General features: G+C 46.1%; 1 protein-coding gene across 4 annotated transcripts; it reads left to right on the top strand.

Moving 5' to 3' along the window:
- Window positions 1-28808: 28808 nt before the first annotated feature.
- SERTAD2 (SERTA domain containing 2) lies at window positions 28809-116049 on the top strand. 4 transcript variants are annotated; one of them, XM_050316690.1, is made up of 3 exons: window positions 30649-30876; window positions 93387-93544; window positions 110480-116049. In XM_050316690.1, the coding sequence occupies exon 3, from the start codon at window positions 110484-110486 to the stop codon at window positions 111426-111428; it is 945 nt and encodes a 314-aa protein (XP_050172647.1). In that variant the 5' UTR covers window positions 30649-30876; window positions 93387-93544; window positions 110480-110483; the 3' UTR covers window positions 111429-116049. The 4 variants fall into 4 exon arrangements, with proteins under 4 accessions (XP_050172649.1, XP_050172647.1, XP_050172648.1 ...); XM_050316692.1 differs by lacking the exons at window positions 30649-30876; window positions 93387-93544 and adding an exon at window positions 28809-29120; XM_050316691.1 differs by lacking the exon at window positions 30649-30876 and having other exon boundaries at window positions 93311-93544.
- Window positions 116050-132586: the final 16537 nt, after the last annotated feature.

Below are 132586 nucleotides of genomic sequence, written 5' to 3'. Positions count from 1 at the left end.
CTGTAAGACTGGAGAAGAACATCACCCAAGAATGCCCAAAATTTTAAAAATCCACATTTTGAGATTTTTGGTCAAATTGAATGGAAGAGTCAGAAAAAGGCAAAGCCGAGCCCATTTAGTCCTGTGTGGCAGGAGGCTTCAGGTCCATGACTGACAGGATGTAGCTGGTGCTTGGTGCAGCCCTTGGATATCTCCAGCACACATCTGCAAATCTTTAACACCATCACAGGCCACTAATGCCCCACTGGCACAGCAGCACAAGACCTCCTCCAGAAATGCGTATTCCCTGTTAGAAAACAACCTTTCTCTTTTCCTCTCCTTTCTATGTCTTACCCTGAGTACTGGATTCCTTATCAGGGTTCAAAGGCTAATACCTTCAGCAGAGACAACAATAGCGAAAACTGGAAGAATCATTGTTTTTAATGCTGTGAGAATTAAGATCCCCTCATTGCTGATTTTGCCTGCTGCTGCTTAATGTACCCAAATATCCTATAGGTATAGGAAAGGAGTCTGAAAGCATCCCATAGATGTTTTCTCCAGGGGATGGTTTCCACCCCTGCATAGGAAGGATCCTTACACTCTCCCTGCACCCTCCTAGCTCGGTCCTCGCCTCCCTCGCAGGAAGCACACGCACACTCGCATGATGCAGGAGCAAGTTTTGACTATTTTAGGGCCTGAAATTTCCCTGTCGGCATGGCAACTTTCAACTCCTCACCTCTGACGGAAGCTGCTTAAAATAGAAAACCCAGAAAGCAGGCACATCGTGCTCCATGCTCAGCAAGCCCAGCTCCAGCATGGCAGGCAGGGCAGGATCCGGCCTCTCCGGGCTGGAGAAACGCCGGGGCTAAGCAGGGTGACCCGTGGGCCATCACCACCCACTGCTGCCATGGCAATTTTTAAAACACCACCTGAATCTTCACGATATTTGCTGTTTAAAGATACCATCTCCCTATCCTCCCTTCGTAGCCCAGTGAAGCTTTGTCTCCGTATTCTCAGACCTATCCACAGGCGCTGAGCATCCATCTTTCCATGGATACTGCCTCCATCTTGCATCTATTTTCTCCCAGGCCTCCAGAGTTGTTCAGTACCGTGGGATTGTCATATGAGGAAAGACTCCCCAACCCTTCGAGCTTACTTTTTATTTTTACTTTCTTTTTTTTCCCCCTTTGGAAAAAACATTGATTTTTTTACACCTATTTATTTCCTTCAAACCAGTTTTTCCTCCAGCTCTCACACAAACAATTACGACTGCATGGGGTCAAGCGGGCATGTGGTGTGCGTCCTCTAATCCCCGCTTAACCTAATTCGTTTTCTGTCTAAGAACAAAACTCCGTGAGATTCATTCAAGGGTTCTGGATTATGTCTCTCTCATCCTACAGTGCTCACATAAGATTAGGGAATAAAAAAAACCTAGAAGTCATTGGTGAGGCACTAAACCTGCAAACAACCCAAACACCTCAAAAATCCCTTTCTGTGGCTGAATTTAAAAGCTAGGAGTCAGGATGTGCAGGAAGAGCTTCTCCACTGAAACGTCATTGCCAACGCAGAGTCCAGTCCTCAGGGCTATTTTTAGGTCTATGGGGTTCTAAGACCTTCTGTCATATTTTGTTTCTGAAGGTTGTTTTTTTTTTTTCTTCTTTTCTCCTCTCCGCAACCCAAAGTTTTCTGCGGAGTTCAGCGGGTGAAGTCGGGATGCCTGGGGGGTTTTATTTGGCTTTCTTGTGGGAAAAATAAAATCAATCTTCTAAGCAGGGAAGAAGGGCTTGTTTTGTACAAACACAATCATTGCTGCTTGTTGTTGCTTCTAGGAGAACTTGTTGACATTTTTCAATCAAAATATTTTCCACTCTTCCTCCAATTGACGTCTTCTTTTCTCCCCCCCTCATCCTCTTCACTTTTTGCAGGTGTTGCTTTTTTAAACAATTTATGCACTTTCATTTCTATGTTTTTTTGAAAGGGCAACATCCAAGCATTTTCCTTTCCCTTTCTGCAACTGGGAAGTGCATATTAACATAAGAAATTTCTCTCTCTCATGGCTTTATTTTATTTATTCCCATCCTTTTTCCCACTGCTTCTCTCACTCCTGAACTTGTCAAAACTGCTCTAACCAGGGAAAGGGCAAACCCTAGCTCTCTTCTGGAGAGTATAAAACACCCCACCAAGCCAGGCTGGGCCTGTAACCTCTGCTTTCCAGGATAAAAATGGATTCACTTTCTAAAGGATTCCACTTTTCCTTTTATTTCTTAATTTGGGATCCACAGATGCTTGACTGAGGCACCTCCAACAAGGCATCTTCTAAAGAGCCTGCTGCAGGGTCCTGGCTCCAGGGGGAAGCAGGAGTCATCTGGGAGGAGAAGTTACCTCCAAGCACAGGAACAAGCTCTGGTCAGGACCAAGCTGGGACAGTGTCCCCAGCAGCTGTTTGTGGCCTTTTGAGGGTATACAGACCCCCTTAAAAGCTGCCAGTGGAAATGGAGATATCTGTAATTTTACTTAACTTGCATTTCTCACTGTTCACAGAATCCCTTAGAGAAAAAATCAGGGATGCCCATTCCCTAGGCCCAATAGAAAACCAGAGCTTTTCATCTCTAACACATAATGCCAGAGGAGGTTTAATGCTTTACTACCACAGTGTGTGCTCTTGTTCAGCCTAAGAGGCAGCAAATCCCCATTTCCCAGGCAAAGCTCCTCCTGAGTTCCTGTAAGGGCAGGGGAGCTGATATAGCCTCCAAGGAATGCCAGGAAGAGCCTGGGATATCAAGAAAAAGCAGTCAAGCTGTTGCATTTATGTGTGTATCTATAGTGTCATTATTAACACAGTCAATCCCAGGACCTTTATTTCTTGATTCCCTTGAGTGGGACACAAGTCCCGAGGTGCCCTGGGCAGGAAGCCCATCAGCCTGGAGCTGCAGGTGGGTTTCTGCAGGACTACAAAGGGTGCCTGTGCTTGGGCTGCCCAAGCAGACAGGGTAAACACCCTCGGCCCTGACTATTATAGGAAAGAGTGAGCCCACATGTCCTGACTCACTCCCCAGGGGACACCCAGCAGAGGAGCTCGTGGTCACCCGCACATCCCTTCTGCCCCACCACCCGCCTTTGCTGTGGCTGCAGCTGGTCCCCTCTGAACACTGGAGCCTCTCTGCCCTCTGCTCCAGAGGGAGCACACCCCTCCCTTCCCAAATTCACTGCCTGTCTCCTGTTTCTCATTCTATGCAGCCCCAGTTCCTCCTTCAGACGGCCCCTCCTCCGTGGTGGGGACTGGAGGTGATGGGCACCTTAGGTTAAGATTAGCCCATTGCTCCCTACTCATGGTGTTCATTCTTGCCAGATAAGCAGAGACATAAAAACTTCATTGAAAATAAATCAAAGTTAAATATCTAAGCCCCCTCCCTGGTTTAGAGCTTGTCCTTCAGTCTCACAGCCTCGCCAGCTGTGATGGCCATGCAATCACATCACTTTGAGCTCTGGCACAAGGGATGGGATGGAAGCTTTAGTGTGTGTGTGTACAGAGGAAAGGGGATGATCAGGATGAGGAGAAAGGATCAGGGAACAGGACAGCAGATTTGTGCCAACAAAGGAAGTTTTTCCTCTATGTCACCTTCATTCCTGTTTCACTCCTCCCAGCTGCTTGCCATCCACCAGCTAAAACCCAAACCGGCTTTGAGTGCTTGGGCTCTGCCCGAGGGAACAGAAGCCTACTGTGAGAAACACAAATGTTGAGGTGAAAGAGAAGAAATCTCCTAAAATGATTGTGAAAGGTCAGCTACTTCTTAATTTAGAACATATATTGCTAATGAGAATTGCCTGGGTAGGCTGTGCAGATTACTAGAAAGTCCTTTCCATACCTGACAGTTAGTCAGACTATTTAAAACTCCCTCTGTCCCCTCCCCAGCTACCCCCTGACTGCCACTGCTCTCAGGACATCTGTCAGGGGAGGATGATAAGACAAAGAAGCCACCATAAATCACAGCTGATAATTGCAAAGCCATATGTATCTGTCCTTGCCCTTTTGTGCCTTCCTTCACCTGCAATCCATGGCTTGCTCACCACCTCCCTGTCATTACTGCTCTTCCCTGTCTCTCTGTGCTGCTCCCCTTTATGTTTTGAAGCACAACCTCTATTTCTCCACAGTCAGCTCGCTTGACTCCCTCTGTCTTTATTGTTGAGCACTCCTGGCCCCTCCACCAGCTTGTTCACTCCTTTTGTATTTCTCCCCTTCTTCCTAGAGCTTCATCACCCTCCTTACCTCCCTGCTTGTCTCTTTGAACAGACACAAATGATATGTTTTGGTGTTGCCATGCTTTTCTGACATTAACTAACTAATTATGGTCTACAAGCCAGAAGGTCAGCAGTAGATTCTTAAGTTTTACAGCCCTCGATCCCACTGTGTCAGTGGATGCACAAATATGGATGAAGGTCTTTCAGGGAGATGGTCAGACCCAGACTCCAAAAACCGGTAAAACCAGTAAAAAAGGCTGTTTCACACCATAGAAGCACTCCCTTGTCAGCACAGGCTGCTCCTGGTGCTCGAGAGAAAAGCCACATCAGCTTCACTTTAATGTCAGGAAATATTCTGGAGGCAAAACTGCCGACCTTTGGGTCATCTCCTCATCCTTAAAACATTTGCCAGCCTCCAGATTTCCAGGAACAGATTTTTTACCAGCCAGGAGAGTGTTGGGAGACTACAAGAGGCCATAGTTTTACTTTTTTGTGATTTAGGTAGATCCCAGGGAGAGAAGGAGACCCCTTAAGGATTACTAGGAGTTAGTTCAGTGTTTCAACAAAGGAAAAATAAATTGCTGGGAAAACCAAGAACTGACAGTCTCCATGGCAGTGATATTCGCTGTCAGTGCTTTGCTCAAGCCTGAACTGTCTCCACCCAAGCAAAGTTGCTCCACAGGTTTCAAACACTGACAAATTGTAGGGGAAACAGGGTTGAAATATTTCAGAAGAACAAAGGAAACCAGGAAAGTTCTTCCATGAGCCAAATACCATTTCTTCTTTTTTTTTTCTTTTTTTTTTTTTTTGTTTGCAGCATCAGTGGGAAACTTCTGGACTGTGGGACCCCAGCATTAGCAAAGCTTGTTAACAAGCTGCTTGAGCATTTGTGTGAGGCACCAGAAGAATGGGTTTCGTGTCTTATTGATTTAATGACAACTATCGCTGCTAGGAATTGATGCTTTCATTAGAGAAAGCAGGTTATAGCAATAGACTTGTGAATGTTTGTCCAACTCAGGAGATGGTAGGGTACAAATGGTTTCCCCTACTGAAATAAAACTCAGAGGCCAGGTGTAATGTAGGAAGACTCTGCTAATGTCACGGGGCTACAACACACCTCTGGTTTACCAGATTAAAAAATCCCATAGCTGCTGAAACCCACCAAAGATTATGATTAATGATATCATCCCTTTGGAAAAGAACAGTATGATGAAAGCAAGTGCTTGTTGCAGAATATTTGTCTTTGAAACCCCGTGAATAGGACTCAGCGTCCCCATACTGGAAATCTTGGCTGATGATGCCAAATACCTTGGATGCTGATTCCTAGAAAAACATAGGCAATGTGAGGCAGAGAAAGGCCTTTCCCTTTTTCTGCTGAAATAACAGTCCAAGAGCCCAAGGATGTGGTATTTTAAGAAAACAATGAGATTAAGAGACAGACACTAAGTGTTCACAGCACTTCTGACAGAGATAAAGTGCAGTATCAGTTTCTATCAGATGGAGAGCACACGGCCTGCGCTTCAGGGGAGAGGCTTAATGATTTAATAGGGCTTTCCCACCCCTCCCTACGAGCTCCAGCTCTGCACACAGATATGTGAGAGTCAAGCAGAGACAATCCCAGATGCAAATAAATCATTAGAGTCCCTCATTTGGGAACTCAGCACTGAAGATGTCGCTTGGGCATATTCCACACAAGCAGCAAAGCAGGTTTCCCTGTGCCAGGTTATGTTCCATATGTCCTGGAGGAGGGTCAATGTCTCTCATCATTGTTTCTACTGCCCCTGGGGCTACAGCCTGTGTTTTGTTTGGTGTTTCAGGCTTTTTCACCGGCACTGAGTGCTCATGTGAGTGTACAGTGATCATACACATGGTGGGAGGAGGGTCGCAGAATTCTCTGGATTCTGCTTCCTGTCTTCCTTTTTTTTTGTCTGTGTCCCTTCCCACCTCGGCCTCAGTTTCTGTTTCCCAGTGGATCTACTCCTAGTTACCCTACCAAACAAGCACGGTTCAGCTCTGCAGGTTTTCCACCACGTGTAGCCTCCACTCTTAACATTCGACTGGGTGGAAAACTCCAACCTTCAGTTAGAAGGGAAAGGAAGAAAGGAGAGAAACTTCCATGTGGCTGCTTGTGGCGCAGCCTCTACCACGTTTGCCAGGGAACAGGGTCTTAAATATCTGGCGTCCTCACTGACTCCATTACCGAGGAGGGATGTCCTCTGCAAGCTTCATCTTCACTGTATAATATCTACATGGAGGCTTTGGCCACCCGAGGCCAATCTTTAATCATTTGAACACGACAGCGTACGGGGATCTAACAAGACCTACTAAGTTTTATCTACAGGGAGAAGGGAAGCTTGTGATGGTACCAATGACACTAAGTAACAGCCAAGGAAACTCTAGTCCCAAATCCCACACAAGAAGCTCTGGCACCCACAAATTTCACAGGATTTTTGGGTGCTCACCACCTCCCAGGCAGGATGTGTCCTCAAACGACTTGAGCTGAGAAGAAAAAAAAAAAAAAAAAAAAGAAAAAGAAGTTCTCTCAAAATACCAGTAAAACATGCTTCTGATGCAGAATTAGCATTTGGCAGAGAAGTGACTCATGGTGACTGAGGGCTTCGTGCATCCCTTCTCTGAAGCAGCCAGGATCTTTTTCTGGGCTTGTGAATCACTAGAAAATGGTAGATGAGCACATCTTGACCTAAGCAAAAAACTGAGGGTGTTAAAGAAGACGAAGGGCTCTTCTCTGCTCTCTGAAATAGCACTGCTGGGAAATTTGTGATGCCAGGAAGAGGGAAAACAGCATTTCCAGGGGTGGGTTAAAAGGTAGAAAGCCTCATTTACAGTGGATTCCATGTCTTTGGAAAGCCTGACTGTGAACGAAGGGTGGATACTGCTGTACGTGGAGCAGGCTCCTGTGTGGGAAGGGAAGCTCCTTTGAGGGACTAATGCCTTTTTTACTGATTGCAGGACCCCATGTTTTCGAGGGCCTGGCACATTTTCCAGATAAATTGTGACCCATAACCCCTCCCAGAGTCCAAAAATCGCATCTTCGAGCTCTTCACAAAATCACTTCAGACTCCTCTGAGAAGAAGCCGTGGGAGTGGGGATCAGGGAAGCACCTGAGCATCACCCTAAACCCCCTCTGCCCACTCCTTCTTCAAACACAGCCTCACATCAGTGGCACTGGGTGCACCAGAGTCAGAATTTTAAGGACAGGACATGTGAATTGCAGTTTTACCACCTAAATTGCTACAGGACAGAAGGAAGGAGACATTCGTATGTTTATTAAGTGAAGCACACATATAATCGCTTTGGGTTAGGGTCCAGCTGCGTGAAATGGGGCAAGCACGACACCTTCAGTTCCACAACGTTCTGGCAAAACCTCCCTGGCCAAGGGAGGGCACAGCATGGAGCCAATGAACACATCTGGCTGTTCAAACACTACACCAGCACCCCAGATGCTCCCTTGTTTTTTGTCCCCGTGGGTGTGCTTTGTAGTGGGGTGATTCCAGGAGCCTGGGCTGTCCAGGCAAGGAGAGGCAACAAAATACATTTCGTTTGTGGTTGAATAGCTGGGTTTCCTGATTGCTGAGGTGAAAACACCAGCTCCTCTTCTGCTCCTTGTTTTGTAATTATCCCCCTTCCTTCCTACATCTCCCTTGATTATTTTTTTAATCCAGGTGACTCCCCACAGCAATGTCCCTGAGTCAAGCGGTCTCTTACCCTGTAGCACAGAGAGAAATAAATGTTGATGGTGATCCTTTTTTTTCTTCACATCAAGTAGAATTAAGTGCCAGCTTTTGTCATGACTATAAAACATTCTCTTCTCCCAGCAGAGGATTCCCTTTGGATAATTGCTCATCACAAAATAGCAGCTTCCCAAGCATTCCCCATTAATTATCCTCCTGGTCAAGGTTTCCAGGACCTTCCTACTGCAAAAACACCATGACACTGATGTCATGGCTTAACCTGAGCTCTTCCTAAACAATCTAACTCAGGTTTTGTGGGAAGTGTAGCCACGACTACAAAGAAATACTCAGGGTAAACACCTGAGATGGTGGTGGGCAAAAATCTTAGCTGAGCTCCGTTGGATGGCAGCATCATGATATCAGTGCTGCCAGAGGCACTTGAAGGATGCCTGGGTGAGTGACTGGATGTGTCATTCCTCGTGACTCCAGACATCCGGGTGCAAACTCCATTTTTGCCACTTAACGTCGTGGATGCAGGAGAGAGACTTCAGGCTCCTGTGCTTCCCTTCTTCAGACTTGAAAGGAAGGTGGAAACTGCTTCCCCCCGTGCTGTTCCTGAAGGGGATCCAAGCAGGAGCCCATGAAGGCTTTCTGCTTTGCTGCAGGATCGTCCACCTGCCCTAAGGTACCTGCTGAACCTCTCTGCTGAGCGGCAAAGGAGCGATGCACAAGCGATACCGGCCCAGCCACGCAGATCTGAGTACAAAATGCTGCCTTAGTGAAGCTGCTGCACTGAGCTCTTCAGCTAAGCATGCCAACAAAGACAGGCAAAAGGAAAAAAAAAAAAAAGAAAAAAAAAAGGAGTAAAATTCAAATCCTGCCATCGCTTTCATGGTAATCAGCACAGGCATTATGCAGAATGATTTGTAATTTTACACTGACAGCTATTATCTTCTGGCAGCCACCATGACTTAAACAAATGTCTGATGTTGCAAGGGGCTGGGGTTTTTGTGCCTTTGACAGGAACCTCAGCAAGGAGCCTGAAGAGAGGGAAATGCTGCTCTGCAGTCCTTGTTTCAGTCCTGGTGCATGGATCCTGGCAGTCCTTCCTTGGTGCTTACAGTAGTGCTGCGACACCAGCCTCGCTTGAAATGCCTTTTGCAGAACAACAGAAGAAACACAGCCTGTGGACTTTGCTTGTAACATCCTCCTTTTCTTTGGATGAAGTGTCTGAAGCGAGACAAGATGCGGGGATAAACCCCATAGCTTGATTCAGCATCACAAATTTTGAATATAAGTAATGTCAAAGCAACACCCAGGCTTTTACTTGAACAAAAACTTTTTTTTTTTTTTAGAGCCTTCTAGACAGACAGAGCAGGTAGCAAGTGCCTGGGTAAAGTGATTAATTAACTCTTCAGCTGTACAAGTTCACAGGAAATTGTCTAATCTTCCTTACAACTCACAAAACAAGGGAAACAGGAAAGCAAAAAACACAAAAGAATATCTAGAATGAGAAATTCTCTCTTTTGCCTTGACTTTTGCTTTTCAACAAAATTTCTTAGAAACCCAAATCTTGAACTATCCCAGTGATGGGTAGAGACTCACGAGATGTCTGGTCCTGGATACTGAATAGGACCAACACAAAATGGGTCAAGGCTCCAGAGCTGGAATGCTCCAGTTTGGGTTCATTCATAATATTAATATTTCTCTTGCCATCAGGTCTTGTTCATTCAAGATGCCTGAGTAGCTCAGGCCCTCCCACCAACCACAAGAATACCCTGCCAACCCACAGGGATTTTCTATCAAGCTATTTTTAGAAAAAAAATTAGAATTTTGAATCAATAAAAAATTGGCCAGAGTTCCATCTGTGTCAAGCCTGGCTGGTTTTCAATCAATCTTTTCATTAAATTTTCATGTTTTCATAGAAAATTTTAAAAAGAAGGATTTTTTTTTTATTATTTTTATTTTGCAGGGGAAAATTTTGCCTTTCAAGCAAACCAGCTATAATTTGTCCAAAGGTGATCCACAGTTACAGAACTTCTTTGGCTTCTGTGAATGTTTCTAGTTTTTGTCTGGCTACTTTTGACGGTTTATTTAAGGTGTTGTTGGCACGAGTGAGATATTTTTGGGCACTTTTAAAAAGCTTTCAAGTTTTTTTCTTTTATTCTGGAAGCTTTTCTGTGCCCAACAGCTGACAAGCTGTTTCCAGCTCTAGTGGCTTGTCCAATAAAATATACTAACATTCCCTAGGGCCTTGATACATTTCTGTGATGCTCAGGAAAATAGGGGGCTGCCACTCCCACCTCAAAGCCTCTCACCAAGTACTCTGCTCGATATGTAAAAACCCCAGTGTCCTGAGGCATTTGTAATTTAGAGTTCAGGTTATATAACGCACCATCCCTTCCAATCCTGATCAGGACAGACCCAAGGTCATTTCCCTGGTAATTTCAGGAGATTTTGGCACAAACCCACAGCTTCTTGTTTTACCATTATAGGCCATGCTTGAAAATCTTTCCTGATACCACCCAAAGCTCCTCAACCCAAACAAAGATGTTTTTCAAAGTTCTTTCCTCCTTTCAATGCTTTTTTCCCATAGGTGCTCCTTTTTAGGGTGAGGAGGTGTCAGCACCTTTTTCAGATGTCGCACGCTGTCCAACACGTGAGATCCGAAGTGAGGTGGCCCAGTGGTCCCCCAAAGTGGAGGGACAGTCCTCCCAGGTTGGCTATGGCACATCTGTCTGGAGGCACAGGAGCATGGCCAGCTGGTTGATGAACACCAAACCAACCCCATCCAACTAAAGGCATTTTTACTTATTTCAAAGGCATGGCCGCTCCCCTCACCCACACACAGCGGGCACAGCTCCGTAGCCTCTCCATCCCCCTCCTCCCCAAGCCCTCCCTGGGCCCTGGGGTACTCCAATATTTGAGATCTTCCTCTGAATCTCAGATTTAGCCTTGAGAAGAGTAAACTCTTTGCAGCCTGGCTGGAGCCAGCCAGGAGCTACTCCCCAACAAACATCTTGGCCTTTGTTTTGCCCCGTACTGTTATCTAGGTCATTGTTTTACCTTTCCTACTCAGCCCCAATCAAGGTGATCGAAACCACATATAAACCATAACATGGGGAGCTCTGAGTTTTCAGGATCCATCTTCAGCCATTCTTTGGATATTCACCTCACCTTCTCCATCCTAATTCCCACCACACTGAGAGCTCCAGAGATTACTGGCTTCCTTGTGGCGATGTCTCACTAATCCTGCCCCGGGTAAGATTTGCTGGGGTGATTCTTCACAGAGGATGTGGCCAGATCCTCATCCTGCTATGGCATCTGGTGGGGAGTGGGGTGTCCCTCACACACCTGAACACAATGTCTGTAAAAAAACCAAATCCCTAAGGCTCAGCTCTGTTACAGTGAGCAGGTCTATGTAAACAAACAACAACAAAAAGACCAAAGAAAAAAAACCCAAAATAAATATTCAGAGAGAGTTGAGTGTTATTTCCCCACTATGCTCTGTGTTTACCTCTGAACATCGGCACTCGTGGCAGGGCTGTGTTTCCATTTAACACACACTCCCCCCCCTCCTTAGATAATTACACTTAATTGCCGGTGTCGGTGGCTCAGACGTCTGCCAGGCTCCACCGTGGTTACAACAGCAGCGCTCAGGAGCCGGCAAGGTCCACCGCATGTGGTCCAAGCTGCAACCTGAGGACGCCCAGTGCCACTCGCACCCCCACCCCGCTCCCTTGGCAGCCCTGGGAAAATCAAAAAGACCCATGATGTGTTACACTGGGATGCAGAGACTGCCCCAGCATGCAGGCATCTCGGGCCACTGGTTAATCTAGGAAGTGGGAACAGTCCCTTTCATCTCAGCAAATTAACTCCGAAGGATAAGGATGGTGACGGGAGCCGACAGCAGCTGAGTTTATCACAGCTTTCAATTTAGAAGAAACAACCCGCGAATGTGTGCTCTGAGCAGATGGATGTCACACAAGCCAGGGTTTTAGGAAGCATTCCCGATTTTTCCAGACTTCTCTTCTTAAGACTTCTTCCCATTGACTTTTTTTAGCTTCATGGAGGTCAGCAAGGGCCAAAGTGGGGTGGTGGTGGAGCCACAGCCAGGGAAGAGTGGGAAGGACTGGCTGGAAACACCCTGACACAGGATGGGGAGCACTGAGGCTGGTGTAACTTCTGCCCTGTGGGGACCTGCAACAGATAACCCTCTCCCAAGAGGAAGGGATTTGCTCCTGGAGACATTGTTCCTGTACTCATACTGCTTTTCTCACCTGGAAAATGCACTCTCTGAGGGAAGGACCTCACAGAGCTTTATGAAGGCAACAGTCTGGGCCCAGCAGACAGCTGAGATGCCAGATTTGCAGCAGCCTCTAAAGCATTTTGCTCATTGCTCGAATGGAGTTTAAAGAAAATCACTATTTTTCTGTCTCACATTTGAAGCCCTTCACTTTTTCTTAGATTAGCTTCTGAAATGCCCAGCCCTGCAGGAAGGTTAGCAAGGGCTTGGTGTTCACCCTCTAGAGTATGAATCAGTGTGAGTGGGCACAGGATAACTCATAGCCTGCCTGCCTGCTCACTTAAGGATCTGCTCCATAGAACCAGCAACAGGCTTTACTGCCAAATAATCCTTCGTTTTTTAAATCCTCTGCCCAAGCACTCTGAAATATCAAGAGATAAATACTAATTTCAGCATTTCCCTGAGGCAGGCTCACAGAGCATGTTCACAGTGCCTGTCTGTATCATTTCAGCCAAAAACTGTTGTAACACTTCTTGCTGGTAATCATTTGGGAAAGCTGTTGCAATGTGCCACCTGCCCCTCCACACAACGTGCCTGCGCCCTTCTTTCACTGGCAGCTACAGGAACCAGATGCCCAGGTGTGGAAGGTAATTCCCCCATGGCAAGGAACATCTGGCTCTTGGGAAAACTCGAAAGACCATTGTGTCAACCAGCCTCTCTTGGTTGATGTCGGTTTTGGTTGCACAATGAGGTTGTTCGTGAGCTGGCACCAAAATCTTATTCTTCCAGGCACCTTCTGTCTTCAGGTGACTGTTGAATGTAAAAGATTGGTTGCTTTGCCCAAAAGACCTGGTTTCTTGAAAGCTTCTCAGCTTATCTATGCTGCCCTTGTTTCTCAGCTGAACTCTTTGCTAACCTCAGACCTAACCACCCTTCTGCTGTTTACAGTGGCTTCTTTTTTCCTTGGAAAAGGTTTATGCACTGACCTTTTCCCCACTCACCTCACTTTTGCCTTCTGTTTGTCTCATCCAACTTCAAGCAGTTCTCTGAAAAACTGGAGTGAAAATAAGGAGTTTTGTCATCCTGGGTTGTCCCTGTAGTCAATGGCCCAGAAGACAGAGGAGATATTTCTCCTGGCAGGAGTTACAGCTGTGGGGCAGAGTGGGATTCTTCATGTCCCACGACAGAAGGATTTTGTGGATGTCTGCTTTGGGGATGCATTTATGGGTATAAAAGAGCCAACAGCTACATGAGGTGCAAAGTAGCCTTCAATTAGCGTTACTTTTTTGGCTGTTGAAAAATATACCTTCTGTCTTCTATCAAGTGCACTGAAATGTCTCTACATTACATTAAATAATTTCCTGCTCTTTTTTTTTCCTGGATATCCACCCGTTTCTTTTCATATATTAACATTTTCTACAATAGAGTGGCAAATTATTGTGGTAAAGCTAAACTACTGTGGCTTCAAGAGTTTTGCAAAAATAGAGGGGTTTATATTAGACAAACACAGAGTTTTTGGTTAGTCTGAGGTAGCAGCAAATGAGGCAGAAATAAAAAACTTGGAAAGTTAAGAGACTGCTCTCCCTGTTTGGTTTGCTGCTTACATAGGAGGCATTCTTGATTTTGTAAGAAACTTTCTTTAAGCCCCTTCTTAAACTGATGCTGTGCTTTGCCAGGACCTGAAATGTAAAAACTGAAAATAATGGACTGTCCTGCGTCAATTACGAGACATTTACACCTTGAATGCAGCCTCTTGCTATTGTTAATCTGTTATTAATCATCCTTTTCCTGGTGCGGATTGTGAAAAATGGGCTGCTTTGAAAACAGGCTTCCTCAGCATGTTGATGGAAGGAGGAAAGATGGACATGGTTTGGGTTCTACATCTTGTTGCTCCTGGGGCACCTCTTTCCTGTTCCTTCTGCCTGCAGGAGAGGAGAGGAGTCCAAGAGCACAAGTGCCAGGCCAGAAGTCACTGTTTTCACTAGGTTCATCCCCAAACCCCCTGAGATATTCGTGCAGAAGGGTTTCTTCCTTGGGGCTTTCGTTTTGGCAGCTCTAGCTCAGCAAACAGAGAGGGACCACGAGGTCTCTATCAAAGCCGTGGGCAAAAGCCCCAGGAGACCAGGTTAGCTCCAAGCTAGCTCTGGGATAGCTGCTCCTGCAAAATGGCCATGGGTTAAGTGCCTGAGTGGAAAAACTTACACTAAGAGGTGCATTGTGCTGCCTAAAAATAGCTACCACTTCTTTATCCAAACCACATCCCTCCAGAGGGCTCTGGTATTTAAGCAAACTTGGATGCTGGGAGGAATCCTGATCAGGGAGACATTTTGCTTTGGCCACAGATCTCTCTGAAGTCACTGGGAAGCATCTGCAGAGGCAGTGGCAGAGCTCGGCTGTGCCCGTACCCATGCGCTGCAGCAGCCTCGGCTGTTTCAGTGGTTTCCTTTAATTGGGGTGGTCGCTCATACGGGAGGAGCAAATTAAAATCCTGTGAACTCGGCTATATAAAGAAGCTCAGGGATAGGCAGACACAGAACCATGGAGTCATTTTAGGTTGGAATAGAACTTTAGGATCTTCAAGTCCAACTGCTAACGCAGCACTGCCAAGGCCACCACTAAACCACGTTCCCAAGTGCCACACGTCTTTTAAATACCTTCTGGGGATGGTGAGCCCACCACTTCCCAGGGCAGCCCCTTCCAGTGCTTCCTCAGCTCCTTCCTCAGCTTTATTGCCCTTCTCTGGACATACTCCAGGACCTCAACATCTTTCTTGTAGTGAGGGGCCCCAAACGGAACACAGGATTCAAGGTGAGGCCCCATCAGTGCCAAGTAAGGAGGACGATCACTGTCCTGGTCCTGCTGGCCACACTATTTCTGTGACATGAGAGGGAGAAATTCTCTGCCCCTCTGTTCCCCTCCAGACACTGTGTTTGCCTTATCTGGAGCGTTTGCCTGGAGGGAAGAGGCTCTCCAGAACATGGTGTCTTACCACAGGCTGTTTGCAGCATGTTTTAAGGAGACCACAACCCACCATGCTGAGCCTGTGCCTCCAAACTCACTTCTCATCTGTCTCCCCCATCAGCAGGGTTCCTGCATCTCCCCCTCGAGGAGATGGATGGAATTTTGGATGGGAAAGGTCAAGGTCCAGTTAAATCCAACCAGTCTCGTTCCTCCACCACCCTCGCCCTGCCAAGGCCGTCCTTTGTGGAGCTCAGCTTTGGTTCTTCCACGACAGCAGATGACTCAAATATTATTAAAAAAAAAAATTAAAATAAAATTGTCCCACAAGTCTTCTACTCCCCAAAGCTCCTCTTGTTCTTCCTTCCCAGCGACTTTCTTCCTTTAAATTTAAGAAGGTGCTGGTCACCTTTGCTCCAAAAATATACAAAGCTGCTGCATAACTATTTTCCAAATAATTAATCTTTCCAGTGGAATAGCTTAAAGCCCCATGTTTCCTGTTATGTTACACAGCTGCAATTTGTAACAAGAGATCCCGCGCTGCGCTCTGTGGGCAGAGGGCCAAGGACGTGGCGCTTTACCTACACAAGAGCCCTACATAACTAATCCTTCCCTGCATGTTAAACAGTTAGGTACTGTTCAGTTCAAAAAAAAAAAAAAAAAAAGGAGAGGGAAAACAAAAGCCTTTCTTTTGGTTGTCATTTTGCAGTTTGGAGTTAAATTTTCAGTGTAATTCTGTTTTGTTTTGTGAGCTTCGGGGGTTGGGAATGCCCCCTTCTTGGCTGCCAGGGACATAAGTTCTCAGTTCCACCACCAGTAGGCTGTTTTGTAGATTAATTCACATTTCAAACAAATATTTTGTCTGTCATAAAGCTTACAGCCTCCCGCATAACTGGGATCTCAAGATATGCCAAGTACAAGCATGGCAATCCTTACTTCTCTGCCCAAAACCAAGCTTGGGAGGAAATCATGGGAGATGGCCAGGAGATAAAGGATGTCCCTGGATTGGGAGAGCCCTTGGAGGGCCACTGGAGCCAGGCATAAATCAGAGCCATCCTGAGACGGGGAGAAAGGATGCCAGGAGCTGCACTGGTCCCCTGCCAGCTGCATCACCCTGGGATGATATAAATTCTCCACTGGCAAGCCTTCATCCCTCCTCTGCCTGCCACAACGCTCAGCACTGGAGCATGGAGGGTCTGGCCTCCCAAAATCACTGAGTCTCTTCTTGTCATGTGTGTTTTACGTACCCATAATAACAGCATCATGTGTACTGTGGGGGGGAATGCAGGCTTTAGCTGAAATAGTAGCAGTGTTTGTAGGTATCGTAAACCATCATCAGAATCATGCACACTGCTATTATACTTCCAGGGCAATAGTGAGAACCACTGGGATATGGCAAAAATCAGTTCTAAATTGCTGTCTTATCAAAGTGGGGGAAAAGGATTCCAAGGCTCGCACCCTTAGGCTTTCATTCAGCAAAGCACATCCTCAGAGCGTGCAAGCTCATGGGTCAGACATCCTATTTCATCCCTAAAGGTACGCTATAGGAGTTCAGCGGGAGTTTGCTGTGGGATGGGAAGGTCTAAAAGCATCTCAGCCAGTTCAGCACCTAATTCCCTGTACTGTCAGTGGGATTTTAGGCATCTATTTCACTTCCAGACCCCAAAGTATCTAACCTGTGGTTAATGGGACTAACACGAGGTGGGTGGAATGCAGTGGGGGATGTGTCCCTTGTAAGAGTGGTTGCTGCTACTTGCCTCCTCTTTTTGGTGAGGAGATGAGGATCTGAGTGCACTCCATAAAAATCACAGTTTGCTCAGCCCAGTGAGGCAATGAGCAAAATGAGGCAAAAGTTGAAGGATACTCCCATCTGTTTTGGGGAGGGGTGGGGCACCATCAGACCTCCAGGTGATGGAGAGGGCCTGCTGGGAGGAGTGAGTGAGGAGACTAGAGGCTGTGGTTTCCACCTTGGCCCTACCCATGGCTTGTGCTCACGCTGGTGGGACTTTCCCCAGGGGATGGAGAAGTGCCCGGTGCCCGTGTCAGGATCAGTCCTGGGTGGTCAGATGGGCTGCCCTGGCGTCCAGAGCACGTGGTGTCATATCAGCCACATCGGCTGCAATGTCCAGGAGTAACCCTTTGAAAGGGAAACAATTTGAAATTAGGCAAAAAGGAGAACAGCTTCCAAAAAGCGTGAAAATTAGCTTGTTTCATGCTTAGAATAACCCCATTACCTCAATATCCTCAATGAATTATGCCAAACTTCCCATGTACACACACACACAAAATCCCCCTTTGGGCTACTTAACAACAGCGAGAAATTTCAGAGGAGGAAGCTCCTTAAAGGAGGGAATTTGAAACAAAAGTGTCCTTTGGAAGAGAACTACAAAGTGGGTATCATCATGCTTTGATATTTAGAATGGCAATTGTTCTCCTTATTGTGAAATATATTTCTTTTGTACCAGCAAATTCTTGAAGAAAAGCTTAATCTTGCACACACTGTACATTAGGAAACTTCTCAAATTAAGACCTCGTTGAGACACTGATCAATGCAGTGGTGAGGAAGGCCAAGAGAAAAAAAAAAAAAAGGCAGATCAGAGAGGGAAAATTATTCCCTTCTGGACAGAGAGGGCTATTTATTGTAAATAAAGATGGGGGGGAGCCTATGCTGCATTATGGGAAATTATGTTTGTGTCTTAATTTTTCCTATCCAAGACCAGAGCTGGTGGGCTTGCACCCAGGTAAGGTGCCTGTAGAGGTAATTGTGCCTCGAGAGTATTTAATGTTCTCCTTGCACACAGGTGCCATCAAACTCCAGGAATCTTATCAGCACTTAAAAACCTGTTTGTGACCTTTTTTTGTTTCAAAGTACAGAACAAAACACTGGAATCACATGAAATCCCTGCCTTTTCCTCGTGTTTGCTCTTGGTTTCTTCTTCACACGTGACTAAACCATGAGCCCATTTTTTTTCATCAGAGTGATCCAAAAGACTGTCACCTTGGAATGACTTCATGTCAGCACAGTTCTTATTAGACATTGGAGAATCCCTACCAGCAAGTTGCCCCAACACTGGAAAAACTTCTGTCAGCTCTTGCATGGAAAAGACACAAATCCGGGGTCAATTTGGACAATTTTGGTCAATTTTGGGTTGCTTGCAGAAATGTGTAGTGTGGGTAGTTTCTCCCAAGTTTGAAGCAATGGGTAAATGGGCAGAGAAGGTTGTAGAAGAAAAGGAAAGGACAGGATGAGAGATCATACATGCCTGGGGAAAGGGACATAGCAGGAGAGGCGATGAATTGGTGAAAAGAAAAAGCAAGGAAACCAAAAAGGGAAATAAACTTACAGAAATATGGAGGAGTTCCAGTAAAAGGGAAAAGAGAAACAACCTGGGAACATCAGCAATGTGGACAGCATATTTAGTTAAGCCATTGACACTCATGGGAAAAGTGACAATTGCAGGATTTAGGTCTTAATCCAACAGGGGAATTTCAGCACGGGCTTATTTTTAGATATGTGAGTAATCCTCATGATTGCAGTTCAGAAAAGGTAGATCCCAGCTTGTATCAAACCTGTTACAGCATGGACCTCACTGCTAGAAAAAAACAAAATATTTTAAACCCCTCTTAAGTCACGTTTTATTTTTACCCCTATGAAAACGTGTACACTCCCAAATTTATTTATATTAATAAGGACAGGGAGGTGGCTGCTGTGAGGTGGGGAAACAGGATTTGAGGTTTGTCCTGGACTGAGACAGGCCTGCCTGGGGAGGCTGGTCCTGCTCCAGTTGGGCTTTGCTGAGAGCAGAGCTGGGGAACAAAGCAGCCTTCTGGCATGCTGGAGTGACCAGCACAACATGGGCACACCAAGACATCACATCCTCGGGAATGGGACTTGTCTGGTGTGGAGAAAACAGGTCACAACTGCCTCCCTCCCAGGCTCTTGCAACCTGTGCAGAGCTTGGCTCCCTATAAAGGGAGCAGAAAAGCACATCTGAGGGTGAGCCTGGCTTGCACATTCAGAGCACAACTTATACTATTTACATTTTAGATGAGATAATATTATTATAGTAATTTATTGATTGGTTCCAAATCCACTGTCTCCTCCTAAAATCAGCCTAGACAGAAGTTTCACATCAAGAATTTTATTCACTGGATTTTAGGGTGGGGTTTTTTTGGAGGAGGAGGCAGGATTGCTGGTTCTTTCTGCATCCATCCTTTCAAAACACTGTCCAAAAAAAAAGTGCTTCAAAACCAAGAAGCTTAAGCCTTTCAGATACCGAGAAAACAGTAATGCTTGGGAGTGAGCTGTTCCTACAAACTCTCAGCTTGGGAGTGAGCTGTTCCTACATGGGGATGGGCCTGCTCTTTCTTGGTGATATTTTATCGCTTGCTGCAAGCACTGCAGTGTCCCCTGACACAGCAAAGCCCACCATGGGCTGCTCCTCAAATGCCAGTGCCAGCCTCTTGCAGAGGCTGCTCTTAGCCAACTCCACACTGCTCCAGAGCTTCAATACCTTCAGGAAATTTAGGAAATTAGGATGCCTGAAGGGCCTCCAGTTGCTGGATGCGGTGTGATGTCACAGAGAGATGGTTCCTCCACTGGACCTTGATCTGGTGCTGCTGGACCCCATAGAGAGCACCAAATCTGGGAGAAATTACCACCTTCCCTGAAAAGAAGCCTATCTCATGGCATTGGCTTGGCAGAGAGACCTGACTGTGTCAGTCTGGCATCTTCTTGCTTAACAGGTTGAGTTTTAGCAAATAGACCCAGACAGGAAGAATTCATCCGTGGGTTACTCACTTCTTTCCATTGGATTGATGCAAGCAATTTCACCAATGCTCCATATCTGAAAATTTCTTTTGGAAAAAACGTGAAACCAGTGAGATCTGGTCAGTCCATGCTCATCCTTTTACCAGTGATACCATGAGTATCTAACTACTATCTGATAAGGAGATCTCCATTAACTGTGCTCCTACAAATATACATCAAATCACATCCACGTTTGCCAAACTTTGCAAGTAGGAATTAAGGAATACAAAACAGATGGAGAAATGACTGATATGAAGCAGATCAGATGCTTAGAAAATTTAAAAAAAAAAAAAAAAAGGGAAAGTAACTCAAGTCTCATTTTAATTAGTACAGAAAGTTGTCCCCGTATCTATGCAAGCAGTTTTATACTGCCTTAGATACAAGTTCTTCATAGCAAGCTTGCTGCTATGGGGCTGATAGAAAGAGCTCAGAGAAGCAAGCATCAGGTCCTTTAACACCCCAGCCCTGAAATCTGGATTAGACAGCAATGGTTTAAAAAGGCCAGGCGGGAGCAGCAGCTTTATTTATGGGAGGGTTACCTACAGTATTGTGGACTGTAGATAGACTGTAGATAGACTGTGACAGGGATGGGAAATCTGGGCTAGAAATGCCCTCTAACAACCCTCAGACTTTTGCCTTTAATCACTTCGAGAGTAACATTTAAATCTGCAGAGGAGGCATCACTAAGTGGTGGCACTGAACCAGCCCGTGCATCTTGCTGAACTTACTCCAGCACGCCTTCTTCCTCCTCTGACCTTTAGTATGGGGAGAGGAGGAGCGAGGAGGGGGAGCAAACAGCACAGCAGGACTTCAGAAACCCTCCCAACATCCAAGTCAGGCGTAGGCATAGACCTCGGACACCCATTTATTCCAAAAAGAAGCACTCACCGGTGCCAACCGGGCAGCCGCAAGAGCAAGAACTAGAATACACTTTTCGCGCGGGCGAGGCGAGGCGGCTCGTGGGGAACGTGTGGATCATTTCCCACCCGCTTTCTCCCTGAGCCTGACTGCGGCAGGGAGCGTTCAACCCCCTTTGCACCTCCCGGCCTCCCTCTCCCGGCTCCATCCGTGCCAAGCCCAGCTGCTCGGCTCCGGGTGCCGCCGCAGCTCCCGCTCCCGCTGGCTCGGCTGCTGCCGAGCGGGGCCGGGGAGGGCCCTGGTGACGCACCCGTTCGGTATTAGAAGACTTCACTGGCTATTTATAGGCCCCCACCGACCGCAGAAGGCTCTTGGCCTCGCTTTTTTTCCTCCCTCCCTCTCTCCCTCCCTCCATCTCACTCACTGGCTTTAGCTCAGTGCAGGAGGGGGAGCAAAAGAAACGCTGTCAATAAACAAGTTCCAAGCGCGACATTCCTGAGCACAGCAAAATTTCTGCCCCTCCGTTAGCGGATTCAGTCTGAACAAATTATTTCCAGCGCGCCGGCTTTTCACTCTTGTGTTCTTTCCTCCTTTTCAGCTTGGATTTCTCTCCCGTTTTGCCTTTTTTTTTTTTCTTCTTCTTTTTTTTTCCCCCTCTCTGCGCAGTTTCACTTTCCAGTTCCTGGCATCAGCTTGGCTGTTCCTCAGCAGGGCTGGATACAGCCCAGAGAGGGGGAGACCTCTCTACTGAGCTTGGCAGATTTCCCCAGTTCCTACCAGGCGCTTCCCTGTGTGTCTCTTCCCACTGCCCAGGCTGAGACCTGACCCTTATTTTGGCCCGTGACATCTGAAGCTCTCCTGACCACAGGGTCGGGTTACAGCTCCCACGCTCACTCCATGAAGGACAGACCCATGGCCCAGCACCCCCGTCACCCACGTCTCTCCAGCCTCTGTCTCGTTCCCGTGATGGTGGGTGAATCAATGAACACCAAGTGGAGCTGTGGATGGAAATGGTACCCAGGCATCGACCATCAGCATGGATAACCACAGCAATGAGTTTTGAAGTGCTGTTGCAGGAGCACAGTCCGCCCCAGTTTGGGGCAGAGGCAGCGTTTGGAAATGTGAGTGAAAAATTCGGTACACCTGGATACGGGCAACGAGGTAAAAACAATGCCCAGTGTTCACAGCAAAGGCACTGATGGAGAAGTAAAGCCATTTATAATACTTCAGTGAAGTGAAAAATAGAGGTCACTGGAGGTGCACATCCATTCTTTTTTTAACAAAACAATGCTGATTTTCACAATATTTATTGTCAGAAGCACTTCTAACAGAAACACTCCCGCCTGTGTGCAGGCCCTGAGGTTTACAACAGAGGTAAGAGAGGACGACTGTGGGAATTAAATCTGTAGCAAGACATTTTTCTTCTGCTTTCTCACTGAATTAACCATTGCCCTACCTGAGAGACTCTGCTCCTTGCAGATCATCAGCACCCCAGGGCTAAAGCAATCAAGAGGTGGGGGTGTCTTCTCTGTCTTATCTTTAGTAAATCTTTAAGTAAATCACTTTACCTCTGTTTTTGTACCGCACCCTACTCCAGGCTTATCTATGAGGACTTTCAGGCTCCGGGGCTGTCTCCTGCAGGGGGGAGATGTACAGCACCAACCGCAGGCACATCCCCCGGAGGGCTGAGGCTTTCAGCAATGCTGGCAGACAAATAACGGGGACAGGGTCTTTTTTTCATTGGAGTGGAACGGCCTAACCAGCTGCCAACAGCTAATGCGTTATGCTTTTAAAAATTATTATCATTTGTAGTATTTACTGTGTCCAGTTCTGGGCTCTTTGGGACAAGAGAGACACGGAGCTTCTGGAGCGGGTCCAGTGGAGGGGCTACAAAGTTGATCAAGGGACTGGAGCATCTCTCTTATGAGGAAAGGCTGAGGGAACTGGGCCTGTTCATCCTTGAGAAGAGAGATGGCTGAGAGGGGACCTCATCAGTGCCTATCAGTATCTGAAGGGAGGGTGCCAAGAGGATGGAGCCAAGCTCTGCCTGGTGGTACCAAGCAATAGGACAAGAGGCAGTGGGCAGAAACTGATGCACAGGAAGTTCCTGAACATGAGGAAGAACTTCTTTACCACCTGGGTGACTGCGCTGCAACAGATTGTCCAGCGTGGTTGTGGAGTCGCTCGCATTGGAGATATTCCAGAACTGTCTGGATGCAATCCTGTGCAACGTGCTCTGGCATGACCCTGCCTGAGCAGGGAGGTTGGACCAGATGACCCACTGTGGTCCCTTCCAACCTGACCCACTCTGTGTAAAAGATACAGATAATAAAAAAACTTGGGGATGGTGCTTAACATTTGGCCTCAGAACAGGAGCAGTTTACTTTCTCTCACAAGCTCAACCCTTTGCAACTTTCTGACCACAGTTTTAAACCTGGATGTGACATCTCACTGGAAGCTGTGTCATGACCTGGTCTTGTGGGACTGGGTCTGAAAAATGGGTAGAAGAACATTCTTTTTACCCCTATGCAGCTCCTTTAGAGGTTTCACAGAGCTGTTTGATGTCCCTGCTAAGGTGAGCAGGCGGCCGCTGGTCAAAAACAAGCTGATGGAAGGGGGATGGGAAGTGTCCTGGCAAAGGGAAAACACCCCGTCTCACCTGACCATGCTGGTAAAATTTCAGGATGCCTCTGGAATGTTGTTTTAAAAGCAGATCAGAATCAACAGCCTACACAGGAAAATTTTGTTTTATTCCCCAGTTCCTACTTTTTCAGTTTTGGAGAGGCACATTCCTAAACCATAAAAGCAAATTATTCCTCTGCACCAACACAGATCCAGCCTTGACCTTTCTGCAGTATGATTAAAATGTAAAAGTGCTTTTGCCATATGACTGAAATTGTTCCTTTCATTTATGCCCCATTTTCTGCCAGCACCACTGTGTAAGAAATTGGTGGCCATGGCTCACAACAAATGTCTGGTAGTTCTCCTACAATAAAAATCCTGACTTTGAGAGACTTGCAAGTTGGGCTGGACAAACACCTCACGGGAGTTTACTCTTGAATTCAGCATCCTTTTCCACGTGCAGCTTTATTTTCTCGAATTTTTGTGTTCGAAATTTCTCACTGGGTATTTTCCAAAAGTAAATCTTGTTCTCATGGACCACACAGAAGCATCCCTGCTACAAGTACCTGACCCTTGGCATTTGACAGATGAATTGTGCTTGGTTCAGTGCTATTATTTATTGTATTTTTGTCAGGGTTGCAGTGTTACAGTTATGAAACTCCATTCCTAAGCAGGAAAAACCATACAGCCTCTGCCCTGAATGGGCTGCAGTCAGTTGACAACTGGCAGTACTGGGGTGCTGCAGGTGGCACGTCTGGCTGTGGAAGTTTGCACACAAGCACCCCTTAGGTATTTACGAGGCCCACATAAAAGTTCTGCCCATTTCCATGATAAATGTAGTGCGAGGGGAAAAACGTATTTAAATTGTGGTTCAGACTTTGGACTTAAGAGTGAAGTGTTCAGTATTTTAATATAATAAATGTCACGTGGCTCCTGGCAGTGGAATAATACCAGAAACTCAGTGCATTATACATTCATGGATTAGGTTGGAAATGTTTGTAAACCAGGCAATAAAGCTGTTTGAGCAGAATTATCTAGAAGACATTAGTAAAGTAATTTTAGTTTTAAAATTACAGGAAAGGTTGGTGTCTGACAGTGCAGTGTAACCAACAGCAGCAGCACGGTGTAAACTGAAGGAGCAGCTTACAAACACGTGTGCAAATGGCATGATTTAGGGATAAAACATTACAGAACTTTTTGCCATTAGGTAAAGGAGGGTCTGTTTTCTTGCAACAAGAGCTCTGGATCTTCTCTCTTGGTCATTTGTGAAGCAAAGGGATTGGGAATGTGACGCTAAACTGCTGAAGCACGCACATTAGCCTGTTTATGTGATGGTAGTTATGACACTAAACTTAAATCTCAGTCCTTCAAACTACACAATTATGCTGTATGCCCTGTAATAAACCCAATAATTTTCATGTAACTGTTTAGAAAGATGAAGGCCATTTAAGAAAAGTAAGTATATTACACTGGTATACCTTTGCTCCCAGTTCTACTTAAGAGTTGCCAACAGAGAAAGAATCGAAAGTACCTAAGATCTGCACAAAATGTTTAAAATGGCAATTGACTCTCTCTCAGCACACAGCATTGTTATTTCTTTGCTAAATGCAGATGGTCTCCAAGAATCTACAAGCTCATTGCAGCTGGACAGTGTTTATAGACATATGGCAGAGGATGGTTTTCAAAGGAATTTAAATATTGCAGGGAGTGGTTTTATATTCCAGGGCCCCAAGTTTGCTTTGTGATAGCAGCTTAGTTTCACTGTTGCTCAAGAAAGGAGCCCTCTGTTCAAGAGGGAAATGCAGAAGGTGTGAAGCGAACAAATAAAATGTTCCGTTTTCCATCCCTGGCATGGCAGAGGGGTAGGAATCAGCAGGGCAGAAAAAGAGACAAAGACTGGATAAACAGCAGAGATACACGACCTGAACAGATCACACACATAATGCCGGTTTGCACTCCCTGAGTCGGCGAACATAAATTAACACCTGGTAAGATGACTGTGTTTTTGAGATAAAATTTTGCTTTCCATGAATACCCTCCGAAACAGGTTTAAAATTCTCTCCATAAACATTTCGAGCTGCTAATCTAATTGACTGGAATGTTTTCAAAAAACAAAACACAGATGAAGGAAATTTACCGCTTTTATTCGCATATAAGTGAGTATTTACAGGTTTTTAAAGTTATTCCCCAAGGTCACTAACTAACTAAACAACCTTATTTTGTAAACAGCTACGGTGCAGTAAAAAAGCCAGGCTTCCAGGTCTTTGTGAGAAAATATCAACAAAATCATCTCAATTATGCTTAGAAGAGAAAGATTTTTAGCAAGTGTTCTCTTCAAACTGATACACACTTTCTGAGGCACCCTAGAAGACGTAGCTGAAGTTCATGTCACCAGGGCACCTGCATGGGATCAAAGATTTCTGACTGCTTGGGATGTGCAAGCAGGGAGGGATCAGGCCCCTCTTCCAGACCCTGATTTGCTTCAGACTTTGAAACCTCAAACCCGTGAGCTTCAGGGGAATTACTCCCCACTTACAAGGGTGGGAGAGCTGCATGAAGACCCTGGAACCTGCCCTGGCTCCAGGCACACGACACACCTTGAGCAGACCTGGTTGCCTGAGCTCTCTTTACTTTGGGTTTTGTGGTTTGGTTCTCTCAGGTAAAGCCAGAGCCAAATCCACGACACACGACCTTCCCCCACAAATTACAGAGGGCGAGCTGCTGAATCTCCAAGCCAGGGACACCAACTATCCCTGCTGAGCTGATCCTTGTCTGGGCAGCATTAGTCTAATTGTCAGCATTTTGAAGCAGTTTGGTAGAAACACTGCAATTCCTAAACCCAGTCTAAGTGAGGAGTAGCTTGGCTTAGTTCAGCTGAAGCAAAACTAAACAAACAACTGGCCCTAAACAACCAAACTTGCAAAACCCAAAACAAACCACCTCAGACAGAGATCACCTTTGGCAGGCAGGCTGTGCTGCTTTTCCCTGTAACTGTGAAATTGAGATTTTAAAAGTAAAAGCCTTCATATAATTGCTTCCCTGCCAGAGCTGGCCCCGAAGAAAAACTGCTGTATATTGGGAAAGCTGCAGCACCGGGATGATATGAAATATTCCCTTGGCTGCTGTCCCTGGGAGCGTTGTGTGAAGACCCTGTTGTAGGTTGCACAGTGGAGCGGGATGATTGCTTATAGACTCTCACCGTCCAGAAACAATCCTGCCCAAATTCACGAGCTCAATTTCTGTCTCAATTCTCTTACAATATTGCTATTAAAGAAAAAAACCAACTACAAAAAGACAGTCCTCTGCCCTGAGATTCCACCCCTTTCAGTTCTTTGAAGAGGAGGGGGGTGTGTGTGTGTATACATATATATATATTTATTCATCTATCGCTGAATGGCGAATACTCTGTTCTTTTTGTTTGCCAAATTGCACAGGACCTGATGCAAAGCCCTCTCTTGTGCAGCGTTCACAAGTCCCTAAGCATGACTCAGTGTGAGCACTGCTGAAGGTTGCAGAACCTTGCAAGTATTTTACCCTCTTGCTAATGGCAGGAGGAAAGGAAAAAAAAGATGACAGATCCTAAATTCTCTGCTTTTGCTATCAATTAAAATATAGGGACCACCTATAAAAATCCTTCATTATTCCCAATGGTTAGCTGAAATTAATCTTACCCCCACCATCTTTTTTTCCCCCTCCCTTTTTTTTATCCTGACAGGATGGCCTTAATGCTCTTATTTTCTCCCCTTTTCATATTACAGCCATGTGAGTACCATCCATCCTGGATTTCTTGCAAGACACTACAGCAAGGACTACTACAGTAAGGGGCCTTCGATACTAAGACACAAATCTGAAGGCCTTTTTTTTTTTTTTGGGGTGTATGATTTAACAATTCCTGCTTCAAATGAGGAACTGTGAAATCTCTGCTCCAGCTCCCAGGGTTTCGATAAAAGCAAGCAGGAAAAAACTGTAATTAGTCCCGCTATTTCTAAACTGAAAAACATGAAGAAATTATTGCAGGTTGTGGTTTTTCAGCTCCACAATTACTGTGAATGCCAAAATATGGGGGAAAAAAAAAAATCTGTATTTATAGCATTCTGATGAGGGAACAAGTTTTCTAAAGCAAACAAAACTGTATTTTTGCAGCCTGGGAAAATGCCAATGTAGGCCCTTAGTCTGATAGTGTTATCTCATTATCTTACATAACTCTTATCAGCTATTTTATACTTTTACTGCAAAAACCCGAGGTCTTAGTGTAAGAGTTCGTGTGTAGAGATGAAGAGGTGAAACACAATTTGAGCATCTCACTTCCTTCACGGGGATTACATTTTTGGTGGGGTTCCAGCATTTGTTGGAAACTCCTGCTGGGCATTACTTCCTCCCCATACCCAAAATAAATTCCTCCGATATTAATCATTCGTCAAAACAATGTTGCTTTTCTACTTTCCACTGACACTGTTCCTACTTGTCAATCCTTCCCCCCCCTCATCAGCACGAGAGGAGGAATTATGCTGTCAGGGCTACTACTGTCATTTTATTTATTTATTTATTTATTTTTCATTCATCCGGTCGAATTTCGACATCGCGCCGGGTTCGTCCTGGGGATGTGCTTTGTGTAAATAAACAAATAAATAAATTTAAAAAAAAAAAGAAGGAAAAAAAGGACCTTGAGCCCCTTGACACCTGTCAAACACAGGCAACCCCCAACTTCCCACTTTCCAAGCCCCGGGAAAGCCGAGGATCTCACAACCCCCTCCTCCCCAGGCTCTTCAGCGGTGCCAGCGCGGCCGACCCGGCTTCCTCCGCACCGGGCCCACGGCCCCGCTCTCCTTCCTCCCCCGGGAAACGACCTTGGCGGCGCCGGGGCCGAACCCCGCTCCGCCCCGGAGCCGCCCGCGGAGCAGGAGGTTCCCGGGCCGAGCCCTTCCCCTGCCCGGGGTCTCTGAGGCGCCGACCCCGCCCCGCCCGCGGAGCTTCCACCGCCCCCGCTCCCTCCCTGCGTGACCATCTCCCCCCCCCCCACCACCACCCGCGCGTCTCTCATTGGCCACCCGCGCCGCCCATCAACGCGACCCTGAGCGCTGATTGGTCTCGGTGGCCCGGCCGCCCGCCCCCGCGGGGCTCCCCCCGGCCCCTGGCGGCGGAGTGTCCTCAGAAGACTCATTGGGCCGGAGGGGCCGCTCGGGCGCTGGCGGTGGCCCCTCGCGGCTATTGGCCACTCGCGCTGCCAATCCGCCGCACCGCGGCGCGCCATTGGCTGCGAGGCGGCCGAGGGGCGGGACGCCGCCCCCCTCCCTCCCTCCCTCCCTCCCTCGCTGCCTCCCCCTCTCGGCGGTGCCGCCCTGTGACCAACTCCCGCGTGTGAGTCACGGCCGCGCCGTCAATGCCGTGTGTGCGGGCGGGCGGCGCTGCCTGGGCTGCCCCGGCCCCCCTCCCCCGGCACAGGGCTGGCGGGCCGCACTTGTCACCGTGTCACATCCTCCCCGCCGCCGCCGCCTGCCCGCCCGGCTCACCCCGCGCAGCTCGGGGCCGCCGCGGCGGCATGGGATAGAGCCGGGCAGCGCCGCGCGTCTCGCAGCGACCTCCCCGCGGTTTAAAGCGCTCCCCTCGCCTCTGTGTGTGTGTGTGTGTGTGTGTGTGTGTCCGTCCAGCACCCCTCCCGCTCTCCGCAGACCCCCCGCTCCCCTCGCCGGTCCTCGCCGCGGAGCCCCCGGAGCGGGTGAGTGCCGGGCACGGCCCCTCCGGGCGGGCGCGGGGGGCGCGGGCACCGCAACTGCTCCGAAGTTGGGGCATCCCTCTCTCCCGGCGCTGGGCACTGCCCGCTCGGACCGCCACAGAAGGGGTGGTGGGTGGGGGGGAAAAAAAGAAAATTAAGGTACTAACCCCGCCGGCGCCGTTGCCAACTTCTAATGCGCGTCGTGCTGCCGGCGGTGGTGATTTTTATTTTGTTTTTGTGAATTTTTATTTTGTGCGGTTTATTTTGTGGGTTTTGTTTTATTTATTCCCCCCTCCCCCCCCGACTGAGGCTGTGGTGATGGGGAGGGTATTCCGAAAAGCCGCCCATGGGTCGAACAGACCCCCCCCTTCCCCCCTCCGTACCAGGCTCAGGGCACTGTCCATCCTGGAAAACCGGGGGAAACCCACCTTTTGTATTCTTAGGTCGCTCCATCCTCCTCCCCACCCTGTCGTTCCTGGATGTTTAGGTGTTACCTGGGCTTGACTTGCCTTTTGTGGAAGGGGGAAGCCGTGGTCCGCAGCGGGGAGTTTTGGTGGCTTTGGCTTGATTTTGGGAGTGCTTAACCATTTCACGTTATGTCTCTGTTTTACTGCTATTGGGTTTTAATTTTTTTTTTCTCTCTCTCTCTCCTTAATGCATTTCTAGAAACGTGAATGTGCTATATGTTCTGATGTGCTGTACATTCAGAGTAGCTAAAATAAAACAGAGGCATGGAAAACCCTCAGCAGATACAGCAGCCTTTCCATACACAGGGTGTCCAAAGCCTCGGTACTTTACTGGGTTTATTTATTAATATTAATTGCTTGATCTTTGTAATTCATATCATATGGAAGCTAATTGCTAAATTGAAGGTTTACCAAACCTCACAGCGCTCCAAAATCATCTTTCTCAAGCATCTGAAAAATAAATCTACTGAACTTTTGTCAAGAGGAAAGGTCAGCATCATTCTGGGAATCCTCCACATGGAGTTTCTCTTTTTTAAGGCAAGCACCCTTGTAAATAAATACTAGTAAAGTGTGGCTTTACTCACTGGGTACTCAAGTGTAGTCTTAAGTGTGCTTAAGATCAGTAAATTTCTAGAGGAAATGAAGTCTTTACCACATCTTGTCTTGCTTTTATCTATAAAGAGAGGGAGTGGAATAAAAAATCAGCTGTGAGAATGATACCAAATAGAAAATCAGTCCTTTTCCCAAGGAGTATCTTGCCCAACATAACCTGGTAACTTCCTAAATTTTACCTTTATGGGGAGGTCCTTGAGCTGTGGTCCCTTAAATCAATATGAAACAGGGCCTGTTTCTCCTCTGGTACCAGTTTAGCACCAGTGTGACTTCATTAACGGAGCAGATTTGCATTAATGTGAAGAGTAATCAAGAAACTCGTGTTTTCAGAAAGGCCCCTGTAGTAATGAAGTGACAGGCTCTGATTCCTTCCCTCATCAGACCCAATTACACCACCCTTACTCACCCGGAGTGGCGCTTCACTGCGCAGGTACTCCCTGCGATGCCCGTGTGACTACTTGTGTACTACGGCACCGACCTGGGTGAGGTAGAGTGGAGCTTATTTTTTCATGACTTTTTTTTTCCCTCCTCCTTTCCTCTAAAATGAGAATATGTTGGATAAGTATTTTTCTTGGGCCGTGAGGAAGACTTCTGAGGGTTAAATGTAAATCTGCTCCGTTAAGTGACCGTACCAAAAAAACCCCTCTGTTTTAAGACTTCTGTGCTGCCAAGTGAAACAGGTAAGTTTTCTGTGTGTTTAGATTTCCCTTGTTGCTATGGAAATAGGAAAAAGATTGTTGAAATATTAATTATCTTGTCCTGAAATTCCTCTTTGCCTGAGGGATTCCATACCTACACACTGAGTTCAAGTTGGAGTTGTTTTGTTTTTTTTTTAAATTCCCCTCTGTCTCTAGAATCCCAAACATTGTTTAATTGTTTGCTGTTGAAATCATTGGCAGAAGGATCGGGCCGCCAGTTGTTTCTCTTTAAAGCAGTTGCTAATGACTTGGATGTGATGTTGTAAAAAGATAGTATTATCTGGTGTGTCCACAGCTCAGATCCACTGTCTTGTTACATTCTCAGAAGAAAGCTCCCGTACTAAGCAGCCTGTAAAGAAAATATGTCTAACAAAGCAGAACTGTCTTCTGCCTTTCTGTTCTTATTTATAAATCTCTTGAAAGTTTGCTTGATACTCTTTCAGAACAAGACAAGAACCTTTCATGTTTGTTTGATGTTTTCACTTCCTCCTATGACTGTGTTCATTGCTAAGCCTTTGTGTCACTGATTGAGATGTTATTGTAATTAACATTAATTATGCAAACTAGATTGTTTTTAGTGGTTCTCCAACTCTGTATTGATACTGTCAACTTGTTTGTTTGTTGAACGAAAATCCACCCAGTTCTGAGGAAATTTCTCAGAGGAAATAAGATTTACCGATTCCAAATTAATATATGCTTGGGAAACCATAGCAAAATTAATTATTGTAGCGCAAATGGCACATTGAATCATGATGGACATGATGAATACAGTGCAGTTGGATCTGAATTATCAAGGCAGGATAAACAGGGGGAGCAGGAAAGGGGACTCTGGGTACAGTCACTGGGGAGGGTGTTTACACTGCAGAGTTGCATTACATTCTTTCCAGATAGACAGTACTAGATTAATTGGGCCAAATTCTGCAGTCCCTAATTGAACAAAACTCTCACTGAAATATACTGGAGCTCCCTGTTTGGATATGGACTGCTGAATTTGTTTGAGAAATTGAGAAAAATGGCATTAATTATTTAGGACATCTTTGATTTTAGACTTTGAGAAGGTATCTTCCTTAAATTTTGTTTAGGAGGTGTTCCAGAGTTGCTTTTTTAAAACAAAAACCTAATAAAAACATATTTGAAGTATACATTAGCTTACAAAATATTCCCTATAGGAATGGTAGCATTTTGTAATTTTTTAATAACGTTAATTACAGTGACATTCACAAAAGTCTCCATGTCTGATTCTGAATTGCCCTCTTGAAACACTTCTGAGCTGAGAAGGACTTTAGAATCTCTCCCTGGAAATCGTAATTGTTGCAATATTTATATGTTGTATTTTGTGTACTCTTAGGAAGAAAAAAATATTAGAAGTGGGGAGAGTTTTAAGTGAGAGTTCATTGTCACGATATCAAACCTGAAAATATATGCAGACTGGCAGATTATTCCCTGCCTTCAAAATTAAGTCTCTCTAACTTCCCATTTAAATAAGCAAAATTCGGTTTGCAGCTTGCTTTGGGTAATGAAAGAGAGGTTTTTTTATTTCTACTTTTGGTGCAGTGGTCCTCTGGAAAGTTGGAAACAGCGCCCTGGGGCTCAGCAAAGTGGAGGGTGTATAATTATATGGGAAGGCTCCATAGCATCAGTGCATTAGCAACTGAGTGAGTTTGTTAAGCTGTAGAGATGGCATTATGGAAATCAATAAAATCCTGATTTCTTTTTCTTATTGCAGATTCCATGTTAAAAGGAAAAGATGCTTTTTTTTTTTGTTTGCCTTTTGAGTGGGCTTGCCAAACCATTAGTTGATTTGGAAAGGCAGGTTTTTCAGTTCAGGCAATAAGTAGTCAGTTTTGGGAGGTTTTAAAAACTAAGTCTTTATTTATTAGATTGTCTTCCAGAAATCACACTGACATCCTGGCCTGCAAGTGTCTTAAAGTGTGTCTGTTTGTCAGCAGAGGCAAGAGGGAAGGTCAGTTATTTTTCATATGACATGCTGGTGTGGCATTGTTTGTTGTAGCCCAAATGCTATATGTTCCTGACATTCCTGCTTCTGCTTTAAATTAAATTCTCTCAATTGTTTGGAGGGTTCTGATGTGATGTACTGAAATCCACAGTCAATATAAAGGAGAAATAGCGACCTTAACTGTTTTCAGAGGTGTGAGTCAGGGGGGATAATATTAAGCCCTGTAAATTGGCCTTTATTTCTTTGTCTCAAAGCTTCTCCAGCTTTTATGCCAGAAAGAGGAGTAACCAGATCATTCATCACATTGAGCTCTTCCAGAGAAATGACAGACCGACAGCCTTATGTTGCACACTGTGTAACGTGTATGATGCATTAGGTTCTGATGATCTATATAAAACATTTTAATTGGGAGGAGCTGTAAGTGGGGAATGACTGTCTTCTAATCCAAGGACTTGGGTTTTTTCTTTCCTTCTTCCTGACTGAAATTAAACTCAAGTTCACAATCAAATTATTTTACTTTAATGTGACTGTATGCTATGACCCTTGATAAAATACTCTGAAACAATATTTTTTGTGCAAGGATACACCAAGAACTTTGGGGGAACCTAGGAAACCTCTTTGCCTTTGTGCTGGATAGGATAACTGATGCTAATTTGGTGGACTCTGTGGAACTAGGAAGGTCCAACTCAGCAGCTTCTTCAGGGATGCTGCAGCGAGCATCTGTTCTGTGACGTGTGAGCAGCCTGTGTGCAGAGTTCAGATACCGTGAGATGCGTGGAGCACGTTCCTGTACGAACAGAAACAGTTCGCAATTCTGGATTTATGATGCAGACAACACTAAAGGTCAGCAACTTGGAAAATTAATAATATGGTTCACGTTGACATTTCGGAGGGAATTCTGATGGAGGCGTGGTTCCAGTGAAAGTAAACTCGCCGGTCCGGCTGCACGGATAAAACAGGCAGCCTTGGTCTTATCTCTTTGGTAACCCAAACCTGTTTACTGATAGACTGGTAAAATCATGTTTATATTCTCCCCATGCTTTGTCTCTCCTAATCTCTAATTAAATAGATCCAGTGAGGGCCAGCGTGGTGCTTTTAGTGCTCAACTACAGCTTAGAACTGACACTCTGCTTTCTAATGATTACGAGCAGGTGAAGTGACAGGAAGGGCAGAGAAGTTGGAGTAACGTGATATGCAATTAAATTTCTGATTCTCTAAAATATTTGCCCGTAGTTGTAGTGATCCACAGTTCTTCATATCTGGCATTGCCATGTGTGTCCAGTTAAGGGCAGTTTAAAAACACAGAAATGGAGGGGGGAAAAAAAGGGAACAAAACCTCTTTAGCTCCTACCATATAAAATAGAGAGGAATCTCAAGATAAGACAAGGGTCTGTAAAAACTGCAAAATTATAGTAAGGATGATGACTCTGAAAAAGTAGCTTCTAGATAGAGAGGTAATCATAGTTACTCTGCAGTCCTGTCATAAGCTGTTGCTAATGTGGTTAAAGCATTAGTTCTGAGAACAAGTGCATTGAGGGCTTGGACTCTTTCTCTTAAAAATTTAAAAGTCTATATTCATATACTTGCTGTGGGGCAAAGCAAAATACTGCTTGTTTGATTACCCAGTTTCAGTGTTGTTATTAAAAAACCCCACACCATGTTTTTGGCTGAAATGAAGTCAGATATATTCCTTTGGATGCCTTTTTCACTTTTCGATTATCTTTTTTAGGTTTCCTTCCTTCTAGTTATCTTTTCATCATCTGCTTTCCTCCTTTTTTGTCCTACTGAATTCCCTTTTTTGTTGTTGTTTTGATTCCCTCCATTTCTTTCCAGAGAAATTTTTTCCCGTTTGTTATTGTTCTTTCTAGTCTTAATCAACTGTTACCAGTGTCGCTGCTTGCTTATAGAATCACAATAACAGCTCCAAATAACACTGCCCCACGCAGGGTACAAATAAATAGCAACCGAGCCTTCCTTAAAAAGCTCATGGTGGGAATGTGAGATCTGGGGGACTGTCATCCAGATCCTGTTTTCTGTGGCCCACACTTCTTGGGCTTGGTTTGGGAAGCGGTTGTGCTGCTGTCATGCAGTGCTAAGGGCCACGTTGAGGTGTGGCATGCCAGTAGTATTTAGTGTCCTCCATCCTTGGCAAGGAGAAGGTTCACCACTGCTGACCCTGGAGCCCAGATGGGAAACTTGAAGGCGGAGCCTGCTGGAGGTGTGACATGAACTGGTGCAGTCATCTAGAAGGAGTCAGGACCACAGCCAGGAATAATACCCAGGTGTCCTCAGCTTCAGGCACGTGCCCTGTGCTGTAGCAGAGCAGGGTTTTTTTTGCTGCTTCTATCCTGTGTGGAGCTCACTTCTATTTTTATTTTTTCTAAGTTTGGCTTTCTGCTTCTATTTATTTGGCTGTTTTTTTCTGTTTTAGTCTTTCCTTATCTGTAATATGGAGAGGCTGCTAGTGATCTCTCAAACTGCATCACAGTGTTAAGACTAGTTAGTGTGTTTTCCCTCATCCTGTACTGGAATATTTGGCTGTTGCCAAAGAAATTGAGGTCAGAATCAGGGTCTCTTGAGTACCATGCACCAAAAAAATATGTGTTTATGTGTTGAAGGTATCGAGATACTCTTAAAAAAAAAAAAAAAAATCAGACAAGATTTGTGAAGTTAAAAAAGCTAATATTTGTTTTGAGATGCGGTGTGAGAACTAAGGTATAAAATGAGACAGGTTTTCAGTGGTGATGTAAATGGTACAGCTCTTCAAGAGAACCTTTAAACTATTAAACCTTTTCAAAGGAACACAGGTTGTTACCTGATGTCAAGTGAAAGCAGCAGTGGACAGATATGCAATGGGAAATGCCCAGGAACAAGGCATCCTTCCAGAATTCAACCAATGCAAGGAGGCTATTTTAAATGTTCCTTTGATTTGGAATATTTTGAACTTAACTCTGTGTTCAGATATTTCCGTGCAAATTCTACAAAAGGCAGTTTCTGTCTTTTCAGATTGGTAGAATTTTTTTTTTAGCATTCCTACCTTGGAAAGTCCAAAAGAGGGAGAAGGAAAAAAGTAAATCTCAGGTAGAGTTTTCTACTTGTCCCTCCTGCCACGTTCAAAATGATATCTCATCTTGTTCTTACCCTTGTTGAGAATAAAAGCTGTGATAATCCATTTCCTTTGCTGTGATAATCCATTGCCCAAATGTCCTGGTAGCATAATTTGATTGTGGTGCTTGGACAACTATCATATCATTCCTACAAAGCAACAGTAATAGTTGTTACAAACAAGAGTATAATCCAAGAAATCCAGAGTTAAAGTGCTTACAGCAGTGACTAATTGCATACTAGAGAGTATTACTGTATCTTCCTGATTTATGTCCCTCATTGGCTAAGACAGACTTGCAGATGAGTTCTTAACGTGTTATTTAACAAGATGGTAGTGCTTTGTGTTTAGATTCCTTGTTGTTGTGTTTTTATTTTATTGTCCCTCCCCAATGTGGGGTTCAGACTTCCTTATTAGTTTTGTAGGGAAGCCAAAGATCCAGATTCCTTCTGGAGCAATTAACAGCATGAGTGAACAAACTGTGTGGGGATGTTTTCAAGAGCTACAAATGTAGCCTGTGCTTCTTACCCAGGAAAAGTTAAGAACCCTTATAGTTGCTGGGGCTTTCTGTGCTTTTTGTTTTATTTATTATTTTTCCTTTGCCTTTCTTTCTGACTTGAACCCTGATTCTGAAGGAGCTGGAGCAATTACCCAGCCTGTCTTAAATCTTCCCAATCAGGAGAGGATGGGGTGGAAAAAAAAGGTCTGCATTTGACTTCAGATGTTCTCTCTAGTCCCTTCACCACCCCCAAGTCATACTACTTCAACCTGAAAAACAGCAGAGGAAAAAATTCCTGCTTGAACACTTTTTCCTGGCTTTAATGAGAGATTAAGGGGGGAAAAAAAAATCCTTCTTTTACAAAGAAAGAAAATAGTATAGGTGAATGCATCTAGCACCCTTCAGGAAAGGGTCTTCACCACAGGGGTGCTGCTGAGAAGGGTTGCCAAATCCTCCCAGACTCTGCACCAGGCCCCTTGAAAGGCTCCTATGAAATAAAGAAGCTGTATAGCCAATGTGTGCATGTATATTTCTGAAGGTTATGCTGGATTTCTGCCATGCCACAAAACTGATTAGAATAATTTATAATAAAAAGTGAGGCATGGATTCCAGAAATGGATAGCGTGATGGGGAAAGGAGGGAAATGTGTGGCAGGGAAGGCAAATCTGAAGGTTTTCCTGGCCAGTGGATGTACCCCAAAGTGTAGATTTACTGCTACTGTCTCTAGGAGGAAGCTACAGCCTTATTTTTTGTTGTCAGAGTTGACTCTTGCACGCTTGGTTTAATATACATGTTGTGTGCTTATGCACTGCTGTTTGTTTATTTACTCACGGTAGGACTCGGGATATTTCAGGTACTTTCCAGGTGCATACAGATAATCTTTACTCCAAGGACTTCACAAATCAGAGAGACCAAAGGAAAGGAAATAGGTGGGAATTTACAGGTTAATACTGAGAAACAGAACGAGATTCACAGGGTGCAGGGCCCTTGAGAGGAGTGTGAGTGTGTGGCAAAGGTGCTGTGCAGGTAAGATGGGGAAGGAGGATCCCTGCAGTGGCCTCCGTGAAGGAAACAGGCACCATGCAGACAAGTGCTCTGGCTGCTGAGCCTTCTATCTATTCTGCATTTATCAACCATTCTAGGCCTGGTAAATGTGTGCATTTCAGTCCCTGGTGTGTCTGGAGAGAAGAGAGATCCTTTGCTTTGCTTCAGCGTTACAAGTCAGTCCTTGGTCAGTTTAGAGCTCCCAGCTCCTGATCCCTCCCTTGGATACTTTCCCCTGTGTTTGTCACTCTGTGATTTGGTGGCTTTGTGAGTGGAGTTATTCTGTCATGTTCTGTGCAGAGAAACGCTGTGAAAAGGGGAAAGCAGGGAAATGAGGCGTGTGAGGTGTGTGCATGCAACATGAGGCCTGACACTGCCAGTGAGAAGTAGAATTGGGGTTTTGCACAAGCATTCTTTGGGGCAAAACGTGTCATCGTCTTCAATTCGGTTTTTGCTGTGATTAAGGCCCCTGAGCATGCCTGTAATGCAAAACAGAAAACATAAAGAAAATGTTTTCTCTTCAGCCATCATTCTAGCATGCTTATGTGTGTATGAATCATTCCTCCTCCATCTGGAAGGATGAGATGCAGAGCTCTTCTCTAAGGAGGTATCTAAAGTACATCCTCATAGCAGCCAGCAATTGGCATGACAAAAGGGTTATAGCTAGTGGCTGGCACTTTTCCCATCCATCTTGCCACTGGAAACATAATGCTTTTGCAATGTGCCTGTTCTTCAGGCACCAGTGTGCAAAGCCAGTTCTTGGGGCACATAAATGGAGCAGTTGCATGTTGTTCGCTTTTGTTTGTGGCACCTCCTCAGTGGCCCAAAAACTGGGAAGAGGGAGTGACACTGGTAAACTGTTTTTCTTTATTTAAGCACGACATCGAGTGGAAACAGTGGGGTACTTGTGGGACACCCCCAGGTGTGGGAAGGTGAGCAGCAAGACATCTGGCACTGCCAATGTCACATCAGGTGTGGGAGAAGACCTTGTTTTGTTCTAACCTCGTGTGCCTTGCACAGGACAAGGCAAAATTTAGTAGTATTGAGTGCACAAGGAAAAAAGTCTGATTTTAAAAAATGTCCTCTGTTGTTCGTGTAAAATGACCAGTCTTGTATATATTCTGTTTTTCTTGATTTACGAGAAGACTGGGCCCTGACTCAATTAACTTAGTCTTAAGTGTTCCTGTGATGTCAAGAAAGAGTTTTATTGTGCATCTTTTTGTAGAGGAGTGTTTTAATGTGGTGTCAGAACAGGCAGTAGAAAGAAGGGCCCCTTAATCTCAGTGCTCCGCGTTAACAACTCTATTGTTACCTTTCTCTGTTGCCGAGCGTGACTGGGAAATGTCCTCGTCTTGCAGCAGCGAACAGCTCTGTATGTGGTTCAGACCTAAATGTGGAAGCCGGGAGTTCTCTTGCTGAAGCTTCTTGAGGCACTCTCGAAACTCACCAAATGCACACCCATGGAACTGGACATGTCTTTCCTGCTTCTGCCCTTCTGCTGAAGGGCATTTGGAGGTGAGGTAGAGGAGAGTCCAGGATACGCTGCCCGCCCCTGGGGCCTTTGGTGTATTCAGTGAGCTGGTGTTTTGGACCAGTTGTTCTCAGAGCTGGGACCAGTGGCTTTTCCTCCCTGGGGAGTGCCTCTGCAAACAGGAAGAGCCTCTCTGCTCCCCATTCCTGCTCTGCATTTTAACCACTGTCTGTTCTGCAAGGTGGATTCGTTTTTACTGCAGGAGCTGAGAGTCATCTCTCCATCTTGCACGGGATAGTCTGGAGGTTTAGGGCACTGCTCCTGCAAGACCTCGGCTGACTTGGCCTGGGGTGGGAATGTCAGGGAGGAAATCATCAGTCTTACCTCATCAGAGAGAACCAAGTCCTGCTCTGCTGCGTGGAGGATACGGGGTGCTGGTGCCTTGGATATAAAGCACTTTGGCTTTTTGAAGGACAGGTTCCTGTCTAAGTGCACGGATGGAGGAAACTCCTTTCTGCTTCTTTGCGATGGGTGGGTTCAAGTTGCAGGCTTGTTCTTAACATCCCTTATGAGCTGACTCTGCACAGTGACCTTACTACTTCACAGTGACTCTGCACTACTGACCTTAGCAGTTCCAAGTACTGTCCTGTTCCCTGCTGTACCTTGGGTTTGGGGTAGGGGGATATGGCTGATGGGGTCTGTAGGCTTTCTGCAGCAGCGTTCCTGTTCTGAGGTGAGAACTGCTGAGCCCGTTCCCTGCGGAGCTGTTGTGACTGCAGGCAGGGACTGTGAAACCCTCCTGTGCCACTGAAGCTGAAGGCTGTGCGAGATAGACTGTATCTGTCTGCTGCCTCCCAAAGTGCTTTTGGGAGGATGCTCTGCGTGTTAGGACACAATGATGGACTTTGTATCTGGGGAGAGCTTTTCTTTTACTGTGTCTTAAGCTTCTATGTTTGTCTTTTCTCTGATGCACGGTAGCCCGGAGAAGACCCTTTAGGCAGGAATGCTTTGTTACTTTCTTTAGCTTCGTAATTGCTGTTTATACTATAGTGCAATAAACACAATTAGCATTTCTGGCCTATTTCAGGGTGTGTGCTTGTGTGTGAAAAAGATTTGGATATGTTAACTCTGCCATCTTTCTTACCTGTGCCTGAGATACTATCTGCTTACAAGCTTTCCTGATAAATAACAGCTATGGGAAGGAAATAACACTCCCTGTGCTCTTGGAAACATTTCAGGTACTTTCTTTCAGTACGCAGCACAGTGGTTAACAGGGATGAGGGGTGTTACATACAAGCTCTTGCTTTGAAAACTGGCTTCTGGATCCTGCAGGGCACAGTCAGCAAGCAGGTGGAGGGTGTTCACATCCCACACTTCACCTCCAGCAGTGTCCAGCTGCTGCATGCTTCATGTGTATAAATTCAGCTCTGCTTTTCTTTGTGTCGCAGGTCAGAGTTTAAAGTCTGGGGGTCCCTGAGGCAGAAGAATTGTGCTGCTGTGTGTGTATGTGTGTATATGTATTAGTACACTCAGCAGGTGTATTTTCTCCTGTAAAGTGTTCGATATCTCCCAGCCCAAGTCAGCTGCGGGTCTTTCCCCTTACTGAGAGGCTGAAGACCAGGTTCTTATGGCCTAAATTCCACCTAAAGCCCTGCTTGAAGGCCAGGAGTCAGAAGAAAATAGAAGATACAGTGACTTAAGTGCAATTTAGGACGTGAATCTGGCTCCTCCTCTCCTGCAATATCGGTGTGCCAGAAGCATCTGGTGTAGGAAGCTAGTAGTGAACAGGCCAGGCCAATGACCCTATTTTAACTCTCCGAGGTATTACTGACATCCTGAACTGGACTCCCCACCTTTAACCAACTTGAATTCTCCAACCAATCCCTTCAGTATTAGGCAGAGTAAAAAACCCGAACCAAGCAGTGCTGCTTATTCCTGGAAAGGTCTTGACATCTCACTTTACCTTCTGGAGGGTAACTGGGGGGGTGGAGGAGATGCCTGGAGCTGTGCTGGTGCATGTGTTGTTTTCTGGCTGTGGGGGATTTTTGTTGTTGGGTGTTCTTTTGTTTTCCCTCTTATATAAAATTTGAAAGCTTGCATTGCACCCGTGGCCTAGAAGGACTAGTCAATGCTTTGTTGTCCATCAGCACCAGATAGATCTGATGTGAAATGAAGGAGGTGCTTGGGCTCTGGGACAAGGGATGCTGAGGTTGCTTTGCAGCCTTCTATGCTCAACTGTGGGGAAACTGAGCCCTCCCAGGATTGCTTTTGGCCATAAAGAGTGTGATCTCTCACTGTGTTGGCCCTGGTAATCTCTGACTATCAATCATCCTCTTCTCATTTGGAAGAACTTTGACTTAATAATAATGAGAGATACATCAACTTGAGTAATTTCTGTTTGAAGATATTAAGCTCTGTGAATACTGAAGAATATTGTATCCTAAGCTTTTGAGCAGTTCTGAGTGTAATGCAGTGCTGTTCTTGGAATGATTTGTTTCAACTATAGGACCAGTTTAAATAGAACTATTTAAGTATATGTTGCTGTTCCTCATACATCAAAAAGTGAAGCTCAGTGAATAATGAGTTATCACGGGGCACCACAATGAGATAAGAACTCATCATAGCTTTGCAATAAATGGCAATGTCATTAAAAGAAAAAAGGGATTTTGTCCATAAGCTTAATTGGAAAAGTCAGGAATCTTGACTGGAGATTTTTAGCACACTGACCAATTGAAATATGCTGTCATAAACCCAAATTTCTGTATGCAGAGAGTGTCCAAGATTTCGATTGCTGCGTGAGATACATGGCTGTGGGATATTTTCCTGTGTATGCCCTTTATGTAGATGACAGTACCTGATTTCTGGTCCTGGAGGGGAAATGTAGTACCTTATTATTGAACAGCTTTCCAGGATGCAGCAATTGTCATTAACACTCAGCAGTGGACCATGGGGCTTTATTTGGCAGGTTGGGACTTTTTTTTTTTTTTTTTTTTTTAATAAAACTTTTAATAGCAATGACTTGCAGTTACATCAAACTGTAGTTTTAAAGTGTGCAAGGCAATTTGACTCATTTGTGTTTTCATTCAGGTTTTTAATGTGCACACAGAAGAAGCTGCCTTCTGGGATTGCTGATAATATGGAATATGGTGAGGATGACCAGCCCTTGGTGTAGAGGGCATCAGGCACTCACTCCTTCGCTGACTTTTGTAGCAAAGCCACTACTCTTAAAACTTCACTGTCTGCAGAATATGGCTCCACCCTGCAGTTTTAAAAAAATTCCAAGTAAAAAACGTTAAGAGGAGTGATGTGCAAGATCCATGTCACTTTTCTTCCCTTTGTGGTGCTTACTTTAAGTTATTGCTTTTAGCAAGTAGGATCATTGTCCCGCTGTGGTCTCAGGGATAGTTAGCAGGACACCATGATCTGCCCATCTGCAACAGCTCTGCTGGAAAGGTCTCATCTGCAGGAGCCCTTGTTTGCTCTTAAGGAGGAAATGCAATTGAGCATCTGGTGGAGTCTGCTCTATGGTAGAAATTAGCTATAAATATATACCTGGGGATTTTTTTAATCATTAGTCTTAAATTGATTATTTCCTACCGGTTGTAGGACTCCTAAGAGGTGCTTTTTCTTGCTTAAGAGAAGTTATCAGCTTGGTGGGCAAATACTGTTCTGCAGGTTAAGATGTGGCAACAATAATGCATGAAGAGCAGTGTGAGGAAAAAGACAACTTCCTGCTCTGTGGTGTTGCTTCCCCCCCACCCCTAATTACATGGAGTGAGCTGGTAGGATATGAATGTTGCCATCCAGTAATAAGAGTTGTGGTCATGGGGTGCCATGCTAGCATGAAGCTTCAGGAAACTGTGATGTGTTTTGGGGACAGACCAGGAATAATTCAGGCCTGCACATGGCTTTCTCAGGTGGAAGGTAAGTTAAGGGAATGTCTGCAAAGCTAGTGCCCAAAACTGGAATTGTGCTCCCTATTCCAGTTAAACCGATACGTAAACAAACCAGTTCACTTGATGTTCCCATTAATTTGGACTGCTTACCTTTCCAGTTTTTCCAGCTTGTGATTTGAGCAGAATGAGACAGTAGGAAAAATGACAGTCTGAAACTGGCTTGGCTTGTCTCTGGCTCTCCCCAGAAAGCCAGTTCCTTTTCTACCACCAAAATAGGGACTGGCTCCATAGCTTTTGTTCAGAACACCTGAGACTCCACGGCACATTCATCTGCCACTGCCTAGAAAAAGGGCAGTAAGGAAAAACTTGCCAGCTCTCTCTGCATCCCTCTATCTTACTAAGGCTTTTCTCCACTGTGCAAATGATGTAGCAGCTGTGACTTGAAAATCACTGGGGCTTTCCCCTCACCCTGGGGTATTTAGCCGTGTCCAGCCCTGGCATCTTGACAAGCACAGGCAGCAGAAGCCCTGTGTGGGTCCAGTGTCACGTCTGTGCTGAGCACGCTGCTTCTGACAGCCGTGTCTCCTTCCAGCACGGCCACAGCTCACAAAGTGGGCTGGCCTGTTGAAAGACAAGTTGTGCCGTTCTTCTGACTTCAGGCCTGCGATGACCTTGAGCCTCTTGTTCCTGAAGATACCAGAGAGCAGCATGAGGAAGCCTTTCCTTTTTAACAGACAACCAAAACTTGGGTTGCTGAGGGATCTCTCTGGGACCTGTTGAAGTAGGTTTTCCCACTGCGTGTGTGTGAGAGAGGGGGAGTGGTCAGGAGAAGGAGACAGGATGCTCAGTACAACATTTAATTTGATTGTGTAACTGCAGCATGCTCATGACGTGTGTCTCTGACTTAACCAAGAACCACTAAAGGTGTAAGGCCCCTCCGTGTTCTCTCTGTTCCAGGAAGTCCTGACAAGCTTCTGGCTAAACAGCAACAAGTCCACAGAGTCCCTTTGGTATTTTGATGCCTGTGCAAAGAATAGTTGGCAGTGGGATTAATTTTCTGGCTTGTGTTGCTGACTGTGACCAAAAAAAAAAAAAAAGGAAGCTTTCTTGACCTGGATTGATGCCAAGGCTGTGTGCAAGCTGGAGAATGCAGCCAGTGGTCTTCCCCTCATGCCTTGGGTTTTTTGAAAGGAGACCCCTTAACCTTCTGTGGGATCTCGTGGTTGAATTCAGAGGTCTGTATCTGAGATCTAAAGGCTTCCTTCTACTCAGGTTCACTTCACCATCAATTTTTATATAGCTCTGCAAGGGGCAGTGTATGGACCTTGATGTGCTGTATTCTCACACGTCGCTGAGGGCCCCATGCTTTTGTGTTCTGCCTGTGTATCAGTGGACACAGCTGGAATGCTCACCTACCGAAACTGTTTCCTTTTTTTTTCCCTTGATATTGCTACAAGCCATTCTCAAGTATGTTCTGCCAGGCAAAATAAAATGAAACCTGTTAATCCCAAACCCCAAGATTTACCATGGGCTCTAGTGGGAGAAATGGAGAGGATTGGAAACTCCTGGAAGGTTGTTTGAATGCCATGTGAAGAATACCATCTGGGAAAGGGGTATTTTTCCTTCTTTAGAAAGAACTAGAGACCAGTTGAGACCATTTTCTCTAGCATTACGTAGTAGTGTAAAAATAATTCATAGGAATTTTATTTTTGACTAGTAAGCAAGTAGTGATAGAAGTGATTAGAGCTGTGATTGCTTGTGTTGCTTTTGATCTTGTGGCTGAACCAAAAATGTGGGTTAGTTTGAAATGAAAGATGAAAAGTTTCTTTTGCTAACATGAAAAATTAAGATTTTGGGTAATGCTAAAACCAAGCATTTCAGATTGTCCAAAGTCCTTTAGTTTAAAGAGTGATTGGAAACAGTTTTCTAGTTTTAGGAAATCAGGAATCTTAAGGGCTGTTCCTGGAATTCAAATTGATTTCAGTCCTCTTGAGTCTGTGTTTTGCTGAACGTAACACGGGACAGGTTCACCTGCAGAGGGAAGGGGAGCTGCAGTCCCTCCAGCTGCTCATTTCATAAGAGCAGCTAGAGTCTCCCCTCTATCACGAGAATGGAATCAGAACTGTTCAGCTCCCTTATTCAAAGCAGTGCTGTGCACACCCCCAAAGTAGTTCTCCAGACCAAAAAACCTCCCAGCATCAGTGCCAGACAGACAAAACTAAAAGTCAGTCAGAGTGAGAAACAGAGCTTTTTTTTTTTTCTTACAAAGAGCAGTGTGCATGTGGAAGGCAAATGAAAATGATTCCCTAATGAAAAAGCAGTAAGAGAGTTGAAGAGCACAGCTAAACAAAGGTCAGACTTGGCAGTCTGAATGGAGACAGAGGCTAAACTTATTTGCAATACATACAGAGTGCAGTATAAAATGAAGGTGGGCAATGAATATTACCATGCATAGGTAATGCATATATTTGTAGGTAACATATGCAGTCGTGCATTCTGAAAGCCTGACATCAGAATGCCCACAGGAACTCACAAAGGTGTAGCTGGAGAACACAACACCAAGATCACCACAGAAACAGCAGCATTTTTCAAGAATACAAAAAGCATGTCAAGGAAGTTGTGTGAGATACTGATAGAGGTCCTGGCATCCCAGCAGTGTGAATGATCCATGTTGTGTCCTCCTTGTCCCTGAGACATGGAGTAAAGATCGAAATGTTAAAAGTAAGGGTTGATGATTCAATGCAGTTATCGACCAAGTTATTAGCACGTGGTTCTGGTGTAAAGAAATAAATGCTATTTTGAACTGTTGTCTGTGTACAAAAGGTCTAAATGAGGCCACCTTGAGAACTCTTTACCCCCAGTGTGGTTACTTGGGGAAGGTACAGAGATGAGGAGGCTTCCAAAAGAGGAAATCATGTCTAGACTTCAAAATGCCAGTTCTCAGTTTTGTTTTAGGTGGTGATATCCTGTCTGGTGTCTTTGAGGAGAAATAATTGAGAGAAGGAAATAGTCAGTAGCATGTAAGGAGATGCTATGTATCATTTCAGAGTAAGAGTTCCCAAAATTTCATATGGAAAATTGTTACTGATCCTCAGAATTTGTCACAGCTGGAAAGGCAACATGTATTTTATTGTCTGGTATCAGTTTAATACCACTGGCTAGCAGTGATGGAAAGTGTTCTCATGAAGGCTGTCTACAAGGTTTTGACTAACTTGCATGTTGTAGTCCATGTGCCTTCTTCATATATTTTTATGTCAAAGGTTAAATATTTTAGTTTCTCTCATGTTTTAGCTGTCTTGGTGTTGGAATAGATGTGCTGATTCCCAGCTTTTTTTATAGGTGACTTGATAAATGTAAAGAAAATATAGAACGTAGGAGCTCAGGACTTCAGTGTTTCTGGTAGTTCAAATTAAGCTTCCCCAGTTTTGCATATTTTCTGTGCCTCTGATGTTGAGAGGGGGGATCTCAAACTCTGTACTTCCTTAAACAAAGAGGAAAACAGTTATTTATGTTGTTTGTGGTTAACCTACAGAGCAGTATTAATGGTCTGTAAAACCTCTTCAGGTAATTGGCTCAATAGAAACTCCTGAGAAATTATTTAAACTTGACAGAGCAGTTCCATGGGAAGGTGGGATAAGATGGAGTTAAAATCATCAGGAGAATGAGGTGGTGTGTAGATGAAGATCCTCTTGTAATGCATGCATTTGTAGGAAATAAGAAGGCAGGGAAGTGTATATTTAGGTGATAAGGGGAAGAAGCCATTAAGCAGAACCAAAAACCTTCAGTACAGTTACTTCTTTCACTCAGATGACAGTGGCAGTGCACGCTTGGATGCCAGTACTGGAAACTTCACCTGAGGTGCCAATAATTGCATTTTGTATTCCTCAAATTTAAATATGCTGGAGCAGTTTTCCAGGCAGAAACAACTGTGTAATACTTAAAACTTTAAATGGATCCTTACAGCCATTGAGATAATTGTATTTGTAACGTATAAAAGTTGTGCTTGAAAACAGAGCTTGATACCATCGTGTAATGTGCCCCTTTACAGAGAATTCTGTAAGTGAACAAAAGTTACAAAAAAGTCAGACTTGGCTGGATTTTTTTTCCTCTGGATGGTTAATGGTTTAGAATATTTTCATACAGAAAATTTAATTAAGTAATTGTACTTAACCGTGACCCAGGGCTTTCATAGTCTTAGAAGAGGAAGGCAATGCATTTACTCTGAAACTTAAATATTCCTTGTAAAACGTAGCTATTTCTTCTATTCTGTCAAGTATTCAAATTTTCACCTTAATCCTTATATGGATGGACAGGCATTGGAGTTTTTTTTAATTATTTGATTGTGTAAGCTTCTTTGTAGGGATTTTAGGGGTATCCTAAGCTTTTCATTATGTTTTCGTCCATATTTTCATCCATACCGCGATAGCTCTTGCAAGAAAACTGTCAGCGTTTCCCCTTCTCTCCTCTGCAGTTTCTCAGAGAAGATGAAGTGTTGCATTTTTTTTGTTGTTGCTGTTTTTTTTTTTTTTCATTATTTCTGGTATCGCAGTGGAAAATTAAAACCAGTCGCTTTCCCCCCGCATTCGTGTGTGCCCACAGACAGACGTGTGCTTACACCCTTTCTCTCCCACATGTGCACACACACACACACACGTGTGGGAGCACACAAGGAGCTCTTCTTGCTCGTGCACAGCCAAAAGAGGCTGGGACAAGGCTGCCTTCAGCTCGGTGGAAATTGGCACCGTCCCATCCCCAGCAAACAAGAGCCTGACGTCAGCTCACGCAGCGCTGATAGCAGCGCAACTTGAGAGATTTTTCAACTGGCCGAGCTGTTGAAAGGCTATCGCCGGGTTTGATAATCTCTGGCCGCGCTTGAGAGGAATCGGCGCGAAGGTGGAGGGGGGGAGGAATGGTTGGTTAATGACAGAAATAATAGAGCAATTCCTGATAACTTCACATGGGGTGGAGAGGTGATTTCTAAGTCTTGCGCCAAAAAGGTATTTTGATTCCCTGGCTCATCGGCTGCAGTCGTTCTCTCACACGTTGTTCCAGGTTCTGAAACTCTGGCTGCTCTGTAGAATTTGCATTCGTGCCCTCTTGGAAGTTGGAGAACAATTAAAGTGCTGTAGAACAGTCAATCAAACAGGTGATGAAATTTGACTTTTCTAAGGTGTTGAATTAAGCGCTTTCATTATGATTTTAATTCCTGATGTTTGCTTTATTCAGTTGTAGATGTCTTTCAAAGACCTGAGCCTGGCCATGCTAAAGTTTTTATTAGATTCTGTATATTCCATTTCTATTTACTAGGGTATGAGTATATAAGTTGTTGAGGCCCCCACATTGCGACCACAACACCCAGAAGAGGTTTACTTGAAAGATACTTGGTTATTCATCATTATCGAATTAAGCTGGAATAAAGGGACCATTTTGTGGTGCTGGTTTCAGATAAGGTCTTCAGAAAAGCAGCTCTTTTCCTGGAATGCTGCAAAAAAACTCCTGGACTGAAAAGTTAGCAAAGGCTTGCATTTCTGAAACAGAACCACTGTGACTTAAATTTAATTACAGCTGGTTCTCCTCATAACCCAATAGTTGAAAGAGACTTTTCTATTGTTCAGTACTACCGCTGAAAACACATTTCTATTATGAACTTAAAGTCTTCCCATGCCAAAACCAACAGTTAAAAATGAATGGTTTGCTCTGGTAACAGGAAAAACAAACACGAAAATTATTGTGTTGTGTGACAGAAAATCAGAACGTTAAAGTAAAAAAAGTTGATAAGCCTACCAGAATAACTATTTGATGGGCTATTCTCGAATCAATGACACTTCCAAGCAAGTATTTCAGGGATGTAAATAATAGAGCATCAACTTCTGCTTTGTTTCTTGTACTGTTGCAAAGATAGCAAAAAGTTCATATTCCATTTAGGTCCTGTCACCAGGGATTTAAGGGTTTTGTGAAATCCTGGAAAGGAATGTGAATAACTGCCAATATTAACATTTTCTAATGTACACGTTTTTACATCTGTTTTTAGGGTACATTCAGACTAGGTTAATCATAAAATCTGTCTTAGTAGGGAGGGACAAGAATGCAAGAGGGAAAGAAAAATTGGACTTTTTCTAGGCTGGTGTCTGTCCTATTAGTAGTTCTTGAGCCTTTTGACCAAATCTGATGAGGATGCAGAAGTCTCAAAGGTTCACAACCTCTGTGAAAGTGGGCAAGAAAGCAAGGATCTGTCTGAGCCCACACTTCTCAAGGGATTCATGGAGATCAAAAGCAAATGTGGGATAGATCTGTACATCTTGTTAAGAGAACGATACAATTGGGATAGCTGATCTTGCAGAGGGGAAGGGTGAACGACAGCTCTTTAAAAACCGGGGAAGTCCTGGCTTTCTGTGAGTCTGACTGTCCTTGGAGACTCATGTGGCTGCTTGACATCCTGCTCCCCAGAGGGGCTGGCGTGTGGCAGGGCCTGACTGCACTTGATTTATGAGAAAAGCCCAGGACTTTAGACTGATTTTAGAAGAGACCAAAAGCCAAGCCATCAGAAAACCTGTGCTTGAGAGCTTGCTGTAGCAGAAGAGTTGACAGCTCAGATAAGGAATCTGTTCAAGAGGAATTGGATGGAGGAAAACTTTCCAAAATCTCGGGCTAAATAGCCAGGCTGGCCATGGGTGAGCTGAGGGGCTGGCTGTGGGCAAAGCTGGAGCTCTGCTGCAGCACAGGAGATGTGTGGGGTGCGTGGTGAGGCCCTTGGAGCTGCATCCTTGGGGTGAGGTGACCTTTCCCCAGCTGCAGAGTTCTTACACTTCAGGGCCCACGTGCAGCTCCTGAATCACAGCGCTGGCCCCGTGCAAATGGGAACTTGCCAGCGTGTAGGAGAAAGGCAGCCCTGACACAGGCCGGGCAACGTGACCCGTGTACGAAGTCTGCAGCAGGTTCTCTTAGGTCTGTTTATTACCTCTTTCCTTCTCCGTGGTTTAGTCATAGGCTACTAGACAGTCAGTGCCTTCCTCACAGCCTGCCTACCTTTCTGGGGGCCTGGCCTGTGCCTGCAGAGGGGGAAATTGTGACTTGTAGCCCTGCAAAACTCTTGCGGCGGCCTTAGCTGAGCAGGAGTCTCGTCCTATGTCTCTTCAGCTTGTCACAACCCCCAGGAGAACTTCCCATTCCAAAAACTGTACCAGCAGCTCGCAAAGGCAGTCAGTCTCTCAAGCTGAAGATCTGTTAGGCCATGAATGGGAGCAGACATGCTGTAGGAAAGGTCCTTTATGTTTTGGGTTTTTTCCCTGCCTTCCTTCACTGTCTCTCATCTTGTTTAACCAGCCTCCTACTGCTCTAAACAGGGAGATGAGGTGGTGGGAAAGGTCTGTGCACTTTGCCTCCCAAGTGGGAAACATTTGCATTTGCTGCTAGTAGTAAGAGTTAGCCAGAAGTACTCACGCTAACCTTGACCTAACCCACAAGTCGGAGACATGCTGTAGCATGTTTCCTCTTGCTGGAAACCTGCAGAATGGCCTTTTGGATACCCAGCCTTGCTTGGGTCTTCATGTGACAAAGTCTACTGGATGGCTGTTGAGGTTATTGTTCACTTTGCATTGAGCGAAGTTACTTTAGGTTTGGCTTTAATGTGGCCAGGTATCCAATAATACAGAATTTGAACCAGTTGAAAAAGATTTTGGATTTGCTTTTGGTTCTATGGAGAAAGCCATAAAAAGGCTCCTAAATAGGTTGGTTTGCTATCAAGGTATCATTTTGGAATGGTTTTGTCATGCAGCTTAAAAGGAATTATCCTTCCCCAAAGATTCAGAAAAATCTTGTGGTCAGCCCCGTCAAAGTAATGTTGCAAGGCTTCTGAAGAAATGATGCTGAGTGCTTCCTTTTGTTCTGAGGTGATTCTTGATCCTTGCAGGTTGATATTTTCAAGATTTCCGCGTAACAAAAGGGGCTTAAAAAAAAAAAAAGTTCTTATTTAATTGCTTCTCAGTATTTGGAAATGTTGCTCGCTCCTGCCTTTGCCCCTTCTGTGCTTCCGTAATGGTTACAACTTCTCTGGATAGCAAGGAATCACGGTAAGGATGGCCTCTCCCCATGCTTGATTGCAATGTGAGATGGGAGCAGACTGCACAAATAGCTCTGGGCAAGACCGAGGGAGGGAGGATTCTTACCAGCCTTTGCCACTGGAGTCTTGCTACTTTGTAAGGCGTGAGCTGCTCCCAGACCTGTTCTGTGTCTGCTGCAGGAGCACATCAATGAGTCTAATGAGGTGGAGGACAGTCCCCAGCAGATTTTGGGGATTTGGGGTTTTCTTGTTTAAGACACTCCAACAAAGTGAAGGAGCGGAATAACTCTGAAACTTGCATGGGCTCTATCTAAACTCAAAATCCCAAGGACATTTTCAAGGCCTGGTTTCATACCTTGCCCGGGTGCTCACATCTTATTGATATAAAGTGTTGTTTTCCAACTGAAGAGACCAGCAAGAGCAAAAAGGGAGGGAACAACAGTGATCCTGTTTCATAGCTTAGAAATAGCCACCATGGCTTGCTCCTTCCTTTCTTCTTTTCTTTATAATTATGTTTTTTCTCCCTAGTGGACAGGTGGTCCTTGGAGCATGCGATGCCTTCATATCCTCCCTTGCTCATGTCTCACTGATCAGGAGACTGGTCCCACCCAGAGGGATCCCACAGTTCCCCAGTCTTTTTTTCAGACTGGCAAGGTTCTCTTTCTTGTTTAGTCTCTTTAAGGTTAGTGTCAAGCACAGAAAACTTGCTGATTTCTTCTTGTTGGCAATGCCTTGAAAGCCCAACGTGGAGGAAGAAATCAAGAAAACTGGAGCAGAGGGTGGGGTTAGACTGATGAGCAGGGAAAATTGGACTTCTGTGGATCTACACTGAGCAAAACAGGGATTTGTGGGCTATTTGGACAGTCAGGTAAAACATACATCCCTCCCTTCAGCTCCAGGTACTGCTACTCCCTCTTGAGGCCCCCCCCACACACAGTTTTACCTGTGCAAATTCCTTGTGGATTTTTTTTTTCACCTGGAATAAAACAGTATGATTAAAAAAAAAGAAAAAGGCAACAAAACAAACAAACGCCAACCCAATAAAGTTCCTGCAACTGAAGTGTCTGTTTCTGCCACTAAAAAACCTCAATTTTCTCATTACTACAATAACGTGTCGAATTGAAACAACTGGATGGCTTTAATTATGATACTCGTTTTTATTTTTCCTTTTGATAGCAACAATCATAGTCAAGCAGTGGCATGCCGACAAAGACAGCTTTGAATGAAGCAGCAACCCTGAGAGGTGCCATCCTGCTCCCTGCCCCCCAAGCCAGCCCCATCTCCCAACCCCTGGCAAAGAAAACAAGTTGCTGCCTCTTCAAGACTTTTCTTGTCCTCTCTGTTCGCGACAGGCGTGAGCGTTGGTAACATCTGCTGGCCCGAGCTCGCTTCCTCCTGCCGTGCTGGGCCCTGGCAGGGCCGTGCAGAGGAGCCAGGACCCTGTGCCAAGCACAGAGCGTGGCTTTGCCAATCCCGGCCTTCAGCGGAGCTGCGCCTGCGATCGCTCGCAGGGCACGGGCTCCGCACCACCGGCTCTGCTTAAACTACTCGGGGTAGTTTCTTGGGCCCTAACTCTGACAAGTGGCAGGCTTGTTGTGTGTTTGTTTGTTTGTTTGTTTCTTTGTGGATAATGAATGTTATTTTAAGCAAAATAGCCAAGGGGGATAAACAGATCAACACGTGAATCTGAAAACATTTTCTTTGAGCTTTGACTTAGAAAGTTGCTGTAAATGAGATACTGCAGAGAAAGCTTTTCTTTCACGATCCATTCTTCAACTTGTTTCTGCCTTTCAGCACTGTTTTGTTGATTCAGTAGTTGGGGGGTTTTGTAGTTTTTTTCCTTTGCTCTGTCAGGTTTCCTTGATGGTGGCAGTATTTTCCAGAGCAACTGGAAGGGAAAATATGTATGTATATAATTTCACAGGGACATGGAATATGTAAACATGGATGCAGACCCTGCTTTATTTTGCAGTTGTTTGCTTCAGAGTTGGTTAGGTTTTCCTTTGGATGGAACAGACAAAAGGTATTTTGGTATGTTTTGTTTTTTTAAAGTAAGGCATTGGGTTTCTCTGCTGCTTCCTAAGACTGGTTGGTTTTGTACTTTTAATTTTTGTCATCAAAATAAAAAAAAAAACCCAACCAAATGTAGAGGAATATATGGAGATTTGGTCTATTTCATGTCAAATGTGAGGTCAGTGGGGAAAAAAAATGATGTGCATCCAAGAGTAAAATATATCTCAGACTGGTCAGCTCCCCACAAGTAGTGATCTACAACTCTTCAGGTTGTAGGGTGCCTGTGATATACAGAGGAAAAATATACAGTAATGTGATGCTATGCTTCAGATCTATTTTTGGGGGGGATGATGGGGAGTTCCTGAGGCTATTTTATGTGCAATTTCCCAATGTGGGAATTTTAAGGACTCTTGTAATGATTTATCTGGAGATTTTCTTCTGGCAGCATCAAAAGGTAGCCTGAAGTTGTGCTATCTTATACTTCACTCAAATCAACCTTATAGAATAATCCAGTTGTTTCTTCCTTCTAAGTGCACACTGAGTGTGTGTGGCAATGATCCTGGAGCCTGCAGGCAGCTGCAACAGAAAAGGACTTCCGTGGTTTGCTTTTGCTTTCTCTTCCTGTTCCCTCCATTTTCATATATGTTTTTTAGAAGGCTCAGTTTCTGATGGACTACCTAGTGCAAGAACAGGGGAAAGTGAAACTGTGTCTTGGGGCTTGTTTTGTTAGTTCTTTTGGTTTTCATATAGTGCTCTATCAAATGCACCAATATTAAAAACAATCCAGTGAACTGATAAATTAAAAATGTCAGTTGATAAAAATGAAAATCTGAACTTTATCTGTAGGAAATATTAATGAGAGAGAAGCTGAGTATGTCCCCCTCAACCCTTCCCCCCTGCAGAATGCCAAGCATAGCCACTCTGAAATCGTTTAGAAGTAACCCTGTAGTACTTCTAAGAAGCTGAAAGTGAAAAGATTAGGAGTCAGGTTGATAATACAGTTTCTTTTCAAATGCTTCCTCTAAATGTTTAATACTGTGTCCCTGAGGAAGTCCCATTATTAAAGCTGCGTGACTATGAAATCACCTTGACTCTGAGGGGGAGATATTTGAGAGTTCTGGGGATTTTCCTCATCTGACTTTTACAGCTTCCTTTCATTGCAAGGATTACAAAGTTGTTTTTAGTGAAATAGCCCTCAGATTTTGTGCCATCGCTGGTCAAGTCCAAATGACAGGGGTGGCAGGAATTACCACATGCACTCCAGGCGTATAAACCAAATCATGTTATTAACTGATCCTAAAGGTTCATGTAAGCTTTTCCCAAAGGGCTTTAGAGCTTGTTCACAAATAAACGCTGAAGAAGAGTTTCTGTGCTTTTCAGGCACCTTTTCCCTTATGTTCCATTAACAACACTAACAAAAATAACTCAACAGTGCATATTTCTAATAGGAATGATGGCAGAGATCCTCTCACACTTTGCAAACCATAGATTCTTGAAGAGGGGAGCTGTTCCTCTCTCCTCTGCCACGGCCTGGCGTGGGGTGAACAGAGAGGCTGTGCGACAGCACGACAGCACCCACGGTACTGGGAGGAAAAGTAGGAGAATTTCACCACATCCCGTAGAAATGGTGAGGAACTTAAGGTAACCCAGAACAGAAGCTAATCAGGACATGAGGGTTTAACAGTTGATTGGCTGAGAAGTTTCATTTCTCTGCGAAGTGTGGACTGTTGGTTGTTGGCTGGTTGATTGGGATTTTTTTCCAAGTTACAAAAAACGAGTTTCCTGCTCGTTCTTTGGTTCAACTTTCCTTACTCCGGGTTTGGCTGTAGGGCAGTGAGTGAACATGGGGTGTGCAAGGCGATGTACGAGGTGCTCTGCCTCATCCTCTCCTCTACGGATAATGTGGTATCACCTCTGAAAGGGCAGCTGTGTGTGTTGCATAAGGGCGTCTTATGTCTCCTTCAATACCTATACACAGAGTTGTTGGGCTGTAAGAGACCGTGCTGCAGAGACACAGCTGGGTGACCGTGCAGCAGCTTCCCTGGGGATAGGCAGTGCAGGAGAGAGAAGAGCAGTGCTGCTGCATCACTACCAGCTCTAGTGTCTGCAGCACTTGGATCTTTCCCCGGGGGCCTCTCCTTGGCGTATTAACCCAGCCTGACCCTGCTTGCCTTGCAGGAACTGCCCAGATCACAGCTGAAGGGGGTATGGCTGTAGGCATGGAATTGTAAGGTCTGACATGGATGGTATCAAAGAGCAGGAAGCCTTATACTGCTCAATTTGTCTTTAATGAAGGCTGAAGCCAAAATATTCACGCATTTCTTTTTTTGTCTGTTATCTGTACAGCATGTTTAACAGTTGCTTGAAAACTAGAGGATTAAAAATAAAAAAAAGAAAAAAAAGGCCACAACCCCTTAACTAAATGATTTAGAAAGCATTCTTCTTATTCTATGTTGACATAAACAGGGGTAGAATACCCATATGGTTTTCTGACTGGGTCACTCAGCCTTAAATTGAAGTGACCTCATTCTGGAGGGATTCAAGGGGCTCAAGCTTTGAATTTTTCCTTGCCATGGGTGCTGAACACTTTTATACTATTAGCAAGACTTCTGGTGGGTGATATACCAAAAAGCTTGCAGGGACAAAAATTACCTGTGAATTCACCAAAGGAAAGCATAGTGTGTGTAGGTTCCAAGGAGAAGAGGATGTCTCTGGATTTTGGTTATTTAATCTTGAGCTTTAGTGTGTAGTTTCATTCTGGTCCTTTGAGCTACCACTCTCTGACAGAAAATTCACATTTCAGCTTTTTTCAGTTGATTTGATTTTGCCTAGCAGGTCAAATTTTTTTCTCTAGTTATGATCAGGCATTACTAGGACTGATTTTGGGGTATAACTCTACATGTAATGTGATCCTTTGTGTTTAGGTATATGTGAGCACAGAGATATTTTTAATGACATATGTTCCCTTCTCAAGTGCATGCTCTTCTTAAGCTTTGGGTTTGTTTGGTTGTATATAACAAAAACACTTTCTCTTCTGTTTTCCAGTTTCTCTTCAAGAAACTGCCTGGTCAAAGATCTATTTGACTTCAGTTTTGTTTTTTTTTAATAAATTTTCCAATGGACAAATTTCAGCAGTGATTTTAAATGAGCCTGAGATAGAATTTAGTCATAAATGTCACAAAATTCAGTATCTGTGCATGATTTCGTATCTAAACCATGCAAAACTGAGAAGACTTTGCTTTCAGATTTGAAGACGACTCAAACTGCAAAGCAAGGCAAAAAGAAAGTCTGGTATATCCAGTGCTGCTGAAGTCAGTGCCGGTTTTGAAGCCACCAGCCACTAAAACGTGTGAATTACTCCATGGAGATGATAATGTTTTTTTGGATGTCAGCTGAACAGTTGGTATGAAACTTGGGCCCTGGGAAGTCAGCTGCTCCTGACTGTAATGGAGTCGGTGTCACCTGCTGATCCATTTTTTTTTTTTTCTAAAGAGTTTAGACTTGGTGTTTAAAGGGGGTAGAAGATATTTTCCTTCCCATAACCGAAGATACGGGTGTGTGACTGTAAGAGTTGCCACTGCCCAGAGGCAGAGACTTGGGGTAATTAAGCAGGAGCACAGACACCTAAAGAGAGAGAGGGAACAACCAATAACTAGACGTGGAAAATTAAACCAAACTGGTGATTCTGGTTTCAGGTAGTGACTGTACTGGTTCTGCGTGGCAGAGGCAGTGTACACAGGGAGTGTTAGGTTATAGTGCCCACAACAGCTTTCCAAGTACCACTCAGACAGGCACAACTGATTGATTTTGTGCCTCTAATTTTGACTTCTTTTGATCAGTGGGGAAAAAAACCAGATTCCTCTAGGCCAAGGGACCATACCCCACCATCCTGCAGTTGTGAATAAAGCTTGGTTCTGTCCAAACGTCGTCGTGAGCTGTTGTAGCATGTGTGACTCACAGCCTGATTAAGCAGTCTCAAAAAGAATACAATCTCAGGGTTAGCTGTGTTTTTGCTAAGCATATCCAAGTATTTTCTGTCTCTTGGAAAGTCAAATATGTGGTTTTAAATTATCTGCCTGCCTGACATCAGATTGCCAAACCACCAGTGATATCTGTGATGAATGTGCAGGACTGGGTTGTCCTGTGAGCCTGCTGGATGGCTGGTTTGGAAGGGGAAATTTCTATCAAAAATGTGTTAGTTGGGCCCTCACTTCTTAGGTGTGCATGTCTGTGTAAGTGTATGAGAAAAAACAGCTATGGAGAGTAAATCTTTCAATTCTCTGTGTGAGTATAATGGAGGAAGGAAGCTTTTTTTACTATTATTTTAAATTTTTTAAATTTATTTTGCTTAGCAGAATAATGTAAAGAGGTTCAGTCCTGTGTTTTCAGTGAATAACTACTTGGTAGTGAAATGAAGTAATGAAAAGGATTTAGTTTTTGGGGCGTACTGAGCATTTGAAATAGAACATTTTTGCATACTGAGTGGGATGTTCCAAGGCATGCGTAGTCTTAGAGGCTTTTTTTATTTCTTTTAAATGTGGTCCTTGCTGAAAAGTCAGACCTGCCATTGGTAAGATTTCCATTTGTGATCCTCTTCCTTCTAACCTGGTTGAGCTCTTAGATCTACTAACTCATTGCTTTGAGTCTCTGTGTGCAGTTCAGAGCTGTTTATGCATCTTGCACTCCTGTTTGTTCACCAAAAGCCAGCTGATGCCCACAGAAGTGTCTTTCCAGGCCAAGGTGCTGTTTAACAAAACACTTGGTTTTTGATTGTTTGGTACCTAATGTTTTATGACTACAGAGTTTTGTGAGAATATCCATGACTTCAGAGACCCTCATTCCTTTGAATTGTCCTCTTTTTGGATGTGTTTGCTTTAATTCTTGTCTGTTTTATACAAACTTGCATCTTATCTCTGCTGCTCCAAATTTGTCACTATTATGCTACGCTAATACCTTTTTTTGGCTTTCAGAGCTACCTTGTGTTGCTTTTTCATTGGGTTTACTGGTCTCTTCAGAGTGGATAACCTTTTTGGTTAATACTTAAGCTATTCAATAGCACAGGTTCTTTGCAGGGTAATTTTTTATAAATCCTCCCAAAACAGATGTCTTCCAGTGGACTGGAATACAGGAGAGGAGGGGGGATGTGCAGGGTGGGAGGACAACTCAGGAGTCCCAAGTTGAGTTTCCCAGCCCTTAAACATTCCCTTTGCTCTCTTGTGTTTGCTATTCCCTTTGCTGTTTAATTCCTGATGATTACATTTCCTTTTCCCATCCCTCTAACATACCTGTTTAACTTGTAAGATGTGTGGCACAGAATTGTGTGTCCAGACACAGATGTTTGTGCAGAGCCAGACCCCCATGAATCTCCAGGTTCAAGAAGTGACAGTGGCACCATCAAGAAGCTGCAGTGGTTATATTCCCACCTTGGGAGCTTCTGTACTTGAGGTTCCTTGTCTCTAGGTAACTCCTCGGTGTAGGAACAAGAAAGTCACACTCCTCTGCAAGTTGCTGCAGCACATATAACCTCGTGGCAGGGAGCTGATATCCAGAGAGAGGTTCAGATATTGGCAGCCTTCACATTGGGTGTCCAGAGGCCATTTGACAGTTTGAGATAATATGTTTGTGTACTGGGGTTCCTGCTGCGTGAACATAAAAAAGTGTGTGTGTGTGTGTGTGTATGTGAGCTTTCTGCCACATCCGATCCACTCCTTTCCCGAGGCTCCCTCTTCTCTTCGGCCCCTATCACACACGTGCCATCTGAGGAGGAGCAGTGCTGGTTACCTGAGAGCCCCAAACTCCATGAACAGATCCACTGGGGTGACTTCACTGTCACCCCTTCTCTGGTGAGATGAAGGCGATTTGCTGGTCTGTCTGCAGGTGTTAAACCAGATTTCGCTCTGAAAGCGGTGTAGCACTGCAGCTGCATCTGGCTCAGGGTGGCATTGCCTAATCTGTGCTGCCGTGAAGCCTCCTGGCTTTTGCCGTCTGTGGGAAAACTACCTCTGTAATAGTCATCCGCTGTATCTGCCTTACAGCTGCAGGATGCTTCCTTTTCTTTTTCTTTTTTTTTTTTTTTTTTTTCCCTTCCTGCTGCATCCTTCTCACCTCCACTGGGTAAGGAGAGCGTAGGTGCTGTGTGTGGTGGGTGCTTTCCTCCCCGTTCCCTCGCTATCAAGCGCTCATCACATGATAACAGACCTCACCCAGACCCAAGCGGCTGCCGATCACAGCGTGTCGTCAGCTGGCACCGCTCCCAATTCTCCAGAGCTGGCAACTGTCCTCTTTTCTTTGAGCTCCGATAACGGGAACAGATTAGCGGTGGGAGCAGCCGGAGCACTGCTTTATGGGGCTTTACTCCTGTATACCTCCGGTTTTCCACAAATCTTGCCAAGTGAGCTTCCTGACTGCGGGCTGTGTCATTCGCTGTGCTCCCCTTCCCTGCCCCCACCCATTTCCTGACATCACTTTAAATCCGGCCGTAGCAGTGGTCCAGTTCTGCTGGAGCACTCCACCCAGGACTTCCGAATGCAGTAAATCTTGCTGATCAGGGGAGTCATACGGTGTATGGAGCATGAAAAACTACAAAGCTTTGTCGAGCTTAGGAATGAAATCCTCAAAAAATGACAGTAGTGAACTCTTTTTTTTCCTTCCTCCCTCCCCTGCCCCCCCATTCTGTGTGTAACCTTCATTTGGGGAGGCTGCTCTACCCCAAGTGGGAATAAACAAACAAACACTCTTAAGTTTTTCTCTACTGCAGTCTCCTGCAGCAGTTTTGAAATGATATGGCATAAAGGAATAAATAAAATACAATCTTATTGCTTTAAGTGATCAGTTTGCAGTGCTTCTCTGTACTGTCACCATCATCATCTTGCAAAATGCCGTGGGTACTGTTTGGCTTGCCAGTGGTTACACCATCTGGCCTCTGAGGTAGTAGTTGGTCATTCTGAGGCTAAAATGGTCCAAAGCAAAGGTTTGCAGTGCTGTGATTATGATTAATCTCTTGGCAATCTTGCAGCTGTATGCCATGCTAAAGAAGGCTTTTTATTCATAAGGAAAGCATTGGAGCCCCCACTGGCATTATGACCAGCTACTTTTCTGCTGGAGATCCTTCAGGCCAGGACTTCCTCGCTTTCCTGGCATTTTGGCTTGTCCCATGTGCTACTTATTCAAATCTGAAAATGCAGACGCAGGCTGGGTTTTGTTCTTTTTTTCTTAAGCGTGGACAGTGGGGGTAAAAGGACATGTCATATTTTGACTTTACACTGGGAAATAAGAGGCTCGAAGTCTTTCCACTTGCATAAATGGGGGAGGGATCAGATGGACTTGAGACAGGTGTTTATAACTGGCCCCAGCGTGCTCCTATTCTTAAAAACTAATTTATTTAAACAGTGGGCAATTGATGGAATTTATAGCCCAGTATGTTGTGCTACAGGATTAATAAGCAGTGTCCCATAGGACATCTGCAATTAACTGCCCTGAAACACTGCTTGGGACCAAAGTGCCCTTCTGCTGTATTGCCCATGAGCTATATATATGGTGACCAGAACTTGTGTGTGAAATGCCTGCAGGCCCTTTCCTCCAGATCAGTTGTCTAACACAGGCACCCCTTCTGCCTATCACTGCCTCCTTGTCTTTAGCCACAGTTGAGTTTTTTATCACTTTTTATCAGTCTAAAGCGTATCCACCATCCTAGTGTAGTGTCAAAGCCCTGAAGAGAAACAATGTCTGGTGGAAGAGATGCCTTGTGTGAATATAACTAGTTTTGATGAGTACTGTAGAAGGAGTGATGCTTGCTAGTGAAAGTTTTTAGGGGAACATGCCTGTTCCTTGGCAGGAGACATCACAGTGAGTTCTTCTGGATGCTCCACCATCATAAACAAGCAAATGCTCCGTTTCACTTTTGTCTTGCTGAGGCTTTTGCACCTTTTCTTTTTCTTTCTTTTCTTTTAATCAGCTCTGGTCATCTCCCTCACCCTGGGTTAAACTGCAGTGTGGGACTTGATCTGAAGTATTTTTATATCCTGTGGCAGAGCGTATTTGCATGATACCCTTAACAACTTCGTTCTCCACACTTTATTGTGGCTCTCAGGTTACTTCAGGGGAGCTTCCAGGGAATGGGTGTTGTGAAGTATAATGTCACAAACACACTGGGACCAGTCTGTGTCAGCAGTGGTCAAGTCATGTGTGTCCTCCCAGAATTAATACACACTGGGGATTTTTCTGCTGTGGACACTGATTACACTTGCAAATGATACTGACATGGGAGGAGCTCTGAGAGTTCTTGAGAACAGGGTTACAATTCCAAATACTGACCAAGTGGAGAAATCACTTGAAAAAAATAAGGGGTGATTCAGAAAAGGACAAGCACAAAGTTGTAAACTTAGGTGAGAACAATGGCCTGCCCAGACCCAACATGGGAGATGGCTGACTGAGCAGCAGCTCTGCAGAGGGGGGATAGAGCTGATGGTGGATTCCAGGCTGACTGTGAGTCACCAGGCTCATAGAGTTGTGAAAAAGGCAAGCTGGGGTTTATAACCAAGAGGGTACAGCGATCCTTCCACGCAGCTCAACTCAGTGAGGTCTCAGCTGGAGTCTTGAACCAGTTTTCTGCTCATAGCCTTTAAAAACAGCAAAACAATTCAAAAGTGGGTCAGAAAAAAAGGGGGAGGAAAATAGCATGAATGGATGATTTAGCAGACGTGACCTATACAGAGAACATGAAGGTATCAGGGTTGCTCAGTCCGGGGCAGAAAAAAAAACGAGGGGATGCATGGACATGAAAGCACCTGTAAAACATGGAAAGGAAAAATCTGTTTAGCATATATTTCAGGAACAGGCCTGTATAGCTGTGTCTCGTGGGAGCTTTGTGCAGAGCAGTCCCGGTGACAGGCTGTCACCAGAAATCCACAGGAGCCTCTTCTTAGCAAATGTATTTATCTGGATCTATGTTCCTGTGGCGATGTTACTTCTTCTCTCCTGTTTTGTGGTGGCCAGCCTGAGAAACACATGGTGTGAAGGGAGCCTGTGCAGGAGAGCTGGTCTGGCCCCGTGAGCCGGGGAGAGCAGAGCAGCTTGCAGGGCTGACCTGCACCTCCGATCGATCCGTGGAATGGCTCAGCCCGCCCGGCGCTTCTGTGCTGAGGAGGCGGCGGACTCATATCCAGGTGCAGCCTCACAAATGCTTGGTCAGAGGTGTGCTCTGACGTCAGGCAGTGAGATTTTTGGCTCCTGATGCAGGGAAGTTCAACATTCGGGTTTGGCTCGCGTGAAAAGGCCGGTCACCTTCCTCTGTAAGGGGAGAGAGGTGACCCGGGTGAAAGCAGGAACGCTGCTTTAGACTCACTGCATGACTTGGTGGTCCTGCAGGAGCACCAGGTATCAGGTCTCAGAGTTATGACAGATGCATCCTGACAGATGTACGTCCCTTTAGCACCAGCAGCCAAAACATGGTGGTTTTTGTCGTTGCGAGGGGTTTGCTCCCATCTTTTAGGGAGATTTCTGTCTTGGGGTGTGCTCGCTCTCCCCCATCACGTAGGAGCTACCGCAGCCAAGCAATATTAGGAAGTAAGATTTTTAGCTGTCTTCCACGTGATTAGTCCTGCTTGAGGGAGGGGGAAGGGCCTCACACTCCCTATTAATCATTTCTTCTTCCCTCCTCCCATCTGCTCTGTGATTCTCTAGCGCTTGCATACACCACTAATATTTGATCACTTTATTTCTCTGATTCTCTGACTCTCTCCCTCTCCTTGTTGGTTCTTTCTTAAATCTCTGCCCTCCTTGCTCCCACATTCTTGCAGAGATGCTACTCGATGACCTAATTTTCTCCCCTAGCTCCTCTAAAAAAAAAAAAAAAAAGGCACCAGGAAAAAACCCGAAGTAAAAAAAAAAAGAAAAAAATACTCCAAAGTTCCTCATTTCCCTGTCCCTGGACATTACGCCTTTTCCTGCTGGTCAGCACCTTCAGCCAAAGTTGTGGGCAGTGCCTGCTTCCCTACTCCTCCTCTTGGTGCCCTCCCCAGAGGCTGCAAGCCTGACTCCTCCTCCACCTCCTTCTCTTCCAGCTGCTTTCACTAGCCTCCTAGCTCTTCTTGGCAGTGAGGAGCCTGGACATCTGTAGAAGCAGCTGGAAGCAAGATGGAGAGCCAATATCCTGCAGCTCATCAGATCTCTACAAACCTCAGCTCAGGAACAAACTGCTTAATTTGCTGTGTTTTTGTACTGTTTAGTTCGCACTGCTCGCTGCCCCTTTCTCACCGTCCCAACAAAGCTATAGGTTTATTGACGTAGGTCAGGTCACGTTATATTAGAAATCTTGTCACCAGTCTGTAAGTATGAGTGCTCTTATGCTATAGGGGAAGAAGGTAAAGTTAAGCTTTGTTTCCACCTGGATCTTCAACGTTACCTGCCATTATCATCACATGGCTCCGTGGGCAGAATTTAATCCTGCATTAGCTAAAATGTGACCTCTTGTCAAACAAGCAGGGGTACCACAGATTCGTATTCCTGAGAATGCAGCAAAAGTATTTTTGCTGGTTCCCCTGTCGCTTTTCCACCTGATTTGCATCAAAACCTTCTTGCCAGGTTGACTCTGGTGATATTCTGAAAGGTGACAGTTATCTTTCCTGTAAACTCTGGAAAGGCAGCGTTAAACCGAGCTCAGCAGGGCTGACCCTCCTACAAAAAAGGAGCAACGGAGGTGTGGGGATCCCTGCTACTGTTCCTGCAGAGTTGGGGGAAGCTGGTGGGGGGCTGGGAGTTGCAGTGTTTTGCAGCAGGGCTTTTGGGGATGGGCCCCTGAAGGGAAGCTTTGCGAGCGGCGTTGCCGTGAAAAGCCTCGCAGCATGTTACATGATGCAAGCTCCTTGGCAAATGCTGTAACTGTGTCACTGAAATGGCTGAGCCACAATGCTCAGGGAAAGGGGTTGTTCCTGGTGAGCCTGTGGACGCACCATACCCTTCCCTGGTGCACGAGGGCAGTCTGGGAACACCGGGAATGCTGCAAACTGCCTTGAGAGCTTGTGTTCGGGGAAGGTTCCCTGTGCTCTCTTTCGGGATTTGAAATTTGCCAGCCGTGTGGCAGAGAGCACGTAACAAGAGACACGACTAGGGAGACGCTTTAAAAATGTTTTTCAGAGGACTTGGGAGTGAGTGTGACAATTAGGGGACACCATTTTCATAAAGCTTTCAGCCCGGCATCCTGTGTAACTCTCGCGACAAACTGCAGTTATGCACAAAAGCAGCTACTGGCATTTTTAATATCTCGTTCCCTCAGCAGCTAGCGGTAGCTGCTTGCTTTTTGAACACCATTATTTGCACCCAGAGCAGTTGGAGCAGAGAGGTGCAAAGGGAATGGCTTTAGAAATCTCAGGCGTTAGGCCTGATTGAGGCTAAGGCTTCAAAACCACCTTCTCTGACAGGGCTGAGCAGTGCTTTGTAGCATGGGTGTACATAAGTCTGTGTGGGTACTCAGAGCCTACATGTGGTGTTGTCAGGTGTTTAAGTCCAGTGTGAAGCAAATACCATTTGCAAGTAACCCTAATATATGTATTGTCTTTGGGGGTTTTTTTGTTTGTTTTGGTTTTTTTTTTTTTTAAGTTCCCCCTGTCTTAAACCTTTGTTGCGAAGCAGAGCTCTCATATTTTCCATTCCTAATTCAAGAGCTGGAGGGATGGCTAAAGCCAGGTATCAAGTTACAAGAGAAAGAGTGAAGACATTTGGTTGCAGCTTCATTGGCTCACACAGTGCATACACCCAAGCGACCATTTTCATCAGCCCCCGTGTGTGTGTTAAAACGCTGCAAGGAAAATCTCCTCTTCTCCAAGTCTGTGCTTGGGAAGGACAGTGTCTGCAAGGAAAGTTCCCACCAATAGAGGTGTTTGAGGGCTGGGAACCAGGAGGAAGGAAAAACCCCGTAATGATCAAAAAAGCATCTCATCCATAGTACAGGAAATGTTGTTCCTCCTCATCTTAGCTACTAAAAAAAGGCAAACCAACAAGTTTCAACAATAACAATGTTCAAATGAAATCCTTTGAACGGGTAATGTCTGTAGCTTAAAATGAAAATGTGACTCAGCCAGGAATTGTTACTATTTCTGGTACTGTTTTAGTTTTTAAACCTAGTCTACTTCAGATATTTGGCATGTCCTTGGTTGTGATAGGAGGCTGATTAGAGGTGGTGACTAAATATCCTTTATGGACTGAGTAATTCAAACTTGCATCTTTTCTGCTGAATTTGAGATTTGAGGCTCTCTTCTTAAACTTATACATGAACTTGAGTGAAGATTTCAATGTGTAAAAGAAAGCCAAACCACTGTAATCTCTCTTTTTTTGTTTGGTTTTTTTTCACCTTCTCTTTATCACCTCCTTTCTAGCATTTCTTTTCTTGGGGTTTTCCAGGCCATGGTTTTTCCTTAGAACCTGTTCTCATCTGTGTCTGGATGCTTTCTTCAAACCTTCTCCTGCTTTTGTTTGATTCTTAAACTGGTGTGTGTGCTTGGCTGTTTCCTCAGTAGTTTGTCGCACCAGAAGAGCCTCCTCAAAGAGCCTCCTCGCCCTCTTTTCCTTTCCTGCGTATTCTCCTGGTCTTTCCCCTGTGTGCTGGTTTTTCTTTTGTCCATCTCCATGCGTTACTCCTTTTTGTTGCTCACGTGCACTTGTCTGGGTGGAGGAGCTCTGCAGCCACCTCTTCTGTTTCCCCGCCATGCCTTTCCTTTGGTAGGGCTGATGGGAAATGCCTCCCACTGCCCCCTTCCTCCCCTGCTTCCTTTTCTTGTATAGCTCAGTGAAAAACGCTTAATTAAAAGGACTTTGGGTAAAAGAGGAGCAGAACAAACCCAAGTTATTTCCCTGTGTATGTTTTCTACTGTCTGCCTGTTCCTGCAAGTGGGCACTCAGCCTTTGAAGCTGGTTATTCTCGGGAATCAGTACTACCCTTTTGGAAAGGGTAGTAGTGGACTGACATTTGATTTCCTTATTTATGTGTGTGACTGTTACCCATATGCTGGAGACCACATGTGACTTAAAACACCCGCTCTCCGCGCTTCCTCAATTTTTCGGCCCAGCCTTCAGTTCACATTTTGGTGGCTGTCATAGAAATTTTGTTCCCTTCACACGGAAAGTTTAGGTTAAAATTAACACACACACGGAGCTGTAGGAGCTCTGGGACTCATCTCCTACAACCCCAAAGGCTGCCTTTGAGGGCAGCCTTGGGGGCTTCCTCAGGGAGCTGAAAAGGGGGATTTTGGTGGTGTACGCAAGCATTTTGCTTCCTGCCACTTGTGTGTGGCAGTTGTGAAGATGTCCCTGGTGTGGCAGTTGTGAAGGTGTCCTTAAACTGTAGTAGTTGTCAGTGTGTGATTGCTATACTGAGATACTCTGTGAGCCCTAAATGTGAAGCATGAGAGGGGAACCATAAATGAATCTGCGTATTTTCAGCCTATCTGTCCTTATTTTTCCCAGTGTGGCGGGCAGTGATTTGTTGTGCGTGCTGCTTGTGCACTGCGTAGCAATGAACAGAGAGTCCACGCAATGTGACAGACACAAACTGAATTAAAACTGTCGAGTTCTTCCCCTCCTGCCACTTTTCCTGGCCAGTTTTTTCCTGTGTGGGCTGTATGTTGTTTGCGTGCTTCCAGCGCTGCTCAATGAAACACGCAGCGCTTCTGGATAACAGACAAAACAAAATGAGGTGCTTTGTTGTTACCCATATGCCTAGAACTAAGGATAAATAAAGAAAAGATTTGTCTCTTCTCTCCCTCGTCTCTGCAGACCTTCAGTGCAAGGAGCAGGGGTTTGAAGAAGTTGGGTGAAAACCTGAAGGGAGTCCAAGGTCTCCTTAGGTTTGTGCAATTCCTGGTGCGAGCAAAGTGATGTAACACCGAGCAGAGGCACTGTGCTAATGTGACTTTGGACCTGGGCAAAAGGAGGAAAAGCTGCGAGACAGCCTCTTGTCAGGAGCTTTTCCCTGCAGTCCTCGAGACAGTCTGGCTGTATTCCTGAAAGACAGGTCATATCCTGCCAGGCATGAGAGATGCTGAGTGAGGGTGTACAGCCTGTGCTCTGCAGAGCTGTCCTTTGAGCCTGTGCCTGTGAATACAGGAAGGACTCACTAGGAAAGGTCCTTTATGCAGGTGTCTTCATATAGAGGAGGAAAAAGAAAACCCAAGTTCCCTGCCTCTTCTTCCGTCTTACCCTTAGAAATGCCTCCCATGGTTGCCACCCCTTTCCTGGGAAGCACAAACCCCTTCCCTCTGAGGGGCTGTGGATTGGAGGCAGTGAGTGCTGGCAGCAAGGCAGTCCAAAGAGCCAAGTCACCTCTGAGAACAAGAAAAGGATATAGGGGTGATACCTGCAAGCCCCGTTGTGTGCCCTGGTGCTCAGGAAGGGATGTTACTAGAGAGCTCTAACAGATGAAGCTCTGATGAGCAAATACAGGTTTCAGACGTATTTTCTACCGGGAGGAAATGTGCATTTGTACCTTCTGCAACTGAAAATGTAGCCCCAAATTCTGAATTGCTGGTTTTATCTGCCCTGTCTGACGGGTAGAGATGGAAGCACACATCACCTTCTGTCCGTGTGGGAGGCTCCTGTGGCAAGGTGGACAGGATGCTTGAGAAGGCTCCCCAGAGCTCAGTCCACCTGTGCTGTTAAGTCACTGCCTGTCCTGTACTTGGGGCATGAATTTCAGGCTGGGTGCTGTAGCTTGCAGTCTGACCCCAGATGTGTATTAATTATTTATTTTCCTCCACGTGCGGGCAGATGGTTGGAAGAAGAGTCTGCCAAGCATAGTGCATGCTTGAGGGCAGTGATTTTGAGGCACGTTGTTGAGATTATCTGATGTTTCACATTTTCTGTAATTTAGTGTGTGTGTGTGTGTGTGTGAAGGGAGTATTTAAAACTTGTAGACAATAGTTTGCTGGGTTGCAGGGAATGAAACCCCTAATGAATAGTCCATTGTTTACATCCATTTGAGGCTGTTTCTTTGCTGAATTAGTGCCATGAAACATAGCTGCAACTCTGTTGTTTTTAACTCCCCTCTCCTTACCCATTCCCCTTCCTATTCCTTATGGTTGCTAAATTCTGCTGTTATCTTCTCTACACAAGTTTCCAAGCTTCGTTCTCATCTTGATTTCCCTCTCCTTAAACCTCCTATCCAAACTGGGTCATCTTTTGCTCCTAGTTTGGTATATTTTCCCACCCTTGGCCTCTTGGACTCACATTTCAATCATTATTTTTATCCAGATGAATGTGGGAAAAGAAAAAAAAACACCAGAACTGTTTTCTGCTGCCACAGTCAGGTCTAGATTCCCCTCTTCCCTTTACCTTTCCCTCCCCACCTCCTTGTTTTGGAGCTCTTTCTGTGCCAGTTGGCAGCTGTGTATATCTGTATAATTATTTTATGTCATATTTGTCTGCAAGCCCCTGCCCAGTTCCTAACCCTTATCTTCCTCTCCATTCAGGCAGCTTCCTCCCTTGCTCTCTCTGTACTGCTCTGTTCTCTGATCTCCCTGCCTTCTTCCGGTGACCCCTACAATTCCAGGTAGCTGCCTTTCCCCCTCTTTAAAAAGATAAGTGTGTCTTTTTGGCAGAGCTTTAAGCTTTCTTTCTTCTGTACTAAGTTCGTAGATGACCCTTTTTTTTTTTTGCAAATTGATGCTGAGTAGCTGTTTTACCTGATTGACTTGCAGCAGTGATTGCTCAGGCTGATGCATACCACATGGAACTGTTTCTTCTCTCTCCAACCCTGATTTATAGATAACTGGAAAAGGGAATTCTTGGCTGCCCTGTTTTGAAAACTGTTACACCACGGAAAAACTCATTACATGAGCACAGCACCTGATGTAGAAAAGCTCTACTCAGTTTTCTGGTTTTCCCCATTAAAAAAAAAAAAAAAAAAAGGCTTCCCCTTACTATTTAAACAATAATTTCCTTCAAATTATATTTAAGGGATGGAGGCACAGAGGCTTGCCTGCTCTTCCAGGAGTTTCTGGAAATTGGAACTGGGGAATTTTTCACAACCAATAGAGGGAACGGGATATTTTGGAGAAGTTTGTTGGATTATTTCTTTTTTTGGGGTTGGCAATGTGCACATGCCACATAGTACAAACCAACAACATCTCTGTTGGCTTTGTATGCACAGACCAAAGTACTAGGACAGGTATCTGCAGAGAATTCCCTATGGCTGAAGACATCAGAAGGCTGGGAGGGTTGGAAAGCCCCAAAGATTTCAAGAAAGTAGGTACAGACCAACTGAGAGTCTCCTTTAATTAAAGGAGTGCTGTGCATTTGTGTAAATCAAGTGCAGTTGCTTCCCTTTTCTCACAACCTCTGTGGGATGCCCTCTGGGCTGCAACTTGAGGGCAGTGGTGTAAATTTTGAAATACTGTCTGTACGTGTAGGACAGTGCTGGTGTCCTTTTGGACCAGTGGAGCTGCTCTGAAATACAGCAAAATCATCAGGTGACAAGCAAACCAACGATGCTTCAGCCCAGTGCCAAAGAAAATCCTGCAAGAGGGAGAATTATCTGTGAAAATTTACCCTGTTGCTACGGAGCTTGTTTGGTTGCGTAGATCATGTGAGAGTGGAATGATTGAAGAAATACTCCACTTGGTAAATGAACAGGGAATATGTTTGTGCCAATTACAGGACAGCTTCTATGTGCATAAAACCTGAGACACCTGGAAGTGGTGCTGAGCAGGTACTGTCTGTTAATGGTCAGGCAGAGACAAAGGTTGTTTTTGAATGAATGTTCTTGTTCGAAGGCAGGGAGGAGTGAAATGCCTCTATGTCTTTAAAGCATTTTTCCTTCTTGATGCTATATACTGTTAAGGAAACCAGATTCTGGGGACACAGGCAGCAAAATTTTCTGCTTCCCACAGTTGGGGATGCTTTCTCCTTCTTACTTCCACTTCAGATTGATGTTAAGACCATGAAGCTGACACTGCTTTTGGTTTGGCCTCTGAAAACACAGAGCCAATGCACAGAATTTAGGATCCATTCCTGACTTTCTTGCGTTGCTTTACTCCTCCTGTTCTGTCCCTCGCTACACATTGCACACTCCTCCCAACCCAAACTTCTGTAGCCCAGAAATAGGTCACACACCACCACCTGGACAACAGGCTGTCGCTTGCGTCACGGGCTTGGCGTGACGTTGGCGAGCCACGGATCGGGATGTGTGAGTGCCTGGAGAGCGGGACCGGCTTCTCCAGGGAGCGGGATGTGAGAACACCCCCTGTGATACCTGGCCTTTGGAGGTGACGGGGGAGAGGACACCGTTTTCAAAGGGAAAACAAAACAAAACAAAAGGTGTAAGCTAACTGCATCAGCACACGGGTGTCCTGCTGGTTGGCTTGGATGATTTATAATGGTTCTACGGAGCTTTGTCACCTTTATGCTGACTCGTTCCGATGCTGCCCAGAGGTCAGCCCGTTGGCCTGTGAAAAATGAATTGTCCATCTCTGTGGCTTTTCCTGGTGGCCACAGTACTGGGGCTGTTGTCAGTCCTACTTTTGAGCTCAGCTGGGGGCTGGAGGGCCGCCCAGGATACTCATTCAGCCTCTCAGCACTGGTGATTTAACTTTGGACATCCTTTTAAAGTGACCCTTTGCAGGGCATATACAAACCTCCTTTTTACTTAGTGGGCAGAAGAGCAGCAATGCCAGCAGTCAGACTTGTAGCCTTTGCTCAAGAATGCAATTTCTTGTCTATGTGGTTACTTTGGGAAGCTCCCAGGAAAGGAGCACGCTTGCAGTTTTTTTCAGATGGGGTTAGGATGGAGTAACAGGGCCAGTTGCTGCAAAAGATTAGCTGTAAAGGGGGTAGATATAATGGAATTAGCAGCAGAGACAGAGGTATCTGCGAGCATGCAACTGTTTTCATAGGAGACATACCTTGTGCTTCTTCCTGAGAAGTGCTGAGAACAAGTTGTCACAGAAATGCAAAATGCAGTCAGTCTGTTTTGGGTTGAGGCAAAGAAATGAGGGCCCTGTATAGCCTGGAGAAATGTGTATGAGTCTGCGTGGGGAAAATTCACCTTAATTAGATGGGTCAACAGATCCTGTTTCTCCTGCTCCTTCCGCAGTTTGAAGCGTTCAGTCTAGGAAACGCCTCCTGAACTCGCCCACCACTGCCCTGACGGAAGGCCTGGCACACTCATCTGGAGTCCTTCGTGCCGTATGGCTGGATGTCACTGACACCTGGATCATGACCTGTTTGTCTGGATGGACAACTTCAGCCTGGGAGGGGAGCCCAGCACATCCCATGCCCGCCACACACCGTGTTCCTTAATGCTGCTTCCCGGCAGCTGGCTGGGTTTTGGCATGGAGAGGATGGCGTCTCTCCCGATGCCAGGGGCTGCGTCCCCTCCTCTCGTTCTGGGGAGCTTGTGGTGCTGCTGTGCTGAGCAGTGCTGCTCTGAAAGTTGCTTAATAGACAAGCTTAGGCTCTGCTTTATCTTGACAGTACACCCTTTTCTTGAGAGAAATGAGAAGTTTCAATTTCAGTCACTAGGCTGTTTTTCATTAACCTGTTTTAGTCAGCAAGTCATGGCTTTACTGTGCCACTCTCTCAAACTGCCACTAGTGAGCCTAACGAGGTGGAGCAAAACTCCTGTCCTCTGCAGAAAATGCACAGAGAGAAGAGACAGTTTTACCCCAAACGTTAGAGGAGACTCGGTCAAATTAACGCTACAGTAAATGTAAAATGTTTTTAATTTACGGAGTACTTTCAGCCCCGAGTTGGGGAGCAAAGGAGGGGGAAGGGTTTGGATTGAAGTTAATAAACCTTTTAAAACTTTTGACTGAATCTTTTATTCAGTGTTTGTATAACTCAGTTATCTGCTAGTTAATACCAGTATTTTTGATACCTCTCCAGAGCCAATACATGGCAAACCTTCTGCCCTGTTGGGTATTTGTGCTACAGCATATTTAATAGCCATGACAACAATTCAACAATTGTATAGAAGCCTCCCCTCCCTGTCTGAGTGTTGCAGGCACCAGAGTGTCTCCATTGGAAAACCCCTAAACACACAGTTTCAGCCAAAACTGGTTTAATGATAGTCTACTGAGAACTTGACAGGCTTTTTTTTTTGTTAAAAAAAAAGGGCACTTTTCCCCCTTTCTTCCCCCCCCTCAATTTTTTTCTTAACTTCTTCTCCTCCATTGTGAGAGCCGCTGCCGTAAAAAAACACGAGGCAAATTAAAAAAAAAAAAAAAAATTGCTTTAAATCGCTTAACAGGCTTGATGAGACAAAGCCTGGTGTGTTGGAGTGGCTGCAGGGAGCTCTGCGGCTGCTTTTGTATGATTTCAGAGGTGAATTTAGATGGCTGGAAGATAGATGGGTGCCAGATGCAGTTTGACACAGATTCCGGCAGCTGCTCCTGCGCGAGGTTTCATTAGCGGCGAGTCCGCCCGGCAGCAGAGCTCCGGCGAGGCCCCCAACGCTGAGCCGGCAGCGAGAACACTGAAACAATACAATATTCGCTAAGTGATTTTAATCTGGGAGATTAAATGACACCCAGTTGGTTTCCCGACTTAGAAAGCCAGCGCAGTGTAAAGCTTTTTTGCGGCGCTTGCTCTTACCCGGGCCCTTGTCACGTATATTTACGTTGAGAATGCTTTCCTGAGCCCCCTCCACCCCACCTACCCCCACCCCCAACACTGAAATGGGAAGAGAAGGGCTGGTTTTGTGTCGCAGTCATATTTTTCCATCCTAACTGTATAATGTGCTTTTAACTGCAACAGGAAATATTGGCCTCACTTCAGCAAATGCTTACATTGGACCGAAGTGCTCGCATGCTCCTGCTAAGCACAGGCGAAACTGTTTGAAAGATTAGGGCCACGCTCTGTAAAGAGAACGGCCTCCTTTTTAGTAAATGGGCAAGTCCCAAAATCAGGAAGTCATTGGTATGTACAGGCTTGGGCAATTGGCTTTGGTTTTAAGTGAACCAGCGTACCTCGATGGATGACTCGATAGACATGGTGGTGGACCTGTTGTTCTCCAGGCAGATTAAGTTTTTTATTTGTGGAGGGACACTTAAGTTTGGGATTTGGTGAAGGGAGAGGAAATGTAATCAAACTTATTTGCAATACAACCTAGGCTGACTGTGGCTAAAGATTCTTCAAGGGGGACTTCGTGGGACTTTTTGGGAGCCGTTGCTGTGGCACGATACTGTGTGGTTATTTGGGCTTTGTATGAACTTTTTGTATCTCTGATTGCTTTAGCAAGTAAATCCCTGACTTAAAAAAAATGTTTTTCCGCTGGTAGTTGGGAGAAAGTAAATAGGGAAGCAAGCAAACAAAATCTCTTTTCTTTCTTATGTGCCACCTGAATTTTGCCTTTACATATGTAACTGCTGGTGTCAAGCTACTCTGTTCACTTTGAGTCATTTACTATCCTCACAGTAAGCAAACAAACTAGCTTTTTCTTTTTTTCCCTCCAATAAATAAGCAAGTTGGATGTGTATGGGCTGCTGCCTTTGGATCTCAACCGTTGTTAGCTTGTGCCTGTTACATCTGTGTCTAGATGCCTTTGGTAAGTACCCCATGCATGGCTTCAATTAAGCTTTCTATATTGAGAAAGTATGCCTTAATTTATCAGGTTAAAGATATCTCTGTTACATCAATTTGTTCACAGTGTGTTGTGACCTAATCAACTGGGGATGTAAGCCATTTCATGAGGAGTAATTACTCAACAACAAAAAATGTCTCTCTTTCCTAATAGCCGTGAGTGACTTGGCTAATTGGAATCCATTTCGGTAGTGGCAGGTCAGCAATCAGGAGGTGGCTTTCCTGGCTGGCTTCTAGGTGGGAGGGGGAAGCTGAAACACAGAGCTGTGGTTTCCCGAGGTCGCTGTGGGAGCTTCCCTGCCATTCATATCCGTGTCCGTGTGCTGAGACCGGGATGTCCTTGCACTCCCTTTCACTGCTGAAGCTGTGACACTGCTTGGTCAAAACCCTTCCCTGGATATTTTTGAGGGAAGGAATTGGTGAGTGGGTTGGAAATGCCAGATCTGCTTTCAAAGACTTGCAAAAGAGTTCTGGTGGTGTTAATCATTACCAGGGCTAGGGGGCTGCAGGGATGTTATCATGTGACAGATCTTCTCTTTTGCCTAGCTGGGCCTTGGTCAGGAGATGATGTGAAGTTTCAGGATGATGGCTCGTTATGTCTCTACTTGGATTAATTTATGACTGTGACAGAGCAGTTTTTGTTTTCAGTGCTGTATCACTTAGGAACATGGGCTGCCATTCCTGCTGGAGGTGCCGTGCTGAGGCATTTTAGATGACCCCACTGGTTGCTGTCCTGTTTTTCTACTTCACCAAGAGATAGATCACTGAGGTGCATTCTGATTTTTTTTTCCCTCCCCTCCTTGGCTTCAAACCTTGCTGAGAGGGAGGTGGAGAGGAAAATCCTCATGAATTAACATTATTTCCCTGGTGGGCTTTGCTGCCATTTTATCTAATTACGCCTGCTGTTTTCCAGATCACATTGTAAGCATTTGCATGAAGGGGCTTTCACTTACCTCCTCAAGTAAATTAAATAACAGCCCTTAGGCTGGGCTGACAGCATAATGCATTTTCATGTGGGAGATCAACAGCTCCCATACCTTGAGATGGGAAATGCTGAAATGACTGGGAGGCTCTATGCTTTTGTCTGGAATTAGGGCAACTAGACTGAGTTAGGGCTACTTTGAAAACGCCTACTGCTGGCTCTTGGGGTGTATAGGGATCAGTAAGAAGAGAGGGACACATGGTAATCTGCAGAGGGACACTTGTGAGGATTCACAAGCTACGTGCAAGATGTGCAGGGAAGCCAGGGAAAGCAAGCCTGTTGTCAGCAGGTTTAAATGCACAGCCCTATTGGAAAGCGTGAAGGGATCTGCAAACCGTGAAAGATTGGAAGCCACAGACATAAAGCAAATGAGAGGTGCAGGCCCTGCCCTGAGGATGTTTACAGCATGACTTTGTGGATGAGGAAGGCTGGACTTGTGCGTTGAGCACTCTGTAAATCAAAACACACGGCCTTGACTTTCATTTCCACAATAAGCCATCCCGTAGTTTCCCTGCGCTTCGTTTCTTCAATTTGCAAAATGAGGCAGTAGCCCGTCTGCTGGAATGACAGTCCGCTGCTTTCTTTGCCTGACCCGTTACTCCCAGCGAGTATCCAGCCTCGGGAACTGTCCTCCTCCAGTGTTTCAGAGCTCCTAGAGCCCTGTGTGATATCAGCCTCATGGGATGACCCGATTCCTTCCCAGTCATGTGTGTTGTACATCAGAAACGTACATCAGCCCTTCCCTGGCTGTGGTCACTCCTCCGTTCCTTTGATATAGTTGAGAGCTTCTGAGGAGGGGAATGGATCAGAAGCAAATGACCATGAGGAAATGTGTTTCTTCAGCTCCTGATCAGCCCAGGCTTGTCCTGGCAGGAAGCAGGATGTTAATGGGAAGGCAGAGAGAGGAACTCCACTTCCCCCAGCCATTAGGCTTGGGACAAGCCTGGGGTGACCCAAAATTCTGGTGTCCCCATGGGTTCTTTCTTTACAGGACACTTAAGTGTGCCTGAACTGGGGACATGCTGGCTGATGAGCTTGCACGAGTGAGAGCACTTAGTGAGTGAGTGAGGAAGAGAAGTAGATGGACCTCTACAGCAAACAGGGAATTTAATCTCTGCTCTGGCTTACTCATATTGGTCATGAATGAGGGTCAGCAACGAGAGAGGCTGCTTAGCTGGGGGGGTGTGTGTCTTATGCAAGGCTCCCCACCACACGTTTCATATAAAGGAAGAAAGATCATGTGTGGTGTCTTAGTTCACTGTAACTCTCTCGTGACAGCAACCCTCTCAGTATCCTACCTGTAATGTTGAACTACCTTCTAGCTTTTGGTGCTAATTCTTTTTTCCCTGTGTCACTGGTTAGGGATTAAGGAAATCATGCAGATCACTAAGATCTGCTTGAAGGAGTCTGCAGTGACTCACTTTTGTCTGTGGATCGTTGCTGAAGAAATGCGGTTGACTTGTTTTTCTTCCGAAAATCAAGTTTTCTGTTCCATCAAAACATAGTTCCAGGTTGAAGGTGGAGGAGAGCTAGAAATGTTAGTGCAATGGGAGTGTAAACACATTTTAACTTACGCGTTAAAGCATCTTGGCTCTTCAAAGTGACTGGAGAACTACTTTGCAATTCATTTCTGCGTCTGAGATGAATTTTGAATGCCAGCGAGATAATGAGATTTATCAAATAAAAAGCCTGTCTTTCACTTTGTTCCAGCTTGGCCTTATGCCTCAAATACATGGAGTTTAGCTCAGAAGCAGCTTGTAATTTGTATCACAAAACCACCGTGTGTAATTCATGATGGATGGTGGCCACTGGGTGAAGGGAAGTTCGCAGTTGGGACGTGCTGACATTGGTGCCTGGTCAAAGCGACTGCAGAGGACAGGGGACAAGTGAATGGTCACTACAGGGTGACCATGGGAGAGTCTGGGGAGGTGTTTGCCTTTATAAATCAGGGATTCAGGTTTAATGTCAATCAGTTTTTAGCATGAACGTGCATGATGCAAGACACAGTGCTGCTTTTAACACGTATGGGGAGATGATTCAGGACTGATACAGCTGCTTCAGTGATCTGGTAGTATACATCCCATTATCATTATTCACTCACATTATTCACTGTTAGAAAGCTTTCTAACAATTCACGATATTTCTCAAGCTCTCATCCCCTCCTCTCTCTTTCTAAAAAAATTAATTTAATTTTATTATTATTATTCAGATTCCTGCTGTACACATCCCCCAGGCAGGTGGGAGGGGGAGTTGGTGGGTGATGACTTGGCTTTGTTGGAACTTCACTTAATGCAGGGTGGGGGCAGAGAAAATGAAGCTAAATTACGCAGATCCTGAAGGCACAGCAAGTGTGCTACATCACTTGTGAGCATGACTAGAACTGAAAATGAATCACAGCCTTGTTAGACACTGTATGTGTCAGTGCATGTGGGCAGAAATATCATTCAGCGAGAGAGAGAAAAAGACAGAGAGACTACATCTTTTAAAGTGTGCTGGTCCCGCTGAAACCGTTGTAGTGTTTAACCTAATGGGTGAGGGCTGGGAAACAGTGGGACAGCTGCTCTAGGATACTTTACCTCGTCGATTTTTATTCCTTTCTGAAAGTTCAAAAGGAGTCCAGACCTCTCAGCAGTGGCATCTATTTGCTGACCCAGAAAAGGCTGTAATTGCAAGTTCAGGTTTGCACCCACTGCCGAGGACTTTATAATGCAACTATTCTGGGCTGGATTTGAGTGTGGAGTTGCTTCAGCCTGTGTGTTTATTGTGCATTAGGAAGCAAATTTGATTTGCTCTTCCTGTAAACTTTTGATGGTGCATGTGCACACGAACACACAGCAACACACATGTGCACAGTGAGCCACTTCACATATTCCAGCTACAAAAATCCAGTCTGGAACTGTAAACCCTGGTTATTGCAGCTGTATAATTTAAAAAAGATTAATTTCTAAAATGGAAGTTGGTTTTACAGGTGGGTTGCAATGTGACAAAGCCACGTAAGGTTATTTGATGGAGAGATGCTGGAATCAGATGGCCACTAAAATCTGCTATACCCATGCTTGTGTTCCAGAAGATACTTGCCACAAATCATAGCCACGTTCCTCAAGAAGCTCTCCCACCTCCTGCAGGGATCTATCCATGGCAGCTAACAGGCAGCAGCCATCTTAAAATTCCCTCCTCGGCACACCAAAACCACACTTTCTCAAAGCCAGATGGAATTAACCATTAGTGCATTCTTTCAGGGAATTTGGTTGAGCATTTTTGGGTGTTGTGCTTGGTGTCTGTGCTCAGTCATTGGCCCATGATGCGTTGTGTAATTTAAAAGCTGATGATTCTAGACACTAACCTGAGTTTTTAAAAAGTGGCTGGAGATGTGTGGTTTCTCCTTCATCCCCCTCCCACAGACCAGGTTGTGGGAGGAACATGATGAATGTGTGAGCAATTTATATTGTGTGAGGTACTTTTATAGACTTTTATAAACTTTCATATAGTTTTATAAGCACTATAAGTTATAGGTGTCAAGATGGCCGCGGGTGTCTTTGCTAGAACAAAAGGAAATCAGTGCCAAGAAGAAGGTGGAGTTTGATAAAGTAAATAATTGCCTTGTTACCTGTTAATAACCAATTATAAAGGTATTTGTAATGCATGTTTACATCTGGACAGTGACCTGTAACCAATTATGTGCTTCTTGTCACGAGACCTTGTATACAGATGCTATAAAAACCCTGAGCTATCCTAATAAATCGGACATATTTTAGATCTCATAGATCGTGTATGTATGTCTGAGCCTCCCCGTCAACAAGTGGCGCCCGAAAGACAGGGACACTGGGACCGCTGCCTCCTGAAGATTAGCCAGGAAGGTCTTAAAAGCGAAATTCGCTGCCCCTCTGAAGTTTAGCCAGAGACGGTGTTAAAAGCAGCAGTGTGGAATCGGGACTTCGGGTTCGCTGTTCGGTCAGGACGTGGAAGCGAACTGGACGAAGGAGGGAGAAGCTGGCTGGAATTCCGGTGACGTTACCCCAGCGTCTGGAATTGAAAAATCCGCGCGGTAAGCAGTTTGTGGGAATCTCGCCCTGATCAAGCGAGTAGCCAGAAAGGGGAAGAGACATGGGGACCGCCCTCTCAAAAGAGGAGGAAGCGGTGGAAAAGCTTCTCCAAGCTATCCTTTATAAAAAGGACCCAAATTATGATTCGAACGCTCTTAGAGAGCTGTTAAAGTGGTCCAAGGCAAAGGACCTTATCCCCAGTGTTTCTGCTGCCTTTGAAGTGTCTACCTGGGACGCTGTGGGTCGGAAACTGTGGGAAGAGACCTCAGGAGGGTCTAAAGAAGTTAAAAAGTTTCCAGGTGTCTGGCGCTTGTTGGTAGACGCGCTGGAAGAAGCGGGAGCGGAGCGGCGAGTGTCTCTATCCGCGCGCGCAGCTTTAGATGGCGAGAGCGGGGCGGAAACGGAAGTTTCCGAGAGTAAAACTTGTGCGGATCAGCTGGTATTCGGCGCTACGACCGCGCCCGTGCCAATGGCGGCGAGAAAGCGGCTCGGCTTGGTTCCAGCTGCGGTGGGGGGGGCAAGAACCGCGGAGAGCAAGGGTGGAGCGGAGCCAGGGACTCCAACGGTCACTGCGCTTGCGCTGCCTGCAGCTCTCCCCCTCCTCACTGCCCCCGCGTCGTCAGTGGCAACAGCACCTGGCAGTGCGCCTGCGTCTGCAGCCGAGCCTGCGCAGTCAGTCATCGCAGTGGGACCTTCTGCGCCTGCGCCCGCAGCACCACCAGCAGTAACCATCGCGCATGCGTCAGGCACGGAGCCAGCTGTTGCGTCATCATCAGCGGCAACTTCAAGTGAGGCTTCCATGGCTAGCCTCTCGCATACTCTGAGAATCGCACCTGCGCTGAAACGTCATCCTTCGCGACCCCGGAAAAGCGAAATGAAAACAAAGTTTCAAGTGGAGACGAACATACTTCCCTCACTTCCATCTTCAGGATCTTCTTCGGAGGTGGAAGAAGAGGGGGAGACCTCAGATGCTGGAAGCGAGAAAGCTGCTTCGGAACAAATGAAGGCTCAGATAGTCAATCTGCTTCAACGCATCCAAGTGCTGGAAAGCAAACCGGCAGAGTCGCAGCCTCCTTCGCTGAACCTGACTCTCCCTGCTCTTTCAGCTTTGCCTGCGGTGTCAATGCCACCTCCAGGACCCCCTTTCTCACGCGCTACAGGGACTCAGATTCCTGTTACCGAGGTTCCAACTTTGCCGGGAGGGGGGATGGGAGGTGGGAGTCATAATCCGGCTTTACGGTGGAAAGGAATAATTAAACAGGCAATGTTAGAGGGAGATATTGAACCGTTGGGTATTAGTGCATATCCTGTGTTTGTTGATGAGGCTGGTAATAAATCATGGGAAGCTCTAGATTGGAAGGTCATCAAAGAAGCAAAAACAGCCATAGCACAATATGGGTTAAAATCAAGCTATACACAGTCTGTGCTTCAGCATCTTTTTACAGCTCATGTGTTAACACCATATGATACACGTATGATTATTAACACGTTGTTAACCCCTTCTCAACAATATCAGTTTTTCAACAGGTGGACTGCTTGCTGCACCACAACTGCGGCTGAGCCAAGACCGCAAGGAGATCCATTGTGTGGGGTAACTTCTCAAATGCTACTGGGATCGGGTCCTTTTGAAAGGACAGATTGGCAGGCACAATTCATGCCAGAGGTATTGCGAACTAGCCAGGATTTAGCTTATAAGTCATTGCTTGCAGTGAAGGGTGAACATTCAGGACCTCCGTGTACCTTGATTAGACAGGGACATAATGAACCATACAGCAAGTTTGTGGATCGTTTACATCAAGCTATAAATTCAGATCCAGATTTAGATAATACCATGAAAGCGAAGTTTATGGATATGTTAGCCTATGATAATGCAAACGAAAAAACCAAAGCAGTCTTAAGCACAGTACCTAGGGGTGCTGGGACAGCTCAGTTCCTTGAGGCTGCTGACAGAATGATAAAGGAAGACAAAGCTGCCTATATAGCCACAGCAGTGAGTTCAGCAGTGAAGCCTTTGGTGCAAAATCAGGGGAGGAGTAATAATAGTGGAAGAGGCATGAGGTGTTTTGCTTGTGGTCAGAAGGGACATGTCAAAAACGAGTGTCGAGCTATGTTTTTACCAGGGGCAGCTCAAACCTCCATGCCAGCAGGAGGGTCAAAGTGGTGTAAGATCTGTCAGACGAATACTCACTTTACTAGTAACTGTAGAAAGAAGGGAAACTTCCGTCCGAGCGCGAATCGCCCTCGCGCTATGACAGTAAATCAGGGTGCCTGGAACAATGGCCAGCAGCCACAGCAGGGAGTGCAGGAGTGGACTTGGCAACAGCAGTAGATACTTTGCTTGAAACTCAGAACGTGTATCTGATTGATTCTACTTTGAAAGGACCTTTAGGTAAAGGGTTAAGTGCTCTCTTGTTAGGATGTTCATCTTTGTCTCGTCAGGGAATTTTTGTGGTGCCAGGAGTGATAGATGCTGATGCTACAGGAGTCATCAAAATCATGGTATATACTTTAACACCACCAGTTTTCATTCCGGCTAACAGCAAAATAACACAGCTGGTACCTTTTAAAGCAGTGGTGCCCAAGGCAGAATCACGGGCTCGAGGGGATAAACGTTTTGGCTCCACAGGTTCTCCTGAGGTGATGTTGGCCATAGACATTAAGCAGGGGAAGCCTGAGGAGAGTGTAGTTGTGCAGCATCCTAATGGTCAGTCCAGCACTGTGACCATGATCGTTGATACTGGAGCGGATGTTACCATCATCCCCAGACACAAATGGCCTAACACCTGGCCTGTGGTAATGGCACCTGCAGGAGTGAGAGGGGTAGGTGATATACAGCAAACATGGATCAGTAGAGATGTGGTAAGCTTTCATTTTTCTGACGGTACATCAGTGAGTACAAGGCCCTATGTGTTATCTTTGCCAGTGGGTTTAATAGGTCGAGACCTGCTAGGTCAGATGGGAGCACGCCTGGTTACTTCTCCTTTTTAGGAGCGGCCATTGACAAGCAGCCGACCTTGAAGCTGAAGTGGAGAACAGAAAAACCCATATGGGTCGATCAATGGCCGCTGAGAGAAGACAGGCTACAGATAGTACAACAACTGGTTCAGGAGCAATTAGATGCAGGTCACATTGTTCCATCTACAAGCCCATGGAATACTCCTATATTTGTCATTCCAAAGAAGTCAGGGAAATGGAGACTATTGCATGATCTAAGGGCTATTAATGCAGTCATAGAGGATATGGGAACTTTACAGCCAGGTTTACCCTCTCCTACAATGATTCCACATGATTGGGCTATACTGATAATAGATCTGAAAGATTGTTTCTTTACTATTTTCTTGCATCCAGATGATACTGCAAAATTTACCTTTACAGTACCCTCAGTGAACAAAGCAGAGCCAGCAAAGAGATTTGAATGGGTTACTCTCGCACAGGGGATGAAGAATTCACCTGTGATGTGTCAGCTCTATGTTGCTTGGGCTTTGCAGCCATTTCGAAATCAGCATCCCGAGCTATTGGTTTATCACTACATGGATGATATTCTAATAGCAGGCCAAAATTTAGATATCCCTGTGTTGTTGTTGCAGTTAGAACAAGAATTAGGTCACCGTGGTCTGAAAATCGCTCCTGAGAAGATTCAGAGACAAGAGCCTTGGCAGTATCTGGGTTGGACCATAACATCTGGTATTGTGAAACCACAGAAGTTAACCATTAACACTGACATAAGAACCTTGACTGATGTGCAGAAGCTACTTGGTGACATACAGTGGGTAAGACCTGTTTGTGGGATAACCAATGATGATCTAGCTCCTCTAATGCCTTTGCTAGGGTCTGTTGCTAATGCAGAGCTTCAGAGAGAATTGTCAGATGTGCAGAAAGCAGCTATAGTTAACATTTCAGGTAAAATAGCTGCAGGGTACGCCAGTAGAATACTAGAAGATCAGCCAGTCCAGTATCTACTTGTCAACTCTGGAGGGAATAGACAGCATCCATTAGGTGTCATCTGCCAAATAGCGGTCAGCATAAGAATTTTAGAATGGGTATTCCTATCCTATCGACCCAAAAAGACAATTATGACGCGACCTGAATTATTCGCACAACTTGTCATAAAGGGGAGGCGACGGATTTGTGACTTAACTGGAAGGGATCCATCTGTAATATTTGTACCAGTCGCTCAGAGTTATTTAGAGTGGTTGTTTGAGAAATCTGAACCATTCCAGATAGCTATGGCGGATTTTGAGGGACTGGTCACCAATCACTATCCATCAGACAAGTTGCTGCCTTTGTTACAACATCAGATTATTGAACAGCTTGTGTTGCGTTCAGATGATCCTGTGGAGGGGCTAACTGTTTTTACAGATGCTGGACGAAAATCTCGGCGAGCGGCAGTGACCTGGCAGGAGGGAACAGAGTGGAAACACAAATTGCTTCCAGGTGTTAAAGGTGACACACTGCAAACCCTTGAATTGCGGGGTGTAGTGTGGGCTTTCAACTTCTGGAAGGAAGAACCTCTCAATGTAGTTTCCGATTCTCTCTATGTAGTGGGCACAGTTCAGAGGATAGAGAGGGCAATGATCAAAACCCTGAAGAATAAGATCTTAGCAGCACTCATGACACAGTTGCTGCATTTGTTAAACCAGAGAACACATCCCTATTTTATCACTCATATCAGGAGTCACCAGAAACTGCATGGTGGTTTAACACTTGGTAATGACAGGGCGGACAAGTTAGTAGCACCTGCATGGGTCGGTCCTGCTGTGAACAAATTTCAACAGGCAGTCTTGTCCCATGACTTTTTCCATCAGTCTGCAGAAGTCCTAACCAGACAATTTGGGTTAACTCTATCAGATGCACGTGGCATTGTACAAGCTTGTTCAGCCTGCCACAGAAATGGGCTGGGCATTGGCTTGGGGGTCAATCCTCGTGGTTTACAAGCATTGCAGCTTTGGCAGATGGATGTCACTCATGTTAATGAGTTTGGAAGATTGAAGTATGTGCATGTGTGCATCGACACTTTTTCTCATGCTATATGGGCCTCTGCTCATGCTGGGGAAGGTGACAGATATGTCATTCGTCATATGCATGCATGTATAGCGGCCCTAGGAGTCCCTACGGAAATTAAGAGCGATAATGGGTCCGGTTATACCTCACAGCGTTTTCGCAGATTCTGCATGAATTGGGGTATTTCTCATGTTACCGGAATAGCTCATTCTCCTACAGGACAAGCCATCATCAAGCGGGCTCATGGAGTCCTGAAATCACTTTTGCAAAAACAGAAAGGGGGAGAAGAGCTGGATAGCCCACATAACCGACTTGCAAAAGTGTTATATGTTTTGAATTCTTTACGGTTGACGGGTGGAAGATCGGACCCTCCTATTGTAATTCATAACACTTCTATGCAGTCAGGTTTGGTAAATCCACAGGTAACAGTGAAAGTTCAATACAAGGACCCACAAACCGGGGTCTGGAAGGGGCCTGCGGAGGTAAAACTAACTGGTAGAGGACATGCTTGTGTCCTCACAGATACAGGAGTTCGGTGGCTGCCTACACGTTGGATAAGACCTTGGAAAGGGAGTGATACTGCAGAACAAGGTTGATATTGTGGTAGATAAGCTATTCAGAATTACAGAGTTTTTCAGTATTATTATAGTTTATAGTGTAATATCATATAATCATAGAAGTCAAGAATTTAAGAGAGTGTTTCGTGTGAACCTAATGTACTACCTGTTAAATTTTAGTATGGGTTAAGTTTTAGCATTATAGGATAATAATAAATGATAAGTGAGTGAAGGTGTTAATTTTCAATGGTGATGGGTACATGCACTTGTGTGTTGTAATATGTTAGTGGTAAGATAAGAATGTATTGTAGTGTAGTATAAATTGCTCAAAAACAAAAAAGGGGATTTGTGGGAGGAACATGATGAATGTGTGAGCAATTTATATTGTGTGAGGTACTTTTATAGACTTTTATAAACTTTCATATAGTTTTATAAGCACTATAAGTTATAGGTGTCAAGATGGCCGCGGGTGTCTTTTCAAGAACAAAAGGAAATCAGTGCCAAGAAGAAGGTGGAGTTTGATAAAGTAAATAATTGCCTTGTTACCTGTTAATAACCAATTATAAAGGTATTTGTAATGCATGTTTACATCTGGACAGTGACCTGTAACCAATTATGTGCTTCTTGTCACGAGACCTTGTATACAGATGCTATAAAAACCCTGAGCTATCCTAATAAATCGGACATATTTTAGATCTCATAGATCGTGTATGTATGTCGGAGCCTCCCCGTCAACACCAGGTGCTTTGTACTTTCTGAACATGAAGTGGTTTCTGAACGTTGTGAAGGATGTAAACTGTTTGCAGCTGAGAACACAACAGTGCACCTCCCCCTAAAAAAAAAAAAAAAGGAAAAAGGGAAAAAAAAGATAAAAACCCCACCATCTGAATTTTTAAAAATCCTGATCATCGTGTGGCATTCCTAGAATGTCCTTACTTATTAAATGAAATAGGAAAAATGGGAATGGCTTTTGATTTTCCTGCTCTTAATGTAACTTTTTTTTGGGGGGGAGAAAGGCAAGGAAGGGATCCATACTCGCGACAACTTAAAAATAAGCTTTAATTACTTAGAGTAAGAACATGTTCTGTAAAGTAAAGATTTTGGACTTAATGTGCACGGAACAAAAGGCCGTTGTGAGCTATGTACGAGAGTTGCTGCGAGTTTGTATTCTGCCCTTTTTTTCTGTGGGAGTTATTTCCTGTTGTTGACTAGAGTTCTTTATTTAGAACCACCTAGCTACTGAATGACGGCTCGCTTGCAAGAAGAAAAAGTGTGATTAAAATTTTGCTGGGGCTTATTCCGAGATCTCCCCACTTCCATTTATTTAAGGGGGAATCTTTGCTAAATGAAAGGAAGAAGAGCTCAAAACAACAAATGCATTTCCTTCTCATTATTTTGTCCACATCAGCCCTCAACGGCACAGAGCAAAAAAAGCTGTTGGGAGCCTGAGGTCTTTCACCTGAACATCTCACGGAAGGCCGTGTTTCTCTAACAGAGCTGGTTTGGTTTAGGTTGTTCTGGTTTTAAAACCAAAAGAAACCCATCAAATGCCAGGCCTCCCTTTTTGCTGGTAGGAGCAATGTTCTTTCTGTGAACCCCACAACTAGAGTAAGGAGTGAGCACTTGCACTTTCCCAGCTGCTCAGATGAGAGTTTCCTTTGAAGAGTGCTGCCAGCAAACAGAGGTTTCTGTGTGCTAACCTGCTTGGGAATAGTATTTGGGTATGTGTGTGGAGTCAAATTATCAGCACTTTGACACCTGCTTAACTCCTTTTGTTCTTACGGCAGGAGCTGAACATCCAGTAAGAGTAAAGGAAAATTGGCAGAAGAGCAGATTGAGGGGAGAAAAAAAAAAAGAAAAAATATTTAACCTGAAAGATAACACTATTGTTGTAGTAGGTAAGCAAGCAAAGCAAACGGAGTTTACTGTGACTTTTTTGCTAAGCGGGAATCACACTAGGAATGTCCCTTGGGTGTGGATGATTAGAAAATGCACTGGGGCATGAGGGATGGCAGATGGACAATCATCCCTCCGTGGCTTGGCTGGCCCCTCGCTGTGAGCCTCTTGCAGAGGGTGCCTCTTTCTGCCCAGTTACTACAAATAGGCCGGTGCCTTTCTGTGCACTACCTGCCTTCGTGGGCAGGTCCTTCACTCCACAGACAGCAGTTATGGCTCAGGACGGTCATTGGCATCTTTCCTTCCACAAATGAATCTGATAGAAACTGTCTTGTAAAGCTGAACCTCTGTAGGAAAGTGGATCTGTGTGGAAGAGAGGCGTTTAGGAGCCTTCTGCCCATCCCTTCCTTTTTTTGTGGTTGGGAGAAGCAGTAGGGGAAGGCTCAGTGATACACCTCATGTTTTTCTTCTGCTGCTGTCCAGAGAATGGCCTGGACCCGGTAGCAGCACCATCAACGGGGATGCAGCTCTTCCTCCTTGTTTCTTGAGTCTGCTCCTTTTCCTTCACTTATTCCCCTCTGTAATCTCATCAAGTTCTGTTTTGCTCCCTCACCAAGGCCAAAATTTAAAAGATAGGGAAAAAAAGGGGAGAATTATTGCTTCTTTTGAGAGAGCCGCTCATGGCTGTCACAGAGGGAGCACTATGCCACATGAAGCATCTTCTTCCCTAGCTCCGTGCCATCCTTGTCCGCCACATATCTCTTTTTATTTTCCCAAATTATTATTTTTTTTTCTTTTCCACCCCGGCAACTGCCCACACATGCTGTGTCAGATGGGTGTGACCAGACAGGAGAGCCGCCTCTCCCCTCTTCCAGACCCCCTGCCACATTTCAAGGACATTAGCACCCCGGAGACACTGTGGGAGGAAGAAAGAGAGCTTTAAGAGGTGCGAAAGGAAGGGGAAGATGGGCTGTGATGATAAATGGTGAATTTTCAGCTTTTTTTCTTTGCCCTGTTGGTAGAACCTAAATGATGCTGGGTGGGTTTGCAGTGATTTAGTGTTTCATCTTTGCTTCAGAATACTAATTAGGTGTAAACCTCTTTTAGCCTTTGGCTAATGGTCACTAAAAATGAACAGCTTCCTTTAAAGCGAAAGAACAGTAAAAAATAAGGTTAGAGGAGAACCTAAATTAATTTTTGCAGTTCCTTTTTTCTTCAGAAAGATAAAATGTATTTCTGACCGTTACAGGGGTGGTTTTAGGTAGAGTTAAGAAATACAGACATCACCCACAGTCTGTTTACCTGCACATACAGTGTTGAGTATGAGCATGAGCTTCTGCTGACTCTTAGCCGTGCAAGCACTAGGGAATGTAGAGAGACAAAATGAATCATTACCACAGGCATAGTCACTAAAAGCATCTGATGTACTCATTCAGTCTTTTTTTTTTTTTTTTAATCTCCTCTTTGCACACAATATACGAAATAACACATTTTGTGAAGGGTTAAAACAGAAAGACTTGTGCATTCACTGCATTGACTCAATGAGTTCAGTTCTATATGATCTTCAATTATTTGTAGAGGAACAGAATGGCAGTGGGAGTTTATGCTGCTACATTTGATGTTCTTGTGCTAGGGTTTTTTTGCCAGCTCCTGTTTTTTTTTTTCTTCTTCCTCTTCTAAATTTGGCCCTGCAGATTCAACTTCTGTTTTATTGGGGTTTGTTGGTTTTGGCTTTTTGCTTTTTTCTTTTTTTTAAAGAAGTTGTGTAGGTCACTCAGTGTTTACTTAAAATTAGACCCTCAGAAACCTCTGTCTGAAAGGAACATAGACAAACATTGTCCGTGAAAAATTTTGCACCTGGGACAGTCAGAGGAAGGATTTATTATTGCAAAGTTGAATTAGTTTGAAAATGCCTCTATCTTATTTGTTAAGAATCTAGAGGCTCTAAGAAACTAGTTTCAAACAAGAGGCCCAAGCCCCCAGAACTGTGCAGGAGCATTTAATATGCTCTACAGGTTGTATTCCAGCCAGCAGAAGCAGCTCTAGAGGTGGGTGCATTCTTTTGGATGTTGGTGTATTAACTTGTGTTTTCATGTAAATAAGGATTGAAATAGGTTGCTGATGTTGGCTTTTTTTTTTTTTTCTTTTTCTTTTTTTCTGGTAATGCATCTGAGCACAAAGAGGTGTTAAACTCCAGTGACATGGTTTTAAGTCCTGCATGACCTAACTGCAGTGCTCTGTAACACCCCGAGCCACGGTACACTCTACATGGACACTGTAGCCACAACACCGTTTTGGTTGTGCCCTCCCAGCCTCCAAATCCTTGCTGCTGTTGCACAGTGCTTTCATGCAACAAATCTGAGCAGGAACATCCACTTCTAGAAGCCTCCAGTCACCCCCACCGGTGGCCCCATTTGGTCTGTCAAGCCTTTGGCGTCTCCAGCAGGGTTGAGCAGTGCTAAACGTATTCCAACTTGCCCATGCAACCAAGGCCTCTTTTCATGGTTCAAGAGTGCTTAAGAAGAGTGCAGGGGGGATATGTGTGCTCCAGAAATTTATGTCTCCACGTAATAGAGCTTTGCTTTGGAGAAGGGTTGCGGCACGTGCAGCGCACACGGTAATCCAGACCAGTAGAGCTGCTCTCCCTGGTGACCAAGGAGCAGGTGGTCCGTCAGCACAAGGGGCAGGGTGGCGACCTCTGTATTGAAGCATGTGTGGCTTGCATGTTTGACAGCCCCATGTTGTCAAGATTTTCAGGCTCACGTTGGGTTTGTGCTCAAGACTGGTGGGTGGCCCGAAGTCTTCTGGCTTGATTGCAGGTGTAAACATCTGTTTACACCGGTGGTTAATTAGGCTGAAGACTGGCCATCTCTGTATTTTTCCTCACCGTTGCTGTGTTTTTTCTTGATTAGAAATATTCGCTCCTCAGCTGTAAAACAGGTTTTATCTGCAGATTTTTTTCCCCCCTCTTAATCCACTGGCCCCAGTATGAGATGAATATCAGGACATCAGCGTAGCCTCTCTCCAAAAAAGTAACCAAGTGTTCCAGAAAAGAATGACTTGTGCTTTTGATAGAGACTGCAGAGTGAGCACTGAAAGGGAAAGAAAAGCAGCCTAAAATTGTTTAAAACATGTCTCAGTGCAGAGTACAATTCACTGTGTCACAAGAAGCAAGAATGGAAAGGGTAGACTGTTTTAGGAGCCTGTGTGCCGTACAAACAGCACCAGTGTGAACAGTCTGGCCTGGGCCAGAAATGAAGCACATCTTGCAAGTGATGCAGCCTGAATGGGATTTGGGAAAGAACATGGATTTTTATAAAAAGGTAAAAAGATGTGAGGAGGCATGCAGCAATGGTAGGGAGCCCAAACTCCTGTCAGAGGACAGTCTTTCAGCTGGAGCAAGGATGATGCACACCAACAGTCTCTGGAGGACTGGGAGTGCACAGGGAATTACAGAGGGAGGGAGTCATCTCCGTGCATGAGGAATGCAGCAAAACCTCCTCTGACTAAGCCAGCTAATGCACACTGCATTTTTTTTTCTTTCCTGATAATCCTGTTCCATAATATTTCCTTAATAATTTAGTATGTGAAGAGTAGCCCTTTTGAAAAGCATCTAAATCACCAAATCTTACTTTCAGAAGAAACCTTACTAACCTTGTCCTTCACAGGCACTGGGGATTTTTATTGGGTATGGCTGTTTGAGAGCTGTCTTGGAGTTCAGGGTTGTTTGGTTTTTTTCTTAATTACTTAATGAATTTACCATGTGGCACAACCCTTGGTACTGCCAAGCAATAGCTTTCTATTAGTAGACTGTACAGGCCCAATCCTGTGTTACCAAAGCCAAAAGCAGTATTTGGGAACTGGACACTGTCACTGAAATCTGTAGGAAGCTTAGAATAACTATAAAAAAAGGGGGTAGTTTCACTCAGAATATTGATTAATGAGCTCCCTGTTTTTTTGCATCTCTGTTCATTTTACCCAAAGAAGATCAACTGCCCAACTGGACATATAATATATGATACTGCATTAGAACTAAGGCTGCATTTGGTCATACTCATTAATTAAACTGATTTCTCCTGTAGGGTTTTTTTTTCCTAGAGAACTAACAGAGAATGATAATTAAGCATATTATGCATTCTAGGGAACGGTGTTTCTCCTACTGCCACAAAAACATTAAAGGAGAAAAACATGAACTAAAGCAGAAAATGAAGGGGGGGAGAAAGAGAGCTAAAATTGGAGTGAGAAGGGGTGGAGCATTCCTTCCTTCTGTTTTAACCAACTCCTTCGTGCCTTGGGACTGTGTGGGGCAACCTTGTTACAGTGGAAGAGTTGCACCAGCAAAAGGAGGAAAAAAAAGCCATTGAAATCCCAAGGAAAGCAGCCCAGCTCACAGGTGCAGGTCCCTCCCTGCTCGTATACAGGTGCAGACCACAGTTAATGCTGCACCCCGTTCTTTTTTTTAACTGAGGAGCTTGTTTATATTTGTGGCTGGGCCTTGCATGAGAAGGGCCCTGCTCTGGAAAGGTCAGTACTGATCCCTGAGCTGGCCTGAACGGAGGTGGCACGAGGTCCTAGTGGTGTTTAATCACACAGTGTGATTCCTTCTTACGCAGGAGACCCGCATTGCTTGGTGGGGAGAGCACTGCTGAAGCGCTGCGAACAAGCAGCTTTGGCTGTAGGCAGGCCCTTTGTTTAGCTTTCCCCAAGTTACCAGTGCTGAGGGGGTCTTTATTTGCAAAAAAGTTGCCTGCTCTGGTGTCAGCATTAGGTATTTACCTGCAAGCTCCTGAGTGCACTAAGGCAAAAACATCCAGGGAGAAAACAAAGTCCTGTCGTACAATTACCTGATGAAATCTCATAGTACTTGTGTGTGCTGCAATTAGAAAGAAAAAGGCCAAGGATGAAATTAGAAACATAGGATGCAGTTCACTCCCTTTTTTTCTTTTTTTTTTTCCTAAATGTGAGGGATGCCAACATTCCAGCACACCAAACTTTGCTGCTCTTTCCTAATTAGCACGCGTGTTGATGGGCAGAGATTACCTGGCAGTCTGTAGTATTTCTAATGAATTGCCTATGAAGCTCATGTCTGTTCCCCCCTCCCAATCTTTCCAGTCTTTGATTTCTGTTCATTTATTTATTTATCTTCAAGGCAAGGAGGGGTTTTGAGTGATCTTCATGAGACCTTACCTCTTCAGTCAGACAGGCTTTGACCATCCTTGCTCAAAGACAAGGCTGCACTTAAGACTGTGCCTGTAGTCCACATCAGGTCAGTACCGCTGCAGAAGAACACAGCTTGGTTCCTTCTCTTTTAGCATGTTGTCTTCATAGAATCACAGAATTAACTGGGTTGGAAGACACCTCCAAGATCATCAAGTCCAACCCTTGATCCAGCCTTCACGTGTGAGCAGGGCCTGTGTCAAGGCTACGACTGCACAATTACATCTGTGCTGCTTCTCCCCAGGAAGGCCTTGTGTGCATCCTTCAGAAACGGGATGTGTTTTGGGTGGCTCCTCCTTGCAGACATGCAGACTTTCCCCCCCCACACTCCTGCAGGCTCTGGAAACCTCTCCACAATTCCTAGCACAGTGCTCTGTAGCTCACTTGCAAGCTGTTTCTCTGTGCTTACTGAAACACGTTCAGACAAACTGCGTTTGGGTCTTGCAGGCACCTCCTGGCCAGGTTGCTCCAAAGCTGCAGAGTGGAGTTTCTTGGCCAGAAAGGTCTCGTTAGATCAGCTGCGAGGCCATGTGAGCAGCAGTCGGCAGGAGGAATATTCACCTTGCATAGCCCAGCCCTCGTCCCGCCAGGATGGAGCCTGTGCTGTGTGCGGAGCGTAGGAAGGAGCTCTATTCCTATCGACCCGTATCGTGACCTGTGCTCAGCTGAGAGTGCAGCTGAGTGTGGATGCAGGTTGCACTAGTCGTGTCCAGAGGAACAATCTGAGTTACAGCGTGACTGTAAACTCCTGCCAAGAAAGGCCTGGGAGAGTTACAGTAGGAAACAGAAGGGGCGGTGAGATTGGTCTTGTGCTGGTGTAAAATTGGAGCAACCTAGCAAAGCCAGAGTGTTTAAAACTCGGATGGCACAGGCTGAGGCTCTTTACTGCCGAGTAGAACACGGCGAAATCAGGGCTGTGCACATCGGGGCTGGAGCCCAGCTGCTTATTTAGCAAATGTTTGTGGTCCTGCCTCTGGTGCCGGTGATAGCGCGCACACACCCAGGCACGGGGACTGTAAACCTGCTGCGGACTTTGAGCTCCAGAAGGCAGGCACTGCTCGGCTGGGCGCATCCACAGCGCGGTTACGCAAGGCCAGATCCTGCTGTGTTACAAATCCAGTGTAAAGGAGGGCAGAGCGTGGCTCTGAAATACAGTGAATCTGACTTGCGAGTTTTGCAAATATTCCGGGTGGCTTTTGAGTAGGCAAGAGGCCCCGCTGAACAGATACCACTCAGGCCCCCCTGAAGAAAATGAACCTTCTCCTTTTATTTAGTGATTTTTATTATGACTCGTTGCGATTTCAGGAAGAGACTTGTTTCCCCCGAGCAGAAGGACCAAATTTCAGTGCCTTACTGCTGGAAAATATCCAGCCAGGAGGGAATTCTGGTTTTAATGTTTGCCGGCTCCTGGGCGATTCGCAAATCACTTGTCAAAATTTAGTAAAGGGTTCCTGAATGGCTTTGCAGATTGGTTCAGGGCTGCCTCTGTGCTGCAGACACCGGATGAGAGAGCCTGGATCTCCTCAAAGGAATGGCTGATAGCACCAGTGGAAGGGGAAAGGTGTGCTGAGGCCTCTGAACTGGGAGAGTAAAATGTCAGGTTTTAGGTCTGATGCCCTTTCCTCCCATTTTAGTCACTTCAGCAGAGTATTATCTGGAGTGCCTGGTGTTAAACATCAGTTAGATGGGGATCTTTCGAATTACAATTTTAAGAATCCATAAAACCATCATTTAATCTCATTTTCTTTTGGCAGATTCACTGTTTGAATTGTTTGGAGTTATTTTTCCTTTGTGGATTTTTGTCAGATACAATTTTCAAGTTAAGGAAGCCTTCCTTCTAAAACTATCCTTTTCCTTTTTGGTTTTCTAACTGAAAACTGAACTTAATTTCTAACAAGACCATCATCTTGATTGATCACAAATCATTACAGATCATTTTGAGCGTAATACCTAAACGAGTCGTGATATTAATGACTAATAATCGCCTTTATATTAGGTCTTAAAGCTTTATTGTCCCGAAGTACAACCGGTTTAGTGGAACATGAAAGGCCGGAACGATCAGAGATGCCGCTGGGGCTGCAGCCAAAACTGTAAGGTGTTTGAATCGCCTTTAACAGAGCCGGCTGGGATTACAGCCCCTTTCCAAACACAATCATTGAGGTGACTTAAAATAATCGTCTTCTTTCCAGATAGCGCCTGGTGCCGAGCGCTCCCCCCCTGCCCCCAAGTCTTCGCGCGCTCGAACATCTCCGTTTGGCCTCATTTCTGTGCTTCGGTGGTATCTGCACAGCCCAAATTAGCAGCGAGGATTCCACGGACGGGGGCCGCTGCCTCCCTCGGCTCCCAGGTGAGCTCCCGGGGCGGGGGGCGGCCGCCAGCGCTCCGGGTTTTATCCCCACTCCCCCAAAGCCCCCAGCTCTGCTTGGCCCGGACGGGGGCTGACCGGAGGTGGTCATGGTGGTGGTAATTTTGGGGGGGTACTGGGTGACCTGGGGGCCAGCCCCGCTGGCCGAGCCCCGTTCCCTGGCTGTGTCCCCGCCACCGGATAGCGGGGATACTTGTCATATTTGCGGTCGGGGCGTGCTGGCACCATCCTTTGTGCCGGCCCAGCGCTCCTCGGGGAAGCCCCCGCGGCTGCGGGGGCCGCGCCGCCCGCCCGGGGCCGGGGCACGCGTGGGCAGCGCGGGGAGCCGCGGGAGAGGGAGCGGGGAGGAGGAGGAGGAGGAGGAGAAGGAGGAGGAACGGGAGGGGGGAGTAGGGGCGGGGGAGGAAGGCCGGGGCCGAGGCGGAGCTTTGACGCGGTCCGGAGGGTGAGGAGCTCGCTGGAGCCGCCCCTGTCGTCAGTGCTGGCGGCAAGTGCTGGGTGCCGGGGCTGGTGCCTCCTCCTCCTCCTCCTTCCCCTCCTTCTTCTCCTCCTCCTCCATTGTATAATGCTGCGTGATCGCAGCCGCCGGGGCAGAGCGGAGGCTTAAATCCTCACGCCGCCTGCTCCTGCCTTCTCCTCCTCCTCTTCCTCCTCCTCCTCCTCCGCATCCCACCCGGCCCCTCCCCGGAGCGGCGCGGCGAGGAGCGACATATGGAGCTGCTCTAGGGCGAGAGTTTCCGACCTCCCCCTCTCCATGCTTTAGTTCTCAGGTGGAGCTGCATGTGGTGAGTGGGGCTGGGGGGATGCGGGGGGGGCAGGAGCCGGCGACACCCCCACGCACCCCCCTCTGGCTTTGCGAGTCATCGGGGCTTGTTTTATCGCTACCTTTAAATTGGTGCCCGGGCAGAGGAGCTCGGGGCGGGGATCCTCCCCCTCTCCTCCGCGGGGGAGGGTGTGTGTGTGGGGGAATCGTGCTGAGATGAACAGAGGAGGGGAGAGCGGCGGAGTTGCCCTTAAAATACACCCCCTTCCCCGCCGATGCGCGGGGATCCCGGGCCGAAGCAGGTGCGGGGAGCTGGAATACACTTTTTTAATCGAGGTGGCCGTGCCGGCCGCGACAGCGCGGCCGGGTGTGCTCTCCGGAGCAGCCGGGCTCCATCCGACGCCGGGCGAGCGGCGCCACCGCGGTAAGTTCCCCTGTGCGCCGGGGAGCCCCTGGAGCCGGGGGGCTGCAGCCTCGCCCCGCTCTCCCGGCAGGAGCGGGGGCTTCAGGGAACCCCGAGGAGTGTGTGCCGTGGTGCCGGCAGGGCTAAAAAGGACCTGGGGGAGACTTTCACTGCGCTGTGGCAAAGCTGACATATGGCTGGGCAGGACCCGGCTGGCCCCGCTGCCTGGCCCTCTCAGGGGTTGGTGGTAGGGCAGGGGATTAGCCTGTCTTTTCCCTGAGCGATAGCGCTCATGGGTCTTCCTTGGGAGCACCGCCAGCACGAGAAACAGGCGACCGGGGGTGGGGGCGGGTGCTTTTGTGGGTAGGGTGGTTCATCTTTTGGAAGCGGTGGCGAAAAATACCTTTATTGGGATTTTTTTCAGGGTTGGTGAGCGCTTGGAAAAAAAGTCCTTTTGCGATGCCGCTTTGATTTAGAGCGTTTGTTGCTTCGCTCGTGTCGCGATGTGGAAAGAGTAGTTCTCCTTAAGCATGAAAATAGGAGTACAGTTACCTGCTGTCATTTCTTGCATTTTGTGAAGCACAGCTGGAAAACCCAGGGCCACTTTTGTTAAAAATCTAGGAGAGGGAGTGTGTGCTGTCCAGTGGGCCCTTTGGTGGCTGATTTACGGCCGTGGGTCAGCTGCCGGTGTAAAATAAAGCAAATCTGCCCATTTTATCTCCATCCGGGGGTGGGGGCTGTCAGCTTCTTTACCCGAACTTCAGTGCAGCGCGCCAGAGCTGTTGCGTGTGGCGGCGTGTGCTCAGGCAGATCCAAAGCTCTCGGGAGCAGGAAAGTCCAGGCTTTTTCATCTCGTGCCTGGTGCAGTCATCGGGGTGACTCTCGCTGCCGTCAGTGGGTGCTAGATTTGGCCACCGTAGAATGTACTATTGCTCAAACAACGGTGGGAGGGGGCTTGGTTACCCCAAACACCAGTTCTATGCTTGTGTCTCTCAGATGAGTAAACATCTGCCTATGTGTGTGAGTTGGAGCGAGACTTTCTGCCTTTTTATTCTGATAATTTTAGGGGTTCATCTGCACAAATGAAGGTGCCTGTGTCTTACGGACTTCTCACAGGGTTCAAAATTGACAGGGGCACCTCAGTTTGGATCTTAAATGCACAGGAAGCTTTCACGTGGTGAAACAAGCCATAGAAATGAGTTGTGTTTTCTTAAAAGTTGTTGCTGCTTGTACTTCTCTTGACGTAGACATTAGCCAGTTGATTTAGCAGGGTAAGTTGAAAGTAGCCCTCTCTGGTTGAAGTTAAAATGCATACATTTTTACATAATGAGATGGTATCTTTGGAATCTGATTTAACATAATGAGCTAGTGGTGGTGGTAGAGATAGGAGGAGGGTTAGCAGTTTGTGCTGCCAGACAGGTATCTGAGAGAGTGTCCTTGGAAATACTTCCATTGTCCAGGTAAGTGTTGCAGCATCTAACGTAACAACTGGAGATATTCCTCCTTTCCTGACTGATCCTGCTTCCATTTAAGTTGGTAGCAAAAACCACCCACTCCTTTTCTGCAGGAACTGGATTGGACTGCTAACGAATGGAGCTAGACTTTGTGCATATTAAAACACCACTTTGATTTTTGTGTCAAGCTGATTTCTTTTCCTCTGAAGCTGATTGAAAGCAAACAAAAAGAAACTTGATAGCCATAGGTCCTCCAGGTTTTGTCTGCAGAGGAAGCAATCTTAAAGAGCATTAAATACATCTGTAGGTGCTGATTTATTAAGAGTTGTCATTGTATGCCTTTGTACACCTGCTTTTATTTTAGTGGGAAAGATGAAATAATGAGCTTTGCAGTGTTTTGGTGGAAATAATAACATAAGTACTCCAGGTGCTTGAGTTGTCTGCTTGAGAGGCATCAAGGAGTTTGAGAGAATGTCCTAATAGTGAGGGAAACCTCAAATTTCATATTCTAAAATTATTTCTGTTTTAGTCTCCACGAAGTACAGCAGATTTTATGCAATACCTAGTTTGAAGGGTTTTGCCATCATTTACGCCAGCTGCTTTTGTTTTTTCAATAAATATTTCATAGGGAAAACATTTTTTTTTTTTTTCGGGAACTCTTGACTTTTTTCACGCTGATGTAAAGCACTCCTGGCACAGTTCATCTCTGGCAGCGCTAACACTAGACAGGTGATCCAAAATACTTGTGACTATTTTTGCTTTTATGTAACATCTTAAAGTGTAATCTGTCAAACAGGGGGAATGCAGTACTTTGAAAGTGTAAGTAGTCTTCTGGTGATCTACTTCTTATAAGGGCTGGATGGCAAGAGAGACACCTCCTTTTAACTCAGCTTTATATGCGTAACTGGCTCGCGAGGAGGCAGCTCCAGTTGCAGTGGTTCCTTAACACGCACACACGCACGCGAATCAGTGCCAGAAACAGCAGCTTTCAGTTACCAAGTCCAAAGATCAGGAGCGTTCCAAAGGAGAGAGCAAGGTCCAGCTTCAGTGTGAGCAGGTTGGCACTGAGCACAGGTCTTTAGTGCTGATGAATCTTTTGCTAATTAATGGTTTGCGGAAGATGAAGTTTGCCAATCTTGAGTACAGCACTCGTTTTCTTCAGGGGGATGTAATTGCGTGTTTTCTGCCACTTCTTTTGATTTTTAAACTTTCACCGGTCAGAGAAGCTGTGCTGTCATGTTGCCTGTTTTCTGTAAATGGAGAGAGACCCTCAACATGTGTTAGTTCTTTATTTCTTCTATAAACAGAGTCAATTTTTGTGTTTGCGGTAGTGGAAGCTTCAGGTTTGTTCAGCATTACCAAGGCAAACACTCTAACAAAAAAATAAGATAACAATGCTTGAACTGTTCAACACAAGTGGGGAAAGGAAGCCCTGTAAATGCTGTGCTAACGTTGCTGTTGGATGTGCTGAAATCAAGCCTAAACTGAAGCCCAAAGCAAATGTGTGGCTGGGAGGCAGCAGAGGTTTAGTGGGAGCAACAGGCCTGGATGTGTCACAGCAGGGTCCCTGCCCTCTGTCTCAAGGCTGTAGGGGTGTTAAACGGGGTGTCACTGTGCAGAATAGAAACTGCACTGCCACCTTTTCTTCACCGATGGCTCCTGATGAACATGACAGACGCTGGGTGTTCATTGCAAAGTGGCCAGGAGGAGCTGTGAAGATGTGCTGGCTGGGAGATTCCTCCAGCACAGAGGGGATTTTCGGGGTGGGGAAGAGCTGATTTGAGGGGCATTTCCAAAGGGAGAGCTGGGGCAGTCTCCAGGGGCATTGGGTATATCTTCAGATAGGGCTTGTGACTAGGAGCAGGAAGGCTTGAAAGGGCAAAAAAAGAAACTGTGAAGTCACCAGAGAGCAAGTTGTTGGTTTTCACGTGTCCCTTTGAGGCTGGAGGCTCATCTAGCTCAGGTGAGACAGCAGCCACCACCACATCAGAGTGACTGTGGATTCAGGCTGCTGCAGCGATAGTAAAACCATGGTCAGAGTCCTGCTCTAGGCAAGTTCAGACCAGTGTCCTTCCAAAGGAGGGGCCTGGTTCAGTGCTCTCCTCTGCTTGGTGCATAAAATCATAGGTGTTGCCATATAATGTCTGAAGTTCACAGCCTGTGTGACATGATCAGTATTTTGAAGAAGCAGTGGTCTTAGAGAGAAATTTCTCCTTAATATGACTCTGGAATTGAGTTGTAAGTGGCATTGAATGACATGAGTCTCAGTCTGTGTAATTATTAGGAGCCAAAGACTGTTTACTTTGCATTCATACCAGTAAGATGTACTGGATTTCATCTGGCAGCTTGTTTCCAGCGAATTTAGAGTAAAAATTGTTTTCCTAATATAGTCGAATACAAAGAGAAAAGTGCAAATGTGGGTTGTTTTCTTTTAAATTTTTTTTTAAATCCAGCAGTATATGGAAGTAGCAGAAAAAAGAAGTTCCCTTTTCAAAGGAACCCTGAATTGGTGGAAAGATCTGAACTCACCCTAAAACATACTCAGAGGATCTGCAACAATTAAAACTGTTTTCTTGATCCCAGATTTTCCATTCCCCTCCAGAAACCCTTGTACTGTTTGATCCAGACTCACCTTTAATGGAAATGTAGCAGTTATTATGGCTGTTCTCTTACAGTTTCTTACAGTAGCCTGTAACATTAGTCTTAAAAAAACTCTTTCTGTCGTGCCAGGCAGGCAATAAGGTCGAGTGAACTGCACTGTAGAAAGAACCACCCGTGATTGGAGGTAAACTATGCGGATATATGTTGGGGTGGAGGTTGAAAGGAGCGTGGAGGGCATATTTGAAGCAGACTGTGCAACTGCTATAGCAGGTCTGACTAGTTTGAGATGCCTAAAGGCAGCTTTGTCTTAACTTCAGGTAGCTGCAAAATGAAGTTTTAAATCCTAATTCAGTAATACATCATCATCTTCCGGTGCCTCCACAAACTTTACTTTTCATGTGTTTTTACAGGCACTTTTTTTCTCCCTTGGAAAAAGGGTGTAGTAGGTACATGCACACGTGCATGCATATCATCTGCATATTTTTAAAATACACATTTCATCAAGATAGGAGACTGGCATTTCAGTGCAAACCACAGTGGTGGGGTTTTTTTGTTTGTTTATTTGTTTTGTTGTTAAAAAAAAAAACACAGCAGTAACATCTTGCTTTCCCGCTGTCCGTGTGTGAGAAACCCCTCTATTTCAGCATTTTTGGCATGGTGTGACTTGTTGCTGGTCAGTTCTTGTGCCTGGCCCTGTGTTGAAGAAGGGCCCTGGGCTTTTGTAGTCTGTGTGAGGGGTTTCCACCGAGGTGCTTTCGTGCTGGCTGTCCCAGGGGTACAATAACCTGCTTAGGTTACCCTCCTGTGACCTGGCTCACTGTCTCCCCCTTACCCTCCTGTCCCATCTGTTCGGCAAAACCGGCTCTTCTAAACAACCCTTTCCTCCCCTAACTAAAGTGTTCCACAAATAACTCGTGAATGAATAGGGGAGAGGAGAATGTTTTCTGTGTGTGTAACACACTGTGTCAAGCTTCCTGTCGCTGCTCTGCTTCCCCTCGCAGGCAGGGGAACGGGAACATGTGTGATACATATGTGCTTGGGCAAGGCCTTTTCTTTTAATTGTGGGGAAAATCAGTGTAACACTATCTTGGGTGAGGTGAATGGGGTTGTGCCTGAGTGAATATGAAGTCTAGGACATACCTGAGCTGTTCTCCTTCTGTGTTTTCCACTCTCAATTTCCAAAGACTCATTTTGTGGTTAAAAGTCTGTTTGTTCCGTGATAATTGACCCGTACTGAGCATGCTTCGAAATACAGATTTAATACACATGTTGTCAAAATATGCTGTTTTAAAGGGTGTCACCATCTAGGCTTAAATGGCTTAGTTGAAAACGTTTAAATTGCTATATGTAGAAGTTACACGGATCCCATGGTGGCTGTTTTTAAAGAGCATCACTTTTGTGTAGTAGTTGTTATTGTGAAATCAAGCAGGTGCCATGAAAAGTGCAATGTCTTTCCTCTCGAACTCATAGCTCTTACAGGTGGAAAATAGTTCAAGGCTGGCCAAAGTTCCCTTTAATCAGTTTTCAGAAGGCTCCTTCAGAGGACATGAGAACATATGCTGGTATTTCAACAAGCCAAGAGTTCTAGTACACTGGCCTTTCAGTCCAGTGTTATCATCAGTGTTAACATCATTTAACACCATCTTAGCAGACTTTCATGTCAAACTTTAACTACCTTTTTTTTTGTTTGTTTGTTTTGTTTTCACTGATGGTGGAGGAATGTCCAACAACTTTTTCACCTCTTTAAGAGAAACTTGTGGGGTGAGTGGGTGCTTTTTCACATAATGTATTTGTTTACAGGGTTGTGTTCAATTCATTTAAGCAAAAATGTTGAAAACAACTCATATGCTGTTAAAGCTACTATAAAAAATTCCAGGGAAACACCTTTCTTTTCTCTTCTTCTAACTCTCAGTAGTGAGAAACTGGTTAGCAAATAAAATCTGCAGCTAAAATGACTTGTCATTGCGGGGACCTATGGTGCATTTTGCAGTATATATTTCTTCAGAGTTTTTTTTTTGTTGTTGTTTCCTTCCCTCCTGTCATTCGCTGCTTTTCAGTTTGACTGTGATAATTTATTCAACACTGTTTTCAGAGCAATAACCTACTTTTTGGCAAATCATTCAGTTCTTTCCACAGTAGTGTGGGTATTGTTTTTCCCCCATGTGTTTATTAAGGGTCTGTGACAAGGGGGAAAAACAAGGATTCCTTTGGGGAAAAAGATGCTGCGATAGGATTCAAACAAAGTAATTATACATAGGTGAGAAAAAAACTCTCTCTCCCTTTATTATACACAAAGGGGTCTCGTCTCTCTTGGATGCACTCACAGTCCTCATTAACCTTTGTGGGAATTACACACATCCAGTGAGGATGGGTCTGCAATTGCTAAAAATATCAGCTGGCCCGTGACGTGCACGTGCCAATGGAGATGTCTTGTACAATGCAACACAAGGTTGCCGTAATCCATTGTTCCGTGCGACAGTGCAGGGGAGGAGGGAGGTACAGCCGGGCTGGCTATTTCATCATTCTCCCTCAGAGTCTGACCAGTAGCATCTTGTCATTACAGGCGTGTAATTTTAGCAGTGAAAAGGGAGTGTGTGTGTGTGTGTGTGTGTGTGTGTGTGTTCCTAGCCTGTGTCACTTTCTGGTGGCTGTTCTAGCTCCTTCTGAATTGCTTTTGAATTTAATTTACAAGTGTGGTGTCTCGTTTTTAGCCAGCACTTTCGCTGTGCCAGTGCCTGCTGGCTCTGCAGTGGGGAGGAGTGGAAGGCAGTCAGCCCTGGGCTCAGTTGGGCCCTGGAGCAGTACACAACCATCTTAATTGCTGCTGCTCCACCTCTGGAAGAGACAATGGGTCTGGGAGAACCAGACTGCACGGAGCTGTATGCTCTGGCTCTGGCATGGCTCCTCGTCCACTGATGGGGGGAGTTCATCGTGCTATGGTCTTGCTTGTGAGACCAGCATCTCCTCCTTCCACACAAGGAGGCCCAGAGTGCCACACTTGGGGAAAGAAACAGTGATGTGATGTGGAGCCAGGAGGAGCTGCTTGGCCGATTCCAGGGAGGCTCGTGTGTAGAAGCCCTTGCATATTTTTTGTGTGACAACAAGCAGAGTTTGCTGAATAATCAGCTAATCACGTAGTAAAGTGAGAGGATCTGGCCTAGTGCTGTGCCTGGTTTGCTTGACTGCAGCTCTGATTTCCTGCTGCTGATGCCCAGGTGTGTGAAGTGGCTCCCAGTCCTTGAGCTTTTGATACTGGCAGGGAGCCACTGAGCCCGTATGTACACACCACGATGGAACTTCATTCACACTTGGCAGGCCTGGCTGCTGCCCCATGGAGACCCAAATTTCAGAATAACCTTGACTGGACTCCTTTTGGTGGTTCTTGGAAGCCCAGAGTCTCAGCTAAGCTGAACCCTGGGGAGGAGGCTCCTGTGTGGTGGCACGGGCACTGTGACGGAATGTGCAGCCATTCTGGGGAAGGGTATAAAGAAGATTTGGCACAGAGGTGACCCGAGGTGAGGGCAACTTTGCCATCTTGTTGAAAATCTCTCTCCCCTCAGTAGCTACCCTTAGCAAAGCAGCTCCTGATACTGGGAAGGGGGAACTCCCCCGCTCTGATCTGCCTCAAAGCAGGTGCTGCCAGGGTTGGTGGTCGGCAGGGCCGTGTCTGCACCAGGCCTGTGAAGGGCTGAGGCAGCGTAAGGAATCATAGAGGGCTTGTTTCATAAAGCTTCCATTTAAGGACAACACCAAAAGAGGGCAGGCTGGGGGGGCTTGTTTGCATCTTCTGGGTGCTGTTTGTAAGGATGCTCATGGGAAGTCCTGTCTGAAGCAGAACATGTGAGAATTGACATTTTGGCTCTGAGATCTTTGAGGCAGAAATTAGTTCTGCTGGGCAATCCAAACCTGTTCTTTTTTTTATTTCCAGTAAAGACAACACTCTTCCTGTACATGAATAAAGCCTATTTTGAATAAATGGTTTTTAGCCCTGGTGTGTTACCCATCTATATCCCCCCTCTTGCTTCATACTGAAAAGGACTTGCCAGAGTTGCTGAGGGTTTTGCTGTTGCCTTCAGCCTCAAGTGGTTTGCAATGTGCCTTGCTAACTTTCCATGCACAGAACCTGTGCAGTCTTGTTCACCTTCTAGTTGTGCCAGGGTAGTCTTTAATGCTTTAACGAGCTAACAAGTGCTCCTCTGATTTAAACTTGCATTAAGTTCTGCTACCCTGATAGAATTCCTAATATTATAAACACCCTTAATAACACAGTTGTAATCTAGAAAACCTGCTGTCCTTTTTCCAAACAATTACTTAATGAGGCAGTAATTTATTCTAAGCTATATTTATTGGAGCCCATTCCAGCTTTATCAGACGTACTCTGTTTGGATGTGTGCAGTTAGTCAAAAACATTAAAACTTATCCACTTCTTCCAGGGGAACATGTTACATTTAGCAAACTGACAGCATTAGAAACTGTTTCCAATTTAATAGAAGCATATGTTTCCTGCAAGACTTTAACACACTACGGAGTCGGAGATCGCCTCAGACTGTGGCTTTGCTTTTTTCTTTTTTTTTTTTTTTTTAAGCATGGTGAAAAGGAGCTGGAAACTGAAGGCAGGAGTGGAGTTTGTGTTTTTTTTTGGTTGTTTTGCAGAGCCTTCTAGCAGGGCTTCAGCAGCTGGAAGTTTAAGAAACTATCAAGAAAGTGGTGTGGGCGGCGCACGCAGAGCTCTCGCTCCAAATGCAGTTTCTGATCATGAACAAACAGCGAGAGCTTGCTTTGCCCTCTGGGCCTCAAATAGTACAGTATGCAACAAGGGAGAGCAGGCAAGGCACGAGGATGGAAACAGTAGGATCAGATTACAGTTTCAAAATATCACTGGAACACGTTGGCTGGCGTTACACTATTGACTGGCTTTATAATTGCATTGCTTATTTGCTAGGGAAGGCTTCACCTTACTTTCTGATTAACATGGACACTCCTTCGGGGACCTGGGGACTCCGGGCTCCGAGTATCAAAGTCAAACCCCACGAGACCTGCACGACTTCAGGTGCTTCTCAAATGAGAGTTTGGCAAACAGGAGACAGCAGAGGAAGCTCAGAGGTTTCCCTGCACAGTCCTTAACTAATTCCTACTTAGATTAGCATCTGAGAGTCACCCACAGTGGTTTTCCTTCTGATTTTAACTTGAGACTAGAGAAGACCCCTGTCACTCAGCTTGCTCTCCCCACAGTCTTCACTCATAGGTGTCTAATGCAGGGGTTAAGGCTGTGTAGGGAGAGGGAAGTTGCCTTTCTTGCTAAATGCAGGAGTAGGGGTGCTAAGGAGCTTTGCTTGCCTCTCTGTTTCTTCTGGAAGAGCTGAGGTTTACCCACCACCACAGGAGCTGGGAAGAGTTGGGTCTCTGTGAAATATGCATGAGAAAAGTATCTGCCACTCAGTCACTGCTGGCACTGACACCCTTGCAGCAAAGGCTTGCAAACATAAAAACAATTCCCTGTACTCTGGAAGCACGGAGCTACCCAGGAGGCCAATTTTTTTATATACTCCAAAGGAGTTTTGTAAGTGCTTATTAAACCTCACTCAGTTTAAAAAAAAAAAAAAAAAAGGCAGTGGGGGGGGGCAGCCAAAATTAATGTAAGATATATCAGGGAAAAACAAACCTTGTAAATGGGGAATGCCTGAGCACTGGGTCTGGTGAGGACAGAAACCCCAGCACAGCTCCTCTTTGGGGGTTGGGGGTTTGTTTTTTAACTCACATGTGACGTGAAACCCAATTCCTACCAGGCAGCAATTAGTTGTCAGGAGCCCTCTCTAGCCAGGCAACATGGATGCAGTACACTCCAACGAGTGGAGTCTGCACCAGATCCCGAGCAACAGCCTTGTTGCAGAGGAAAAAGGAACCCCCCCCTCCCTGCCCCAGCCCTGGCCAGTGTGTGTACACAGAGCGAGCCAGCTGCAGCACCGGGAGCGTGGCCGTGCGGCACTGCGTGGTACACGCTGTCCCAGCTCCCGGGAATGCTGCCGTGCCAGGATTTAGAGACTCCGGTGTCAACAGATGAAATCCCCGAGGAGGGGCGATTTTCATCGTGCTGTGGCTGTCGCCTCTGAAAGTCCATGCTGCTTATTCGCTCCAAGTCCTGGAGTTAAACCTTGTCATCTGGGCTGTTCAGCTCTCCTCCTTCTCAGTGAGGCTGGGAGGCGGTGCCAGGTTTATGTTGGCCTTTGCCTCTGCAGTTTCTTTTCCTTTCTAACTTTGAATGGGAGGAGGATGCCAGTGCTCTCAGAAGGCAGGCTGGCTCCCACCTGCTGGGGCAGGTTTGCTCTGCCTTGCCAGGATCCTGCAGGACAAGGAGCATCATTCTGTGGTGAGCGAGCCCATGGTCCTGCGCCAGGGGTCTTCCAGATCTCTCTCTCTCTCTTTCTCTCTCTCTCTCTCTGCTGTGACCTTGGGAATGGGAAGAGAGAGGTTTACCAGTTTGCCTCCCTAGCTCTAGGGGACACATACTTTGTGAGTTAGAAGTTCAGGTGGTCCCTCAGGCTGGATCTGGCAGCACTGAAATACCTCGCAGCAGCTCAACCTGACTCTGTTAGCTCGGAGTATCTGGCCCTTGTCTTGCCAAGTTGAACCCAGTTGGCATAAAGGGCCATTTTATTTTGGTCCTGCAGCTATCTGTGCCAAATCCTGATTCTGCTGAAGTCAGTAACAAAACACTCATTGACTACTGTTGGGCCAGGATACAACCAATGGAACCCTCAGGGATGAAGAGTGAGGTGTGGAGGAGAGGAAAGTTGTATTTCATGTGCCAGAAGTGACTCAGGAAGCACTTGCCTAATTCACTGGATAGGTTCTCTGGTGAGGTTCACTTACACTTGAGGTGTGTGAAACTTTGTTTGGGAATCAAATGTGCAAATCCAGTACTCTCATAGCATTTTGGGGGGATTTTATAGGGAGCTTTTGTGTTGAGGGTCCTTGTTGGGGGTTTCATGCACAAGTGTTTTATTTTAATTTCCCCAAGTAGCCTTTTTCTTTCTCTCTCCTTTCCCCCTCCCCACTCAGTGGTTTTAATTACCCAAGATTTCAGAAAGTAACTGGTCCTGCATCAAACTGCACTTCTCACACAAACCCCTGTGGTTCACACCTGTCTTTCAGCATTCGGCTGTGTGGGGAGGAATGATGGCCCGTGGACTCTGGGGTTTGGTGCTTTTAGCTTTTTGAGCAGCATGGTGTTGGTTATGAAGGTGAACCTCAGTCTTTTCAGCTGTTCATCTTCTACACTGACCAAAAGGGTGGCGTAAATCTGTGAGTGGAAATAATGACTTCTTAAAAACCCTTTTCTGCTGTTCTTCTTGGGGTTCAGTTCCCCTTTCTTTTTCTCTTTCCTGTTTGCCTTGATGAGCAGGGGGGGCCTTGTGGATTGTAGAATTGATTTCCAAGAAGAGCCCTCAGTCTTGAGAGACATCTAAAACTTAAATGTGTTTGAGAATTAACATTAAAGTTTGAGAATTAACATTAAAGTTTATTGTGGGTGAGCCAGATCGCTTTTTCTCTCGATTTTAACGTATTTGGTGCTTTTTGTCTGTGCCAAACTCAGGATTATAGAGGACTTCAGAAGTAGTCCAGCAGTGACAAGGTGTAACGTCCAAAGCACAATCAGTAAATACAGTACTCTCACAGTGTGCACATACCTCTGTCCTCCTGAGAGCCAAGGATTCCTCACTAAGTGGGCTCAGAGACACAGGCATTGCACAAGCTTTCCTGTGTGTAATCGATGATGGTCGACTCCAGAAAACCATCCGCTCCAGGCTGATTATCTCTTCTGCTGAGCCCCAACTACATTTTTTCCCAGCTCTGTCTGAAGAGCAGAGCGGAGCCAATAAAAGGAAGCTAAATGACATGCAAATGAAAAAAAAAAAAAAAAAGAAAATATTACTTTTGTTTTTCAATTAGAAAAAGACAACTCCCAAACAATGCTAGGGTTTCTCTGGCGCTGAGGCGCGTGCAATCACCCTAAATGGGCAAAAAAAGCAAGTTGAATCTTTTCTCAGCAACAGTGGTTTAGCTTTTGGTTCTGGGTCTTCCAGAGAGGGAGCCAACTGGTAGATAATATTGGGGAAGATCTCCAAGTAACTCCCCCTCGCCTCCAATCCCCAGATAAGTGCAGCTTTTCCGTTGTCTTTCTTCAGCTTTCTGGTTCCACATACGTGAGTAACATTGAAAACTTAAGTTGCAACCCAAAACCCTGCAACACCCTTTAATAAAGCAACATCGACAACAACAAAGCAATGTCCTGTCTCAACTCCTAACACTTGACCTCAAAATGATGTTTAGTGGGATGGATGAAAACGCAGCAGGAATACATCTGTCTGAGATTGGTGCTCGGCCAAAATAGAGGCATGAAAGACCCTCCATGAACGTGCCCCTCAGTCTCTGCCTGTCCAGTCTTGCATTTGGGTGGGTTGCTGTTGTCTGGCTGCCCCTGTTAGGGGCTGTATGACTTGGTAGGACGACTCTGTCTTTTGACACTTGGGGTGGTGCAGGTTTAGCTCATTTTGCACTGATCTTTGGTTAAGCTGATCTGCAAGCCTGGCATTTTTGTTTTCCCAGCAGGAGTTTTGAGATGAACAGAACTGACTCAGATTAAATGCTGGTATTGTACAGCTTCTTTTTTAAAAAACACCAGTATTTGGTATCCTAAAAGACATACAAAACTGATCTCTTTAATATAGGAGCGATACTGTTGGTCGAAGGAGGGAAGAGATGACAAGCAGGCAACATTGTCTTAAGCCCCCGTGGTTAGAAACTGTGTAATTCCTTCATGGAGAACCAGAGGAAGACCTGCAGGCCCACAAGCATGTCTGGTTCCACCAACTCTTATCAGTTGGTCTAAAGAGATGCTGCCTCCTTGCTTCACTTAGCGTGAATAAAGCGACTTAGGGAAACCGGAGGAAAAGATTTTTTACAATTCCCATTTGCATGCCAGAGGAGAAGGGAATAAAATAAAACTGTAAAGCTGAGAGTCTAGTGGTGCTCGTTTGAGCCCCCTCCTTGGTGCAGTAAACCCACCATGCTCTCAGGCTGGCATCCTGCTTTGGTGCTTTAGTGGTTAAACCCTCTCTCAGAGAGTGTTAGTGGGGGGGGAAAGGAAACTGAAAGTTGTGCCGAAAAGCTGGTAGGTGAAACTGGGAGTTGCCTGATCTATTTTATCTTTTAAAAGGGCAAGCTCTGAATCAAGCTACGTGAAGATTGAGTGAGATGTGAAAGCTTGACAGTCATACATACAGGAAACCTTGAATCATTTCTGAGCTTCCTGGAAAATGACGTAGCGAGGTTATCGTAGTGTTTACTTAATGATGATCCCATAGCTCTTACTGATCAGCTTAAAAAACGTGCTAACTACCAGCACCTCACTCTTGGGTGGAAATGGGCTTGACTGGGTTCGTTTGAAATGATTCTGATGTCACCTGGCAATAATTAATAACTGAGCACAGGGAAGGAGCCTGGGCTGTTTTCTTTATCCTGGGGGAAAGGGTTTGCTTTGTACAGTGGATGTTTGTATACATTCCTGGCAGAGGCTGACAAACTTCAAAACTCTTCTAGTCCCCAAGCCATTTAAAAACGTCTTCTTTAAATAGAGCATTGTGGAACGAGCCACTGGTATGTCTTTAGGACAGAGTCTGTCTTTTTTCAGGGGGAGGAGATAGCAGGAAGGGATGGAAAACTGCTACCCCTCCTCCTGACGCCTTGCTGCCTTAAAAACGTGCTGGAATTGGGCAGGGGTTTTGATTCTTGCTAGCTTGATCCTCCCTTTCTTGCTCTATCTGTCCGAAGTGGAAGGAAATGTGTCCACCATGAATGAACATTTGAACAGCAAAGCCCCCCCCTCACACTCCAAACTCATGTGCACAGCTCCAGAGTAGTCTGTGGAAGTGACACTAGGGAGCAGAGAAAAACCAGACTTCGGCAGTAGTGCTAAATTTCGGAGGTTTTGTTCACCCAAGATTCCAGGCGCGGGAATCGCTGGTAGCTGGCCAAGGAGCTTGGATGGCAGCCTACCTGTTCCTCAGCTCTGCTCAGCTTGCTCCCTCCCCCTGCCTTTCTTTTTTTAATTGCATAATATGCTAGAAAATTATCTGGATTTGGGACTTACTTTTAACCAGAAGAGGCTCACTTCACCCGATCTGATTTTGGATTTACCACCCAGCAAATGCTTTCTGAAGCCCTTTTTTTCTGACATTGAAAACCTGACTTCTTTTAGCCCCTCTCCTGCTTTCCAAAGGGCTCTTAAATGTTTGTCATTCATTCTTGGGGGTGTTTGTAAGTCCTTACCTACTGCAGAACTGGTGTACGACCATCAAACTGGTGGTAGACCTGTCTGGTGCAGTCATTTCGCAAGCACCAATCCCACTGGGAGAACTGGGAATTGTACTCAAATAAGGAAGGTGGATTTTGACTCCTAGGATGGTAACTACATCATATGAGAGGAGTCAGCTTTGGGGTAAAAGTCTGTATTGCTGTTGCAGCTTCTTTCTGGGTAGCTGTGGCTGAAAAGCCTCTTCCATGTTGGTTTTTTTTTGTTTATTTGTTTGTTTTTGTTGTGTTTTGTTTTTGTTTGTTTGTTTGTTTGTTTAAAATAAGGCCATTTTATTAGAGTTTTGTTAAACAGAGAGCTAAAATGTTAAACACTTTAAAATGAACAGGGAGCTGCATGTGATCCTATTAAAAGAGTGAGTGGCTTAGGGCTCCACCACCTCACCACTCAACCTGGGAAAATGAGAGAGCAGAACGTCAGGTCGTGCTACTGTCACAGCACAGCAATTCCTTCATTCCTCTGCGTTTGGGGGGATCTTCATGTCACAAAAATAATGGTGACAAAATGAGGTTGGGGCTGTGCTGGGTAGAGGAGCATTTCCAGGCGCTGTGAAACATCTTGGAAGAGATGGCACTGGGGATTGAACTGCCCTACTTTAATCTTAGCTCAGAAATTATTTATAATGCGGGGCAAGTTTGGTAAAATCCCCTTTGTTTCCTTCAAAATCTGCCGTCTGACCAGCAGCAGAGTGTAGTGCAGAGATTAGACTAAAAGACTTGACAGATCTTCTTCTTTATCTATAACTTAACTAATTCTGAGTGTAATAACTGCATTTCCTGCTCTGGTTGTTCAGTCCTTAGGCGATCAGTTAAATAAACCCATATGTGTGTATCCTGGTGTACCGAAGGGCTGGATCTCCCATCTTCTCTGGGAAGGTTTCTCTTAATATACAATTGCTTGAGCTTTGCCTCCCTTCCCCTGTAAGCGAGCTTTTGAATAAAAAAAGGAAATTCATTGTAAGAACCTTGGTGCTTTAAGTTTGTATTCCCAGGCATAGCATTGCATCAGTCAGGAAACATAAAGAAACTTCCAGTGCAGTATCTGTAGCTCGTGCACCTCTGTGCAGATATTTGGGGACCATAATGTATGCAAGAGGGAAATCTGCTGCCAGGCATGCAAGATCTTTGAGTATTAGAGATGCTGTTTGAATCCCTGCTTGGAATTTACCAGCGTAGCCCTGCTGAAATAGGATGGACCAGGGCACTGCGTTTAAGGCGGCTTCTGCTTCCTCATCACGCTGCTGCGGGCCAAGCCCGAGCTGTTTGTGTGGTCAGTTTGGCACTTGGCTTTGCTGTCTTCATGGGTCTCCTCTCTTTCCTTTCAGATATATGTTGGGGAAAGGAGGAAAGCGGAAGTTTGACGAGCATGAAGATGGGTTGGAAGGCAAAGTGGTGTCTCCCACCGACGGTCCCTCTAAGGTGTCTTACACCTTACAGCGTCAGACTATCTTCAACATTTCCCTTATGAAACTTTATAACCACAGGCCATTAACCGAGCCAAGCTTGCAAAAGACAGTTTTAATTAACAACATGTTGAGGCGAATCCAGGAAGAGCTCAAACAAGAAGGCAGCTTGAGGCCCATGTTTGTGACCGCTTCCCAGCCTGCCGACCCTCTCAGCGACAACTTCCGCGAGGCCCAGCCGGCGTTCAGCCACCTCGCCTCCCAGCCCCTGCTCCCCACTGACTTCGTAAGCGCTATGCCCCTGGAGTCCTGCCTCACCCCAGCCTCTTTGCTCGAGGACGACACTTTTTGCACTTCCCCGACTGTCCAGCACGATGGTCCAACAAAACCACCACCTCCCGCTCTCCAACCAGTAAAGGACAGCTTCTCCTCAGCCTTGGATGAAATCGAGGAGCTTTGTCCAGCACCTACCTCCGCAGGGGCAGTAGCAGCCGAAACAGCAGCCGATGACTCTAAAGCCCATCCCAGCGAGTCCAACATCCACAAGCCCGAGGGCCTCCCGGAGAGCAGAACGGCTGAATCCAAACTCATGGACTCTCTACCTGGCAACTTTGAGATCACAGCTTCCACAGGTTTCCTCACAGACTTGACCCTGGATGACATTCTGTTCGCTGACATTGATACGTCCATGTATGATTTTGACCCCTGCACGTCTGCCACGGGGGCCGCCTCGAAAATGGCTCCTGTCTCAGCAGATGAGCTCCTAAAAACTCTCGCTCCGTACAGCAGTCAGCCAGTAACTCCAAATCAGCCTTTCAAAATGGATCTCACAGAACTGGATCACATCATGGAGGTGCTTGTTGGGTCTTAAAATATTAGAAATATAGCAACTTTTTTTTTTTTTTTTTTTAAATTTTAAGTACCAGTATATACACTTGGTAGTATTTCCATAGTCCCTCCCAGCCCCAGTTCACAGCACTGTGCATGCATCCTTGCTTGCCTTTTTTGAAAAGAAAAGGATCACACTAGTTTTTGCTTCGAGCAGAGTTGGAGTGCCTTCATCCATGTATGACCACTTCTAATGTATTTTTTTTAAAGTGGTTCCTCAAGGAAGACCGAATATCCTGGTATAGGAAAGAATATGTATTGTAGACAATGTTATGTTATTACAAAAAAAAGAAAAAAAAAAAAAAGGAAAAAAAAAAAGGTGAAAGCTAAGCACAAGGATTATGTTGGGGAAAGCTGTAAATTGCATGTGCATACTTGTCTATTTTTTCTATAAGTTTTATTGCAAGAGGTAAAAAATTTTATTATTTAGATAATCTCAATACCATTTTAGCCCTGTATAGGTTGACTTTAGCAATTCAGCCTTTTGGAGGCATTAACCTGCTCCTCTTTAAGTGTTGCATTTACATGGCTGTTTAGAAACTGCTGCCCAAATTTATTTTATATTTTTGTACAGATTCTGCAGTTTATGATATTGTTTTTTCTAAAAACAAATGCTGTTTATACACACAAAAAATAGCTATTTTGATAGGATTTGCTCACATAGTTCCTGCATAATTCAGATGTACAAGAACCACTTGTACTTTTATACAGAGTTGTAATGTTTTATATGTGTATGGTGCAAAGAGAAAATTGGATCAAATAAGCCTGCAGTCGGTTTCCCTGAATGCAAACAAACAAACAAACAAACAAAAAAAGTGCTTTAAGAAAGGGCTGGGAGCTGCTTCTGTCGGAGTTTCACAAGTGTTTGCTCCCTGCTGTACCCACTGCGCACTACTGTGATTCCTGAAACTTAGAGCCATGTCCTTTTCCAACACGTATGTGAAGCAGTTGGCAGGAAACAGTTGTGGAACTTCCCCCAAAGAGGTCCCCGAGCGCTCTGCTGTGGCCGCAGCTCCCGCCCCGGCACCACACCGGGCTGTCCCCAGGCCCGCCCACGTCCCCGTGCCAGGGCATCCATCCCGCCGGACACGGAGCCTCGGCATGGGCGGCACATCAGCACTTCCTCACCCGAAGCTCCTGGGAACGGTTTTGGCAGGGAGCAACGTGCCCATCGCCCACCGAGAGCCAACCTCTCCCGGAAATCCTCCTGACTGACTGATGGGCGCGGGCGGGAGAGTGGGGCTGGGAGCGCCCGCCCGCCCTTTCTTGGAGCATTTCTCCTCCCCTCTCCCACCTCACTGTGCTAAGTGCTGAAAAAAAAGGCAACTTCAGTATTACTGCAGTGAAGCTCATCTCGTACCTGCACTGGATGGACTTGCTTTAATATCCATTGCTGTTGAAACTGGAGCCAGTCGTGTGACATCACTTGGCATCTCGTATAGAGTTGGGTTCTTGTATCAACTGTGTTACCTGCTTTACACTTTATAGACCCGTTTTACAACGAATATACAGACACAGCTTTCTATGCATGGTCCCCCCCCTTCCCCCGTAACACCTGAGAAGTCTTCTCCTTACTGCACCAATAGCTTTTTTTTTTTTTTTTTTTGAAGTTCTTTGTGGTGTACATTTAATTTAAAAAGAAAAAAAATGTTTGCGATGTATCATGCCTATTGCTGAAGTTGCTATGGCATTTTAGTTTTCCAATGGTACTTTAGTTGTTGAGTGCCGGTTACAACCTGTATTGTTGACATGCCTACGGCTTCTTTAGGAATAACTTTTATATTTATTTAAGAAATTTTAAATTATGTTTTACGTCATTTGGCAATATTCAGTCAGTTCTGCTCCCTTCTTGTCATGGAAGAAATTGGGTCTTGCCTGCCTTTTGAGGAGGCGGCTTTTTTAATAAATTGGCACTTTAAAACAGGCCATATATATTTATTAGTGTATAGGTAGATGTAACGTAGATATGCACACAGACACAGGATAAAAGCAAATACGTTTTTGCAATGAAGGAACTCCTAATGGAAATGAAATGCATCGTGTACAGCTGCAAAACACGCTTCTGGCTCCCAGGGTGAGACGTGGGGCTGGGGGAGGAGGGAGGGGGAGGCACTGGATGAGGGGTTGGGTTTGCTTTCTTTTTTCCCAAGGTGAACTCAGTGGAGCACTGGGATGCCAATGGATTTGCAGTAATATTTCCTTACACAGCCTAAAAAGAAAGTAAGTGATTGCTTCGAACAGGAAACCATTGACCAAGTGTAGCTTTAGGGACCATGGGAAGGGAGGGGTGGGGAAGGAGGAGGGACAGTTTTGGCTCACACCGGGCCCTTGCTCAGCCACAGTCCTTGGCCCCTGTGGGAGAACCAACAGCCCTGCCTGATTCTGCCTCTCTGGTACCTGGGAACACCTTAGCCAGGGGTGTCATCTGCACAGACCTGTAACACCACCAGTTTCACATGGCAGGCATTTGCCTTGCCATGGTTGAAAACTGATTTGCAGTTTTGCTGGAGCTGCCATTTTTTTTTTTGGGGGGGTGGGGGTGGTGTTACACATTTACACAGTAACATATTTACACAAACACCACAAAGGCAAAAGCTCCCATCAATGCCGTTTTTGGAGACCTGTGTTAAGTGGGGTTTAGTTGAAGGCTTTGTATCCACAAAGCTCTAAATCCACTTCACCCCTTGGATGATGTCTGTGGCTCGTTGGTGCTGAAGCACATGTCCTGTGGCAGAACCCTTACAGAAATCCCATAGGACAGAAACATACTTGAGACTTACAGGACTCAGCAAAAGGTTGGGAAAGCTGGTGCAGGCCAGGGCTGGAAGGGCTTGGCTGTGGCTTTCTCCCTGCAGTCACTGACTGTCTCTAGCTTGGCCTTTGCCGTGGTCCTGTCAGCAGCCATGCATGGAATTTCTCTGAGACCTACACCAGGGATGGAGATAAGACATTAACGTGCAATGAAGTGACAAGATGGGAGCAGAATGAAAGAGCTTTGGATTTGAAGTGATTTTTTTTTTCATAAATTATTTATTCTTTTTTTTTTCTTCTGTAAATATATTTATTTTATTGTGAAGCTAACAACATCTGGATTGTAACATGTACAGAATGTATGGTAGGAATGTATCCTCTTGTAGGAATGTAAATCTGTATGAAAAAGGGTATGGGAGCCAGATTCAGAAAGAATGAACTGAGTTCCAGTCAGGATATGCATGGATCACAGGATTATTTTTTCCCTACACACTTTTTCTAATATGGGTCTGGTTTTTTGAAATATGCAAAAAAGGTATGGAGGAGGGACAGTTTTAAGTTCAAAATTAGCCCTAATCAGGCTCCTACCCCCATCAGCTTCCTGAGAGGGGCCTCCCTTGGCACGCTACAGGAGCAAATGCAATCACCTCCATCATGCTGGCCAAGAAAAGGTTGAAAAAGGTGATTTTTTTTTTTTGTATTTTTTTAAATTTTAAACACCCTTGGAAGGCCCAGCGGAAATCCCTGGGGCTGGACAACTGGAGAAGGCAGCAGGACGGTACCTCCAGCCCCAGAAGTTGCGCCAGAGCTGACACCACCTCGTTGCCAGGAGGCAGGGCCAGGCAGAGGGTTTGCCTGCCCAAATCCAACCCACTCACGGTGCTCTGTGCATCCAACCTGCCAGTCCTTGGGCACCACAGGTCCCTCTGGAGTCCAGCAGGATCCCACAGCCCTGCAGGCAAAGGAAGGGGAACATCCCTCTTGAAGGAGCAGCTTTAAGTGGCATCGATCTGGCACCTTCCTTGCAGTCAACTGGAACAGCATGACAGGAGAGCCACTCTCTGGAGCAATCACTGTCAGCAGAAATTCAGACCTTCTGAAAGGTAATTTGGTTTTTTCCTCAATGCTGCGTGGTTATTTAAAACTGGTATTTTGAATCCAAAGTTTACACTTCATTACCATTAAATTGAGTAAATCGCAATGGGTCCTCTCTGACAAACGGTTTAATTCACTCTGGCATGTTGTGAACTTTTTGTTCTTGTTACAGGGTTTCTTTTGGTTTGGTTTTGTTCTTTCCCCTCCCCAACCCCCATCAGATTTCAGTATCCTGCTTCTGTGCAAGTTGCTTTTGATATTCTATAAATTAATGAGACTGAACATTTTAAAATAAATTAGTTCTTCTTAAGCACTTTTTCTTTTTTCTGAAAATAAGCCTAATGCAAGTTCTGGAACCTCTTTAAAAACACAAATTGCAGATAAAATCCCAACCTCAACTCCTGTCTAGTTCTGAGCATATTCCATACTAGTGCCTGTAAAGGCCAAGATTCTGGAAAAGGTGTAAATAGTGTGACATGTTCAGTGCATGGTTGTTTGAACAGGGCTTGTTATTGTAAAAACAAAATTAAAAAAAAAAAGGAAAAAAAAAAAGAAAAAAAGGCTGTATTTCCCCTTCCCCTCCCACAGACCTTAGAGCTGTGCCTTTTCTATGCAATATTACAGACATCTGAAACCAGATTACTGTATTCACATGTAGGTATGGGCTGTAATCAAAAAAAACAATTGGACAAATGTACATGGAAATGAGCAGTCTTACTTTTGTAGTTTTATATTATACAATAAACAATTAAAATAAACTCTGGCTTTGTTCTTTCCCTCCACCAAAAAGAAGAGTCAGGGGAAGACAAGAGACCCCATGAGGGCTGGGGGGGGAAGGGGGAGCTGACAAGGGAGGGACAGCCCCTTCTCAGAGCGCTTTACCTGACAGAAGTGTCACCTTGTGCGAGGGCTGTCCCTGGCATGGAGCTTTTGTCCCCAGCACAGAGCGGTGCCCGTGGTGTCCTGCGGCCGTTCTCGGACTCGGTGTGCCCAGGGATGCTCAGCTCAGCTCAGCTGTGCGAGCTGCAGCCCTGAGCTCGCCCCCTGTGGTGTGAGCGGCTTCCCAGGGAGCCGCCGGGCTGACCCAGGGCGAAACCTGCCCAGTTTTAATAACGTATAATGCGCTGTCCTTTAGGGCGTTAAATCCCAGCAGGAAACATCTGATACCTTAATCCACCGCTTTGTTTATCAGTGCCCTATTCCGCGGCTCCCCCAGGTGCCTGGTGTTCACTCTCAGGGCCAGCCAGGAGGGCGATGCCGCCCCCGCCTTTGGCTCAAGCCTTTCGTGGCCGTGCAGCAGCGCCGGGAGCTGCGGAGCGCAGCCCATGAGTCACCCCAGCGCACGCCTCGCCCGGCCTCCCACCCCCACGGGAGCGTGACTGCTCCATTTTGGATGGGTTTGCAGCGAGAAAGAACCGAAATCCGGGCGGAAAAGCGGCGAGTTCTCCCGGTCCCGAGGGTGCCGCACAGAGAGCATCGCGGCTGCGGCGCCCCTGGCTCCTGTCACCGGGGACGAGCGGCTGCGAGGACACGGGGCCCGAGAAACGCGAAGGAAGGAGAAGTGCGAGAATCGAAGCCGGCCCCGGGGATTGAATTTCCGCCTGCTCAGCAAGCGCCTGGCTCAGAGTGGGGCTCGGATCAGCTCCGTTCCGGGCTACACCGGCCCTGGCCGGCACCGAGGGACTGACAGCTCCCATAGGGACACGCCCAGGTGCCAGCGCGTTGACCGGGGCAGGACCTGTGGAGATGCCGCTGTTGCACTCCCAAAGCTGCTCTGATTTTGTTGCCACCTACCTTGTAAGAGCTTATTTCCTCACCTGTGACTTGTCAGTGAGAGATGCCCACAAAACCAAGGCTCTGCACAGAGCAGCTTCCCACCCGCTCCAAGCCTCCAGCTTTCCACCTCAGCCAGGGCAAACCCGTTGCTCTCGGCTAAGACGGGGTGCCCAGGTGGGGAGCTGCATCTCCCTGTGGTGTCTGCCCCAGCCAGAGGGAGCTGCCAGGGACTTGTCTGCAACCAGCCCTTGCTCTGAGCCTGCCCGTGCAGGGGGCAGGAGGAAGCAGGCTGGAGTTTGGCACAGGCACACCCATAGCAGATGAGGTATCTCACACCACACCAGAGGGAAGCGCTTACCGTGTTTCTCGAGGTCACAGGAGCCTGGGGTACCCTCAGGACTGAAGGACAGTCTCTCCCTCCCTCAGGTACATCTGCCCCTGTGCCCCAGGAGGAGGTTTCCAGGCAGAGGAGGCACCACAGCATTGAGAGCAGCGATGGCCCAGCTCTGCATTCAGCTCTGATGCTGCTCAGTATCATAAGTCAGTGCAGCAACTCCACAGCTGACAAGAGTCACATTAAGCTCCTCTCTGGGCCTTAATAATAACTGGAAGATCAGGGAGTCTGGGCCAGGTGCCCACTTGCATTCACAGACCTTGTTCGAGCTTGTGCCATGGGGGCAGAAAGACACTTAAATGCAGCACTGAGGCAAGGAGGGGATGACCAAGGGCACCCTGTGCTCCTGGTGGCTTTGTCCAGGAGGGATAACGTTCCCTGCCTCTAAACTGCATGTCCATGTGGGACGTGTTCCTCCCAGCACTGGCAGTAGGAGTGAGTCCTGCTCCCAGCCCTGCCTGCACAGCACAGCCAGCTTCCCTGGACCACACGCACCTCGTACTCACCAGGGAAACCACATCAGGGAAAAGTCATTGGGGAATAAAACCCCCTCCAGCCACAGGCAGTGCTTCGTAGAGCTGCTCTGAAGCACAGCTAACCCATCAGCTGAGACAGTTCCCTTGGGATGCTGAATCCACGGCTGAGCTGTGCAAGGAGCTGCTGCTCCCTGGTCCTCCCTGCCCCTTTCCACTTCACCCCTCTCTTCGGGGCTCCTTCCCCTCTGCTCCCGCTCAGCCCATGGTCCCATTTGCCACCATCACTGGTGGATGCAGGCTCCTCTCTCTGCCTGCTCCCTGCATTCATCATCTGCCTCCTCTCCAGGCAGCTCCCTCCTTTCCACAACTCCCCTCCCCTCTTGAAGAAACTGCCTTAGCAACTGGCAGCAGGCCAGCGAGATCATGGGTTTTTCCTCCCACCCTTCCTTCTCCTACAAAGAACAAGGTGGCCAGGGAGGGGGAAGGAGCCATAAGAACTCATGTGCTGTGGCCACAGGGGCTCTGTGTGTGGCAGTGGGCTGGGCACACCTATTGACTTCCACGCCTCATCCCTCTGGGTCTCATGCTCCAGGTTCGCCAGGTGCTGCAGGGTGAGGGGCAGGAGGGGTTTCTTTCCAGTTCTCCTTCCCTCTCCCTTTTCCAACCAACATGTCCCCAAAAGCCAGCGGATTCCTCCCCAAATATCTACAGATCTAGAGCATCTGCCAGGGGAAGGCACAGAAGGAACAGCTTTCAAACAGCCCATTTTCTGCAAGGATTTCCTTCCATTCTTCTGGCCCTGCCTTCCCCACCTCCATGCAACTCTCCCCGGAGTATTTCCTCTCCTGTTTCCTCTCCTTTTCCCCCTATTCACTGGGCTTCCTCCCCCTCGCCCTGTTCCTCCCCTTGCTTTCTCTCCTTCACACAGTTTGGCCCACAGCCTTCAGTACTTGCTCCTTTCCTGGTGTGAGTGGGAATGACATGGATTTTGTGCTTGTGCCAAGCTCTGCATTTATTAGAGACAGGGAGGAAAAAGGAAAAAAAGAAAAGCCTGGAAGTTTGCTAGAAGACAATGCTCAGGTAAGCATTGTTTTCCTCTTGTTTTCCTTGCACACTGCCTTACAGTGTGCATGGGGAAGGGATTATTTGGGCTGCTCCAGAGGGAATTTACTGCCATGCTCACAACCCTTTGGCAGAGCTAATTTGGCAGCTCACTCCTGCCTGCCTGCTGGGGGGTCTGCTGGGGTGAGGCATGGAGGGACAAAACCCCCTCGCCCTTGCTCTGATGGCAGAAGAAGGCACCTACTACTGCCTTTTTCCTGCCTGCCAGGGCTTAATATCTTCGCAGCCCAAGTGGCACCTTACTTCAACCGAAGGTTTCCACCGAAATCCTTCAGCAGTGTCACACACTGAGGGGTCTGCATCTCTTCCCCTGCCTGCTCTATTTGGAGGGAAAGCTTGGTGAAGCAGATCTGCCTAATACAACCTTAAATTAAGGGGGGTGGTGGGGAGAAGTAGGAGACCGCGCTGAGAAAAATCCAGAGGGCCACTGGGAAAATCCAGTGGCTGTGGATGAGGGAGGCTTTGAATCCTGACTGGTTTAGTAGCAGATTTTTCAAGCAAGGCCTGCAGCTGGCTTGGGTCACGAACAGGGAGGTAACCATTTCCAGGCATTTTAAAGTCCAGCCCTCTGCTCCCACACCTCTTGCCTTCAGCCAACAGTGTAAAGAAGCTGCTTCTGCCACCCTGAATGGGACTGGCTGCCCCCAGCTAGAGCAGATGGACAAGTTAATGGTCTGATTCCAGGGCTGAAGAGCACCTATTTTCATTTTGGAGAACATCTGTTCTGTATGTAACTCCATTTTTAACACAGCAGAGCACCTGGTGCAGGCACACCAGAACATCTTACCTCCCTCAACAATCTCACCTCAACCTACAGCAACAGTGGCTGCAGGGATACAGCTTTGGGCTACACCAGGGTTTGAGGAAGGCCTGGTGAGCTGGGATGTCAGACTTTGGCTTTCCCTGGATGAAAACAAGAGCAGGATCTGGGCCCAGGTCATATCCCCCAGGAGGAAATACGTACGACTGGAAGCAGCAGCGATAACTCAAAAACCACCCAGGGGCTGGCCAGCGCAGCCCAGAGATAATCCAGCTCCAGCAGCGAGACTTGATCCCAGCCATGGGGCTTTCGTCCAAGCTTGGGGGTCAGGAGAGGAGCAGCTCAGCTCCAGGATGGGAAAAGCCTTTAGGGGTTACCTGTGGATGCGAGTGGTCTCCATACGCAGCAGCTGCTCTGTCTCCAGCCCTCGGATGCTGTGCCACAGGGAACACCACGGGCACGGAGCCGCGCTGGCTGCGCTCCAGCGGCATCGCCGTCACGTTCCTCGGACCAGTTCCTCCCGCTGACGAACCTCGTGAGCACAGTGACTCACAGCTGCCTCAGCCAGGGAGGGAGAACTGGATTGTGCTGCTCTGGGAGCCAGGCTGCTCCCACCTTGGAAAGAAAAAGGATTCAGGGAAGGAATGAGGCAGGGGAGCTGGGGAAGAGCTGAGCTTGCGGTTTGCTCTGCAGATGCAGGCGACAGCTCTGGCAGGAGCGATGTTGGCAGTGAGGCCACCCTCGTTTAGATGATACTCCCCCCCCACACATACACACTTGGCAACAGCCTCAAATAGAGCAGAAGTTCTAAGCAGAGTTCAAAACACCCCCTCCATCCCTCTAGGGCTACAGGTTACTCCACAAACTGCATGGCCTCGCCAGTCTCATGGCTTATTACCTACTACGAACTGAATTCTGGATGGTTTCTTTTGTCCAGTCCAACCCCAATCCAACGAAAAAAAATAACAAAATCATCTAATCACCTCTGCCACTCAAACTGGGCCATTGAAAAGCCTGGACTTAACGGGTCAGGGATCAGTAGGACACCCAGAATTGATTGCAGGAAGGAGCACCATGATGATTTGTACATCCCTGGTGTGTGGTGGGGGCTCTGGGGATGGCAGTAATGCAGAATGGCAGCTACAGCATAGCTCTAAGAACTGCAAGCTCCTCACAGACACTGCAGGAACAAAGTGAGGGCCAAAACGTGTCCAGTGAATCATCCACTATGAATTGGTTCAACCAGTTTGAAGTCCCACACACACGAAAGCAAAGACAACCCAGGACTGTGTCATCCCAGGCAAAGGAGTGGGGAAAAAGGGAGAGAAACGTGCTGGGCAGGAGGGACAACTCTTCAATTTGGCCCTGGTGATGAGCTCGGAAAGGTGGCAAGTCCCAGCTTGCTCCCTCCTGCCAGGAACTCTTATTCCTGCCTCCCCTCCCACGTCCCGTGCTCCTGCCACGACCTTCCTGCCAGCTCAGCCGATCCCTCCAGGCAGGTCCCTGCAGGGAGCAGAGGTGCATGGGGGGAAGAGAACGAGACTAGGGAAGGAGAAGGGCTCCAAGAGCACTGGACTTGCCAAACTGAAGTGTCCTCAGATGGGGTGGGAGCAAAACCAACCTTCCCAGAGTCCACAGGCTGCTCCTGGGGGATACCAAATCCACCTGGCTCCAACTAACTTCGTTTCATGCCTTGACCCAAGGCAGGTCAGTGCTCTCCCAAGGTGAGGGTAAAAAAAACCAATCTGATTTAAAAATAAAGAAGAGGCCTCTCCAGGAAATCTTAGCCTGGCTCAGTCAGAGCAGGCAGGGCCTCTCTGGCCTGCCCAGCACCCCTGCCCAGGCAAAACCGGCTTTGGCACCATGTCTGGGTGCCAAAACGCACCCAGCGGGCTGGGAAGGGCTCAGTGGGACAGTGGCACAAAGGGAAAACTGCAACCTCAGGAACATTCACACACAGAGCCTGTTTCCTCGTGCTGCTCTAAATGCTCCAATGCTTCAAGTGAGAGGCATCAAGATTTGAGCTTAAATTAAGATTTAAGATAAACAGCAGGAACAAACCCATTTGGCCCAACTCCTTTCTCTCCAGCAGAGTTGTAATCCAGGACCAACCAATTTCTGGTTATGGTGTCTGTTCTAAAGCAATTGATCTAAACTTTTTTCCACCAGTTTCAGTAAAACTTGGCCCTGTTGTTCCAGAATGCCCTGTGCCATCTGCAGATAACTCTCTACACAGGGAAAGGTACCCAGATGAAAAGAGTTAAAACAATCCAATGGCTTCATGTTATACATAATTTATCACCCAGAGTAACCATAAGAAGAGCACTTTTTAAATGTGGGTTTTGACTGTGGTTAACCCTGAAATTAGGGGCTTTCTTTTCTTGATTATTGCACTCATCTTTTTGAAGTACAGCTATCCCCAGAGCCGAGCTCAACTCTGCTGCTTTAAACCCATCTCCTAACGCGATGCCTGCTCCTCACACAGCCAAGTGTTGCCTTTAGCATGAAACAGGTCCTGCAACTGCACCTCAGCCAGCAAAGGTACTACCTGCCACGAAAAAGAAGAGTTAAAAAACATTAACTTCGTAAAACATTGCCTTCTTGGTAACCCAAGGGAGAAAAACCGGGCGCTTACTCATGGTTTACTGTCTCAGGCAACCCTGAGAAGCAGAATAATTTCCCAACATATAAACGGAGGGCTTAGGGGCAGCTGCACCACATAAACAGTCACGGCGGGGCTCTGAAGTTTCTATCAGTATATGGGATATAAAGCTGGGTGAATAACTGATTTTTCGGTTCGCTGGCAATCCTGAAAAAACTCTGCCTCTCAAAAAAAAATTCATTTGGGGTCGACTGAAACAAATGTTCCACTTTGACTCTTCAGCCCTTTAACAAAAGTTAGCGCCAAAGATCATTCTAAATGAAAAGTTGCTTCGAAGAGGAAAATCTCAAAGCCTTTTATTTGGAAAAGGCTGAAACAAAATAGGTTTGTTTCTTTTCTCTCCCGAGGGGAAAAAAAAAAAAAAAAAGAAAAAAAAAAGTGTGGCAAATCAAAACAACTCATAAAATGTTTTCGTTTTGCCAAAATTTGCCTTTTCTTATTCAAGATTTCACCCAGCTCCAGCACAACCAATTTACACATATAATAACGTAACTTAAACAGAGACAACAGTAATCCTGATGGAATATGTGTTCTCTCTTTTTTTAAAAAAACCCAAACCACTGTACAAATGTACCGAAAGTGAAACCCAGCAGAAAGTAAGCTCAAAACCACTAAGCTTTTCTTGGCTCGGCAAGAGAATCTTATTAAGTCTCTGAATCACAGAGCCCCAGATTTGGGATGTTGTGAAAATTAAATTAGTCTTACTTCTTATTAGCAGGGCAAGAAAGGAACCAGGAGATTAGGATGCAGCAACTGCCATTGTGAGCCAACTTTTCAGCGTGTTTCTGCCTTTCTCCTGTAAACCCACAATTAGTGGCGTTCGCGCTGCTCGGTGCTATTTTTAATCTCGGGATGCAGGTTCCTGACTTTCCACTCAGTCTAATGCAAATCCAGGATTTTTAATGCCATGCCAGGGTGAGATTCTCATTTCACTTCCTGATTTGTCTCATTGGAAGCCTCTGCTTACTTGTGCTCTGTTAGGTGCGTCTGCTCTACGGCTGCAAACGTAAGATCCAAGGCAGCCAGGAGTTAAACCCTTGGGATAGAGAGGGAGGAAAGGCACCCATCCATATGCACTTCCAGAGAGTACAAGTGGGATGGCCTCACCCCTCTCCTGTTTTGCCTTTTGCTGGGATTTTAATATTTGAGTTTGCTGGCTGCTGGATGGCTCTGATGCCGTGGGGAACAGAGCCTGCCCAGCTGGGACAAGAACAGTGCCCTGCACGTGGGACCAGAGAAAGAGGTGGGATTTATCCAGATTTATCCATGCTTCCATTCAGAATACAATGACTTCATGTGCCAGGGAAGAAGTTGGGAGTGAAGCACTGTGTTTTTCTAAGTGCTGTACTTTTAAATAAAGCTGGGCTGTGGCACAGCTCGCCTTCGCAATTCACAGCCTCCAGACATCCCACCACACTCCTCAGTGGAAACAGCAGAAAGCAAAGAGCAGATATTCCAAATGTCACACCCAAGCCTGGGTTTAAAACAGTAGAAAACAAAATAGATGTGGTTTTCATATGTCATAAACAGACAAGGACAGGCAGTGACAGTTTGCTGGAAATTGTTTTAACAGACCACAGCTGAAAGTGGATTTAAACCCAGAGAAATCCTTGGAAGGTAAAAAAAACAAACCACCACCACCCAAAGAAGAGCTTTGGACCATCTCAAATCACCACTACACTATGAAACCATAGCCTTCCCAAGGGCAAAGTCCAAAGCAACATTTAATGAGCCAATACTTCCATTTATCATGAGCTCATTTGAATACTACAGTCCCTACGTGATAAATCAAACCTGCCTGCAGTGTTATTATTATTATTTTGTTTAAATAGCACCTTTAATCCCCAAAGAGCAGAGCAGGGCTAGAGGTGAGCAGCTGGGCAGCACAGCACCTCTGGTCCCCGAGGCCATGGGATATCCAGCAGGCGAGGTGGGAAGGGCTGTCCTGATTGTCCATCCTCAGCTCTCCCGGGAAATAGCACTCACACCAGAGAGAAACCAGTCATCTCCAACCCCGCCTGGAACGAAAGGAGCTGAAAATCCCTCTGAGGGGGATGTTGCTTTTAGCTCAGCACACTCGGAGAGGAAGCTCAGGGAGCTTCAGCACCAGATAGCTCCAATCACCACTTCTGTCCTTCAGCCAAGGACAACAGGATCTCATCCCTTCACTACTCCAGGTTACAGCACGCCACTCCAGGTTAGAGTGCCTTCCTAGCCTGAGTTAAATTAAAGAGTAAGAAAGCTTGGTTCTGTGCAGAAGAGCGTGGGGAGTTGGGAGTTCCTGCACCCTGGACCTCTGCAGTCCTTGGCCACATCCCTGGAGCAGACAAGCTGCAGGAAGCTCCTGGCACACATATTCCTGCCCCTTGCACTTACCCTGGGTTTCACACCTGTGCTGCACCAGAGGAACAAAGACATCCCCTTGCTCCCAGTCTCCCCTCACAACCTTCTGGAAGCTGAGCTTTCCCCTTGTCAGACAACTCCAAGGCCAGGGTGAGAACATGCAAATGTGGCCAGGATGGATCAGAGCCCAGAGACTCACTTATTTCTTGGAGAACTTGGAGAACTCGGGGCCCAACACTGCCAGGTGAAACCTACAGGAGACAGGATGTGGTGCCACTGGTTTTCCTTCCCGCAGAGGACAAAGGGCACCCAAACCACCACTGCAGCACCAAAGATGAGCAGCTCCCACGTGCTGCAAAACCCCGGGCACTGCACTCATGAGACACATCTGTCCTGGACCCTGGCACCAACCCAAACAGCATCCAGCACCTCTCAGAATAATCCCAACTGCAGGAAATGTCTCTCTGTATCGATCATTGTGTGTGTGTATAATCACATGTAACTGTGTATCGTAGTTACATAAAATGGGCTCCTAACAGCAAACTCCAGACAGGGGAAAATGGTCTGGGCAGCATAAATTATACAAACAAAAGCAAATGCAAATCCTTTTCCTTCAACACTTCAGTTGAAGTGTTTTGCTAAGAGAATCCAGCCTTGGGTGCATCAGCCTCTTGTCTGGCCAGCTCCAAAGAGGCAGCAAACAATCACACTGTGACTGTAGCATCTCTCCTGACCTTGGCATTTGAGCCAGCTCTTTTTGCAGGGAAAAGACACCTATAACTCATGAGCTGAACTTCTGCAGCTACAACAGCAACTGCAGGGGAGCCTTTTCCTCCCCCCTTTGCTCGTTAATTAGTTTCCCACATGTGAGTTTGTTTTGCAGGAGAAGAGCAAGGCCTACCTCTCTGTCTTGCTTTCCTCTTTTCCAGGGGAAGCTCTATTTTTGGGGAGCAGGTTCTGCAGTGCTCTGTGAGACAGGAGGGAAAAGGCAAGGCATGTTGAAAGTGGAGCATGAACTCCCTTGTGGTCCTGCCAGCGTTCCCTCACCCGCCTCCACCTGTTTGGGCTGCTGAGAAGAAACTGGAGCCTATTATCAGGCCTGCTTCTTTGTCAGGTGTTCCTTTGATGTAAACTCCACCACGATCAGATGTGCTGATGGCAGCAAACAGCCCAGGAGACCCAAACGTGCAGACTGCACAGTGACCCGCAGAGATTAGAGCGAGCGGGGCCGCAGACAAATCGTGAAGATTAAACACCAGCGAGCTGAGAGGTCTTGGGAGAAGCACCCAGGGAGGCAAAAATAAGCAACGCAGACAGAAAGGAAGAAAACAAGGCAGACCGAGGATTAGATAGATCCTACTAATGGATAAATCAAAGTCTTCCCCTTCCTTGCAATCAGAACTGTCCCGGTACTCTCAGTGTCTGCGGAGTCCCTTTCTGTTCAGTAAGCTCAAGGAAAGCCTACCTGGAGCCAATGGCACTCCTGATACCCATCTTCTAGAGGTGTCCCTTACCCAAGGACAGAGGACCAGGAGGCCTGCAGGGCCAGAAAATCCCATGCCCATATCTAACAGGATGCAATCCCATGGCTGTGCAGCTTCCATTCCCACAAATCTGCCCCCTGCCTGCAGCACAAAAGCACTTTGCAAGGTGTTTTTTTTAAAATCTGGAGACTAGGGCTCTGCTTTTGAGGGTGGAAATATTTAATCTGGGGCAGTATGGCACGCCATTGCATTACTCCATTTTTCATCTGTTGCCAGTAGCGACATCCTCACCCTGCAAGCTCTCAGATTTGAGGACCATTACTGATTTAGGACCACTTAGCAGTATGCTGGGGACAGAGGGTATTAAGACACCCAAATTCACCGGGAAAACGACACCTAAGAAAAGTACTTTTTCCACTGATCAACCCTTCTGCAGCTAAAAGAGACCTGATGCCTTATTACAGGCACCAATCCCAGTTGTAGACAGCACCTTCTGTATGCCTCAAAAACTGAAGTTCTCTAGCAACACCAGCAGAAGAGCAGTGCAAGTTCCTCCTGTGAACATGCTAAAATCCCCCTTGCCACTGCGTATCACAGCTCTTCCCGCTGCCACTTGCAAACCAGGGCAGCGACACTGCGTTCACACTTGCAAAACAGGAATGCATTTTCAACCCTGCTGACCAGAAGTGGCGGAGTAAGATCGAGATGTCAGCGAGGCAGATTTCTGCACACCAGGCCTATTATTTGCTAATGAGATTTCAGCTGTGATCCTCCCGACTCAAAACACACTTCAGAGATCGAACACTCAGGTTGCCAGCAAATCCTGGATTCTCTGCCCTGGTGCTGCAGTGTGGCCTGGGCAGTGCTACACCTCATCAGTGCCAGATCACCTCACCAACTCCCAGTCTCAGGGGAAGGTGGCTTTCCACAAGGAGATGGGAATTTAAACACGGACATCGCAACATTTCAGTCCTGTCCTGAGACAGGCTGACCTCCACAGTGCCAACATGGTCCTCCAGTGCACTACACAAATCAAACACAGGGAATAGGAGCCTGTGCCAGCTGCAATGGTCCTACAAGCTGGAAAGGACCAAACTCCCTACCTCTTTGGTCCTGGACTAGGGGAGAATTGGCTTAGGCTGCCTCTTGAATGAAAGAGGAGTTTTCCTAAGGACTGAGCTCACACTGCCAGCCTGCTAAGGAGCTGCATTGATTTGAAACCTAAAGGACAGCTGTTTGTTCCTCCGTTTCCACTCTGCTTCCTCCTTCCCAGCCAAAGGAGGGGGAAAATTGCCAGAACAGACTTCATCTAGGTGGCCCAGGATAGAGAGAAAGAGAGAGGACACCCCTTCAAAATGGAAAAAGGGGGGAAATTGTACCCTTAAGAGCACAAAGCAGCCACACAACTGCTCCTTTTGCCATTGTCAGAGAGAGGCAGCTCAGTCCAAGAGAAAGTGGAGTAACCTGCAACAGCCCTAACAGCTGCAAAATACCCATTGCCAGCTGCATGTTGCCTTCTTAACTCGCTTCAGCATTAACTAAGTGACAAAAGGCTTTAGTGCTCCTAATGAAATCACAGTCCCTGCACCCAGTAAAATAACACAGCCTTGAAAAAAAAAAAACCAAACCTTTTTGGTAGTAGAATTCATGTGCAAACAGGTTTCAGGTCCAAGTTGCTGAGATCGGGGAAAAAACGTTTGATGAGATTTGGGGCCAGGGAGAGAGAGGAAAGGGAGGATTTGAAGGTGTGTGTGGGACACTTCATGACTGCTTTTAATTTGTTTCCAAAATACCCATGTTTTCTATTTGTGCTAAGGCTTCCTTTAAGAGTTTAAAAGCCAAAATGTGATCCAAAAGGGCCTTATGGACCCTGAGTCAGCCTTTGCATTTTTGAAAGAGCCTGTCAGATACTTTCTGCTCTGCTCTGAACTCTTGTGGAAGCTGCTCCCACATCCTTCTCCAAGGCTGCTGTAACTGAAGGGCTTTAGGAAGAGATTCAGCAAATCTTGTTGCCTCATCTTCTGTAAACTCTCTGGACTGGTGAGCATAAAGGAATAATAAAAAAAAAAAAAAAATCAGCAGTCCAGCTACTCGTGGAGTGTCTGCACACAGCTGCCAGTGTTCACTTGTTCTTTCCAGACAGTCTCCTCACACACTTCTTCTTTCCCCAACTGAAAAAGACCTGAAAAACCAGCTCCAACCACAGCAAAAATTACAAATCAGACAGTACCACAGCTCTGCAGACCTGAGTGACAGCCCAAGGGGACACCAGAATAGACATCAGACAGACACTTCTGCCGTGGCCACACACGTGTCTTCTGCACCTCCCCTGTACCTCAGTCTGCTCCTCTGACCGTACAGCTGTCCACTGCTTTTGGAAAAGCATACTGGGATAAAGTAGTGTGGCAGAAGCAGCAGGACTGCCCTCCTTTCCCATGTCACTGTGGCCAAGACTCGTTGCTGTCTCAAGCAATAGGGCAGACTCTTACTAGTTTGTTTTTTTGGCTATTTATACCAGCAGGCCGCAGTTAACACTCGGAAATATTACTGGGATTAGGGCAGTCTTGAAAACTACACCTGGCTTCAGTAAGCTGCACTCACTGCAGATCTGTACTGAGGGAAACAAACACCAAGTGTTTCATCACTTAAAGAGTCAAAACTAATTGAGACTCATTTCATTGCAGAAGTGGAGACAAAGACAGAGACAAGGCTGCTGAGCTGAAAGTGCCCCTCTGCTTCCCCTCCCTCCCCACTCCATACCTTCATTGCTTTAAATACGGGAGGTGAGGCTCACACACTGGCAACAATCCCAGCGGAAAACCTACTTGTGTTCCGAGGGGATTTGCTCGCTAGACCTGGTGCCAGCCATGCCAACACTTGCATGGAACTGTACTTGCACAAGTACTAACAAACCCCCACGATCCAGCCCTAACAAGCAAGGATCAGTCACAACAGCTCAACTGCCAGCAGGTGTAGCAAATGCCACCTTGGTCACACAACCAGTGAGGACAGATGTGACAGCCCAGCAGAATTCCACAGGGAATATAGCCCAAGAGGGGCAGCTTCCTTTTGATGCCTCAGATCAGTGTATTGCACACAGTGGGGACGTACTGTAAACATGCACAACTATTCCAAAAAGATCATTAAGCATATGGAAAACCTTGCCAGAAGAATCATTAAGTCTGCTTAGGCAGACATCAAAAATATGCACAATACCTTAATTTTGACTCTCCTTTGAATTATTTTGTTTTCCAGAGGACAACAGAGACTTTCAGTTCTATGAGAAGTATTTTTTTTCCCCCTTCATATTCTAGAAGTAGTCCCAAGCCTTATTTAAAACTCACAATCTAATTACTATGTGGAGCACAGCACTAGGAACCTTTGCAGGTATATGGCAGGTGAGTCGGGTCCTTACAGAATCAGTGTGTCTGCAGAGAAAGATTCAGAAACCCTAAACTAGAAACGAACTTCTCTTGGGTGACCATACAGTGAACCCATACGTAAGACTGAGCATTCCCTCGTGCCTTTGAGACGTGTGTGAGACCTGTATCAGCGGAGTCCTTCTCAGATATTGCTGACAAAGAGGAGCATGGCATTCCAAACGGAGTTAATCTCTTCAGCCTGGCTGTAACACAGGGTTAACAACGTGTACTACAGTTTTAAGTACAGGCTGACAAGACAAAAACAAGAGCTCCATCGGTTTTGGGTGCTTCACTCGTCCTCCTGACCCCACAGAGCCATGACTGTACATCAAACGAGCAGAGTTCCTAACTGCTTAAGCTGCATCCCAGGGAAATTAGCATTGCTGCACATCCCAATCAGGCAACTCATGCTGGGCACCAAATGACAGAAGAGCACAAGTGACCTCCCGGAAAAAAAGCTGGCATGGCCAGCTGCTTCCAGCCAGGAGAGCACTGCACTCCACTGTGCCTTCTCTGCAATTTCCACATAAGGCCATCCGTTCTCTTCAGCTGTACGGAGCAGGGGCCCTGCAGAGAAGAGTTTCACTGTGCTGTGCTGATTCAGAGAATAAATCTGCACAAGGAAGGCATGAGGCAAGGATCAGGTGAAGGCAGGAGGATATGTAAGTAACAACTGTCACATTGCAGACGCGTGACAGCACTGAAGCTGCAGATCCAAATCACAGTGGCAGAGCTTTGCTCTGGAGGATTTGGTTTTATACCCACTGTCTGGATTTTTAATGTACCTCTTTATCTAAAAATAACGTTTGAGAAAGGTATTCCAACATCTGGACCCGTACCAGTGCTAAAACAGGCACCAACAGCTGCATTTAAACCCCTTATGTCTGCAGTCTAGCTCTCTACCCAAAATAATTGACAGCAATGCTGGGCTGTGGCAATGCACAGAGCTCACACTCACCCCATGGGTTTGGCACATTTTCTCTGCAGTACAGTAACTCAGACACTTGGGTCTCTGAGGCTCAGTTCCAGATTTTGAAGAAAAGCAGCAAGTGGGCACAGTGTGTGCACCTGTAATCCATCCCAGGCTTCCCCTTCTCTCCAAATGCTCCTGCTCCTCATGCTTGTATCCCACTTTCTCCACCACCTGCTCTTCCTATAGCTATCCCAGCTGCTTATACTCAGAGTCCTGCTTCACCTTCTTATTTCCCCTACCCACAGCTTCTCTCGAGACATTGCTCTGTATTTATTTCCAGCTCCTTCTTCCCTTGTTTTTAGCCCTCTAAATTTGAATGTTTTGTTTCTTCCCACCTCCTTTTATGTTCCAGGTTCACCTGAGGGAGCAGAGCAGGCTTGCTGCCTTTCGTGGTTGTGCTCTTTGGCACAGAGGCCGGATGATGAAAAACTTCTCTGCTTTTGTAGCAGACACTTCTAGCAGGTCCTATGTAATTATTAGATGCCATATGCTTTTATAAATTATACTGAAGTACATTTTGCAACTGTCCTGTATTTTGAGAGAGCTGTGAAATTTAAAAGGTAATTATGCAGAGATGCCAAGCTGGCACAAAAGGGTTGCACCCAGGTGTAAATGGTTGGACCCAAGGGTGATCCATCTTACACACACTGAACTAAGTCTCTCTGACACGCTATATAAATGACTAGATATTCATCCCAAGGGCAGCAGTCCAGCAACAAAACTTCCCACATGATGATTTCAGTACCAGGCAAAATTCTGTACAACAATTCAACGTGATGAAGAGTTACCTTCAGTACACACCAATTGCATTTGAGGGTGTCAAGATAACATTACCTGCCAGCTTTACTTTCGGGCAGCACCTGCGGCAGGTGGCGATGCTCAGGGTAAGGCGGTGCTGAGTATCGGAGCGCAATCTTTTGGACAATACAAGCAGGAGTCCAGCTCTTCTTAGCAGTCACTCAGGAGCCTGCAGCCTGCCTCACAGCGGGATCTTTGGACCTTGCCTCGGTGGCCATGTGCCAGCTCAGGCAATTGCATCTGAACCAAGTGTCCTCCGCTGCTTGTGCTGGATGGGCACGCGAGCACCTCGCTACTGAATGACACCAGTTCTGGAGTGAGAGTGATGCCCACTGACACGTCTGATGACAACGCACAGCAACACATATGTGCAGAAAGTATCAATTACCATCCTGCCCATAAACCTACTGGCAAGACTGAAGTAAATAAGGCATGCTGTGTCAGCGGGAACAGCACGATCCCGATGCAGCTGGATCTGTTCGACAGAACTTTCTGCGTAAGAACGAAGCTGCCTGCACAAGACAGGAGGAGAGAGGCAGAGGATCCTGTGTGCCCACCCCACCATCGACAAGAAAAAAAGGCTTAAGCCAGGAGACAAAAAGCAGTGCTGCATTCTAAGGCAGGCAGCATCCACCTCAAAAGGCTGAATTTGGACATAAGCTTTATGTCTTTCAGCAATATGAAGGTCTGTGGGATGCCTTTTTTTTTTCTTTCCCTGGGGGAGAAAGAACATAAAAACCCCATAAACACACTCTGGGTAATACCAGGTTTCACAAAGTTTCAGATTGGTACATCAGTCACAATAGAAATCTCTTTTTTCCCCTCCCCCATCCACGGCAGGCCACCAGAACTGCACTCAGAGACTGGAAGACAAATGGGCAGCTGCCTCTGGAGGCAATTGTGAGGAGACTAAAGATCAACTTGCAGCTGGCACTTCCACCCCCACCTCTCCTTAATACTTCAGTCCACTCACTGCCAGACAAGGATCATGAGTCAGCTCCTAAACATATTCTCCTTGAAACAATAGCTATAGCTCTCTGCTGCAGCTATCCCACTGCTCCCGCTCCAAGGGACACGCCACAGTC

The sequence above is a fragment of the Myiozetetes cayanensis genome, unplaced genomic scaffold (assembly GCF_022539395.1).
Source record: "Myiozetetes cayanensis isolate MyiCay16 unplaced genomic scaffold, myiCay2020 scf2-11, whole genome shotgun sequence".
In the NCBI taxonomy this organism is placed as follows: domain Eukaryota; kingdom Metazoa; phylum Chordata; class Aves; order Passeriformes; family Tyrannidae; genus Myiozetetes; species Myiozetetes cayanensis.
The sequence above is the reverse complement of the archived record's forward strand: the minus strand, read 5'-3'. Positions and strand labels throughout refer to the sequence as shown.

What these genes read in the sequence shown, in the direction of transcription:
- SERTAD2 (XM_050316689.1), top strand. Translation starts at nt 94,601, where the DNA reads ATGCGCGGGGATCCCGGGCCGAAGCAGGTGCGGGGAGCTGGAATACAC. An exon ending in GGGCGAGCGGCGCCACCGCG is followed by an intron (nt 94,750 to 110,479) that starts GTAAGTTCCCCT and finishes CTTTCCTTTCAG; the next exon opens with ATATATGTTGGGGAAAGGAG.